This window comes from Lepidochelys kempii, chromosome 11 (genome assembly GCF_965140265.1).
Source record: "Lepidochelys kempii isolate rLepKem1 chromosome 11, rLepKem1.hap2, whole genome shotgun sequence".
In the NCBI taxonomy this organism is placed as follows: Eukaryota; Metazoa; Chordata; order Testudines; family Cheloniidae; genus Lepidochelys; species Lepidochelys kempii.
This window is the reverse complement of record NC_133266.1, coordinates 77,916,460-78,059,708: the sequence shown is the minus strand read 5'-3', so window position 1 is coordinate 78,059,708 and position 143,249 is coordinate 77,916,460. Positions and strand designations below refer to the sequence as shown.

At 50.6% G+C, this 143,249-nt stretch overlaps 1 protein-coding gene across 1 annotated transcript; it reads right to left on the bottom strand.

Annotated features, from left to right (window-relative positions):
• Positions 1-55,864: 55,864 nt before the first annotated feature.
• Positions 55,865-125,713, bottom strand: COL6A1 (collagen type VI alpha 1 chain). Its single transcript, XM_073306924.1, has 35 exons — positions 125,423-125,713; positions 124,233-124,362; positions 116,343-116,543; positions 110,983-111,142; positions 109,871-109,990; positions 109,710-109,730; positions 108,828-108,848; positions 108,682-108,726; positions 107,348-107,401; positions 104,959-105,003; positions 104,800-104,826; positions 103,816-103,842; positions 103,671-103,715; positions 102,709-102,762; positions 99,976-100,038; positions 97,797-97,859; positions 97,018-97,071; positions 96,898-96,933; positions 95,998-96,060; positions 88,946-89,008; positions 78,541-78,603; positions 77,723-77,785; positions 74,871-74,921; positions 74,749-74,784; positions 74,112-74,174; positions 71,385-71,450; positions 69,093-69,128; positions 68,251-68,287; positions 66,318-66,326; positions 65,284-65,417; positions 62,010-62,119; positions 61,040-61,226; positions 60,422-60,596; positions 58,698-58,727; positions 55,865-57,756 (listed from the first exon to the last, which is right to left on the bottom strand). Exons 1-35 carry the CDS (start codon positions 125,529-125,531, stop codon positions 57,146-57,148), a joined length of 3,072 nt encoding a protein of 1,023 aa, XP_073163025.1. The 5' UTR covers positions 125,532-125,713; the 3' UTR covers positions 55,865-57,145.
• Positions 125,714-143,249: the final 17,536 nt, after the last annotated feature.

Genomic DNA, 143,249 nt, shown 5'->3' with positions numbered 1-143,249 from the left:
AACCCCCACCCAGTAACCTGGGAAAATTACATACCACCCCTGGGTGCCTGAGAGGCAATCCTTCCCCACTCACAGGCACAGGGTCTGAGTGTAGCAAAGAAACTTTTAATGAAAGGAAGGAAATCACCCAACAATAATGAGGGAAAATACCACAAGCAGGATTCATAAACCTAAAACTGTGATCAGGATGCCCTCACCATACCCCACTCACAGTTGTTGTCCTTGGTCAGTGAGGATCCAGGGTTCAGAGATTCATCTGTGTGAGTTCACCTCCCACCCAGGGAAGAAGGCACCTGGCTTGCTCTGCCATCTGAGCACTTGCTTTGGCTGGCTGCTTGTCAGCTACCTTCTGCTGCCTCTCTGCTGTGACCTCCGCTAGTCAGCCTCTTAGTGATCGTCAGCTCTTAGCATTGCAGGCTGGGCAGAAATGCTGACCTACCACAAGTGAGTTCAGCTCTTTTGCACACTTAAAATAACAAAAGGCTCCTAATGAAGCCTATCTTTGAATAGTGGGGAGAAACAAGCTAAATCCAACCAAGGACCGTTAGGAGTCTACATCTCCTAGCTGAGATACCTATCCTCACTCCTCTTACTTTCACAGGGGTCTGGCATTCGAGCCCCTGGCTTAATGAGGTCCTTTCAGCTGAGGGTGACCCTCTCATTTGGGACAGGTTAAGCACAGTTCTGCTCCCCTTTATTCATACAATAAAGACAACACTGATAACAGCATTTCACTACCCCCACATTCAGTGATTTGTAACCCAATACCCGTCAAAATTGGTTACTTCGAGCAACAGCACTCTATCTGCTAGATATCTAGGCAGAGTAGATGTGTTCATGTAAATACAGTTTGCTCCTGAAGTCTCTCCCCCTCCCAGCTAGCTGTCAGGGGAGAGCTCATTCATACCCTGCTTACACTTGCATCGGCATGCCCCCCATTTGCTTTCTGACATAGGCAGGCAGCTGGCAGTGTCGTCCTTGGGAGGATGCTGCAGCCAATCTGCTTTTGGAGCCAGACCAGGGCTGTAAAGTCTAAAGCAGAACTCCACTAGGCATGTGACAAGAGGCCCTGAGCATGCAGACCTTGAATTTGCCCACTTCATGGGTGAGATCCTTAGGGTGTGAAACCCCCTGGGGATTATGCATGGCTAATTTTAAAGAGACAGTACCATGATATACTATACCCTTTGTGGAGAGTGACTGCAAATGATTGCACCAGCTAGAAATTCATGTCCTTGGATTGACATTAATTTCATTGGGTGATCCCTGGTTCCTGTGTTACGTGAAGGAGTATATAGCACTTCCTTGTTTACTTTCTCCACAGCAGTCATGATTTTATAGACCTCTGTCACATCCCCCTGAGTTGTCTCTTGTCCAAGTTCAACAGTCCCTTCCTTTTTAATATCTGCTCCTATGGAAGCTGTACCATATCCTTTGTCTTTTTCCCCGCGCCCTTCCCTGTACCTTTTCCATTTCTAATATGTTTTTTCTTGAGATGGGGCGACCACATCTGCAAGCAATATTCAAGATGTGGGCGTACCATAGATTTATATAGCAGCGTTATAATATTTACTATCTTCTTATCTATCCCTTTCTTAACAATTCCCAACATTCTGTTCGCTTTTTTGACTGCCGCTGCACATTGAGTGGATGTTTTCAGAGAACTATCCACAGTGACTCCAAGATCTCTTTCTTGAGTGGTTACAGCTAATTTAGACCCCATCATTTTGTATGTACAGTTGGGATTATGTTTTCCAATGTTCAATACTTTGCATTTATCAACATTGAATTTCAACTGCCATTTTGTTGCCTAGTCACCGAGTTCTGAGAGACCCTTTTGTAGCTCTTCACAGTCTGCCTGGGACTTAACTATCTTGAGTAGTTTTCTATCATCTGCAAATTTTGCCACCTCACTGTTCACCCCTTTTTCCAGATTATTTATGAATATGTTGAACAGCACTGGTCCCAGTACAGACCCCCTGGGGGATACCGCTATTTACCTCTCTCCATTCTGAAAACTGACCATTTATTCCTGCCCTTTGTTTTCTGACTTTTAACCAGTTACTGATCCAGAAGAGGACCTTCCCTGTTATCCCATGCCAGCTTACTTTGCTTAAGAGCCTTTCGTGAGGGACCTTGTCACAGGCTTTCTGAAAATCTAAGGACACTGTAGCCACTGGATCCCCCTTGTCCACATGCTTGTTGAACCTCTCAGAGAATTTAATAGGTTGGTGAGGCATGATTTCCCTTGACAAAAGCTGTGTTGACTCTTCTCCAGAAAATCGTTTCCATCTATGTGTCCGATAATTCTGTTTTTTTACTATACTTTCAATCAATTTGCCTGGAAATGAAGTGAGGCTTACCAGCCGGTAATTACTGGGATTGTCTCTGGAGCCTTTTTTAAAAATCGGCATTACGCTAGTCTTCTGGTACAGAAGCTGCTTTAAGTGACAGGTAATTGTCTTTGCCTCAGCATGACTGTTAGAGGCTGGCTCTATGGTTTCTCCCTTTCTCCCTCTCTGTCCCTGAACTGGAGATGTTGATAATAACGTTGTGAGGGGCACTGTGATGATCTAATAATGGAGCTTTCATAGAATCATAGAATATCAAGGTTGGAAGGGACCTCGGGAGGTCATCTAGTCCAACCCCCTGCTCAAAGCAGGACCAACACGAACTAAATCATCCCAGCCAGGGCTTTGTCAAGCCTGACCTTAAAAATATCTAAGGAAGGAGATTCCACCACCTCCCTAGGTAACGCATTCCAGTGTTTCACCACCCTCCTAGTGAAAAAGTTTTTCCTAATATCCAACCTAAACCTCCTCCACTGTAACGTGAGACCATTACTCCTTGTCCTGTCCTCTTCTACCATTGAGAATAGTCTAGAACCATCCTCTCTGGAACCACCTCTCAGGTAGCTGAAAGCAGCTATCAAATCCCCCCTCATTCTTCTCTTCCGCAGACAAAACAATCCCAGTTCCCTCAGCCTCTCCTCATAAGTCATGTGTTCCAGTCCCCTAATCATTTGTGTTGCCCTCCGCTGGACTCTTTCCAATTTTTCCACATCCTTCTTGTAGTGGGAGGCCCAAAACTCAATGCAATACTGCAGATGTGGCCTCACCAGTGCCGAATAGAGGGGAACGATCACGTCCCTCGATCTGCTGGCAATGCTCCTACTAATGCAGCCCAAAATGCCATTGGCCTTCTTGGCAACAAGGACACACTGTTGACTCATATCCAGCTTCTCGTCCACTGTCACCCCTAGGTCCTTTTCTGCAGAACTGCTGCCTAGCCATTCGGTCCCTAGTCTGTAGCGGTGTATGGGATTCTTCCATCCTAAGTGCAGGACTCTGCACTTGTTCTTGTTGAACCTCATCAGATTTCTTTTGGCCCAATCCTCCAATTTGTCTAGGTCACTCTGGACCCTATCCCTACCCTCTGGCGTATCTACCTCTCCCCCCAGCTTAGTGTCATCCACGAACTTGCTGAGGGTACGATCTATCCCATCATCCAGATCATTAATAAAGACGTTGTACAAAATTGGCCCCAGGACCGACCCCTGGGGCACTCCGCTTGATACCGACTGCCAACTAGACATCGAGCCATTGACCCGTTGAGCCTGACAATCTAGCCAGCTTTTTCTAAAAAATCAAATTCCTTGCTCTTTGGTATTTGGGCTGACTTTTCTGCTAACACCTTTGACTTTGCATAGGTTGGGCTTGACATGAACGAGTCACAGCTGTTAGCTGTTAGTCATTCATCTGCATTCCCATGGTAAGTAACGTGATTTATGAAGCATTATTATGTTGTTACTCAAGAGGCTGGGTAACTGCTGAGTTTTTTCTTAAAATTGAGCAGCAGCCCCGCAATACAAATTAATCTTTCCTGTTTAACTCAAATAGGTCTGCCCCAGGGATGGGGACCAGGAATCTCATGTGATTTCAGTGGTTCCATTGCACACACTGTGGTTACTCTGCACTCTACTTCAGTATCCATGTACTAGGAAATTCACTGTGCGTTGGTGCATTTTCAATAGCATGCACTGCTCCGTTGCAGGGCCTTGCTTGATAAATCTATATTAAGAGACCCAACAAAAGGTGTAGTCTTTGCATTATCAGAGCAGTCTCCCCTGCCTATATGCCGAGGAATGGAGTTTGCTTTCATGGTTTTTTGCAGGTGTCTGAAATCCCTGTTGTTTCCAGGTCAACCTGGAAGCACTGCAACTATCTCTCCCAACTTCCCTCACACGTTCTGTGCCAAAGTGGGAATTTTTGGTAATATCTTTAGAAATTCTACGCATGCCTCAGTTTCCCCCTGCACTTTGTATTGTCTTGGGGCAGGGCAAGACATGGGGCCTGGGTGTCCCCCTCTCAGAAAGGAAGCTGAGCAGAGACCCCAGCTCAAGAACAAAGGACTGAGACCCGTGTCCAGCAGAGGAGAAGTGTCGAAGTTGACTGCTCTCCCCTGGGATTGACTGGGGCGGGGTCAGAGAGAGACAGAGCATGAAATGGAGTCATTATAGCTTGGCTGCTGAATGGTGCTGGATTGGCCAGAATGGACTATGCTTGAACTTTTATTTCTCTGTGCTAACCTACGGATTGCCAGGGTTGACTAATAAACCCTGCTCTGTTTTAAAAACACTGCGGCTGCAAATACTAGTGGCAAGGCAAATGCTGGCGGGGGTGCCTGACAAGCGTACGGGTCTCATGGGAGAATAACATGAGCGGAAAGGAGTCCAGGAGAGCTGGCTATATTTTAAAGAATCTTTATTGAGGTTACAGGAACAAACCATCCTGATGTGTAGAAAGAATAGTAAATATGGCAGGCGACCAGCTTGGCTTAACAGTGAAATCCTTGCTGATCTTGAACACAAAAAAGAAGCTTACAAAAGTGGAAGATTGGACAAATGACCAGGGAAGAGTATAAAAATATTGCTCGGGGATGCAGGAGTGAAATCAGGAGGGCCAAATCACTCCTGGAGTTGCAGCTAGCAAGAGATGTTAAGAGTAACAAGAAGGGTTTCTTCAGGTATGTTAGCAACAAGAAGAAGGTCAAGGAAAGCATGGGCCCCTTACTGAATGAGGGAGGAAACCTAGTGACAGAGGATGTGGAAAAAGCTAATGTACTCAATGCTTTTTTTGCCTCTGTCTTCACGAACAAGGTCAGCTCCCAGACTACTGCACTGGGCAGCGCAGCATGGGGAGGAGGTGACCAGCCCTCTGTGGACAAAGAAGTGGTTCGGAACTATTTAGAAAAGTTGGACGTGCACAAGTCCATGGGGCCAGATGCGTTGCATCCGAGAGTGCTAAAGGAGTTGGCGGATGTGATTGCAGAGCCATTGGCCATTATCTTTGAAAGCTCATGGCGATCCGGGGAAGTCCCGGACGACTGGAAAAAGGCTAATGTAGTGCCAATCTTTAAAAAAGGGAAGAAGGAGGATCCTGGGAACTACAGGCCAGTCAGCCTCACCTCAGTCCCTGGAAAAGTCATGGAGCAGGTCCTCAAGGAATCAATTCTGAAGCACTTAGAGGAGAGGAAAGTGATCAGGAACAGTCAGCATGGATTCACCAAGGGCAAGTCATGCCTGACTAATCTAATTGCCTTCTATGACAAGATAACTGGCTCTGTGGATGAGGGGAAAGCGGTGGATGTGTTGTTCCTTGACTTTAGCAAAGCTTTTGGTATGGTATCCCACAGTATTCTTGCCAGCAAGTTAAAGAAGTATGGGCTGGATGAATGGACTGTAAGGTGGATAGAAAGTGGGCTAGATTGTTGGGCTCAACGGGTAGTGATCAATGGCTCCATGTCTAGTTGGCAGCCGGTATCAAGTTGTGTGCCCCAAGGGTCGGTCCTGGGGCCGGTTTTATTCAATATCTTCATAAGTGATCTGGAGTACGGTGTGGATTGCACCCTCAGCAAGTTTGCACATGACACTAAACTGGGAGAAGAGGTAGATACGCTGGAGGGTAGGGATAGGACCTCAGTGGTAGCTGATAACAGAACAAGGAGCAATGGTCTCAAGTTGCAGTGCGGGAGGTTTAGGTTGGATATTAGGAAAAACTTTTTCACTAGGAGGGAGGTGAAGCACTGGAATGGGTTACCTAGGGAGGTGGTGGAATCTCCTTCCTTAGATATTTTTAAGGTCAGGCTTGACAAAGCCCTGGCTGGGATGATTTAGTTGAGGATTGGCCCTGTTTTGAGCAGGGGGATGGACTAGATGACCTCCTGAGGTCCCTTCCAACCCTTATATTCTATGATTCTATGAGCAGAGTCTGGCTCAGTGGGACTCGCTGGGCACTGCTTACCGGGTGAAGCAGGAGGGCTGGGGCCCAGAGGCTCAGTCTAGGAGGTGGTGAGACTGCATGGCCTACCCTGAAAGAAGAGTGGGATCCCTTGGGGGGTCTGGCACACTAATGGGGTTCCCCCAGAGACCATTTAAAAGCTGGGGCGTAGCACAGATCCTGTGGATCCGAGATAGGGTCGCCTTCAGACTGAGGGATGCAGGTGGTTTCATTTGCTCCAGGCTTGCGCAAGATTTAGCTTGCCCCGGAGACCATGCAGGAAGGGGTCGACTGTTACAACAGTAATAACAAGCCTTGGCCTGACTGAGCACTTTTCAGCGGCAGGTTCCCAGGTGCTCCGAAGTAGGGCTGTCACAGGGTCCACTCGCTGCTCGTGGCGCCTCCTCCTGGCTGTCCTGGGGGCGAGCAGCATTCCTCCAGCAGTGTCTCTCCCCTCGTCCTCTCGCTGTTTGCTGCTCCAGGGGCTCCCTCTCCCTCCAGCCCGGCCACCACAGGTGTTTCCCCTTCATGGAGGGTGTCAAAATCTCTCTGTACACAATGGCAGTCCTCCTGTTACAGCTCCGAGCGTCCCACCCTCCCGGGGCTGGCAGGGGGATGCGGGGCTGCCCTTTCCTCCAGGTTCCAGCTCAGGGGCCCCCGGTCTGCAGCCACTGCCGGTGTCGGGGGGCTCTTGGCCCACCACTGACACTTATCAGGGTGTTTTAGTCAGCCCTCTCCCAGTACCAAAGGAAGGGGAATGGCCAATGAGAAATCAATCGCCTGAGACCAACAGTCGCCGGGGGCAATGGGGAGAGCCCAATGATCCAAGTCAGCCTGATTGACAGGGTGGGCAGGCCAATGAGGGAATCAGGAGCGCGGGGTCCCATCCTCTGTGTGAGCTGGAGCTGCTGAGCTGGGGTAGGGCAGAGTTAAGGGGAGAGCAGCAGCCTGAGCTGGGCTGGAGGAGCAGCAATCAGAGCTAGACGGGCCAGAGCCAGAGCTGGGCTGGGGGCGGTGCCGGAGGAGCCAGGGCTGGGCTGGGGGCAGAACCCGCTGTGCCAGAAGTGACGCTGGAGCCCAGCATGGTGAGCGGACGAGAGAGCCAGGGGGGCTCTGGGCCAAGGGCCCAGCACAGGGAGATGTCTCTGGACAAGGGGTCTGGCAGGCCGGACTCGGAGGGGGGTCGTGACCTGACCGGGGGGCGATGCTGGGGAGAAGGGTCCTGCCACCTCGCGCCTGAGGGCGAGTGGCCACCGCCAGAGCAGTGAGGAATGGACTGTGGGTTTCCCTCACATCCCAGAGGCAGCTGGTTGTGGCGTCCTCGCGCCACAGAGCGGGGTGACCGGTTTTCCTTTAAACTTCCCCATTTTCCCCTTATTTTTTTTTCCTGGTTGCTGGTTAATAAATTGTGTTTGGCTTGAACTCAATGCACTGATCAGTGGGCCCGGGAGGCGTCTGGTGCAGAGAGAGCACCTGGAGTGGGGACACCATAGCCACTGGCACAAGAGACCATGACAAGCCCGGGGGGGTCGAGACCCCAGGACTCTTGGGCCCAGCCTTGTCGGGGTTATGAGGACTCCGCCCCACAGGAGAGTGGAAGGGGGGCCCTCGAGGTCAGGCAGGGTAAAGGAAGTGGGAGCGAGGACTCAGATCCTTTCGCTAGCCCACCCCACCGAGGTAGCGTATAAGCCAGGAAAGTTCTCCACAATAGCGGACTAATCCGTTGCTTACACCTCCACTGTCCTACCTTGCTGCTTCCCTCCTAAGCCCTTTCCTGGCTTCCTCCCAACTCCCTCCTCCCAGAGAGTGACTGCAGCCTGCTTCCCTGCAGCCTTCTCAGCTCCTGGCCTTCACCCAGCCCGCTCCTGCCTCGCTGAGCTGCAAACCTGGCTCCGCTTCCAGGTGCAGCCTGGGGAGCTAATTGGCCCTGCGGACACCTTAAGCCTTTCAAGCCCGGTGTGGGGTGGACACCCCGTCACAAGGGTGGATAGCATTGTGCACCGAGGTATGTGAGGCACGCCACAAAGTGAAGAGAATTGCCCACGGTCAGCCAGCAGCTGAGGTCGAAGAAAAACGGAGGTCTTCAGTTGTCCCGTCTAGTGTCCTACACACCAGACCACGCCACCTCCCTGATCTCCATGCCAAGCCAAGGGCCACAGTCTGCTGTGCAGGATGCAGGAAACCCCCAAAGGCCCCAGATACATCGTTCCTGCTGCGTGGTCCACCCGGCCACTAGACACTGTGGAGGCCCTTTCAGACGGGGGGCTCTGTGGGCACAGGCTGGGCAGGAGTCAGAGCTCAGCCAAGTGTGTCTGAGTGGAAATCTGCATGGACATTCCCGCTGGGCATGCCCCAGAGGGAGGGTCCTGGAGCAGGGTCACCAGGAACAGTGCAGGGTCACTGGGGGGTTGCCTGGATGCTCCTGACCCTAGATGAAGGCGAGGCCTCCTGCTGGGGGTGTGTGTGCGTGTGTCACAAATTCCACCCCCCCACCCCCCGGCAGAATGATTCAGGGCACATCTGCCGGGGAGCTCATGGAGTCACCTGCCTGCTTGGGGGGGTTGTGCGGGTGCAGGGTTGGAGTTCCCACCTTTGCTGTGTGGCTGTGAAATTGGGCACTGTGGGGAAGGCAGAGCTGACCCAGCGCACGCTGTCAGATCTAGGCACAGATCAGTTAGTCCAGTCACAAGGAGCAGCTGTCAGCAGAGCCTGGCCCAGGGCCTTTGCCAAGGAGTATTCACACAATTTTAACAAAAATTTTCTATCACTCCTCCCCCCTCCTTCTCCCTCAGTATCTCACCTCCCTTCCCAGTTAGTCCTTAGCTGTAAAGAATGCACCTGTAGTAACACAGATATTCTCCACAGTCTCACCCAGCAGAGGAATTCATTCAGAAATGGCAGCTTTAAACATAGGCCTGGATTCTGGTTCCCCACCTTGAGCCTCCCAGATTCAGGAGGTAGCCAGACAGTTCTCACTGTAAGCTAGAGCAGCCCCAGGGCTACTCTAACCTCTTCTGCCTGCACAGCTTCCTATGTAGCTGGCAAGCAGCCCAGAATAGCTGGAGTGCAGTGTGCCGCGGCCACACCTCCCCCTCCCCTTCTCAGCTAAGCCCTGGGCCTCTGATGGAGGCTGGCGTAGGTCTGTTGTGCCAACCTTACACCACCAGAGAACTTCCCTTTGCTGTGATTACTCCCTGATTCTGTAGCTTCTCTACACCCCAGAGTTATCATCTATGGGCTGCGGAAGAGCCCTTAACCTTTCTACTATACTGATACGTCAGTAGTTACTTGAGTGGTGATACAGGTGTTAAGAGGGTTGGCTGGGCCCCAGTCAGAGACCTGGGTCAGTTCCCTGCTCTGCCACGGACTTTCAGTGTGACCTTGGGCCAGGCACTTGGCCTCTCTGTGCCTCAGTTCCCCTCTGTCCAATGGGGATAACAGCCCTTCCCTGCAGAACAGGGGGCGGGGGGGGTGAGGGTAAATCTAGGAAAGACTGTGAGCTGCTCATGTACCATGGTGATGCGGGCCAGATAAGCACCTAAGAGGCATAGAAGGGATTTAAATTCTCAAAATCTGCTCTCCTTACCTTCCTAACTGGGAAGACTGGAGCTGGAGGCCAGTGGAGTTCAACAGTGGGAGGAGAGAAGCAAAATCTGCTCTGAATCCAGAAATATGCATCCATTGCCCAAAAGATGAAACCAGATTAATACCCAGGATCTCTGCCCTTGCCTGGCAGTAAATCACTGGATCCCCTCACTGCCGGCATGGAAACAGTTCCTCCCCAAAGGAATTTCTTAGAACAACAGGGTTGGAATGGGAGTGGGACCGCCCCGTATGTACGGCTCGGGCTGGGCGTGCACACGGGCACAGAACTCCTGCAGTTAGGGACTGGCGCACACCCTCCGCACAGCTCCATACACGCTGCACCGCATGGGCCCAGCCTTTCCAGAGCAGCCCAGGCTCCCTGCAAGTCCACCTGGAAAATGCTCATTTACTGCAGCCCAGGGCTGTGAGAGGTTTCTCCACCCCTCTCTCAGGCCAGGAAATAAACATGAAGCAGCCATCAAAAGCAATTGTTTGACTGGTCTAGCCTGGGTCATTTTGGCGCCGGACCTGATAAGAGGGAGGAGGTGAAGGCTACAGGGTTGAATGGGAGGCATCGGCAAGAAAAGGCAGTGGAAGCTCTGTTTCAGCTGTATTATCCGGGGGGCAGGGGGCTGGGGGTCATGAAAGAGCAGAACTGAACCGAAGTGCCTTTGAATTGTTATGGCTGGTGGTATGACCCAGTGGGTGCTGGGAGACTGGCATACCACTGCATGGGATTTGAGGCTGAGATGAAAGAGAGTAGAAAAATGGTCCAGGGATTAAGGGGCTAGCCTGAGACTTGGCATTATTCAGCTGCAGCATCCTGGTGTCATCATGGTCCAGTCACTTAGCTTCTCCGTGACTCAGTTTCCCCCTCTGTACAATGGAGATACTAGCACGAGCTGGTGTCCCGGGATCGGTTCTGATCTGGTCCTTTGCTCTAGCAATGGGGCTGCATAAGTGCCAGATAGAGCTCCTTGGGAGCAGCAGTGATATGCCCACAGCAGCCACTGGAAGGTGTGTAAGCTCTGAATCGATAAGCCAGAGACCCCGTTATGCCTGAATCTTGGCGGGCGGTGACAGCACCGACAGTCTCTCTAACAGCCGTGCAAACACGCACTGGCCAGCTCCCGCTCTGGCTCTGTTCCCTGGGAGTTCAGCCACTCAGCCAAAGGCTCCAGGATGTTTAGAAAGTTAACATGAACCTCCAAGTGCAGCTGGAGGCTTTGTATGTTCCTTTGGCTTTAACATGAAAATCCTATGTGCTCCTAGAATTGTACTTCATGTATTCAGCACCTGGGTGTATTTACAGATAAAAGAATGTTTATTAACACATGAAAGTGTACTGTTTAGAAATGGCTAGGACTGTATTTAAACATGGCTTAAGGGTTTTTCAACCTCCACTCACGCTATCTGGGCTGCCCAGTCCCGGTCCGTGAACTCAGGCTCTTTCACCCCAGAAACAGGCTGTATGTGGATAATGGCCCAGCTCCCCTGCTACACCAAGTTTGCACTGGATGGAGTGGTGGGGCTCTCATGGAAATGGGCAGAGAGAGATTCTTTATTCGCCGGCTGGTGCTGCACCCCGCACACTCCTGCAAAGCCTACAGCAGCCTGGGAGTCGCTCTAAACTCTGCGGGTTCCTGGGGCCAGATGGAGAGCAGCATGCTCTGGCCACGCCCCCACACTGACACGCCCCCTGGAGGCAGGGCCTGGAGGACAGAGTGTGGGTTGGGTCTGGACGCCAGGCAATGGGGTGTGTGTGGGGAGTTGGGGCCTAGGGCTGGGCAGAGATGATTGGGTGCAGGAGGGAAAGTGAGGGGGACAATTGGAAATGGGGGCTGGGGAGTGGGTCCCCTCACTGCTCATGCCCAGCCAGGAACAGAAGATTCCTTTACTAGGACACCGGAAATGAAAGGTGCGATCCCCTGGGTGCTGGCATGCTAACTGTGACAGCACCCAGCGAGCCAGCAGCTCCCAGAAGGGGGTACCTGGGCACTTATGCCCTCTGCAGCCCCTGCTCATGGGCAGCTCCCATGTGCCCCGCTTGCAGGCTGCCCTGTCCTCCTCCTGCTGCTGCAGCCCCAGGCCAGGCAGCTGCCTGCTTCCCTACCCAGCTCTCTGTTGCCAGCACCTCCTAGGGAGCTGTCTGCCCAGCCTTCCCTCACGCTGCCACCTCCAGCAGGTAGCTCCTGCTCACATCCAGTTCCCAGGCTAGCCCGGCCCCCCGCCTGCAGGCACTAGCTGCCTCTCAGAGCTCAGCAAGCGGATTGGTTGGGCTGAGTTGAACTGAAGCTGCCTTCGGGTCGAACGAACCAGTTCAAAGTTTTTTGAAAATTTTCTCCTAATTTTTCTGTGGCCAAAACTATCCAGTGAGCTCGACCCAAATTCAGAGCCATGCCCGGCCCCCCGCAGCAGCATTGTTCAGCCCATTTCCTGTCGGAACGCAAAGTTCTGCCCAGCTCCCCGGCCTTTCCCTGCACCTGGGGCTTGAAGAGCCCTCGGCTGGCTGCATGCAGGGTCCCCCGCAGACGCCTTCCCCTTCAGCGCAGCCGGGGAGTGGGAAGGTCTCACTGCCCCGTGTTCCTCCCTCCCCATGTCCAGCAACGTAATTTGCCCTGCAATAATGACAGGCTTCGCAGAGTCATTGATGTCAAGGCCAGAGGGAAGCACTGTGACCGTCTAGACTGACCTGCATTGCACAGGCCAGAGACCCTTAGCGCGCAATTCCTGCATCCCACCCATCACTGCTGGCTGGGCTGGAGCAGATTTCTCTGGATATGTCCACACAGCAAAGAAAACCTGCGGTTGGCCTGGGCCAGCCGACTCCAGCTGCAGGGCCGGTTCATTGCTGCGTAGACTTCTGGGCTTGGGGACCCTCCCACCTTGCAGGCTCCTACAGCCCAGGCTCCAGCCTGAGCCCAGACATCTGCACAGCAGATAAACAACCCCCAGCCTGAACCTCGCAAGCCTGAGGGGGCTGGCAGCCCCGGGTGTTTAGTTGCTGTGTAGACATACTCTCTGAGTGTGGCTGCACTGCAGGGCAGGGGTGGGACTGCTGCGTGTGTGGATGCTCCCAGGCTCGCTTTGATCTAAGTAGAGTACCACTACCAGTGAAGCCAGGGCAGTGTGGGCAGGATCCTGGCTGCGGATTCGAGTGGTTACCCTGTGCCATCTCTCCTGGTGCCATGGCTTCACTGCTCTTGGTACTCGAGCCTGCTTTGATCTCAGTCAGTGCTGGTGTGGGTGTCTACCTGTGCGGCCATCATCCCACCCCCCCTCCACTGCAGCATGGACCCCAGAGTCCTACGTCTGAGCATGGGTCAGAAAATTCTTATGTAACCACTCACGCCCAGGGGTCCCTCATGTGGGTCAGCTGATTCCAGACCCACTAGCCCGGGGCTTCCGCTGCAGTGCAGACATACGCCGCCCCACTGATTTGCAGTGCAGTTCCCACAGGGCACTGCAGACCAGTTCCCCTGTCCTCGGCCAGGGCAGTACCAGGGTTAGCACCGTCGGTTTCGATGGTGGGGTGCACAAGATGGCTTTTTCCTCTGCCTTTGGCGTTCCATGGTGAAAGACAGCTCGAGCCGAGTGACCCAGCTGCATGTGTTTTGTTTTCTTGTCACCAGAGGAACGAGGGGGAAAATCCTGATCTTCCCAGGCAATCTTAACAACTCACGTATGTATTTTTTATGGAGAAAAGCCCGCTCCCTTCTCCCTGCCAGGCCCAGTGATGGTCCAACCCACATACATTTCTGTACTCCCTCCCTCTCAACCCCCCTCACTGCATACACACGCCTAAGAAAATGGATCTGAATTCCCTTTTTCTTCCTCGTTTCTAGGGAAGCATTTGCCTTTTACTGCCTGAACCTGAAGGCAGCAACACCCCATGAAGTAATGCCTCGGGCTAAGGTTACGGACCCCATCCAGTTTCTCTGCTGTTAGCCTGCGTTGACTGAATGAATAATATCCCCTCGGGACACACTGGCTAACTCAAACCATGAAGCCACGCCGCCGCAGTGACTAAGCGGTTATAAATAGAGAGGAAAGGTTTTAATCGGAGCCTTAGCCATCAGAAGAGGCTCAGCAGTCTGGGAAAAGAGGGGGCTGAAGCTTAAAGGAGTCAGGGAGAAAACAAGACTTTCCTCTGGCTTTGTAGATGCGACCAAGCGATCTTCGCAGCTCTGGAACTGGGAATAAATCGTTCCCAACTGGAGTGAGTGTGGCTTTCCTGTGTCCATTCCCTGGGCGGGTCACTGGGCTGGCAAGGAAGTGTTAGGGATGAGAGACTGAAATCTCCATGGGAATCGCTTTTCTTGCCTTTAATCCCAGACTCCGTGCACTGCCCCGCTGTTCCGCTTCTTAAAGGAACGTCCCCCCGTGTTGGCTCCTGAGTGACCGGGACCCTCGGGACAGTAATTCATGTTGTGTGGGCAACTCACATTTCACATGGCACCGGAAAAAGGGAATCATACAGCGGGAAGGAGCTGATCCCAAATCTGGTGAAGTCAGGGGGAGCTTTTCCATTGACTTGGCTGAGCTGTGGGTCAGGCCCTAGAAGACAGATAGGGAGTGGAGTTCAAGGTTATGCCTGTGATCAGGGCCACTCAGCATCAGCAACGGAGTTAATTAGCAAAAGGTACGTTCCCCCCCACACACACACACTTGGAAAAGGGACTGGCAGTCCCCAGCTGCCAGGCTTGTCTTTAGGAGCATGTGGGGGTGTGAAAGTGGAGCTGTCCAATGGGAACTGACTACAATCCTGAATGCAGGTGAGCACCCCGCATTGGTGGGGTTTGGCGGATGCGATCCTAGGCTGGGACATCTGTGCAAATACCTTTGTGAGAGACACCAGCTCGGACACTGACTCCTGAAGGGTAAATATTTCCAGCAGCCGGGAAAGGAACCCAGCCTGGGCCCAGAGAAAAGGACCTGAGACACTGCCTGGCACAATGGCACCTCCTGCTGGGCGGCTCAGAGGAGAACGCTCTCCTGAGACAGTGCTTGCTGCAAGGTGGGCTGTGGGCTCTTTAAGGCAGGGGCTGCTTCTGTCTGGGTCCCTGCACAGAACGTAGCACAAAGGGGCTCTGATCCTGCCAGTAAAAATATTAAATAATAAAAATAACGGAGAGATCTCTGCCCCGCTCTGACTTACCCTCTGGGCCTAGGGAGAGGACTGCAGTGCGGGCAAGCGTTGGCTTCCCTTCCAGCTGATTGGAACGCAGCCCTGCTTCTTCAAGCAGCAAACCCCAGCAGCGCCAGGCAGGCGAGACCCACTGACCGCTTTGCTGGCGGTGCATGGCCTGTGGCCATATTGGAGGGCCCCTGGAAAGCCCCACCTTTAGTTAGTTAGTTAATTAGTTAGTACCCATTATGTCTCTGGCGCTAATGGCAGCTCCTCCGCTGCCGTCTGTTTCTGGCACGTCTTTCAAGCGTTCCCCAGCTGTGCCCCAGGCTTTTCAGCTCGGCTTCCACAGCCCTTCACCATGTTGTTTTAGGGTGGCCTCGTTTTCGCTTGCCTTCAGGTGTCCATCTGATTGCTGCTCTGGTGATGGAATCAATTTCCATCCGAAGCACATGACTGATCCATCTCCAACGTCTCCTGGCAAGGATGGTGCTCAGATCCTCTTGGTTTTACTGTGTGAATAGGTCTTGGTTTGAGATTGTTCCGGGCCAAAAGATACAGAGGATTTTCCTGAGACAGGTTGTATGAAATGAAGACAGTTTGGACATGTCAGACTCTCTCATTCCCCAGCATTCTGCACTGTAAAGTAGTGTTGAAACTACACAGTTCTGATAAATCTTGAGTTTGGTTTTGGTGTCGTATTTTCATGATTTCCAGACTGTATTTAAGCTCCTGAAGGTGTTCCTGGCTTTATTGATTCTGTTCCGGATGTCCTGGCTTGTTCCACCGTCCTGGCTTATGGTGCTGCCCAAGTATGTGAATGTTCCTACATTGGTGAGAACATAATCCTCTATCCATACTGGTGAAGGTGAGGCAATATTAAAGGTCATGAGATCTGTCTTATTGCTGTTGATTTTCAGTCCGATTTGCTGGCTGAATGTGTTGAGTCGAGTTGTTTTTTCTTGTATATGGTGTTGGGTATATCATAGAAGAGCGAGATCATCTGTGAAGTCCAGGTCCTCAAGGGATGAGAAGAGTGTCCATTTCATGCCTCTTGGCATGTCTTCTGTTGTACGCCGCACCACCCAGTCGATGGCAATGCTGAAGAGGATGGCAGACATGATGCACCCCTGACGTGCTCCTATTTTGACTTCAAAACTGAGCTCACTGTGATCAATACTGCATGTAAAGTTGGAATAGAAGCTTTTAATGATGTTGATTATATGGAGAGGAATTTCATATACCCGCAGAATGCACCATAGGCTGGTCCTGTGACTCCTATCAGAAGCCTTCTCAAAGTCTACGACGTTTATGTAGAGTGGCCATTGCCATTGTAAGCATTGTTCTATTGTGTTTTGTACAGAGAAGATCTGGTCCATGGATCGATGCCCTTTCCGAAAACCGGCTTGCTCTTTTCTGAGAACACTATCAGCTGCCTCCGATATACGCTGGACATTGATCTTACACAATACCTTGTTTGGCACTGATAGAAGTGTGATATCACACCAGTTATTAGAATCTCAGAGAGTTCCTTTCTTTGGTATCTTCACTAGAACCCCACTGGTCAACTCATCTGGCACTTTTTCCCTTTCCCAGACTGATGTAAATAGAGGGGCCAGGATAGATGCTGCTAACTCAGGATTTACCTTGAACTATTCTGCATTCAAATTGTCCTTGCCAGGAGCTTTCCCCTTTTTTAAGGATTTGATGGCTTGGATGAATTCGTCCTTTGCTGGGGTATCTGTAACCCACACATTTTACCTGGGGTTTATAACTCCAGCCCAGTTGCTGGTGTCGTCCCCAAGGCTTCCACCTCGTTGCGGGAATGGAAATGTGTTGCAGAGCAGCAGTACTTGACCCGGGGCACCCCGGGAGCCCAGTGATGCACATTCCTAGCCATACATGTGCTCACACGATTGCACTGCTTCCCACGGGCACTTGGGCCAGTTGTGCACACGACGGAAAAGCCTGCCCAAGCCTTCTCCAGAAGTCACTCCCCAGGTACTTGTCAGGCTTCCCCCTTCTCTCTGGTGGAAGTTATCAGAAAATCCTATCCCTTCTGTTCCAAGCTGCTGCGCTTCTTGGGGACAGTGAGCGTGAGAGCCCCGAGCCTGGAGGAGGGTGTGACTAGCACACAAATGCCTCCACAGACAAAGGGCCTGATTCTTCTCTCACTTGCACTGCTGCAAACTGGGACTAACTCCACTGAAGCCAAGGTGACCAGTTAGCTCTGAGCCACTGGCTCCTTCTTGGGCCACCCATTTGTACGGCATGCGTTGCGGGGCAGAGAGTTCTGATGTGTTGATTCAGCACCTGGCACAAAGAGCCTCAGTCTTCACTGGGTTCTTTAGGTGCTATTATAATGCAAATAATCAATGTAGATGTAGCCACCGCTACACTCTATCTGCATCACTGAGATTTGTGAGTCTACTGCTCCCTCTGGGCTAATGAGATCTCAGCCTTTAGCTCAAACCCGAAAGCGCCCAGAGTACCTCTTTTAATGATGCTCTTGGACAGGTTGTGAGCCGGGACTGAACCCAGGACACAGGGATCTGGAAGCATGCTGCTCTGCTGCCTGAGCTAAAGAACATAAGAACGGCCAGACTGGGTCAGACCAAAGGTCCATCAAGCCCAGTATCCCGTCCTCTGACAGTGGCCAGTGCCAGGTGCCCCAAAGGGAATGAACAGATAGGTTATCATCCAGTGATCCATGCCCTGTCACCCAATCCCAGCTTCTGGCAAACAGAGGTTAGGGACACCATCCCTGCCCATCCTAGGCCATTGATGGGCCTAGCCTCCATGAATCTACCTAGCTCCCTTTTGAACCCCGTTATAGTATTGGCCTTCACAATACCCTCTGGCAAGGAGTTCCAGAGGTTGACAGTGTGTTGTGTGAAAAAATACTTTCTTGTGTTTGTTTTAAACCTGTGGCCTGTTACTTTCATTGGGTGGCCCCCTGTTCTTGTGTTGTGTATAAAGGACCAGCTCTGGCACCTTGAGCCTGGCAGCAGACTCCTAAACCGTTATATAAAGTCTCGCTGCTCGAGGATGGCAAAGCACATTGACATCACGAGAGCCGGTTGCAATCCCACAGAAAGATGGGGTCACCCATAGATACACGCATGCCCCCTCCACAGACCAATAGCAGACTCCTTTGGAAAACTGCTCCAGCAGCAGGGAAGCCTGTCATGGCAACCACTGAAAGAAGAGGCCTGTGGCCTGAAGATAACTCTGACATTGTCCTAGGTTACACAAATCACTTGTGCCAGGCACCCGGAGATGCACTTGCAGTCCTGCTGTACCCTGGGGAAACTTTTGCCCACAGAGGCCCCTTTCTGTCTGTCTACCTTGTAAAGCAAACGGATGAGGGGCTCCTGCCAGCCGGAGCGTGGCAGCACTGTGAGAATCCATCACAGCATCACCAGTCAGCGAGGCCTCAAAGACTCGGGAGGAGGGAGACTCAAAGACTCGGGACTTTTGGGGGAGGTTTAGATTGGATATTAGGAAAAACTTTTTCACTAAGAGGGTGGTGAAACACTGGAATGCGTTACCTAGGGAGGTGGTAGAATCTCCTTCCTTAGAGGTTTTTAAGGTCAGGCTTGACAAAGCCCTGGCTGGGATGATTTAACTGGGAATTGGTCCTGCTTTGAGCAGGGGGTTGGACTAGATGACCTTCTGGGGTCCCTTCCAACCCTGATATTCTATGATTCTATGATTCTATGACTGTGGCGAGCCATGGCTAGAACGCCGTGCTGAAAGCGTTCGTCACTTTCACGCTGGCCTCTCCAAATCCGGAGTGGGAGCATGCATGAGAGGGGAGTGCTGTGCGGAGAGCTGGGAGGCCTGGTGAATCCTCATCCCTGGACGCTAGGGCAAGGTAGGGGTCTACCTTAGCTAGCTGGGTACACAAAGCTAACAGCGGGGCGCTTTTCCAGCCTGGAGGGACTTCGGTTTCTTTGCTCTTTCTGGTTGTTTCAATCCGGAGAGCTGCCCTGCTCTCCAAGCAGTGCTTGGCTGGGGATCAGGATGGCCTGTCCTTGCAGGAATCCAGCCATTGCTGTTAACGCTGCATAACCCTTCCACGGGTAGGTGGTACAGAACGGTAGGTTAGATTTTCTCCTGGCTCATGGGGGCACCATGGAAATGCAGGACGCCGTCTGCAGGCCAGAGGCTGCAAAGGGGAGTGGGGAAGGAGGAGTTAGTAGGAAGTTGCGGGGCAGGGGGAAGGTGCACATCCCGTTCGGGGATCCCGCTCACGAAGACTGTGAGAGCAGCCGATGGAAAAGTCCCGACCACGTGCGGTTAAATTACTCAAGCCTTGCCTCATGAGCGTCCAAATGCCATTGCCAGACCACTGCGTTGGCGGAGCTGGAATGTCGTCCTCTCGCAGGGAGAACTGCCTGGCGAGAGGAGACGCCATGGAGCAGAAGGAGGTGGTGTTCGGTTTTGAGAAAACCTCAGTCGTGGTTTGTGTTTTAAGCAAATGGCCAAACCGCCCCTGGTTCAGGGTTTGGCTTTTGGGGCCACGTGGGTAAGCAGAGGTAGTGGGAGACAGAGGAGAGAAAGCACCGTGTATCATGCAGGATCACAGCTAAGAGGAGCAGAGCCATAATTGCCAAGAAAGGAAAAAGCACATCTGGAACGGCATTAGCCTCACTTTTTCGTGTTGTCATTCGTTTACCAAAATGTGCTAGGTCATAAGAATGGCCAGACTGGCTCAGACCAAAGGTCCATCTGGCCCAGTGTCCTGTCTGCCAACAGTGGCCAGTGCCAGGTGCCCCAGAGGGAAGGAACAGAACAGGGCATCATCACGTCCTCCATCCCCTGTCGCCCATTCCTAGCTTCTGGCAAACAGAGGCTTAGGGACATGGGTTCTGCCAGCAGGACTGTGAATTAATGAGGTCCTACTGTAATCATCCCGTGACTGATTTAACATGCAGCTCCCTGTTAGGCCTGACTTGGGGGTGCTGCTTCTTGCTGCTTTGTCCACTGCTGATCTCTGCATGGGGGCGCAATTTGCCCCTCTTTCCAGCTTAGCCTTAGTCAGTCGGCTGCCAAGGTCGGCGTGCCCCACATATACACTCAAGTCAGGGGTCTTGAAAGTGTTTTGTAGTGACATGCCCCAGCTAAGGAATTTACTGCCGGCTGCCATTAGAGATGCATAGCTTGCCCAGTGCTGGCTGGCCCAATCCAGCGCCCCCTGCAGCTAATGGAAAGATGCCCATTGACTTCACGGGGAATCGGATCAGACTTGGTGCGCTTCCTATTCCTAGGAACTGGTCTCTGCACTTTGGGTCCTCTTCCAGGGACCTAAGACAGGAGGGTGAAGGATGCAATATAACAACAGATTCTTCGTGGATCTCCCTCCCTTTAGGGAGCGCTGGCTGTGCCAGAGGCCCACAGCGAAGCAAACTCCATTTCATTAGGCGTTACCGGATTTGTTAAGGCATTCATCCGTCCCGGGGTGGCTTTACTCACCCCCAGGCCTGTGTTTGCGGGAACGGAACGCGGGGTATCTCCTGCTAGACAGGATTCAACAGAAATCAGATCTGCCAAGTGTTGTCAATTTTGGCTGGAAAACTGAGGCCCCGTTTTCCAAGGCTTCTGCAGAAGTCACAAGACTTTGCACAGAAACAGGCCAAATATTTTAAGCAACTTTTTTTAAAAAGTTGAATAGTTTATCTCCAGTCTGTGTGGAAGTGAAAGGAGCCAGGGCAGCATCCTAACTCAGGGCTCTTTGCTCCCCTCTGCCCTGGCCAACCCTGCTTCTCAGTCGTGTCAAACATGAGCTGCTTGTCTTCATTTTCCAGGTTCCTGCCTCCCAGCGGCCTGTGACCTCAGTCCCAGCTGTTATATTTTCATACAAGCAGCTTCGTGCTTTCCCCGTGCTGCCCCTCACACTTGGGAGGTGTTCCCCGTATAGTCACAAATACAGCTGTGCAGTTTTCCACTTCACAACGCTTGGAAAAACCCCCATTCATTTCAGGGGAACTCAAAACTGAACCTTTGGAAATTTCCGGTGAATCAAACAATTCGTTCTGGGCCCAGTGAAACACTTTGTTTGACCTAAAATATATGAAACAAAATTAAAGGTGTGAAAGTAGAATGAATTATATTGAAATTATAATTCATTAAAGAAATGCTACTTGAAGGGTTTGTTGAAATACAGTTGTCAGGAAGAGAAACATTAAGGAGTGTGAGACAATGGATCCTCAAACTAATTAACTTAGAGCTCCTACTGAGCTAGGAGATTGGTAAACGTTAGTATGCAAATAAGATATGTATGTATATTTGTCAGTTTCTGCTTTCTTTTGTCTCTTATGTTAAATTGGCTTTGGCTTAGCTGTATAAATAAGTTATCTCGAGCCTCAGAGAGGGGCTCACATCTGGGTGCATTAGCAAAGCGCTTTGCTAATAAACAGAGTGGTCTGACAGATTATGTGAGTCCTGAATCTGACTTTGACAAAGGAAATGTTGAACTGAAAAGTCAAAACGTTTCGTTTGGGAAATGTGGAAACTGTTTTGACTTTCCAGTGTGTGTTTTACTATGAACAATTTGGCGAAACCTGATGTTTTGGCTGAAAAAGGCCACCCAGCTCCCACCACAAAGTCACCTCACAGCCCCCTGGCCCCCCTTTGCTGCAGTGCTTGCGAGGAGCTCAATGAGGACGGGAGCACTGCCCCTAAGGCTGACCAGTGTGGTCTCATTGGTTCTTTTTATCGCGTCTCTTGTCTTGTACTTAGAACATTGGGTCTGCAGGGCAGGGCCCATCTCTATGTTCTCTGTTTGTACAGCGCCTGGCACCCTGGGGCCGTGGTCCAGGACTAGGGCTCCCAGGCTCTACCTCAAAACACACATCAATAAAATAAAATACCAATCCAGCTCTACCAGGACTCCAGCTGGCTTCGATGGCGGTTTTATGGCGTGGGAATTGAGGGGGAGGCTGTGGGATTTGGTGTCACAGGATGAAGTTCGGCCCTGTGCAGAGCCAGAATGAGGCCTATGCCCTGTTTTGATGGCTTCCCCACGGAGAATAGGTACATATGTTGTGAGCCAAAGCCGAGCAATCTCTCTCTCATCACCCCACCACATCCCTCCTGCTCCTGCCTTTCTGGGCGGGACCTCCTCCAGGGGGCCGGAGACTGCAGAACGCTCATTCTCCCGGGCCAGGGCCGCGTGCAGCCAGGCACTGAAGGATGCGCTTAGCACTAATCACGTTCCTCCGTTCCGTTGACTCACTGGGTCTGAAGCACCCACTCAAGTGCTTGGCTGAATCAGGGCCTAAGAGGACAGCATCCATCCTCGTCCCAAGCCCAGCGCTCTAGTGGAGCAGTGACATGCACGTTGTTCATTAAAGTCGCTTCGGCTCGGCCGAAGCCCAAACGTTGCTCCAGGTTAGCCACGCAGCCGCGCAGGCTGGATGAGCAGCGCTGCAGAGCCTGCCGGTGCGTGTGAGGGAGATGGGAAGGGGAACGCCTGATGAGGGTGCTTACGACAGTCCCGTGCTACACAGTATTGAACAAACCTCTTCCTAGCACCTGCGCAACAGGCTTCTCCAACCAAGGGCCTTTGGAATCTGTCCTTCAGACATTCAGAAGCCGTGCGGGTTTTCTTCCAAAGAAGCACCGGCCGGCTTTTGTAATAGGCACACGTGTAACATAGAGGAGGTTTGAATCCCAAATGCCGTACACCTGTGCACCCATTTCCTTGTTTGCTGAAGCTACAGCAATGGCACAGAGCATTTTGTTACCCCCCTGCCACCCCGTCACATTGTTCTGTGGTTACAATGCCAGGACTCTCACGGCACAGAGCTCGCTCTCGCTCTCGCTCTCGTTTGGCCTGGGCTGGGCTTGCTCAGTAACCCCTTGGTGCCATTTCCAGTACCCATGCAGTAACTCTAACCATCAGCTCAGTGGTTTTGGAGCATAACGGAGCCCCCGCTGCAGCCTCCAGTCTGTCCTGACAATATGGACTAGCAGCGCAATCTGGTCACTCTCCACTTCTCTTCTACACTGCACCCTGGAGATCCTGGGCCAGCCCCTCAGTGGATGTATGTTGCTGTAGCTCCAGTGAGTTACGCTGATTTACGCCAGCTGAGGAAATAAGAACATAGGAGCGACCAGACTGGGTCAGACCAATGGTCCATCCAGCCCAGGATCCGGTCTTCTGACAGTGGCCACTGCCAGGTGCCCCAGAGGGAAGGAACAGAACAGGTCATCATCAAGTGATCCATCCCCTGTCACCCATTCCCAGCTTCTGGCAGAAAGAGGTTTAGGGACACCCAGAGTACGGGGTCACGTCCCTGCCCATCCTGGCTAATAGCCATTGATGGACCTATCCTCCATGAACTTATCTAGTTCTTTTTGGAACCCAGTTATACTACTGGCCTTCACAACCTCCTCCGGCAACGAGCTCCACAGGTTGACTGTGCGGTGTGTGAAGAAATACTGCCTTTTGTTTGTTTGAAACCTGCTGCCTATTCATTTCGTTGGGCGACCCCTAGTGCTTGTGTTACGTGACGGGGTAACTAACACTCTCCTAGTCACTTCCTCCACACTGCAGTCATGAGTTTATAGACCTTGATCAGATCCCCCCTGAGTCGTCTCTTCCAACCTGAACAGTCCCAGTCTTGTTACTCTCTCCTCGTCTGGAAGCTGTTCCATGCAGTTGCATATGTAACACAAAGCCCCTAATCTCAGGACAGTCCCAAAAATATCAGGATGTCGGATCACCTAGTTTTATTGCCCAGTCACCCAGTTTTGTGAGATCCCTTTGTAGCTCTTCGCAGTCTGCTTGGGACTTAACTGTCTTGCGTGGCAGTGTACCAGCTGCAAATTTTGCCACTCACTGTTTACCCCTTTTTCCAGATCATTTAGGAATATGTTAAATAGGACTGGTCCCAGTACAGACCCCCTGGGGGACCCCACTATTTACCTCTCTCCATTTTGAAAACTGACCATTTATTCCTACCCTTTGTTTCCCGTCTCTTAAACAGTTACTGATCCATGACAGGACCTTTCCTCTTATCCCGTGACAGCTCACTTTGCTTCAGGAAGCCATATTGGTCCCAGGATATTGTCTCTCTCACCAACAGAAGTTGGTCCAATAACAGCTATTACCTCCCCCACCTTGTCTCTACTTTGCTTAAGGACCATTGGTGAGGGACCCTGTCAGAGGCTTTCTGAAAGTCCAAGTACACTCTATCCACTGGATCCCCCTTGCCCACATGTTTGCTGCAGCCCTGTTTTCCTTCATACCCACACTGCACATAGAATAAGCCATAGGCACATAGTGTGCTGGCAGCCTGAAGGACATGCCCAGGTTAGCATCATGCTTCTGTCTCTGGATGCCCTTGTGCCTGGACTCAGCAGGGCTCCCTGAGTCACTCGCTTTGTGCCAGAAGGACCCTCACGACGCTCTGGGAAGCTCAGCACGGCCAGGGCGGGCTGGAGCTGTGTGCTTCCTGGGCAGGCATTGGAAGTGTACAGTCTGGTGTACGCAGTGTGTGTTTCCTGCCGCCTCCTCCCTTGGCTGCTGGAGACGCTCTTAAGGCTGCTGCCTGTCCAGTTAAGCTTTTCCATCTGTGCGCTGGTTTGAGGGAAAGAGAAGTCAAGATCCCGGCCATAAATGGAAACATTTGGAAGGGGCAGGCAGAGCTGCCAAGTTCCTGGGACGTTGACTGAACAGCGCAATTAAAACAAGCTATGGCCCCCTCGGTGGAAGTGCTGCTGCTCCTCCCTGCCAGGCACACGTGCTAGCAAGTGATTTTAGGACGCTCCGTCCTGCACTTGGAGAACGTGTCATTCAGCCTCAGGGGGAGGCTGGCAGCTCATCAGCCTCCAGGGAGCCTCACCCTCCAACCCGTGCCAAAGCGGCCCGGCTGTAGTACGGGCCTCAAACCTGGCCGGCTTTAAAATGGTTCAAATCTGGGAGAGTGAGGGAGGAGGGACGCGTCAGGGAGTATAAACAGTGCTTCCCATCTCCGAGACTCGGCCTGAGCCAAAGGGGGGGAGGCAGAGGGCACTCCCATTTCTTCCTTTTTTCTCACTGACCTCCCTCATCCCCCCCCCTCCAAAAACGCTTCTCTGTGACATCTCAGAGCAGAGGCTTAACGCTTCCCTGCAGGCTCTGGAGTGGGGGAAGGTAGGTGGCCGGCAGCCCCAGCCCTGTGCTGGGCACCAGCCCCTCTCATTCACACAAGGCAGACAAGCATGACTTATGCCTTGAATGGGTATTTTTAGTAATAACCCAGTTCCAGACGCAACGCAGCACCCAGCACGAAAGCGAACCCTTGGGCCACTGGAGGAAGGCAATGTCTAGCGATAGGGTCATGTTTGCAAATGCTGCAAGTAGCAGTGGGTGTGAGCCAGCCCTGGGTATACCCACGACCTGCAGGGAAGCTAGGGTCCAGGTCCAGGGCTGACCTCGGGCTTCGGCCCAGCTCTGCGAGGAACCACTGCGCTGAGGAGGAAGAGGAATAGGCAGTGGAGACACTCAGCTGCAGATCAGCATACCATTCCTCACAGACCTGGGATCAGACCTCTGAGTAGGGTTGCTAACTTTCTAATCACAAAAATCGAACACCCTTGCCCCGCCCCTTCCAGAGGCCACACCCCTGCCCCACCCCTTCCCTGAGGCCCTGCCCCCCTGCTCACTACATTCCCCCTCCCCTGGTGGCTCACTCTCCCCCACCCTCACTCACTTTCACTGGGCTGGGGCAGGGAGTTGGAGGGCAGGAGGGGGTGAGGGTTCCGGCTGGGAGTGCAGGCTCTGGAGTGGGGCTGAGCGGCTTGGGGTGCAGGAGGGGGCTCCAAGCTGGGGGGTGGGGCCGAGGGATTCAGCATGTGGGAGGGGGCTGCAGGTTGGGGCAGGGGGTTGGGGTGTGGGAGGGGTTGAGGGCTCTGGGCTGGGAGTGCAGGCTCTGGGGTGGGGCCGGGGATGAGGGGATTGGGGTGCAGGAGGGAGCTCTGAGTTTGGGGGGGGCTCAGGGCTGGGGCAGGGGGTTGGGGCTTGGGGTTGGGGCATGGGTTTACCGCGGGCAGCTCCCAGTCAGTGGCACAGCAGGGCTTAGACAGGTTTCCTGCCTGTCCTGGCACCCAGCCAGCAGGTCCAGTTCCTAAGCAGGAGTGGGGGGGGGGTCAGGAAGCTTTGTACGTTGCTCTCGCCCGCAGGTACGACCCCCCCCAGAGCCACTGGCCGTGGTTCTTGGCCAGTGGGAGTGCAGAGCTGGTGCTTGGGGCAGGGACAGTGTGCGGAGCCCTGTGCCTTGCCCCCCCGCCTAGGAGCCGGACCTGCTGGCGGCTTCCGGGGAGCGGTGCGATGCCAGGACAGGTAGGGACTAGCCCGCCTTAGCCCCGCCGTGCCGCTGATGGGACTTGTAACGGCCCGGTCAGCAGTACTGCCAGGGTCCCTTTATGACCGGGTATTGCGGTCGAAAACCGGACACCTGGCAACCCTACCTCTGAGTTATTTTAAAAAAAGTTATTCCTACAGCATCGGAAGTGTCTGTGAGACAGTTTCTCATTGAATAATCTTATACAGGTGGCAGTAAATGTCCATTTTAAAAAACATAATAAAGCAAAATTATTGTCAAGTGGCCTAATGGAAATTTCTGCTTCCCGGAAAAGATCTGCACTGTAGCAGATCTATTCGCACTAATGCAGCACAAATGTTTCCATAGTGTTCCAATGGCGAATAATTGTTTGCTAAAAATCAGCTGAAAAAACAGTGTTTTCATGTCAATTGTGGGCGCTGGTTTCCAGTTTCACAGCTCTGTAAAGAGCACCAGCCTTTCATTTTGTTTGGCTGCCATGAGCCAAGGAGAATAGGAAGCTGAGATAAAGTTCTTACAGACAAGACACAACTGGCCAGGTTCCTGCTAATCCACCCAGAAAATACCGAGTAACATTTACAAAGTTCCTGTGTGACTGAGGGGCCAGAGCACCATTTACACCAGGGCACGGCTACACTGGGTTTTAAAGCCTGCTCCAGCGAGTCTCAGAGCCTGGGTGGACGGACGGGATCGCACTACTGCGCTAAGAACAGCTGTGTAAAGCTGGGGCTCTGAAGCCCACCCCCTCCCTAGGCTCCTGCCCGAGCAGCAGTGTCTACACGGCTCTTGTTAGTGCTGTTTTAGAGTCGGCCGACCCGGGCTCTGAGACTTGCTGCCGCGGGTTTTTAAACCCAGTGTAGACATACCCTGTGGCATTGAGAAGCTGGAGTCCTGTTAAAAGTCAGTGGGGACACAAGCCGCTGAGGACCACAGCCACCAAGGGATCCAGCCCCTCCAGATGCAGACAGGCATGTGGCAGGATTGTCAGCACACCCAAGCAGGGCAGGGGCCTGGCACCATTGACATCTCCTGTGTCAATGCCACCAACTGGCATCTCAGAGCCTCTGGAATGACTCCTTCCATCCAACATGGCCTTTTCTCAGCTTTCTCTTTTCACCAAACATCACTGGAAAATGCTCCTTTGGGGGTGACTTGAAATAATCCGGGTTGAATTGTTCAGTTCAGCTCCCCGTCTGAAAAATCAGCTCGACAGGTACACAGTAGGTCATGGATCGTGGCGTGCACTCGGTGAAAGTGCCCTCCACGGGGTTTTGAGCCATAAACCATGTAACAGAGGCAACAGTTGGCTTGAAGTGCCTAATGCCTGCTATGTCTTAGAGGGGCCTCTCCCTCTGTCCCCATACAGGTGGGGGTAGAGGTTTCTCATGCTGTGGTCCTGCCCTCCTCTTTCCAAGACGTAGCAAACTTTCCTGCCTGAGCCCCCGGGCAATTGACCAGGTGCAAGTGTTTATCAGCCAGCTCCTCCCTGCCAGACTACCCACCCCGCAGCCAGCCAAGAGGCAGCGTGGTCTCTCCGGAGTGTATACAGAGGACATCCTGCTGAAGTGCCTTCAGCACATTCTTCTTCCCGCCGCTCACGACATCCGCGTGTTACCCAGTGGCGGCCTCTGTCTTTGCTGGGACAAGGCATCAATTTTGTAGCAAGAATAAGTACGGAATCGGCTGTTAAGTGGCAAGCCAGCCTGAAAGCGAATCAGAGGAACAACGAAACTGGGGGATGCTGTTGGTTCAGCTCCGGTACAGGCAATGGATCCTTTGCTGAGCATGCTGCTGGGAACAGCTCTGGCTCGCACACGAAGGGCATCCAGCCACCGAATCCTGCCGTGGATGAAGCGGAGAAACCCTGCGCCCTGCTGTAGTGTCATTGAGTCCAGGGAGCTCCACCCACGTTGGCTGCGGAGGCCTGCAGAGCCCATGGCTGCTGTCCCTCCCCTGCCCCACAGACACCGGGGCCAGTCCCAGCACCTGGCCAAGGGTCGGCTGCCATGGCCCGACGTGTGCCGCTGTGCTCTGTCCTGCCCTCCCTGCCCAGGCCAACCTCTGGGCTCTATGGCTGCAGGCCCCTGCGGTCTCAGGGGGACCCCAAACAGTTTGTGGCCAGGGGGAGGGTTGTGCTGCTCCGGCTGACGTGACGGCACTCGGGCTGCAGCATGTTCCTTGCCACAAGCCCGCTGTGGGTGAACCCAGGGGACACGAGCAAGTCCTGAGTGCACCGGAATCAGGTACTTTCTGGAGTGCCGAGGAGACACATTGTCCCCAAAGCCCAGGGGACGCTGGGCGGGGCTGGACGGGCCATGGGAGGTATGCAGTAGGGTACTGGCTGGCAAGGCGCAGTCTGAGCCTGTCTGCAGCGTGCGTGGCTTTGGGGAGGGCTCTGAGCCCTGTTTTTCAGGAGTACCAAAGTCACTGGGCCAAATCGTTAGCTTGTCAAGTCACTGGAGCCAGTGTGACTGCCTGCGGGGGGGGGGGGGGGCCCGGCCCGCTGTTTGTCTAATAAAAGTGGAATCTCACGTGGGATGTGGAGCGTTGACAGAGGAGGAAGATTCTGTTGAATGGGGACGGCGTGTCCCGTCCCAGCTGCTGTGTCAGTAACGAGATGCACCCCACACCAGTCGCGCACATTGGTTGGTTTGGAGCATCAGTTTTGTACAGTAGATAATAATTAGAGTAGGACCTATAACAAACAAGTTGTTTCAGGCTCCTGCCTTCCTGAACAGTCCACTCGCTGCAGGCGGCGCCTCCTTGTGGCTGCTCTGGAGATCAGCTCTGGTGCTCTCTTCTGCCGCTTACTCAAGCTGTGACCCTCTCTCTCTTCACGGCTCGGCCCCCCAGCCAGGTCACTACAGTCCTCCCCTTTTGGAGTTATGTCTCCCCAGACCAGCTGTGAAGCTGGCATCTCCCCAGTGACTGGCAGAGGAGCCCAGGCCTGCCATCCACACTGGGGTCCAGCCCAGGGCCTCTGTAACGAGCAACCGTGGTCTGCACAGTTCCACCCTTTGCTGCTGTTTCCAGGGGCCTCTTTCTACCTAGCCCACTCAGTCTTCCTTTCCCCACAGCTCTGCAGGCGGTGACTCTTCTGCCAGGGCTAGACCCCCCAGGGCTTATTCCCCTTCTTGGGTTCTCCCCCCGCCTCCTCTCTGCTCCCAGAGAGTGACCACAGCCCGCCTGCCTGCAGCCCCCTTCCGCTGCAAACTTCCTGGATTTATAATCCAGCCCACTCCTGCCCCGCTGGGCTTTTTGTTCCGTGAGGCCTGGCTCTCCTTCCAGGTGCCGCCGGGTGTCCTCAGTGGCCCTGAAGGCCCACATTCAACCCTTCAGGGCCTGTGTGGGGCACACACCCCATCACAGCTCTCTGTGAAATCTGAGGCTGGGTTTTGCTCTCACACTGCTGATATTGAGGCTAGTTCTGAGCATGGAGCAGGGTCTGTAAAACTGGGGATAATGCTACTTGCCTCCCTCTCAGGGGTGTGTGCGGATAAATACATGAAAGCCTGAAAAGCCCTTTGAAAGCTGTGGATGAAATGCTCTAGATAAGAGCTGGGCGTTATCAGACTTAACCTGTTGCATCTGTTCTCATCCCCTCCCTCCCCCCCCATTAACCCTCCTTTAACACACCCTCTTCAGAGGAGCTGTAAGGAATTCCAGCTGGGACTCCACTGGGGTGACCCAGCCGTAGGCGCCAGCGGCTGCATCCGGCTCTTCCCTGGGAGGCTCTCAGAGCAAGGGAACTGCAGCCCCTCGTTATGTCCAACACTCCCCCTGACCGTCTGAGGTCAGAAAAGCCGCTCCAAGGGCATGAGGTACTTAAGGAAAACACCACATACGTGTCTACTCCATTTGCATGTTAGATACACGTCTAAAGGGTTCATTTAACAGCTGGGGAGACAGATCAGAAATCCTGGGGAGTTCTGGGCCCAGCCTCTCCGCTGGGGATGAAAGCAGGAACGTTTTAAGTGGAAGAGCAACAACTTAATGGGTGTGGACTCCTTCGCACACAGAGGAGAAGGACTTGGCTGGCTTGCGGAAGACAGACAGCATTGAGTTACTGTGTGTTTCGGAAAGTCTGAGCGGCTGGGTTATGTAGTCGCGACCAGCAGTCTTGACTCTTGCTTAGCCCAGGCTTCCGCTTATCTAGACTTTACAAGAAGTTCCCTCCACAGGAACATGCCATTTAACGCCGGCCTCAGTCACCCCGCAGAGGGCACAGGGAAAGGGGAGCTGGGCTAGAGCAGAGAGCTGTGATCTCCACAGAGCAGGTGTTGTACTTCCCTCCCGGGGGCTGACAGACGGAGCGCTGAGCCTTCCTGCCTGGCCAGCCCGATGGGGCCACTGCCGCAAGCTCTGAGACCCTCCCCTCCTGTGAGCAGCAGCTTCCCCAGAAGAGGTCTCTGGGGGTGGCTTGCCAAGGGCCATTTGCTGACCGCTGTGTGTTATCTCCTGACCACAAGGAAACCGGCCGTTTCCTTCCCATCCAGAGAGAGGGTTCTCGTCTTCATTCGGTCACAGTTTGCTGATGTGACAGGTTCGGTCACAGAGAGCCCCTTGGGACTGTCACCTGATGTGCTGAGATTACCTCTGAGCCCGTTTTCCCTGCCAGCTTGGGCCTCCAGAACCTGCCTTGTCGAGCCAGACACGCCAGCCTGCTGCAACCCAGACCCAGGGTCTGAACCACGCCCCCAAAGCTGCAGGCTTTAATTAAAACAGCTTAGCAAGTGCTCCCATCTCCAGCACCCAGACACATGTCTCCTAACTCACTGCGGTGCCCGGGCCAATCCAACCCCTTATCCGATCCATCCCTTTGTGCTGCTCCTGGGGCTGGATAAATCTGCATATCGGAGTGGTACCTCTCTAGGGACTCGCTGCTGGGCTGGGCAAAGAGCCAGGCAGGGCCTGCCCAGGGGCAATCGGACAGAGCTGAATTTCTTGGATGGATGCAGGTTTTTGGCGACTGTTAGGAACTCGTGTTCTAACCTGCCCCCTGTCTCTTGTGGCATCCCCAGAAAAGTGACCAGCCCCTATTCTGGTTTTCAGTTTAGAGAGGGTCCTTTTTTCTGGGCACTCTAAGCCCCATACTGAAACCATCTGACTGAAGCATGCCCTGCTGACCTGCACGTACCCCAGACACCACTTTCGACAGCTTGCGGGGGGTGGCGTTTTTCAAAGCAGTCTGCACCTGAATCCCTGTTTAAGCTCCAGGACCATTGAACAGCACAGACAGGCCCTGGGGTCCCACACTCCTTCTTGCTGAAAGTACCGTTTTGGCTTGTTCAACATACATTTTTCACAGTGCTGAGTCACGTTACAAAGGGGGTTTCTCCTCCACCTACCCAACCCTCCTTTGCAGCCATCTCTCTGTGCCAAGCTGGCCCAGGCCTGTTTGCTCGCAGTCGGTGGGGAGAGTGTCTACCATGCAAACACATCCCACCGAAGGTGGCCCAAGCTCTGGTGCTCTGTTCTGTTCATTATTTCCAGGTCAGAGAGACGTAGTCATTTGCCAGCAAAGTGAAACCCAGTCTCCTCTCTAGCAACCGTGGGAGAGCCCGAGGCATGGGCCCGGTGCAAGGCCCGAGGCCTGAACCGAAGTCAGCCAACGGCACGCTCTGAGCAACAGTCAGGTGCCCGCCTGCAAGCCAGCATGGCTAAAACACACTGAATACGCAACTTGGGCTGCCAACTTTCTAATTCCAGAAAACCGAACACCCTTGCCCCGCCCCCTGCCCCGCCCCTTCCCGAGGCCCCGCCCCTGCTCACTCCATTCCCCTCCCTCTGTCGCTTGGTCACCCTAGCTGCAGGAGACTTCCCATGCCCGTGGGCACCGCGCACCTCGGGGCTGCAGCGCTGCCATGCCCGGCGTGAAGGTTGGGCCTCGGAGCGAAGGGGCCAGAGGCTGGCCGCCAGGCACTGAGAGGGCTCTGCTCTGCCTGGGCCCTGGGCTGCTGGCTGAGTTTCATTGTCTGGTTTTATTGTCTTTTTATTTTCTCTCTGTGATTATGATGGCACCCGGGAGGATGCCACTCTTCCAGGGGCTGCCTAAATCACCGAGCCGGGAAGGGAGGCGGGTGGGCTGGAGGGGAAAAGATGTGGGGGGTGGAGGAGAGAGGATGGGGAGGAAAAGAGGCCAAGGATGAGAGCAAGGTGGGGGTGAGAGGGGAAAGTGATGGAGAGAGGAGGGGGCGTGGGGGTTATGTGGGGTGGATAGGGATGCAGGGGGAGGCAGAAGGCTAGAAGGGTGTAAAGGGACATAATGGGAGTGCAGCAGTGTACGGAGGTGAATGGGGTGCAGGGCTATGGGGGGTGAGGCACATGGGGTGGTGGTTCTGGGACGTGGAGAGGATGGGTGGGAGAGCGCTGTAAGGGGTACAGGGCTGGGATGGGTAGGTGTGGGGGGCAGGGCAGGATGGGACGGTGGAGGGAGGCAGTGATGAGGGTGCAGGGCTGTGAGGGAGGGATGCCCAGAGTCCATGGCTGCTGGAGCCAGCGGCGGACTCAGGAGGACGACCCCTCAATAGCCACCTGCTGAGCACTCGCGAGTCGCGCTGGTTTATCCCCTGCCCTGACCCAGCCAATGGGAGCTGCGCCTGTGGGCAAGGGGCGGGAGAAGCACACAGAGCCCCCTGGCTGCCCCAAAGTCTAGGAGCCGGACATGCTGGCTGCTTCCCAGGAGCCACGCAGTGTGGAGACTAGCAGGGAGCCTGCGTGGTGCTGCCAACCGGACAGTCAATGGCCCGGTCAGCGGTGCTGACCGAAGCTGCCAGCATCCCCTTTCGACAGGTTGTTCCAGTCATAAACCGGACACCTGGTCACCCTGTGTGGAAACACAGTCCAGCCGCCAGCACAAGAACACCCCAATCTAGCACACGATAAAATGGTTGACAAAAGTGATGAATAGGGATCTCTTGTCTGAAGCAGCACAAGTAAAAGTACAAAGACAGGTGATGAATAGCGACGTTTTGTCTGAAACATCAGAAAAAAATTACAAGGAGAGGAAACAAACATGTCATGAAACACGAGGACCAGGCCACGATGAGTGCATGTGGCTCATATTTACCGGCGTGGTAACAGGGGTTGAGACAGATATCATCAGAGCAGCCAGAGGAGGGGGCCGGGCAGGGGAGCACAGGGTTTGGTGACTCCTTGGGATGCTGTTCTGCGGAGCTCACCACAGCATTCCACCAGAAGTTTCTCTGTCCGTCAGAGCACGGTCTGTGCTCACCTCCTTGACGGCAGGACGTGCCGTGGTCAGCAGTGAGCACCAGCGCTGCTCCCTGCCTGCCCCAGCCACAGAGCATGGCTGAATTTGCCCTCAGGCACAATGTCCAGGATTTGGGTGGTGCAGAGTAACGAGGAGGGAGCTGGGCAGGAGCTGAGCACCAGTGCATTCACCAGATTCCTAGTCTGCAGCCCATATTCTTCCCACACGCCCTGCACGGGCTTGAGGTCAGAGGCCTGCTGTCCCAGACTGGGGAAGTTACCTGCAGAACAGCCACAAGTAGCTTTAGCTTGGAATGTCAAAGGGGCAGAAAGGAGCCAGGAACCCGACTCTCCATTGATTTCAATGGGATTTGGGCATCCCATTCCTTGTCGTGGCTTCACACCCGGTCCATCTAGGTATCACGTCGGGTAGAACTCTCACATAGTGTGACCGTCTTACAAAGACAGTGACTAAGGTCAAAATGCCCAACAACCTGCTTGGAAAACTGGCCAGAACAATATGGGAAGCCAAAGCCCAGACATTACGCACTTCAGCCTGGCCGCGCTGTTACTCAGCGGCAGAGCATTCCGCTCCAGTCTGGACTCACTCGCCTCACACAAGGATGATCAACGTACGACTTAATTCCACCATGCGTATTATTTCAGGCACCCTTAAATCCACTCCTCTGTCTTGGTTACTGGTTCGCTGCCGTATTGCTCCACCAAATATTCGCAGAAAGGAAAGTGAAGCAAAGCTCATGGCAAAACTGAATGATTTGCCACATCTACCCTTCATATAAGACTTGTTTAATCCACCACATGGCACCCACTGTGGTTAAGTTTACTGGGTGAAGGATTTACAGTAGAGGACGCGTGGTGAGCTTCATGGTTCGTAGAAAAAGTGACAAATAATTATCTTGTCTCGGACCCCACTCAACGTCAACCTGGGTATGATTTACTGTGAAGGCCATGGAGCCTTCTCAACCGGCTTCATACCGGACATGGCATTTGTTCTGCAGCAGAATTTCAGTGGCTTTTTAGAGGTGGCCCACTATGTTAATGTGGGCGGCCACAAACCATGGCACGCATTGTTGAGGATGGCAAAATAATTCATCTTCCTGGAGGTCTTCGTGCCTTGAACATCGTTGATAAGACGCTGTGGCAGGGCTTGACCGGATTGCATACGCCAAATAGATAATAATGGCTAGATTATGGATGGCCAAACCTAGCAGTCAGAGCCAGAGTCTGCAGACTTGAGACATGAGTCAACTGGGTCAAGATACCTGGAGATCAGAAGCAGGAGACAAACTGGAGATCAGAGCCACGAGCTGGGAACCCGCGTCAGGCTAGATCAGGATGACAGAGGCTCAGAGGCAAGAGCCATGCTGGAGGTCAGAAACTGCAAATTGTATGCCAGGAGTCACCCTGGGTTGGGATGCCAGGAAGTCAAGCCAGGGGAGCAAAAGCTGGAAGCACAAGGCACCCAGTCCAGAGCAGGGTGGAGTCCAGTTGTTCAGACAGCTTCCTGTTCCTGCTGCTGGCTTAAGTAGGGACACTGGGCCAATCAGCTGCCCTGGGATTCTGCCAATTGGATCTTGGGGCAGAGCCTCACACTGGGGTTGGGCTTCATGGGTCCCAAATAAGCAATTGTCAGCAGGCTGCCAGGTGGAGGATAGGAGCATGGGTGCCCCTGTAGGCCTGGGTTTGAAACCCATGGGTTATGATACTCTCTGAGTATCTCAGTTGTACAGCAATTACTCATTCCTCATGGTTTGTAACACAGTGAGTGTGATCAGGTGCAGATGCTCCAGGAGCCCCACTCACAAAGGTCAATAGTAGTAGCCAGTCTGTGATGGGCCAGCATTTGGCTGGAGAACATGTATGATTCTGTGATTCTATATTGCAGGATGAGTTTGGTGGTCAATGTAGCTGGTTCACTGGCTAGGTCCCCATGTGGCGCTAGGCATGGGCACTGCTCCTGCTTCCCAGTTTTCATGGCGTCAGCTAGAGCTGCCTGGCACTTACTGACGACAACGTGTGTTTTGTTTCTTGTGCCCGCCCCCAAGACCTGGCACTTTGTACTTCACAATGTAAGTTTGCATCTCTGTGTTGTTAACTGTTCAAGCAACTGCCCAGTTACGTGCCCAGCACCGTGTAATAAAGGAAGTGATAACTCGTGCAGTGAAAGAAGGCACTGCAAGGTTCTGTTCAACTTTCACAAACAGCTCTGCTTTAAGTCCTCATTGCACTAAAACCACTGGACGGCTTTTCTTCAAACTCACCGTATGTTTTTGATCTCACTGAAATCTACAAAATCAAGTCAAGATTGACGCTTGTAGGTCTGCATGTACTGCACAGTATTTATAATCAGAACGTATGGGAAAGAGTGCACTTCTTTTCCTGGAAGATATAACTCAAAAATGGTTTATGATGAGCCAATTTAGCTCAGGAATATAATTTAAAAAAGTTCACCTCCGGGCTGACATCAAGGTTGGAGAATTTCAGCCAAAAAGGGATTAGTTCGAAAATTACATCAGGAACTGAAAAAGTGGGGGAGGCAAAAGGAGGAGGGGGAGTTAGAATAGACGTTTGAACTTCATAAGAGTTACAGCTAATTTAAATTTAACTATTACGTACACTAAACACATTATAGATCTATAGCTATTCCCAGACCAAAAATAATAGAAAATAAAATACCAAATGGCTAAGATAGTGCTAAAGTTGAAATGCATGTCATTAAATTCAGGCTAACACACATCACAAGAGTGTTGTAATTATCGTAAATAAAACCAAGCGTTCTAAACCCAGGAATTTCAGGACTAGGGTAAGCTTAAAAGACATTAAGATATGGAAATGCACAGTGAAGGCACGCAAGTTACATGAACACATAATTGAAATGGAATTGAAAGTTTCATGGAAATGATCTGATAACAGATGATGAAGCTTCTGCTAAAACGAAATTTGTACAGGAAAATTTCAATTTTGCCAAAACTTTTCAATTTTCTATTGGGAAAATCAAACGACAACATTTCATTTTGGGTTTTTTTTTAACCCAAATTGAAATGGTTTGTTGAACTACACCGAAACATTTTGGTATTGTCAGATTGATATTCAACTGCATCTCCTGCCCCCATTTAGCTGGCTGGGATGATTTAGTTGGGGATTGGTCCTGCTTTGAGCAGGGGGTCGGACTAGATGACCTCCTGAGGTCCCTTCCAACCCTGAGCTTCTATGATTCTCTCACATGGAGTGGGCTTCTTGGCCAGAATACATCTCCCAGGATACATCTGACTGAGCCCTGAGTCACATGGCTGTAGTGCATCCTGGGAGATGTAGTGCAGCAAGAGAGTCCAGCCCAAAGGGCAGAACAGGGTCAGCCAAATGAAAAACTCCCATGAGACACCATAGCACCATGTGGAGATGCAGTTTAATATTGAAGTGACTCCAAACACATTTTGACATTTCCAGACTGACTTTTTCTGAATTTATCCCCAGCGAATAAATAAATAAATAAATAAATAAAAGTTTCAACTTTTTGTCCCACTTTGGGACAAAAACAAATGTCCAAGTATTGGAATTTCCTATAAGGAGGATGTAACAGGTGGCTTGGAGGGCTGGACAGACTAGTAGTTAGAGCACACAGCTCTTAGCTCACTGCTTGGTTGAGGAGCCTCAGTCTTTAAGGCCAGGGAAATAGGGGGACCCAGGCCCTCCCTCTCTACCAGGTCCCCTTCCAAGGCCCTGTGTGCATCAACTCCTGTACAGGGGAGCCCTCCCTCCCTAGGTGCCCTGTGAAGAGTATGGTGTGGGTGAGTCACATCACCTCCTCCAGTAGTTTTGGGGTACCAGAAGTTGATTCCAAACTTCCCTGGGCTACTGGTCTTTCTCAGTGTGTCATCCTGACTTCCAAAGTATGGGAACACTGCTGCTTGATGACACTCAATGGTCTCCCCATTTACCACCACCACTAGGGTGCATGCCCGCCTCAGCATGTTGTCTGCTCATTGTTCCTCTATGAAGTTGGAGAACTGGGTCAGAATCCCTGACTCAGGTAATCGGGCGCCTCCTCGTGACGCTGGGAAGGGGCCTTGTCTTGCTGGGTTGGCTCAAATGCATGGGATGTCCCCTCACCCAGATTGGGGATCTCTCCCATGCCTGCAAGGGTCACTGGCTCAGCTGGACCTATGGTTGGGAGTGGGGAGGTCCTGCAGTCTCGCGGGGGGTCCCACAAGCTCCTTTAGCAACTGCTCAAAATACTTACCATGTCAGTCGACAATAATGGGATAGGCGAGCATTGGTGCAGGGCCAACCATCAGGGGTTTTGTGCCGTCCCCCACTGTTAGAATCAATTGAATGCATGGATAGGGTTTCATGTCCCCAGGCACACATTGTACCCGGATGGAGCCCCAAGTCAGCCCTGGGTTAGAAATCATTGAGTTCTAGACAATGGTCTGGGCACACCCTGAGTCAACAAGCCCCACCATTTCTATCCCATTGACCCATACAGGGGTGGTCAACTTCGCAGGGTTCCCTTGTTGAGCTCATGCCCATGGGTTCAGATCTTCCCAAAGCTGCATTCCTTGTCGGGGAAATCTCGGGACCAATGCCTGGGACACCACAGGTGAAACATCTGTCTTGATCTTGGCTGTGGTGACTGGCCCTCATCCTGGGTATTCGAGTGGTCTCGTCCCCAGGGGATCCCCTGAGTTCAGGCTTCTGCAACATCCCTTTCTTAACCTCTGGTGGGTCAGCCATTTCTTGGGCTGGGGTGCGAGCTGATAGCCCCAGGTTTCTGGGCCAGAAGACCGTGGGGCCCCTAGATCTGCAGGCCCTCTGGTGTCCCAGTGATAGGGGAGTTAATTTTTAATAAGTTAAAAAGTTAAGATCCTGTCTTCCATGAAGAAAAGGAGTACTTGTGGCACCTTAAAGACTAACCAGTTTATCTGAGCATAAGCTTTTGTGAGCTACAGCTCACTTCATCGGATGCTGTAGCTCACGAAAGCTTATGCTCAAATAAATTGGTTAGTCTCTAAGGTGTCACAAGTCCTCCTTTTCTTTTTGCGAATACAGACTAACACGGCTGCTACTCTGAAACCTATCTTCCATGAGTTGCTTCCTCCATTGGTGCGGGGCTCTTAATCGCCACAGACCCCTAGTGCTATGTCATTACAGAGGTCTTGGCAGCAGGTAATTTTCGACGAGCCAAATGGCATCAGCTATGAATCATAGAATATTAGGTTGGAAGAGACCGCAGGATGTCATCTCGTCCAATCTCCTGCTTAAAGCAGGACCAACACCAACTATGGTCTCGGGATGGTGCCGTAACACCCACTGCTTTCCCCCAGGGGGCAGTGTTTGGGTGAACTGTTCAAGGGGGACCAGCTTGACTACCTGGGCCCCCATTTTTATTTTGGGCTTGAGCCACCTCCAGCATGCTTCTCGTAACTTCGGGACAACCAGGTGGGGTCCTGCCCCCGGCGGGTACTGTTCCCAGTGGAAGCACTGCTGGAATGTCTCTTCTGAGATGTCCAAGGCATCAGGGATGGCTGCCTTGGCATGTGTATGGACTTGGGCCTCACCAGGATCTAACACATGATCGGCAGCTTGTGCTACTCTGGTTAAGTATGGGGCCAGCACCACGGCCCATTGGTCTCAGGGCCACCGAGCTACCATGGCCACTCAAGGAAGTCCTCAGGATCATCATCAGGCCCCATCTTGGTAAGCCTGATCAGAACATCAGTCCCAGCTGGGGTACAGTTTGCTGGCTTTGCTAGATGGGGTGGCCGGAATATCGTGGTCACCTGCTGAACCAGCTGTTGGGGTGCAAGTTTGTGGATCAGCTGCTGCTGCTGCTTGTCAGCCATTTGCTGAAGCAGTTGTGGTTGCAGCTGCTGGTAGGTGTTTTGTTCGGCCATCTGTGTTAGTAGTGGCTCCATCTCCATTTAGCAGGATGGGATTTGCGTGCTGGTGGCTTAAGGGTTTCTTCCTCTCTCTCTGTTTTTTTCAGTTCCCTTATGCAGGGACGAGGACATCTGCCCGTGTTCTCCACCAATCTGTAACAGGTGGCTTGGAGGGCTGGGTGGCCGAGTGGTTGGAGTGCTAGACCTTTGGTCCCCTGCTTGGTTGAGGAGCCTCAGTCTTTAAGACCAGGAGGATAGGGGTCCCACGCCCTCCCTCTCCACCGGGTCCGAGCCCAGGGGCCTGTGTGCATCAACCCCTGAACAGGAGAAGCTCTCCCAGCAGGAAGTCTCAATCCTCTGCCCTGGGATACTTCCTACCTGTGTCCGTCCAGATTGGGGTGGGGCCCTTGAGCCCAGTTGGCTGGGTGGCTTGCTTCCCATAGTACCCTCTTGTGGGTTCGCTCACTCAGTTACTTCTGGAGCTGGAGGCTCCTAGGTCTCCTTTGCAGTCTCCCTTGGCTGGGGAGACAGCGCTCACCCACCAGTGGCTGCCTTGGCTGGCAGGCTAGCGCCCCTGCCTCTCAGGTCGGGAGGTGGCTAGCTCCTGCCCCTTCGCCAGTCATCCCCCAACTGAGCCAGGCTCCCTCCTTTTCTCCCCCCTCCAGGCCTAGCATTGGCTGCAGGTATAAGGGGGTGGGGCTAGCTGGACTCAAAGGCTGTCCTTAACCCCTGCTGTGCTGAGGGGCAGTTTCTCTGCCTCATCGCAGTGGAAATTCTGCTTTTTGATCAGCTCTCCTCCATAATGATCCCAGCTGTGCTATTATTGCGCAACCTTCCCGCCGTAAGAGGCGTAGAAAACAAGCTATCTCGCCAGCTGAGCAGGGTTCCCTATGGGTCTGTAAGTCAGCTGCGGTGACATCTTCATGATAATGATAACTGGTGTTGGATAAATCACAATGCTGACTGGCTACAGAGGACATGCTTGTTTATGAGGATATAATGAAACACTTAACAAGAGATTAGTAAATTCCATTAAAATCAATCACAATGCATTTCGGCATTGTCTGTCAATGTGCGCAGGACACAAAGCAAGGACAATGGTGCCAGGGAAGCTGGCTATGCTCAGGAAGTCTCTGTTTCTTCCATTGAAATAAATTCTTAGTAGAGGCACTGGGCAGCTCATCTCTTAGTTTCAATCGATAGTTTATCTACCAAGCCCCCTAGAATAATTCTGAACTAAATGTTACAACAAACAGACAAAAGTGTCCTTTTGCCAGGAAAAAGAAAAAAAATCTCCAGAAACATGATGTGAAGGATACGATGTGGCTGAATTATCCTGATGTCCCATCATGATTTCTCTCTCTTTGCTAATGATAATATTCAGAAAGATTTCTCCAGCTGTGTTTTTCTGGCCTACATATCGCAAATCCCAGTCACTTGGAAGCTAAACACAAGCATTTCATGGGGAACATGAAAACACAGCATTTCCTGTAAACATTTGCTACAACAACTGATGAGACTGGGAGTTTTGTCCAATTGGGACTGTAAGCAGATGGAACTATGGCTTCTTGTGTACTAGTTTACTGGAATAAATTGGAGCCTTACTTATCAATCCCTGGTGGAAATACAATTTAACTCTCTTGGTATGCTTTGCTCAAAGGCATGTGATTGCTCCTAAATCACAAGTTTCCTGTCCAAGGGAGACACTGCTCATGGTTAGAACCTGTAGGAACTCACTGGGCCCCGATCCTGCAATCTGATCCGCTCACTGGGGCTGTTCGTATGAGCTGGGCTCCACCCGTGGGATTGCCTGTGTAATAGATATGGGGCACAAGCCAGGCATGCCTGGGGATGGAGAAGATCCACGGCAGACACTGGCAGCTCCTGGCGCTGGGAGCTGTTCTACACTATGCCAGCTGGCTGTAGCCCCCAGCGACACATCCCCTTCCCCACAGCCACACCCTGACGTGCCTCTTATGCTTGAGGCTGGGGGAAGCGGGTGGTGTAGAGCCAGAGTTAGCTGCACACCAACCACCCAGGCATTCTTCCAGGCCAGAGAATTCCCAGCTGATATGTTTATATCCTGGGCCCTTTGCATCTCCAGAGCACCCAAAAGGGGCTGGAGTGGGACTGGGGAACCGGCAGCCGATGCTGCTGTTTCTGAGAATAAAGTGCTGTTGTTTGCACATACATGTAGTGTGCCTGGAATTCATCGACATGCCATCCACAGCAATCCCAGCCTTGTGTGTATGGCACTCTGGCATGTTGGATGTAGCAACCAGCGTGGAACTCAGAGGGGTGAGCACAGGTTGCAGGAGGGAAGAGTGTGGAGGAAGCACCAGGAAATCAGTCTGTGTGCACGTGGCTAGAATGCTGGCTGCAGGTTACTCCTAGGGGAATTCTGTGCCACTGCGCATGCGCAGAATTTATGTCCCTCCGCAGATTTCTTTGCTTCCCTGCAGAAAAATGACTTTCTGACGGGGAAGCAAAGGGAACCCACAAGAGTAGTCATACGATCCTCCTCAGAAGTATGTTTCGGGTGCCCAGGGCAGCCAGCAGAGAGGTAAATCACTGTGGCGCAGGGGGCGCGACTGGAGAAAACTTTTTCTGCTAGTCCCGGCTGGGCTGGGGAGGATGGGATTTCCTCTTCCCCTCCATGGCATCTGGGGCTGTGTCAGAGCCACCCCTAGATTTCTCCTCCGACTGTAGGAAGCTCTGCAAACTGTCCCCCTACCCCACATTTCCTGCACCCATCTCTTCTCAGCTGAAGGAGGAGGGATCACTGTACAGGGACCTTCTCTCACATCCACCCAACCCCCACACATCCAGACCATCATAAATATAAAGGGAAGGGTAACCACCTTTCTTTATACAGTGCTATAAAATCCCTCCTAGCCAGAGGCAAAGTCCTTTTACTTGTAAAGGGTTAAGAAGATCAGTTAACCTGGCTGGCACCTGACCCAAAATGACCAATGATGGGACAAGATACTTTCAAATCTGGAGGCGGGGGGAAAGGCTTTTGTCTGTCTGTGTGATACCTTTGCCAGGAACAGATCAAGGATGCAAGCCCTCCAACTCCTGAAAAGTTAGTAAGTAATCTAGCTAGAAAATGTATTAGGTTGTCTTTGTTTTGGCTTGTGAAATTCGCTGTGCTGAATGGAATGTAGATTCCTGTTTTTGTGTCTTTTTATAACTTAAGATGGAGGGATTCCCTAGAGGGATTCTCTATGTTTTGAATCTGATTACCCTGTAAGATTATCTTCCATTCTGATCTTACAAAGTTGTTCTCTTATCTTTTTTTGTTCTTCTAATAAAGATCTGGTTTTTAAGAATCTGATTGGTTTTTTTGGGGTCTTAAAAATCCAAGGCTGGTCTGTGCTCATCTTGTTTATTCTCAAGCCTCCCCAGGAAAGGGGGTGTAAGGGCTTGTCACTGAGTGTGGGGGAGTCCAGGCCCTGCACCCCTCTTCCTGGGATTCACTGAGACTCTCAGCCAGCCAGTAACACAGAAGGTTTATTGGACAACAGGAACACAGTCCAAAACAGAGCTTGTGGGTACACCCAGGACCCCTCAGTCAAGTCCTTCTGGAGGAGCAGGGAGCTTAGACCCCAGCCCTGGGGTTCCCTGCGTTCCTCCACCCAGCCCCAAACTGAAACTAAAACCCACCCAGCAGGCTCCCTGCTGCAGCCTCTGTTCACATTCCTGGGCAGAGGTGTTACCTCCCCCTCCCCCTCCTGGCTCAGGTGACAGGCTCTCAGGTCTCCCATCCCCAGGGCACATTCCCAGGTCAACACTCCCCTCTCCCTGCTGCGTCACATTGTCACAGGACTCAGGGGGATATTTTGGGGAGATAGGAACTCCAAGTGGTCCTTTCCCTGATTGTTTGTTAAATCACTTGGTGGTAGCAGCGTTTTACCTAATCCAAGGGCAAAAACTTTGTGCCTTGGGGAAGTTTTTAACCTAAGCTGGTAGAAATAAGCTTAGGGGGTCTTTCATGCGGGTCCCCACATCTGTACCCTAGAGTTCAGAGTGGGGAAGGAACCCTGACACCCCCTCATACCCAGACCCTCCTGCTGATCTCACCCAACAGAATGAAGGCAGGCAGCAAGTCCCCCCACTAACAGTGATAACACAACAAGGTGTGGGAGACTGGTTTGAAGACAGCACACTTGAAGGACTGAGGCTTGATAGGCCTCAACAGGCTGGCACTAAAGGGCTTGTCCTTGTAATGGGCTAGCTACCTCTGGCCCCAGCACATCAGCAAATGCTTGCACAAGAAATATGCCAATGACAACAACACTTATTAAAAAGAAAGATGTAGCAACCTGCATGGGCCTTGGAAGGAGGAACATGGGTTGCAGCAGGCGAGAGTTTGGAGTGCAACCAAGATATCAGTCTGTGTGTGCATGGCTGGAATGCCAGCTACAGCTGCAGCACCTCTGTACATAATTCTCTTAATAAAGAGACAATTTACTTTAAGAAACATAGAGATCTCAGCTGTTATTATCTGACAGAACAATCCTGTCCGCATGTGTGACAATCTAGCATGCTGGGGAACAAGTGAGCCTCACAGGGAGGACAGGCATATCTGTGGATTGGTGTCTTTCATCCCTTTGGGGGATATGTTCTGAAAAGGGGAGAAGTGACATATCTGCATTTGCATGTTACTGGGTTAATCCTGATGGTTATTTTGCCAGTTGATGAGTTACCCATTTTTACGGGTGTGCGGCAGGGTCTGCTTTACTCACTGCTCAGTGGCACCTCCTTGTGGTTCATCTGGGGAATTAGCTCTGCTACCTGGTCTGACACCCCTTCCTGCAGTTACTCAGCCCATGGTTCCACTCACTCACTCCCTGGCCTCTCAGGAGCCGGGAATGGCAGTGCTTTTCTCATCCTGGATGAGCCCTCTGGCTAAGTCTCATTAAAGTTCTCCCCACTTCTAGGGTAGCACCAAAGTCTGCTTCCAGACTGCTTCTAGCTGTCCCCAACTGGGCTCTCTCTAGTGTGTCACTTCAGCAGTGACTTGTACGGGAACCCAGGCTCGCCCTCCACACCAGGCTTCAGTCTGGGGACCCTCGATCCAGCAGCTCTGGGCTTTTACTCTCTCAGCCCTCCCTGCCACTTCCCTGGGCTGCTTCTTATTCCGTCATTACACGTTCCTGCATCAGGGAATATGACTGCCGGTTTCCTCCCTGTAGCCTACCAACTGCCTCCTTCTCCAGCTGGACTTCATCAGCAATTAGGACCTAGCACTCCCTGGGTTTCCTCCAAAACTTAATTGGCCTAATTTACTCCTTTAGGCCAGTGGTTCTCAAACTTTTGTACTGGTGACCCCTTTCACATAGCAAACCTCTGAGTGCGACCCCCCTCATATATTAAAAACACTTTTTAACATATTTAACACCATTATAAACACTGGAGGCAAAGCAGGGTTTGGGGTGGAGGCTGGTAGCTCATGACCCCCCCATGTAATAACCTCATGATCCCATGAGGGGTCCTGAGCCCCAGTTTGAGAACCCCTGTTTTTGGCCTTGTGTGGGTTGAACTCCTCATCAGAGGGTGATTAGCTGCTTTGTATGTGTCCATCTGCCCTTTAGGAATTCAGCTGTGCAGTGAATGTTCCTACAGCCTTCCTTACAAAGTGTGTTCAGCAATGCCAACTCGACTTCTCTCCCCACAGCCCGGCCTAACCAGCAGAGCTCAGCACTGCTCACACCGACACCCCCTATCGCCTGTGGGCAAGGAGCGGCTCAAGGACACGGAGCAGCACTAGCCTCAAACAAGGAAAGTTACAGTAAAAGGCTGAGAAGTGGGCCAAAGTCTGTCTTTGTTATCAAGCACCTCCCTCCCCCAGCCCTGCTGTACATCTGCCTGGCAGCTGAGAATTAACAAAACAGGCCTGCAGGGGCTTGAACCTTCCTTGGACAGGAAGTTAAATGCAGAACGAAATGACAGCAGTGACCGAGTGCAGAAATGGGGACAGGAAATGCCCAGCATTTATGGGTTCACCCTGCCCCCGGGGCACAGACCTCCTCTGGACTGGCTGTTATGCAAATGGCCCAAGGATGAACAAAAGGCACAAAATACATATTACACTGAGACACTGGGAATTAATATTACAGCGAGGCAATGTCTCTGAACCTAGTATTTTTTGTCAGAAAATGTGGCTTTTGTGACATTTTTCACGGGGAAAATTTCTATTTTTCAACCAACTCTAATAAAAATGAGACCCCCTTGAACTTCAGTGATGTTCCAAATTAACGTGTCCTGGGGCACGGACTCCCCCTTACCTCAGCGGAGGTTCTCATGCCAGAAGTGAAAATTGGGGGGGCCTTTGTCTGGTAAACCAAGACTGGATGTCTTCCTTAAAAAGAGTTTTAGCTCAAACAGACGTCATGGGAGGAATTCACTGGTGCCATTTCCTGGCCTCTGCTCAGCAAAGCTCAGATGAAATGGTCCCTTCGGGCCTCAGAACCTATGGGTATGTCTGCCCGGCCACTGGGATTGAGCCTCACCGCTAGACACCTGAGGTCTAGAGCACTACAAATAGCAATGTGGGTGTGACTCCTAATTTCCGGTTAATCGGCTTGAGTCTGAGCCCGGGGTCACTTAGCCTTGGTCTACACTAGGAGTTGAGGTCGAATTTAGCAGCGTTAAATCGATTTAACCCTGCACCCGTCCACACAACGAAGCCCTTTTTTTCGACTTAAAGGGCTCTTAAAATCGATTTCCTTACTCCACCCCTGACAAGGGGATTAGTGCTGAAATTGGCCTTGCTGGGTCAAATTTGGGGTACTGTGGACACAGTTAGACAGTATTGGTCTCTGGGAGCTATCCCAGAGTGCTCCATTGTGACCACTCTGGACAGCACTCTCAACTCAGATGCACTGGCCAGGTAGACAGGAAAAGGCCCGCGAACTTTTGAATTTCAATTTCCTGTTTGGCCAGCATGGCAAGCTGCAGGTGACCATGCAGAGCTCATCAGCAGAGGTGACCATGCAGAGCTCATCCGCAGAGGTGACCATGATGGAATCCCAGAATTGCAAAAGAGCTCCAGCATGGACCGAACGGGAGGTACGGGATCTGATCGCTGTATGGGGAGAGGAATCCGTGCTGTCAGAACTATGTTCCAGTTTTCGAAATGCGAAAACATTTGTCAAAATCTCCCAGGGCATGAAGGACAGAAGCCATAACAGGGACCCGAAGCAGTGCCGCGTGAAACTTAAGGAGCTGAGGCAAACCTACCAGAAAACCAGAGAGGCGAACGGCCGCTCTGGGTCAGAGCCCAAAACATGCTGCTTCTATGATGAGCTGCATGCCATTTTAGGGGGTTCAGCCATCACTACCCCAGCCATGTTGTTTGACTCCTTCAATGGAGATGGAGGCAACACAGAAGCAGGTTTTGGGGACGAGGAAGATGATGATGATGAGATTGTAGATAGCTCACAGCAAGCAAGCGGAGAAACCGGTTTTCCCGACAGCCAGGAACTGTTTCTCACCCTGGACCTGGAGCCAGTACCCCCCCGAACCCACCCAAGGCTGCCTCCCGGACCCGCCAGGTGGAGAAGGGACCTCTGGTGAGTGTACCTTTTAAAATACTATACATGGTTTAAAAGCAAGCATGTTTAATGATTAATTTGCCCTGGCATTCGCGGCTCTCCTGGATGTACTCCCAAAGCCTTTGCAAAAGGTTTGTGGGGAGGGCAGCCTTATTCCATCCACCATGGTAGGACACTTTACCACTCCAGGCCAGTAGCACGTACTCGGGAATCATTGTAGAACAAAGCATTGCAGTGTATGTTTGCTGGCATTCAAACAACATCCGTTCTTTATTTCTCTGTGTTATCCTCAGGAGAGTGATATCATTCATGGTCACCTGGTTGAAATAGCGTGCTTTTCTTAAGGGGACACTCAGAGGTGCTCGTTACTGCTGGGTTGTTTGCCTGTGGCTGAACAGAAATGTTCCCCGCAGTTAGCCACGGGGAGGAGGGAAGGATGAGGGGCTAGCCATGAGGTGGGGGGAGGCAAAATGCAACCTTAGAACGAAAGCACATGTGCTATGTATGTAATTTTAACAGCAAGGTTTACCGTGAAAGAGTGTACCCATTGTTCTATAAAATGTGTCTTTTTAAATATCACTGTCCCTTTTTTTTTCTCCACCAGCTGAATGTGTTTCAAGGATCACAGGATCTTCTCCTTCCCAGAGGCTAGTGAAGATTAGAAGGTGAAAAAAATGCACTCGCGATGAAATGTTCTCTGAACTTATGCTATCCTCCCACACTGACAGGGCACAGATGAATGCGTGGAGGCAGACAATGTCAGAAAAGCACAAAATGACCAGGAGGAGAGGTGGCGGGCTGAAGAGAGTAAGTGGCGGGCTGAAGAGAGGGCTGAAGCTGAAAGGTGGTGGCAGCATGATGAGAGGAGGCAGGATGCAATGCTGAGGCTGCTGGAGGATCAAACTAATATGCTCCAGCCTATGGTTGAGATGCAGGAAAGGCAGCAGGAGCACAGACCGCAGCTACAGCCCCTGTGTAACCAACCGCCCTCCTCCCCAAGTTTCATAGCCTCCTCACCCAGATGCCCAAGAATGTGGTGGTGGGGCCTCCGGCCACCCAGCCACTCCACCCCAGAGGATTGCCAAGCAACAGAAGCCTGGCATTCAATAAGTTTTAAAGTTTTAAACTTTTAAAGTGCTGTGTGGCCTTGTCCTTCCGTCCTCCACCACCCCTCCTGGTGCTTCTCTCCTTCACCACCCTGCCTGGGCTACCTTGGTAGTTATCTCCCTATTTGTGTGATGAATGAATAAAGAATGCATGAATGTGAAGCAACAATGACTTTATTGCCTCTGCAAGCGGTGATTGAAGGGAGGAGGGGAGGGTGGTTAGCTTACAAGGAAGTAGAGTGAACCAAGGGGCGGGGGGTTTCATCAAGGAGAAACAAACAGAACTTTCACACCGTAGCCTGGCCAGTCACAAAACTAGTTTTCAAAGCTTCTCTGATGCGCACCGCGCCCTCCTGTGCTCTTCTAACTGCCCTTGTGTCTCAACCTCCCACCCCGCCATAAACGTCTCCCCCTTACTCTCACAGATACTATGGAGTGCACAGCAAGCAGTAATAACAGTGGGGATATTGGTTTCGCTGAGGTCTAACCGAGTCAGTAAACTGCGCCAGCACGCCTTTAAATGCTCAAATGCACATTCTACCACCATTCTGCACTTGCTCAGCCTGTAGTTGAACAGCTCCTGACTACTGTCCAGGCTGCCTGTGTACGGCTTCATGAGCCATGGCATTAAGGGGTAGGCTGGGTCCCCAAGGATACATATAGGCATTTCAACATCCCCAACAGTTATTTTCTGGTCTGGGAATAAAGTCCCTTCTTGCAGCTTTTGAAACAGACCAGAGTTCCTGAAGATGTGAGCATCATGTACCTTTCCCGGCCATCCCACGTTGATGTTGGTGAAACGTCCCTTGTGATCCACCAGAGCTTGCAGCACTATTGAAAAGTACCCCTTGCGGTTTATGTACTCGGCGGCTTGGTGCTCCGGTGCCAAGATAGGGATATGGGTTCCGTCTATGGCCCCACCACAGTTAGGGAATCCCATTGCAGCAAAGCCATCCACTATGACCTGCACATTTCCCAGGGTTACTACCCTTGATATCAGCAGATCTTTGATTGCGTTGGCTACTTGCATCACAGCAGCCCCCACAGTAGATTTGCCCATTCCAAATTGTTTCCCGACTGACCGGTAGCTGTCTGGCGTTGCAAGCTTCCACAGGGCTATTGCCACTCACTTCTCAACTGTGAGGGCTGCTCTCATCTTGCCTCAGGGCAGAGGAAAGCAAGTCACAAAGTTCCATGAAAGTGCCCTTACACATGCGAAAGTTTCGCAACCAATGGGAATCGTCCCGGACCTGCAACACTATGCGGTCCCACCAGTCTGTGCTTGTTTCCCGAGCCCAGAATTGGCATTCCACAGCATGAACCTGCCCCATTAGCACCATGATGCCTGCATTGCCAGGGCCCATGCTTTGAGAGAAGTCTGTGTCCATGTCCTCATCACTCTTGTCACTGTGCTGCCATCGCCTACTCGCCTGGTTTCGCTTTGCCAGGTTCTGGTGTTGCATATACTGCTGGATAATGCGTGTGGTGTTTAATGTGCTCCTAATTGCCAAAGTGATCTGAGCGGGCTCCATACTTGCCATGGTATGGCGTCTGCACAGAAAAAAGGTGTGGAACGATTGTCTGCCATTGCCCTGACGGAGGGAGGGGCGACTGATGACATGGCTTACAGGGAATTAAAATCAACAAAGGGGGTGGCTTTGTGAGAAACAGAATGGCCCCCTCAAGGATAGAACTCAAAACTGGGTTTGGCAGGCTGTTGATTTCATGGAGGGAGGGAGGAGAAAATGAATACAAAACAAATCTGGTCTATTTCTTGTTTTGAGCCCCTTCATCTATCTTTATACATCTTGCTGGCAGCAGACTGTGCAGTACGACTGCTAGCCATCGTCATCTCCTGGGTGATCGGCAGAAGACAGTGCAGTATGACTGCCGGCCATCCTCTTCTGCTGGCTGCTGATTAAAAGACAGTGCACTGCCGGTAGGACTCAATCGCCATGAGATGAAACTTAAAAGGGAAATGACCTGGCTGAGTCACTCCCATGTTTGCCCAGGCGCCCCTGACCTCATCAAGGTTGGTTAAAAGAGCACCCAGGACTACGTCGACGACGGCTACCAGTTATACTGCACTGTCTGCTGCCAAAAGGCAATAAACTGCTGCTGTGTAGCAATGCAGTACCAAGTCTGCCAGCACCCAGGAGACACACGTTGACGGTGAGCTGAGCGGGCTCCATGCTTGCCGTGGTATGGCGTCTGCACAGGTAACTCAAGAAAAAAGGTGCAAAACGATTGTCTGCCCTTGCTTTCACGGAGGGAGGGAGGGAAGGGGGGCCTGACGATATGTACCCAGAACCACCCATGACAATGTTTTAGCCCCATCAGGCATTGGGATTTCTACCCAGAATTCAAATGGGTGGCGGAGACTGTGGGAACTGTGGGATAGCTACCCATAGTGCAACACTCCGGAAGTCGACGGTTGCCTCGGTACTGTGGACACACTCCACTGACTACATGCACTTAGAGCATTTGTGTGGGAGAACACACAATCGACTGTATAAAAACACTTTCTACAAAACCGACTTCTATAAATTTGACCTAATTTCATAGTGTAGACATATACTGGGACAGTGTGTCTGCCCGGCCCCAACTCCACCATGACTGGGGAGGCCAGTCTGGACACAAACTCACGATACCTGCCTCTACATTTAGGCACCTAAATAGCAGCGAGCTGATTTTCAGAGGGGCTGGGTGCTCCCAGTTCCCAGTGCAGTCAGATCCACTACCAGACAGTCCCAAATGGAAGCAGGTGAGGATCACACTTCGGAACTGGAATTGCTCATTCGATAAGTTGCATAAATTGGATCTAGTTGGCGCTAGTGAAAGGTGGTGGGACAACTCCCATGACTGGAATGTTGTTGTCATAGAATCGTAAAATATCAGGGTTGGAAGAGACCTCAGGAGGTCATCTAGTCCAACCCCCTGCTCAAAGCAGGACCAACACCAACTAAATCATCCCAGCCAGGGCTTCGTCAAGCCTGACCTTAAAAACCTCTAAGGAAGGCAATTCCACCACCTTCCTAGGTAACGCATTCCAGTGCTTCACCACCCTCCTAGTGAAAAAGTTTTTCCTAATATCCAACCTAAACCTCCCGCACTGCAACTTGAGACCATTACTCCTTGTTCTGTCATCTGGTACTACTGAAAACAGTCTAGATCCATCCTCTTTGGAACCCCCTTTCAGGTAGTTGAAAGCAGCTATCAAATCCCCCCTCATTCTTCTCTTCGGCAGACTAAACAATCCCAGTTCCCTCAGCCTCTCCTCATAACTCATGTGCTCCAGCCCCCTAATCATTATTGTTGCCCTCTGCTGGACTCTTTTTAATTTTTCCACATCCTTCTTGTAGTGTGGGGCCCAAAATTGGACACAGTACTCCAGATGAGGCCTCACCAATGCTGAATAGAGGGGAACGATCACGTCCCTCAATCTGATGGCAATGCCCCTACTTATACAGCCCAAAATGCTGTTAGCCTTCTTGGCAACAAGGGCACACTGTTGACTCATATCCAGCTTCTCATCCACTGTACCCCTAGGTCCTTTTCTGCAGAACTGCTTCCGAGCCATTCGGTCCCTAGTCTGAAGCAGTGCATGGGATTCTTCCGTCCTCAGTGCAGGACTCTGCACTTGTCCTTGTTGAACCTCATCAGATTTCTTTTGGCCCAATCCTCTAATTTGTCTAGGTCCCTCTGTATCCTATCCCTTCCCTCCAGCGTATCTACCTCTCCTCCCAGTTTAGTGTCATCTGCAAACTTGCCGAGTGTGCAATCCAAGCCATCCCCCAGATCATTAATGAAGATATTGAACAAAACCGGCCCCAGGACTGACCCTTGGGGCACTCCACTTGATACCGGCTGCCAACTAGACATGGAGCCGTTGATCACTACCCGTTGAGCCTGACGATCTAGCCAGCTTTCTATCCACCTTATAGTCCATTCATCCAGCCCATACTTCTTTAACCTGGTGGCAAGAATATTGTGGGAGACCATATCAAAAGCTTTGCTAAAGTCAAGGAATAACATGTCCACTACTTTCCCCTCATCCACAGAGCCAGTTATCTCTTCACAGAAGGCAATTATGTTAGTCAGGCATGACTTGCCCTTGGTGAATCCATGCTGACTGTTTCTGATCACTTTCCTCTCCTCTAAGTGCTTCAGAATTGATTCCTTGAGGACCTGCTCCATGATTTTTCCAGGGACTGAGGTGAGGCTGACTGGCCTGTAGTTCCCAGGATCCTCCTTCTTCCCTTTTTTAAAGATGGGCACTACATTAGCCTTTTTCCAGTCATCCGGGACCTCCCATGATCCCCATGAGTTTTCAAAGATAATGGCCAATGGCTCTGCAATCACAGCCGCCAACTACTTTAGCACTCTCGGATGCAGCGCATCCGGCCCCATGGACTTGTGCTCGACCAGCTTTTCTAAATAGTCCCGAACCACTTCTTTCTCCACAGAGGGCTGGTCACCTCCTCCCCATGCTGTGCTGCCCAGTGCAGTAGTCTGGGAGCTGACCTTGTTCGTGAAGACAGAAGCAAAAAAAGCATTGAGTACATTAGCTTTTTCCACATTCCCTGTCACTAGGTTGCCTCCCTCATTCAGTAAGGGGCCCACACTTTCCTTGACCTTCTTCTTGTTGCTAACATACCTGTAGAAACTCTTCTTGTTACTCTTAACATCCCTTGCTAGCTGCAACTCCAAGTGTGATTTGGCCTTCCTCATTTCATTCCTGCATGTCTGAGCATTATTTTTATACTCCTCCCTGGTCATTTGTCCAATCTTCCACTTCTTGTAAGCTTCTTTTTTGTGTTGAAGATCAGCAAGGATTTCACTATTAAGCCAAGCCGGTCGCCTGCCATATTTACTATTCTTTCTACACTGCAGAAAAACCTGAGAGTCTCTGGATTAAGTTGAGAAGTGTGAGCAACAAGAGTGATGTCGTGGTGGGAGTCTGCTATAGACCACTGGACCAGGGGGATGAGGTGGACGAGGCTTTCTTCAAGCAACTCCCAGAAGTTACTAGATTGCAGGCCCTGGTTCTCATGAGAGACGGGGATGATTTGTTCCTGCACCCTCAATAAGGGTTCTTTAAAATACAGCCAGCTCTCCTGGACTCCTTTCCCCCTCATGTTATTCTCCCAGGGGATCCTGCCCATCAGTTTCCTGAGGGAGTCAAAGTCTGCTTTTCTGAAGTCCAGGGTCCGTATTCTGCTGCTGTCCTTTCTTCCCTGTGTCAGGATCCTGAACGCGACCATCTCATGATCACTGCCTCCCAGGTTCCCATCCACTTTTGCTTCCCCTACTAATTCTTCCCGGTTTGTGAGCAGCAGGTCAAGAAGAGCTCTGCCCCTAGTTGGTTCCTCCAGCACTTGCACCAGGAAATTGTCCCCTACACTCTCCAAAAACTTCCTGGATTGTCTATGCATCGCTGTATTGCTCTCCCAGCAGATATCAGGGTGATTGAAGTCTCTCATGAGAACCAGGGCCTGCAATCTAGTAACTTCTGTGAGTTGCCTGAAGAAAGCCTCGTCCACCTCATCCCCCTGGTCCAGTGGTCTATAGCAGACTCCCACCACGACATCACTCTTGTTCACACTTCTCAACTTAATCCAGGGACTCTCAGGTTTTTCTGCAGTTTCATACCAGAGCTCTGAGCAGTCATACTGCTCCCATACATATAATGCAATTCCCCCACCTTTTCTCCTTTAAACATGAGTTTATGAAAAATAGATTCTGTCAAACTAACTGGATAGCGTTTTTGATGAGATTGCAAGTTTGGTTGATAAAGGTAATAGTGATGACCTAATAGACTTCTGTAAGGCATTGGACATGGTACCAAATGACATTTTTAGTAAAGAACTGGAATGATGTAAAATTAACATGGCACACAGTAAATGGATTAAAAACTGGCTGCCTGATAGCTCTCAACATGTAACTGTACATGGGGAATCGTCATCAAGCAGGTCTGTTTCCAGAGGGATGCTGTAGAGATCAGTTCTTGACCTACACTATTTAACATCTTTATCAATGACCTGAAGAAAACATAAAATCATCCCTGACAAAGTTTTCAGATGACACAAGAATTGGGGGAGTGGCAAAGAATGAAGGGTTGCTGATTCCAGTCACTCTGGATTGCTTGATAAATTGGGCGCAAGCAAACAATATGTGCTTTAATATGGCAAAAGGTAAATGCATACTTCTGGGAACAAAGAATGTCGGCCGTACTTACAGGATGAGGGACAGTACCCTGGGAAGTAGTGACTCTGAAAAAGGTTTGGGGTGAGGTGTGCTGTGGTGGATAATCAGCTGAACGTGAATAAATAAGTGCGCTCTTCAGTCTAGTAGAGAAAAGTATAAAACGATTCCATGTCTGGCAGTTGAAGCTAGACAAATTCAGACTGGAAATAAGGTGTAAGTTTTTAATAGGGAGAGTAATTAGCCATTGGAACAATTTACCAAGGGTTGTGGTGGATTCTCCAGCACTAACAATTTTAAAATCAAGATTGGATTTTTTATTTTCTACCAGCTCTGCTCTAGGAATTAGTTTGGGGCAGGTCTCTGGCCTGTGCTGTACAGGAGGTCGGACTAGATGGTCACAATGGTCCCTTCTGACCTTAGAGTCTATGAATCTATGGAAGAGCAGCTGTAGCTGTGGTAGGGGAAGCAACGCATGCCTCAAAATATCACTGTATTGCTGTGGGGCATTGCTTGGAATTTGCTTCAAAATGCTTATGCAAGTGTGGTGCAGTTTGAAGGGGGAGGGCTAACCAGGGAAAGAAGGTAACTGTTTACAGCTGACTGATTCATGATGAGGGCATGGGAGGAAGTGGGTCATTTTATTTGCTTCTGCGGGAGTGGGGGAATTGGTGGCTTTTAAAACAGGAAAAAAGTATGAGTCCAGATCTTCAGGCCTCTTTGGAAGCATTTGTGTTGTAGCCTCGTCTCTCAAATCTTTCCCACTGTTTCCACAAGGCCCAGGTCACCGCAAGTTGGGCACCGCAAATCAGTGGACTCTTATGACCTTAATCTCTCTGTGCTTCAGCTCCCCCTCCTTAAAATGGGGCTAATACCCACTCAATTCCCAGGTGAGCTAAACGCATTCCTCTTTGAGAAGCACTCAGACACTGTAGTGATGAACCCAGGCGGTAATTATCAATTCTGTCGCTGGAGCAGGGTTTGACTAGGCAGCAGGAAATAAGATCTGGGGGTACCCACTGAACAGTGAGAAAATGAACTATTGAACAGCTGCTCACACAATGAGCACTGTCCCTCCTGTGCCCTGAATGAGGCAGGGAGCCTGTGGAAAAGTACTGTGTGACTGGAATCAAGGACTGTATCAGAATGCATACATGAAAGGGGGCCGAATTTAAGTTGCATGGATGGACCTTAATTCCAGCATTTCCTCAGTGCTCAACTCTGCAACCTTAATGTTCTTTTAATGTAATATTTGTATGTGCAAGAAATACATTGACCAATAGATCCCTGGGACATGGAACTGGGCACATTTCTGAAATCAGGAAATCCAACAGAGACCATTTTTGTGAGCTATAAACACTGGTTCCCTTCCCTTGTATTCATATGCAACGTTCCCATGCAGCTCTGTAGAGACTCACAGATCACCACAGGCTCTTGTGTGATGTACTGGGAGTTAGCCACACTTTCCATGCAGTGGCTCCTTCCACAAGGTATGAAATTGTCAAGCTAAGTCCATCTCCCTGGGTTCCATTTACACACGGACAGCCTGCCAACAGGACTGTGGGAAACCATTTATTTGGACAAACTCTTGATGTGGAGACATTTCAGTAAAACAGGCATAAAATAAAACTAACTGGTAAAATGGATCTTGGTTACAGAGTAAAATAGACTGCAACATTGGCATCATCAATGGCCTTCCTTTTCGAAGCACGACTTCATAGCAAGAGCACCACTGGGAACACTGAATGAAACTTCTCCAAGCCAATCCACGTCTTCAGCGTGGTCTTGGCAATTACTGTGTAAACATATAGGGCAGATATCACCCAGGTGAGGGTAGCACCTTTGTTTGTTACCATATCTGATCCCAAACCCACTGAAGCTAATGGCAATCTTTCCATTGACATCACTGGAGTCTGCATCAGTATATACTACAATGTGCCTTGACAGATTTTCCAAAGGATATTTTGGAACACAACAGATCATAAGATCACAGGTGGGATTTCCAGCTTTGTTACATGGGAATGAGATTAGCTAGCACAGGAGCACTGTTACCTTGTTCCTCCACTGTTTCCCCCTCTGGTTATTCTCCAACTCTTTTTAAGTAAAAAGGTCCAATGGGATTGGATTTATGCCCCGTTGAATCCCATTGATATGGATGGGAGTGTGTGGGGGCCAGCTGTGCTTCATCACCTCCACTTCTGCCCTGGGAGAAATGGGTGTGCTGAACAGAGTCTAACCCATGGCACTGAGAGCCGCTTGCGCTTTGGACCCATCTCCGGCACCGAGATGCTGAGGATGGTTTTAAAGCCCATTTGTCCCCCACTAGAGCAGGAGATGTGAAACAAACCTGCCAGCCATGACCATGATCCTACCTCTCTACTGGCCAGAGAGATGTTGGCACTTTAAAGTTTAACCTTAAACACGGCACTGGTGAGGCCCCTGGAGAACGGGGCAAGCAAAGAGCTTTAATTTGAATAAAGAAAACCAAAATTTTGTATGTAAAGTGTGTGATCAATCTTGTAAAACCGGGCAAGTTCTTAGTGGTCTTCGTCTCATCATAATTCACCCCAGGGATCTGTATGTGTTCTGAAGGCTAGTAGCTAGGCTGCCCCTGTGTTTGTCTGCTGTGGGGACTCAGAGGCTGGGGAAGGCAATTCAGACCCAAGGGGAAGAAAAGGGAGCTCCAAGCAGGGGCAGGGGGTTGTGCACAGACAGACTCTGGCACTATGGCTTTATATAGAAAAACAAGTTCATCAAGAATATTGCTAACTTTTTCATTTTTAAGAGACGCAAAGCATACACAGCCTGTCCTCTGGGCTGGGGGAGGTCCTCCCTGCAGCTCAGTCAACAGCGATCTTCCTGGAGACTGTTTGGTAGAAGACGCCTCGTAGCAGGGAGTTGTAGTCAGGCACTCGGAAGAGGTGGCGCTCCCCATAGGCCACATCGTACTCTGTGGTCTTCCCAGTAACAAGGACCTGGAGGTTGGACTCGTGGGCTTGGCTGCCTACCGCCAGCACGTATATCTCAATGTCCTCCCGCTGAGCCTCCTGCACTGCCCTCTCTATGTCACTTCTCGTGATCCCTTGAGAGTTGCCATCTGAGAAGATCAGTACCCTTTTCTTGGCGCCAGCCCGGGAGGACTGCCGGTACAGGTTGGTGACATACCGGAGGGCGGCACTGACATCTGTGGCATCATTCATGAACTCCATGTCATCAATCACGTCGGCGATCACTGTGTAGTTCTGCAGAAACTGTGCCTCTAGTTTCTGCTGGGTCTTGCCGCTGTACTGGACGACGGAGACGCGCACAGAGTCCTCCGAAGGCATGTGCGCTGTCAGGAACCGCTCCGCCTGCCGCTTCACGAACTTCTTGCTGAGCTCAAAGTTCCGGCTCCCCACACTGGTGGAGCTGTCCACCAAGAGAGTGATGTCAGCTGGCTCTGTGAAGGTGACTGCATCGAGAAACGTTCTTTGTTATTTGCATGGCTTATCCTCCCTAATTGCTCCCCTTCCCCATCAAGAGTCCAGTGGACTCATTGGTTGTCTCAGGCTTCCTGCTACTGAAGACTCAATGAATTTTGAGTCTTTGCCTCTATGCTCTTCTATCTATGCTTCCCTGGGTTTCATCTCACACTTTATCTTGCTCTTGTCTATTGGCTTCTCTCGGGTAGATTCTCAGGTCTGTATGTAGCTTGAAAAACCTATAGTCATTTAAACACACTAGGCTGTTTTCCTTGCCCTCCTGCTTCCTTTTTCGTCTAGGAGCGTGAATGCCTTCTGGGGCTCTGATTTGTTTGATCCAGCAACCTCCATCCTGAGTCTAAGGATTTTTTTACTTACTTTTAGCTTTAGGGTGTTCTGGATTAAACTCCACATTAAAAAAATACCCTTTTCTAAAGTTTGCTAATTTCTGTACCTTTCCCTCCCCAAGAATTCCGACCCTAATTCCGCCGTGGTCATTATTATGCCGTGGTTCACCTGTGGCTGCTTTCTGAAGCAACTTCTGGGTGTCACTTAGGACTAAACCAAGAATGGCCAGAGAATAGTCACAGCTCCAGCTGCTCTGAAGGCAACTATTCAGTCTTCTCTAGCCCTCACTCCACTGTGTCATTTGTCCAGCGAGTCTGCAGGTAGCCAAATTCCTCCATGATCACTGTTGACCTAGCTGCCTCTTCCTCACCATGGTGTGCTCTCCATCGGGGCCAGCAGTACAGCCCGGCAAGCCTACAGTCATCTTTTGGACTCAGAGACAGATCCTGCTGTGTGGTCCTCTCCACTCAGAAACTGCATCTCAGATTCCCTGGCACCTCCTTGGCACAGTGCTCCGCCCCCACCTCTGTGCCCCCACCTGCCCTCCTTCCTGGGCTGCCTCTCACGAGTCGGAAATACTCACTTGTGCAGTTGTAGTCTGGACATTTCTTCTCTGCAAGAGAAACAAGCAAAACAAACCACCTTAAATCGTTCCCCTCCCTCAGGAAGGGTATTTCTTGTCTAGCCCCCAGGCCGATGGTGTCCTCCTGGCACCCCGGGATTGGAACATTCAGTCGATGCAGGGCACCATCCCCCAGAGCTCCATGCAGTACGCGGCGTTTATAGCCAGATCCGCAGGAGCGGGCTGGGGCTCCCTGCTGCACACCCGCCGCCTGTTAGTCACCATGGCACAACACAGTGCTATTGCCAGATGCCACAGGATGGCTCTCCCTGATGGTAGTGGCGTCCCCAGGGCAGTCGCCCCTCGTTTGATTGCACAGTGCCATGCTGGATTTCATGGGCAGGCCGGACGCGACGCCTAGCACCACTGCCAGGTGCGCCAGCTCTTCTGCTCCCCGAGTGGCGGAGAGTGAACCCCACAGCTGCGGTGCAGCTTGGTGGTCCCTGTGGCTAGGCGGCAGTGACTGATCCTCAGGGACAGGCCAGGAGCCCAGGAAGGACTCAGGGAGGGGCCGGGCTGCAAGCTGAGGCTCCCTCTGTTCCAAGAGGAGGCAGAGTGTGTGTCTAGCTGGGTACGTGCCAGCTGGCAGTGCTAAAGAAACAACCCTACCGGAGCCTAGCACTCGAGCGTGGGCATGCCAGAGCAGGTCGGGGAGTGGCGGGCGGGGCCTCGCCTTGAGAAGGGAGCTCTCCACTGGACCTAGAAATGGGTCTCAGGAAGGGCTGGGCTGTCCCAAGGCTCAGCGTGGGTGTGCAGGGCGGCAGGGAGATTATAGAGTTACCCCAAGCCCACAGTCGTGCTAGGGTACCTGGATTGCAGTGCCAATGTCTAGAGTAGGCCAATACCACCCCCCCACCATCAGCAAATGGGCACGGAAGGACCGGAAGGCCCTGGTATTTTTAGTCAGGGATTGGTCCTGCTTTGAGCAGGACTAGATGACCTCCTGAGGTCCCTTCCAACCCTGATCTTCTCTGAGTCTATGATTTCGACCATGATTTCCAGGAAGACTTTACCACAGCCTCCAGTTTTGTGCCTGTGTTTTTAAACCTGCAATTAACTGTGGGCACATTTGACAGCACTTGGGCGGGTAATTGCTGGATTTAGTGGTGAAATCACATTGCTGTGATTTCTTATTTGTACTGTGATAGCGCTCAGAGCCTGGACTAGCTTGAGGCCCCCCTGTGCTAGATGCTGTGTGAATCTATTAGACAGTCACCTCACGGCACAAAGAGGCAGGTACACAACTGAAAAGTGCTTTCGAATCACAGGGTCTAACTGCAGTGCTACGTCCTGCCAGTGCAGTGTATTGTCAGAGGGCCACTGTCTGCTAAAAAATCCCTTGGCTGGAGAGAGGCTGGCAATTTCGAAACATCTAGAGATTGTTGTTATTGATTTACCCAAAGTCCGAGACATTTCAAAATGGTAGAACCCCTCATTTATCAGACTCCTGAATCACCTCCGTTCCCCTGACTTCAGAACACAGGCTGCTCCCTTTTGGAATAACAGCTGAGAACATGATCAGCTGGGACCTGATCAGGCCGTGACCACCCCTCCCCCATTAGCCCCCCGGCTCCCATTGCGTATTGCCCCCCAGCATCACTTCTGGCTCTCCAGCAACACTACAGACGGGTAAGCAGCACGTGGACACCATCCCACAGCAAGGCCAGCGGAGGACGCTCACCCACCTCGGCAGATATATGAGGTGACGTTCTGGAGGAACGCGTCATCCAGCAGCTCAGCATAGTTGTCCACTGAAACAGACCGTCCTGAGTGGAGGGATGTGCCTTCACACGCAATGACACCGAGCTGCTCCGAGTTAGGGGATGCTCGGAAGATGTCACCTATGCCCAGGGAAACAACCTACGGGGCAAGCACAGATTCGTTACTGGTGTTTAACGGGTTGGTTGTCACTCTGTCTCTCTGTATTACGGTGGTGCCCAGGTGCCTTCAGTCAGGCTCCGGCTCCCACTGGGCCAGGTGTGGCATGCACTGTATGAACATGAAGAGTTTTCTAATGAAGATGACCGGCAGCCAGGCAGGGAAGAGGGGTGTGATCCCAGCACACACATCACATACACACCAGTAGACGGAATTAATCGCTAAGTGCTCATCAGTTGCACTGACACGAACTCTCGCTGTCTTGGTGGTTTGAGCTAGCGTGCTCTGGCACCAGGAGTGTGGGCGTCAGCTGCATCCGCGTCTGCCTAGACGGTCACTACTGCTCAGAGCAAGGCTGCCCTCTTCCTCTAGGGACCCTCCCTTCTTGGGAAGCACCAGCTAGCCTCAGGCCCAGGCTTGCCTACCTGGGTGTTGATTTCACAGAGCGAGGAGAGCGGGGTGAGGTCCCGCAGCGTGTCAGACCGCCCGTCTGTGATGACGATGGCCACCTTCTTGTCGGAGGCAAACCGCGACAGCAGTTTCTCCTTGGTGAACTGAAGGGCCTCCCCAGTGTAGGTGCCACCCGCTATCCAGTTCAGATTCTTCACGGCCCTGCAAACAAGCGGCAAAGGGAGGTCAGAGCTAACAGGCCCTGGTCCTAGACGATCCTCTCCCCCTAGACTTCAGAAGTCAGATGAGTTCACAGCTGGGAATGAGCTGCTTTTGGGGCTGATGTGCTGGCATTACAAGACAAGAGGGGTTTGCTAGGCTGCTCTATATTTCATGGCTAAATCACCAGCGAAAGCAAAGACTTCTGCTCCCAGGTGGAAAGGACTGTCAATCTTAATCTGGGAGAGCAAGTAGGGGGTTTGGCCTTCCCTGGCACAACTTCTTGCATCCACACCACGGAGAGGGCTTTATAGCCCTGTGTAGTCCGTACATGCCAGCCAAGGGTATAATCTCTTGTAAATGGCTCATGATATGACGAAGAGCCAAGCACTTGTGGAGATGGACACGGCTCAGAGCTGTCACTGCAGGATGGGGTTGATTGGGTGTGTTGTCAGGCCGAGCTAAGGAGAAATACAGTCGCTAGGGACTGTGGAAATAGCATGCCACCCACCTCTGACCACCACCCCCTGCCTTTCGTCTCAGCCCATGGGGACAGGCCCTCCAACGCCCCGCTGCTGACTCTGGGTGTGTCCCCACAGGGCGGGGAGGGCTGTGACACACACACAGGTAAGATGCAATTAGTGTGGTGCTGCTTATTCCCGCAGCAGGACTCAGCGATGCAGGACCCGGGCGGTGCTACGTGCAGGACCGTAACTGCTCGGTCTGGCCCTGGCGCTGGTCTCTGAGCGGCTGGCCGAAGCCCAGCTCTCAGGCCTATCGACTTACTCCTTCAAGGCTCCGATGTTGTCAATGTTGGCATCGCCCATAGCCACCAGCTCCTGGGTGTTGTCATGGCTGTACTGCACGACACCCACTCGGGAATCCCCCGGTTCAAACTGTTGAGCAATGGTGAGACATGAGTGGAAGCTGTGACCAAGGTAGGAATTTTCTGTCATATATTTAAGAGTTATCTGCATGATTCTGTACCTATCACCTGGGACCAGGGAAGCTGCTTGTCCGATATTAAGCTGGATAGTCCTCTTCTCGTCGGGCGTGTCCCCCATCCAGTACTGGGACAAAATAGGACATGGTTCTGTCCGGTATTGGATGGGGGCACCGCTTCACCCCCTCTGGCTCTTAAAAATCCCCCCCGGTCCTTGCAGGGTGAGCATATACACACTGACACACCGTTGGACGGGGGCAGGCCCACGCTGTTCCTGGAAGGCCCCGAATGTCCGGTTTTCCAGGGACACGTGAGTGGCCCCCCCTACCTTGGCATCCATTGTGGGGGAAAGAATTCGTGTTCTCCGTAGGCCACGGGAGATCAGCCTAGGGACTTGAGACACAGAGACAGTAGGACTCCCAAGGACTGACGATTAACTCCTCGCTGCAGACGCAGCTGAACGTGGGAACACAGCCCAGCTGGGTCCAGAGAACAAAGAGGTGTAGAGCTGAGCTCTCAGGGTACATAGCAAAGAAAAACTCACGGCTGGTCTGTGCCAGCTGATTTGGGCCTGAGGGGCTCAGGCTGCGGGTTTCACTGCTATGTAGACTTCCTGGATTGGGCTGGAGCCTGAGCTCTGGGACCCTCCCACCTTGCAGGGTCCTAGAGCCTGGGCTCCAGCCGAGCCTGGAAGTCTACCCCGCAGTGACACAGCCCTGCAGCCCGAGCCCCACAAGCCTGAGTTGGTTGGCAGAGGCCAGCTGTGGGTGTCCGAGAGACACTGGCCTCACCTGGAACTGACAGACAACAAGACAGAGAAAGGAAACCAAGATGGTTCCTACAGCAGCATGGGTCAAGGGAGCGCTGGCGTTAGTCAGTACAGATGATGTCTAACCTTTGCTTCTCTCTGCTAAGCGAAGGGTTCTGTAGCCAGGTGCCCAATAGATGGTGACCTGGTTTTGAGACGGCTGCCGAGTGTCACTGCAAATATACGCTGGGAGCCCTGTACCCAAAGGAGGCGGGAAACAAGCCTCTGGTAGGACTCTGGCATGGCTGGACTCACTGCAAGGAGCCATGGAGAGCGACAGGGATTGCTGGCACCCGAAGGCCCAGCTTCAGAGCTGTGGAGGCCAGGGCCTGCTCCATGGAACTGTGTGGGTCCTTAGGGCCTGGCACACTAAACAGGTCACTGCCAAGGGACAGGTTACAGGCTGGTGCATTGACCAGACCCGGTGGATCTGTGACAAACATCGTCACCCACATGTCAGCGAGAGGGTAATGCATCACGGGGCCCAGAGGCAGCTCAGAAAGACCCGGCTGGGGACCCATTTTGTGCCTGCAGTGCCTAGGGATGCTGTGGCTCCGGCCTGCTCAGGAAGCCCCTACACATCATCACTGACCCAGAATGAGTGGAGGGAGGGCCCCACTCCCAGGCCCATCCCCTGCTGCTGGGGAGGAGAGGGCTCGCCATTACAAGTCCAGGTCTATACTCAGCAATGGGATCTCCCCTCCTCTCCTTCTTCGATACTAAACTTCGATACTTGATACTAAACTGGGAGGAGTGGTAGATATGCTGGAGGGCAGGGATAGGATACAGAAGGACCTAGACAAATTGGAGGATTGGGCCAAAAGAAATCTGATGAGGTTCAATAAGGATAAGTGCAGGGTCCTGCACTTAGGACGGAAGAACCCAATGCACTGCTACAGACCAGGGACCGAATGGCTAGGCAGCAGTTCTGCAGAAAAGGACCTAGGGGTGACAGTGGACGAGAAGCTGGATATGAGTCAGCAGTGTGCCCTTGTTGCCAAGAAGGCCAATGGCATTTTGGGATGTATAAGTAGGGGCATAGCGAGCAGATCGAGGGACGTGATGGTTCCCCTCTATTCGACATTGGTGAGGCCTCATCTGGAGTACTGTGTCTAGTTTTGGGCCCCACACTTCAAGAAGGATGTGGATAAATTGGAGAGAGTCCAGCGAAGGGCAACAAAAATGATTAGGGGACTGGAACACATGAGTTATGAGGAGAGGCTGAGGGAGCTGGGATTGTTTAGCCTGCAGAAGAGAAGAATGAGGGGGGATTTGATAGCTGCTTTCAACTACCTGAAAGGGGGTTCCAAAGAGGATGGCTCTAGACTGTTCTCAATGGTAGCAGATGACAGAACGAGGAGTAATGGTCTCAAGTTGCAGTGGGGGAGGTTTAGATTGGATATTAGGAAAAACTTTTTCACTAAGAGGGTGGTGAAACACTGGAATGCGTTACCTAGGGAGGTGGTAGAATCTCCTTCCTTAGAGGTTTTTAAGGTCAGGCTTGACAAAGCCCTGGCTGGGATGATTTAACTGGGAATTGGTCCTGCTTCGAGCAGGGGGTTGGACTAGATGACCTTCTGGGGTCCCTTCCAACCCTGATATTCTATGATTCTATGATTCGTTTTGTTCCAGCTGGACAGATGGAGGCGGCCAGGAAGGGCGTTAAACCACCTTTGTGCTTCCCTGAATCTTAGCCTGGCCCCGGCATAACTTAGAGCAGCGTTGGACGGTGTTTTTGCGTCCGTTTGGCTGCCACAAACTCCTAGAGGCCACGGTGGCAGCTGAGAGTGGTCTCAGCACAGCAGCCCCCTTCCCACACTCCTCTCCCAGGCACTGCCCCCGCACTTCCCAGGACATCTACATGCGGCTTAGGGGCTTAACGGCAGGAACCCATGTTTGAACCTCTCGGCCACAAGTGCATTAGCTAGGGAGCTTTGTAGACTCAAAGGGAGCTGGAACGGATCTCCCCGTTCATCCAATCCAGCCACCCAGAGAGCGTTCCTCAGAACAAGTCCCCTAAGAATTGGCTATTCTGAGGCAAGGGAGACATGCCCATGGCAAAGAGTTCTGGAGAGTGCAGGATTGGTATGTTGTATTAGGAGTTTCGGCTGCCGCTGCTCTGCTCAGCTGGGAAGGAGCCCCCTGTAGTTACATGTGATTTACCAGCTGAGCCTTATGTTGTCAGCATACAAGTGAGGAGCGTTTGCCTGGTGTGTGAGTCTGCACCGGGTGGGGTGGCTCAGTCCCTCCATTCTGCAGGGGAGGGAGATTTGTATGTGCACACAGTACACGTCCCCTTGAAAACTCACCTTCACACGCTCATCTTTGCTCAGCCTGTCAATGACTTTAATGATGAAATCCTTGGCAATCTGGAAGTTCTGCAGGCCGATACTCTCCGAGCTGTCCAACACGAAAAGCACATCGATGGGGCCGCATTTACACTCTGCAGCAAAGCACAGACCCAGAGGGATGTGTGTTAGACAGCCTGGCTGCTTTGACACAGCATCGTGCAGCTTGCACGAGCCCGTGGAGTGACAGCCGGTGTCAGTCCATAGTGACATGTTCGCTTTGCCAACAGAGAAGATGTAGCCCAAAAGCAAGCAGCAAAATCACCACACGTAGGATTGGAGATTTAGTTAGCTAGTTATTCCTTTTGATTTCCCCATGGCCTCTCCTGACCTTTAAATGTTCTACCCAGCTTATTAGACACACAGGCAACATTTCAAAGAGCCCAAACTGCACTAACCAGGTCCCTTACAATTCTCATTTCTTCCAGCTAGCTCTCCTCTAGGGCCCGGTCTCAGCTACAGATTCACTGGGCCATCTGGGTTTGGTGGGGAAGCTCCACCATTGGAAAACAATTTTCCTCACCCACCCCCTGCTTCCCCCTCCCGCCTTTGGGTTCCTAAACCACTCCATCAAGACACTGTAAAGGGAAGCGAAATGGCAACTCCCTCATCCCAGGGAGGGGAGAGGAGGGGAGGGGAGGATGCGGCAGATCTGGATTTACATGTGCAGAACTGCTGTCTCTTTCAGTAGAGAAATGGTGGGAAAAGGTCTCCCAGAGCATTGCTGGCCATGGGTCATCTGGACAGTTATCTTCTAGAGATACAGCACAGATGCATGCTGGCCTCCTTATTGCGAGTGCCGGAGGCCCTCAAGCTTTCCCTGCTACAATTCCTGCCTGGTTCCGAGGCTGTGTTCTCTGAGCTCTTTCGGCACGATCAGACTGAATTGCCTGGCTAGTTACTGTGGCTTCAAGTACTGGGGCAGGAAGGAGTGGGATGGAAAGGAGCAAAAGAACCAGGAAACATTCCCAAAGAGTTTGTAAAGTGACACTCACCGCAGCAAGCTGGAAGAAAGGGAGAGAGAGAGAAAGTTAAAGCAGAGTGTACTGAATGTTCTTCCCCACAATAACTCAGGCAGTACAACTGCAAGAGCTGCCATGAAATATTACAGCATGAGTGATGGACACAAGGACATAGCAAAATTATAATGTCTCCATTCAATGCTTCCCTCACATCTGGTGCATTTCAAAACATCTCCTAGGTTCAGAACGTGCACGTTCCGCAGCAGGCCTAAGCACCAGCTAGGCAAGAGAGGTTTTAATGAAAAGATTGACGAGCCTCAGGGAATGTGTGTGGAGAATAAATTACTACCAGATGATACCAAAACAGAATCTTTCAGGGAGTACCCAAACACATGTCTGCAATTCAGTGGACTGGCCAATCATTTTCTAAACAGAAGAGGAGGTTTTAGAATAGACTGTGTACAAGGAATCCTGCTTACTTGTGCTGAATACGGGCTGGGAAATGTTAGTTCAAATTTAAAAAAACCAAACCCATGCTGTCACCATGCACTGAAAACTTTCCCAAACACTGTAGATAGCGTCTCTTATCACATTCTGCAGGTTTGGATGCATTAGGTATTAGAAAGTTTGAAACAATTTACTTGGCCAAGTTCCTTTCTTAGGTACAGTGATTTATTACTTTTAAAAATATAAATAAAGGATAAACCCAGAAAGATGAAGCAATTGTCAGTCAGGGTGCAGACTGCAAACTCAGCTCCCCAAACACTGTGAATCCCTTGCTGGCCAGGGTAACTGAGCACTACATGAAAGGCAAACAACATCATACTCTCTGGTAGTCACAGTAAGAGACGTTAAATCCCTTTTTTAATGAAAAATATTAAGGGCTTGATTTTCAAAGTCAGAGGCATTCAAAAATACATGCACAGATGTGCACATAATTTGTATGTGCAGTTACTAGGAGCACGCACAAATCCGGTGTTTGCATGTGCAATTCAGGTATTTGCATGTGTCTCACTGGCCACCACCAAATACCTGATTTGCACATGCAGTTGCAAAAATGGTATGTGTAAATTACACATGCCTTTGCACACAAGGCATTAAAAATCAAGCCCTGGCAGTCTGGGTGGCACAGGGGTTGCCTTACGGAGGGCAGTATACAAGTGTGAGTGTCTGCATTTTCAGATGCTCTCCCAGCTGCAGATAGTGTTAGACCATGGCTGAGTTGCCAGACCCTCTGGCATGTTGGACAGGAATGGTGCCTGCTTCTCCATCTCTGACCCTTCTGCAGTGACTAGTCCCACGGTTCATTGTGGGTGACAAGTGGCAGAAGCTGGTATCACCATGGGTGACTCCTTGACAAAGTAGCGATGCCTAGATTTTCCACCCGTGCCATTTCACTCCACCCAGCTAAGTGGAGGACGAGGGTCTGAAAGCAGGGCCCTCACGACCCAGTGCTGTCAGGGGACTGGCTGGCACACCAGGATGGCTGACCTGCGACCCTGGGGTCGTTCTCCGTCTGCTTTGGGCACAGGAGCGGGTCTGAGCGGAAATGCGCCAAATAATGGGCTTTGGGCTCTACTCTGGCAGCACGTGGGCACTGCGGGGTCCACCCAGAGGCAGGCGTGCTGGCCCCAGGCTCCCTTCAACCCCAGGGGGTCAGAGCTGTGCTCTGCCGTGCACTGGGGTGGCCAGCATGGCCTCACGATGCAGCATAGCTGCCGCGGCTCAGGAGCTGGGCACGCACCACGCTTCCCTGGGCTTTGCTCAGGTTTTCACCTCAGGCAAGAATCTGTTTAAGACGTTTCCCTCTTTTCACGGGGGTTTTCCTGCAGCAACACTGGCCGTCATGTGGGCTTGTCTGGCAGGTCACTACCCAGGGGCCAGTCCCAGATCAAGGCCTTGCAGGTGGCTAGCTGGCTTGGCAGGCTGCCTGCCTTCCCAGACCGACCAGGAGCGGGATACTCACAGCACATTTTCATGATGATGTCTAAAATTTCACATTCCTGAAAAGAAAGGAAAAGAAACGCTGAAGGGCCAGGTGCAGACTGACTCCCGCCCCTGCCCTGCCAGGAGCGACTGCTGCCCTGTGTGAGCGTCACAGACGGCTGCACCTGCAGCCTGGGCATCTGCTAGACAGCCGAAAGGGGAATGAGCTGCAGGGGGCATTTCTGAGTCCACAGCAGGTGACCGTCACCGCTCTGGAGAAAATCGATAAGATCCGTTGCACAGGCCAATGGCAGAGACTATGTGGCCGTTTCCATCTTGCTTTATCACTGAAGCAATGGATCTTACACCCTGGACACGTCTGGCCACTCCCTCCCCTCTCTGGCAGTGAGTGGAGCAGAAGTAGTGTCCCAATCGCAGCATATGCGACAAGCTCATTAGTGTACCAAGAAGTCATTAATCTCTGTGAAATCACAGTCAAAGGCTGCCAGTTCTATTACAGTGGGCAGGTTTCATGGAACCCACATTGATGCTAAGGGGTGAGGTATATGCTTGTTGTGCCCTCCTCAGTGGGAGGAAACCCAGGCCCTTACAGCTGCTGGGTCCCAACAAAACACAGGGCTTCAGACTGGTGGAAAAGACCGATTGGAATTACTGGGAGGGCATGCGGGGAGGAAGACACAACTGGGTTTGGCCTCCTTCTGGATAAGCCCTGGAGTTTACACAGCCCTACTGGGGACTTGCCCTGCACATGATGCTGTCTAAGAACCTTCTAAAGGAACATGGTTCCCCTCAAGCCATAGCACAGGGCAGCTGAAAGACAGAGAAGGAAAGCAAGCAGTGCACACAATCGGTGTCACTCACATCTGGTCCTGTAGGCCCCGGGGGTCCGGGAGGTCCCTGTCAAACCAAGCATTGAAAAGACGGGTAAGAGAGGAGCCAGAGCTTTCTGCAGTTCTCTCCGGACTATCTGCTGTTAAACAACACAGAGCAGAGTCTGGAAAAGCAGCGTCGCTCCCAGGACTCAGCTGCTGGAGCTGAGCTCTGAGCAGGTCCATCTGCCTGTCTGAGCAGGCCCATGGAGCCAAGCCACAAGGTAAATCATCAGAAGCACTTTCCCAAACCACTCCAGCTGTGTAATGAGGAGCCATTTGCTGTGGCAGCTCCCAGCTTCTGTGCACCAGCCTTATCCACGTTCGCCAGACGAGGTCAGAAATGCACTGCTAAAAAGAGTGGAGTTTCTGCGGTGGGAGGGAACGTCCCCTCCATCTCTGTCAGAGCCATGGCACCCTCCTCCCTCTCCCCCTAACATCAGAGCCAGTGGCCAGCTAGGACTGGGCATGCTTCCAGGTCTGGTGGTACCACTCTGCCAGTGGCTGGAGCTTGACCACTGAGCAGCAGCAGCCCCTCCCGCTGCCTCGGGGCAGGTCACTGGCTAGCCTTCTCTGCCCAAGGATTGGGCTCCTTTGGGATCCCCAATGTGAATCAGCTTTCCAGCTGTACAAACACAGTAGAGACAAGGCTGTGCAGGAAACTCCTGGAGACCAGCCCCAGGCGCGGGTACAGTGCTGACCTCCCCTAGCCACCTCGTGGGCCGCGATGGAAGAACCTGGGCTCCGCTCAGGACCTTGCCGCAAGAAGACATTCGGGGCCACCTCTGGGCCCCATGAATGCCGGGGCACCGTGGGCGCAGGGGCTGCAAACACCAGCATTCAGCTTTGGGAGAGTTTTGCTCATTTTCCCAGGAGGGCAGGGCAAGTGAGGAGTTGGGCCCTTGGCTCTCATCACCCTCCCACAGGCTGTATTTATCAGCTGGGCTCAGATGCCCTAGTGAAGGCATGTTCTGCATTATAGCATTGGCTAATTCAGGCAAGGGCCTATATCCCATCTTCACTGGCCTCCATCTGAATTCTCCTCTTCAGTAGAGAATCTGCTTACCCAGGGGAAAAGGAGACATTTATTTTACGCATCAGAGTCAGTGTGAGGTTGCCATAGGCACATGGAAAACTGAACTGGATGTGTTTGGGTATGTGTGGTATAACAGTGGCCCCGCTGTGATCCGTCGGTGCAGCAACATGGTAGAATTCATGCACAACGTACAGTTAGCGCTGGGTGGAATTTTCCACTGGGATGGTTTTCTCTGAGGGAGTTTTCCACTGGGATGGTTTTCTCTGAGGGAAACTACTCAAAATGTAGTTTCTGCTTCACTGAAATGTTCTATGAGAAAATTTCAACTTTGCCAAAACCCACTGTTTTTCTGTTGCAAGTAACGTAACAAACTATTTGGCTTCTGATAGGTTCAACCCAAACCCCCAAGTTTTCAACACAAACTCATTTTGCTGACCTGACCCAAAGCATTCCATTTTGAGTCCGTTCAACCTTAAACTACATTCCTTATTGTGGTGTATGCCTCCTGGGAGTTGTATTTCAAGCCCCTATTCTCTCCTATGGGTGGGGCTCGCAGGCGGACATCTCTTATGAGACAATGCAGACTCTCCACTGACCAAACTGTGTGGTATATCACTGGAGTTGCAAGACTGTGGGTGCATCCCGGGAGCTGCAGTACAACCAGGGGAATGGCCCATAGGGGATAATGGAGGCATCAGGCTCCCAAATGACAACTCCCATGAGGCAATGCGCAAAAATGGTGAAACGTGATTTAACGTTGCACCGAAGTGTTTCTAGTCAGTTTGCAAACTGAAATAAAATGTTTCTATTCTGGGAATGTCTCAATGATTCGTTTTGATCGACAATGCTGGAAAGAAATGTTTAGACAGTTCTGAATCAAAATTTTTCGGAATAGTGTGTTTTGTGAAAATTTTTGATATTTCAATATTTCGTCACAATTTGGGACGCAAACAATTGTGGAAATACTGGAATTTCCTGTGGCACCGACATTCAAAATTTCGCTAAGCGCCGCTTCGAATGTCTGTTATAGAGTTCATAGAGCTCTGTCACTGCTCAGGGCTTCAGGCGCTCACAACCGGGTTCAAAACTGGACACAACAATCTCTGTCAAACTGGCCTGCAGTTCACCACAAGCAGGTCAGAAGAGCAGATCAGAAAGCTCCCAGTGGCCCTAGCTCCTTGGTGCTCTGCCCCCTCCAGTCTGCTGTGCTTTTCAAGACAAACTCTTTCACAGAGCTGGGTTACTTACCGGGGGGCCTTCTGGGCCTCGGTGACCCTTGGCCCCTTTAACGCCTTTGGGACCAGGGTTGGGATTCTGGAAGAAAAGAAGGTGCCATTACTGAGGGACGAGACTGCAGTGGCATTGTCAGCTCTGCTGGGTTACCGGGATCGTTCGTGGGACTTCGGGAGCTATGACTGACTTTGGCCCCACACGTCACCCACCCTGGGAGCGTTTTATAGAGCACTTTCCACTTGCAGACACACAGCATTATTATCTTGATTAAATGATATGTGATTTTTGTTGCCAACTAAGAATACACCAAAACAAGGACTTCTGAAAGACCACTGCAAAAGCCCCAAGTCTGGATTGTGTTTTTAAAACCAATGGCCAAATCATGGCCGGTGGAGCCTATTTCCAAAGAAGGCCAGCGTATTACCTCCAGGATGCCCTCCTACTGGCACTGGTGAGCACTCACACGAGTAGATTTATAGCACGTGGGCGACACAAGTTGTGCCCTGTCAGTTATTATTGTGCTGCTATAAACTGTGGAATAGACTAACACCAACATGGCAAAGTTCAAGTTATACCAACAGGAGCATGTACTAATTAGGGCCAGTGTCTATATCTCCTGGTGCCACAAGTAATCCTTGTGTGAGTAGCCCCAGTGAAGACAGTGAGGTAAATTGAATGAGCAAGGGGTGCAGGATTGGCTCCTCAGCTTTCCCCGCGTAACCTCTGACTACACTAGATCAACCAAACTGCTGAAGTCAGATTTGCAAAAGCACATTCCCCCAGATCAGTCTGACTGACAGCAGCTGCCCCAGTCCTCACCAATGTTTAGCCCAGTGCAATTTGAAATTGATTCATGAGAGATGAGGTTGATAACCAAACTAAACTGTAGCACCGAAGGCCCATGGCAGTAGGATTAAAGCTACTTGATAACTTCCACAGTGAAAAACAAGTCATGAGAGGGCAGATCCATGGGAGACACCAGTCCTGACTGTACAATGTCTCCTAGTAAATCTGGCATGTCCGATGTGGCCAGCAGGCCAGATGGAAGTGTGTGTGTATTTTGAAATGATTTGCACATGTCCTCTGGGCTTTGGAGGGGTGCCTCTTAAACACCTGCATAGAAATAGTGGCCACAGCCAGGGTGAAGGCTCTGCTCTGTCAGCCTGGGCATTTTCTTTCTGGCCAGGCTGCTTTCTGAAGCTTGTCCTTAGAGATGGAAAACAGGCCCCATGGGGGAAAAGCAAATGAATCTGAAGCATGATCTGCTTTCTCTGTCCTGCCCATGGCGGGGAGCGAAGGGACCCTTGGGAGAGGGGCTGCCTGGCTGTTGCTGAGCTCCTGGGCTGAGCACCCTGCCGGCACCAGCCGGGGTCAGTGCTTTCGCCTCCAGCGTTTCTCATCTCTGGCTCAGGGAAAGCGCCCCTGATTGTGCTGACGGGGCATGTGGACCTTGTCACAAACCAACCTTCTCACTGGCCTCTGAACCCATAAACACCCCTGCCGTGTTCAGCTTGCTCCTGATGGGCTGAATTTCAGTCTCTGCTGGGGCTGCTGATAGTTAGTCTAGCAGCCCAAGGGATAGCTACCTTCAGCTCCTCACATTGACCCCTGGCTCTCAACCTTTCCAGACGACTGCACCCCTTTCAGGAGTCTGATTTGTCCTGTGTACCACCTGGTTTCATGTCACTTAAAAACTACCAGCTTACAAAATCAGACATAAAAATACGAAAGTGTCACAGCGCACTATTACTGAACAATTGCCGACTTTCTCATTTTTGCCATATAATTATAAAATAAATCGTTGGAATATAAATACTGTACTTACATGTCAGTGTATAGAGTATGTAGAGCAGTATAAACAAGTCATTGCATAAAATCTGAGTTTGTGCCGACTTCACTAGTGCTTTTCATGTTGCCTGTTGTAAAACTAGGCGAATCTCCAGATGAGCTGATGTACCCCCTGGAAGACCTCTGTGTATCCCCTGGGGTACATGTACTCCTGCTTGGGAACCACTGGCGTATTCATGTTGATGGCGCATCAACAAACACAATGGGCCACGCAAGAAGCTTATCTCCACCTGATGAACTTTCCTGTGGATGTTCTAGCTAGGATATGGGTAATGGCTTTGCTATGAATGGCTGGGCAGGCAGCGGCTGCAGCTTACGAGGTGTTCGTGCTGCTTCACGGTTCTTCACTCACAAGTGCGTGGAAAAGTTCCCCTTGCACAGGGGTGCCTGAGGACTTAGACCGCACGGCGATGTTCCCAGCCGCTGCCCAGCAGAGAGAGCAGGAGTCCCAAAGTCTGTCAGCTACCTGCTTCTCCCGGGCCACAGGGCACTCGGGGTATGGCTAGCCGAGCCTGTCCTCCATTCATACTTATGGCCAGGGACTTCGCCTTTGGCATCAGCTCCAGAGCCCCTTGTTATCTGTCCTTTGCTCTGGGGCAGCGAATTAAAGAGGAACGCCGGACACCAGGGCTCCAGGCTACATTCACAGTGTTGCTCTTATGGAAAACAAATCAAACAGATCTGGAGCTATGACCTCCCTGCCATCCTCCCCCATAACACTTTAACAGGGTAATGCCACCTGGGCAAACTGCACTCCGCAGTCTGGGGAGCTTTACAGCACTGCAGCAGGCTGCACCAATAATTTAGAACAGGAGCAAGGCCTCTGGATTCCCCCGCCGGGGGGAACGATTCAGCTTTAAAAAGAAAGTGATACCAGCCTCCTTCTGCACTCACATCATCCCCAGGGTCTCCTGCTTCTCCTTCATCGCCCTTGGGACCAGGATAGCCTCTAGTGCCCTGAAAAATGACACCAATAACACTGCGAATTAAAAGCCAGGCATTAGAGTAACAAGCGTCCTCCCTCGCCTACAGCAAGCGTGAGAACAAGCTGCCAGAGCAGACATCCCTGAGGAATCACAGCTGGTCTTTATTTCTTGATGCTGAGTTACAATAAAAGTGTGTCATCGAGACAGAGACCTTCTTTCTTGGCATAAGTTACCATACAGCCCATACTGAGGTAACCTTGTAACACATGCCAGCGATTCCATCAGCTTTTGCAACCCCCCTCCCCAAGTTATTACGAGTTGCCCCAGAAAGGGAAACCCATACAAAGCCTGTCTATAGCTAAAGATGCCCACACAGCACAGGTACGGGGGATAGCAGGGGACATCCCAACCTTTTGGAAACAAGGCCTTCGGGATGAGCAGGGCTGGCCAGCCAGCACTGGGAAGGCCATTTCAGAGCACAGTCAGCCAACGGGCTCTGGAGCAAAGTGGCCAGCGGTGAACAATGCGAGGGGCCATCACCAGGATGTACTGCTCAGGTAGTTTTGTATTATGTAGCCCTGTAGGAGAGACGGAGGCAGACTTACATTCGCACCAGGGTTTCCTCTGTCGCCTGGATAGCCCTGAGGGGGAAGGGAAGACAGCATGTTAAATCAGAGGAATAGAAATACTGTTAAATTATTGCGTAAAAATTTTCTATGTAACTTACTGGGAAGCCCGGGAAACCATCTGTGCCATTTCCTGGAATGCCGTCCGCTCCCTAGTGGGAAGAGCAAAAATAAGTGCGGTGTCAAAGCCAAACCAGTTAGTTCACTTATCCGCATGTCCCACTTTCCCTAGCAGGCAGCCATTCCCCCACAGCATGGTGTTCACACATTCTCCTGCTATTCAACAGAGCCCATAACTTCTCACTGGGATGGGACACTTGCAGGTCAGAACCCTACCACATTCCTCCGGGCCTTCTCTAGAGGCACAGTCGTGATGAATAAAGTGAAAGTCCTCAATGATGGGCCAACTATCAATACGGCCTGCTGGTTTCTCCCCTGTACCAATTGTCATTAGGCATATGAATCACAAGCTTTAGTAGCCACTTCTAAGTGGAAGCTCTTAAATCTTGTCCACAACTACAATGAACCCATTACAATCACCATGTGAACAGCTTGTGCTTTGTAAAAGGGCGTGACATGGAAATCAGAGTTTTACTAGACCCTCAAAGTGGTAATGAAATATAAAAATGATATGCGGCAAGAGACAGGATCAATATAGAGATAGAAAGAGTTTTTCCAGGTTGCATATCATTAAAGATGCTCTTTATCTTCTTGAGATGACCACCCAAAAATGCTTAATGTGTCATTAAGATCAGAAAAGTGACTGTGACATGATGGCATCTCCTTGCTGAAAAGATCTGCTCATTTTCCTATCTGCAGTGAGTTTGGACTCCAGTTGGTTCCTATTTGCAATGCAGAGCTGTGAGAAGCCGTGCTGGATTCTCCTGGGGTGCAGCATCTGTAATGGAATTGTTAGCTACGTCTCCCTCTCTTGTTAGTGGGACTGCAGCTTGACTGTCAAACTCCAGCCTGATTTCACAGTGCTGACGGAAGAAACGAAACCACCTTTCTACCTGTACATTGAGTGTGTGTGATCTGGAGCCACAGAGAATAGGCACGGATGCCCCCAATGCTATTTTTATAGGGCCATTGTTTAGGAGCCACCACAATTCATATTCAGTCAAGTTAAATATAATTTTTCCTGCCTCATCTCTCCTGGGGCAGAAACCTGCCCCCACATTCACACACCTACTCAGTGCTATAGCCCCATCCGCAAACGCGGAGGGAGCTGGTCCTTTTTAAAGCTTCTGAGCGTAGCAGAGAGGCTGGGGGTGGGGTTACTGCTCTAACTCCCTCTCCACCTCCAATCGTCATCTTTCTCTTCAGTATCTCAAGCCGCATGAGTGCCTGCTCTTTATTCCTGAAGTAAAAGGGAGAGCGGCAGCGGGGGCCGGCAGGTGGGAAAGGGACAAAGATCTCCTTTTCCTCCACTGGAGTTTCACTGTGATGGGGACATTTCAGAGATCAGGCATAAGGGATCTGGCCATTGGAAAGAGGGTGCAGCCAAGACACTAATACACATGCGTTATATATACACACCCCAATAGATGAACGAGCAGCTTTAACAGAAGACTGATATTTTAGACCTCTGGGTCCTCTACTGAAGTGTGTATTGAAGGCACGACTCTTCCAGCCTGCAGAGCTGGAGGACGTAGTGAAAGGACTCTTTTCAAAGGGCTGGCGAGTGACAGTATGATAGACATACAATTAATCCCACTTCCACCGGAAAATGTGTAGGCCAGACGGGCTGTTTTTTCCCCTCTGGATTGGATGAGTCTTGTTACCGCAATGAACCTCCATTGCAGTGCAGTGACTTGTGCCATAGAAATCCTTTAGGGAACTCCAGCTGAAGGCTGCAAGCTCGTAGTGTGCTGTTGCCCACCCAATAAGTAACAGGCATGCTGGTTTCAGTTCTATGTACATCAGAGAAGTGAGACGGGAAAAGTTCAGAAGAGACGCAATCAGAGAAGCAAGGAGAGTTTTGTGGCTGAGCTACTGACAGGAAAAGCTGCCTGTCTCTGGGACCAGGGGCTGAGCTTGTAACGGCTCACTTCTTCTCTATAGAAACTAAACCCACAGAAGGAAACCCAAACGATAACACGGGTTTATAGCATTCCACTGACACAATATTCTGAACTTCTCTGTGGAGAGCAACGGATTCCGCTCCAACCATTCGCAGGACAATGAATGAATTCACAATACAAAATGAATATGAAGCAGCGGAGGCGGGGGGATGAAAACACAAAGCAGGCAAGAATGGGAGACCCATGTGGAGATCCTCAGCTGGTGGGACTCAGTGTAACACCACTGACATGGATGGAGCACACCAGCTGGGGAGCCGGTCCAGTATGCTAAGTGCGTTTGGTACCAAGGGACACAAATTGCAGAGTGTGACTTGAGAGTAATGGGTTCCAGGCTGGTCTCTGTCAGGGCCTGAATGTATCTGAAGAACAAAGTAAACCCAGGTGTGTACACTGGCCCGCTAGAGTCTCTCTGCCCACCCCGCTGGCAGATGTTATGCTTTGATCCCTCTCCCCCAGCATCCTGACATACCATGCAGCACAGCTGGAGGCCAAACTCTAGAATGGGCTTCACCTGCCGGCTGAGTCTACCATTTTGCGGCTCTACTCCATGGGCCAGATCCCCAGCGGGTGTAACTCAGACGTAGCACCGTTGGCATGAATAGGCCAGATCCCCAGCAGGTGTAACTCAGCATATCTCCAGCTAAGTCAATGGAACAATGCTGATTTTTACCAGCTGAAGATCAGCCCTGTGTATGTGCATCGTGCATGGGACCACAGGGGAGTATCCAGTGGGGACTCCTGCACAGCACTCAGCAGTCCTGCTGGGGAAGCCAAGGAGGGGGCGAGGGGGGGGGTGTTTCCTCTTGCTGAGCACGACCAGTTGTAAGCCACTTTTCATATGTCATATTCCACTGTGAAATACCACTCACCCTTTCACCCATCACGCCAGGGTCTCCAGGCAATCCGGTGGGTCCAGGGGGTCCTTTGAGGCCCTGAAGGGAGAGGGCGAAATGGTCAAGCATATTGTAAAGGACATGAATGCACAGCAAATGATCCTTTCAAAGGCAAACCAGCTGCTTTCATTTTTCTGTGACATTTTGATCCCTCACTTCCTACCTTAGAAGAACCCTGATGCGCTGAAGGATACAAACGGGAACATTGAATATTCCAAGTGGAGTTGTTTATTTGTGGACAGCACATGGCATAAACTGTGCACCTTTGCCATTGTTTCAATTCCCCCTTTTCCTCAGGGCAGTGGCGCAGGCCTGTCAGATGATCCATTCCGGAGTAGGCCCAGACAAAGCCCACAAGGTGCACTGTAGAAATGATCCAACCCGGGCTTGTCAGGTTAGACTAGTGTTCTAAGAGGGCCCCTCCTCTACATTCTGTAATGTTGTTATTGCAGAAATCAAAGAGTGTAGACAGGCTGCTGTTAATAAGAATCACCTACTGAGTAGCTATACTGTCTACCAGCTCTGCTCAGTGACCCCAGAGATCTGTGGGTCCACACTGAAGAAGAAGCGTTTAAAATGCTACCATCCCATCATGGACGTGAATTACTGTGTGTCTTGGAAAACCAGCTTCTCTGTTCCTGTTTATAAGGGCTCCACGTGGTTTTCCAAGATCCATAAGGCTAGGCACCCTGTCCATTGGGATGCAGAAGAGAGAGCCTTTTTTGATCACCGCCCTCTGGTTTATCTATCACACAGCCATGCCTTCCTTCAAGACAATGATAAAGAACACTAACCTCAGGTCCCAAGGGTCCTTCGTCTCCTCTGTACCCCTTGGGTCCAATCGGACCAACTTCCCCCTGTGAAAGTAAAAAGAGAACTGAAGGTTTCATTTCTTCCCTGTCTCGCTGGTTACGCTCCTCTGGAGGCACTGCCCAGAGGAACGCATAGCCGTCTCCCATGCTTTGTGTGCCTGGCTTGTGAAGAAATGTGATTCCCCCTATCCTGCTATGGGGCTGGACCCTGGTCACCACATCACAAACCTCACCTTGGATTCTGAGCATCCAGCAAGACAGCAATGCGAGTACTGCACAGTCACAGATGCGGTGGCTGGCGGCCCAGATTCTGCCAGGTGACTCATTCCCAAACTTCACCCTTGCAGGTCTCACGGTGCTTCAATTCATGTCCAAATTTAGCTCACCAGGGCGGGGAAATATTTCTTCATTTCATGACCCACAGGGTGAGGGCTGGTGCCTGATGAACCCATTACACATTCATGGGTCATGCCCAGCTGAGTCACAGTTTACAGTGAGGTTTCCATTTATAAATACAGGCGGTCAGACTGGATGACCACAATGGTCCCTTCAGGTCTTGGGATCTCTGAATCTAGCAATCTATAACACATATTACTCCTGTCAGGAACAAGCTTATATCACTATTTATACATAGAACCTTAATATAAACTGTGGCCTCTAATTCCTTTCTGCTGGCAGCAAAAGCCATTCTTCCATGCAGGCTTTGGTAACGTACATAATACACATTATTATGTGTTGTGTCTCTTAGACTCACAGATCTTAAGGTCAGAAGGGACCATTACGATCATCTAGTTTGACCTCCGGCACATCACAGGCCAAAGAACCTCACCCACCCACTCCTGTAACCCAGACCCCGAACCTCTGGAGGAGTTACTGAAGTCTTCAAATCAAGATTTAAGGTCTTTAAGTTACAGAGAATTCACCATTTATACTTGTTTAAACCTACAAGTGACCCCATGCTGCAGAGGAAGGCGAACCCCACACCCTACCGGGTCTCTGTCAATCTGACCTGGGGGGAAATTCCTTCCCAACCCCAAATATGGCCATCAGTTAGACCCTGAGCATGTGGGCAAGACCCACCAGCCAGACACTTGGGAATGAATTCTCTGTAGTAACTCAAGAGTGTCTCATCACCGACCACTGGAGATATTTGCTACTAGCAGTCGCAGATCAGCTACATGCCACTGTAGACAGTCTCATCATAACGTCCCCTACGTCAGCTTATCAAGTCCAGTCTTTTTTTTGCCCCCACTGTCAGGTTTTTTGCCCCCACTTCTCCCCTTTGGAGGCTGTTTCACAGCTTCACTCCTCTGATGGTTAGAAACCTTCACCTAATTTCAAGCCTAAATTGTTGATGCCCAGTTTATAGCCATTTGCTTTTGCCCGGCTGCACAAGCCTGTCCTTTCCTCTCTGCAGCTGGGCAGCCACATCCTTGCCCAACAACCTGCAGCAGCTTGCATCACCGGGCACTGCCGCAGCCAAGAGCTTCGTTGCAGCAGACCAGTGCTGCCCCAAGGACGCAGTAAGGTAAAAGCCGGGATGAGGAATGGAGTCTTTCGTCTCTAGGTCTGTAGATAATATGTTGTGATCACAGCTTTGTTCCCATCTCACCGCTAGGAGAGTCGCCTTTCAAAGGCCTACATTTTCAATTGATCTCACCATTATGTCCTGTTCTAGGGAGTGTGATGAATGCGGCATCCCATGTGAATGCTTTAACCATCAAGCTATAAGCTATTCTGTGAGGTGGGCTTGTCAGTCTCCCCTACTGGAACTGTTCCACTTTATATTCTCCATAGCCAGGTAGCCTGATGGGGAGCCCGGGAGTTCCACGGCTCAGGGCTTCCCATGCACCCAGAACCGCACCAGCCTGTCAGGTTAGGTGACAGGAACCTGGAAGGCCTGCAGCCATTGGCTTGTGGCTTGTCAGCAGCCCAAGCTCTAGATACCATCTGGCCCTGATGACTTATTACTGTTTGGTTTATCAATTTGTTCTAAAACCTCCGCTAATGACACCTCAATCTGGGACAGTTCCTCAGATCTGTCACCTAAAAAGAATAGCTCAGGTGTGGGAATCTCCCTCACATCCCCTGCACTGAAGACTGATACAAATGTAACCCACCCAGCATCCTGTTCCCTGGCACGCTCTGAGGTTGTTCAAGCTGGGATAAGTCTGCGCTGGGGCTTATTACACAACACTGGGATACTGGGCCTGAGGCTCCTCCATGTGCCCTGCATTGTTTGTCAGTGTGTGTCACCTCAGACCAGACCCGCTCAGACAAATCATCAGCAACAAGGAGTTATTCTGTAAGGAAACCGAACAGGATTCCAGTCCAGCAGCCTTCTGACAGCTTGCCTGACTCGGGCTCCCAGCTGAAACGTCCTACTGGGAGGGCAGAGGGTGCATCTTGGCAGGAGCCAGGACGTTCTCCCAACGTGCCACAGTTTGTCGTCTGCAACTTGCTGCTCCCACTGCTGCTGCTGAAGCATGCTGCACTTGGGATACACCAAGAATTCATTTAGTTTCTTCGCAACGGCCTTATCTTCCTGGAGTGCTGCTTGAGCACCTCTATCGGCCAGCGGCACCACTGATTGTTTGGCTGGCTTCCTGCTTCTCATGTACTTACAGTTTTTCAAAAAAATTTTTGGTTTTTGAGTCTTTTGCTAGTTGCTCTTCAACTTCTTTGTTGGCCTGCCTAATTGTACTTTTACAAAAAGAAAAGGAGGACTTGTGGCACCTTAGAGACTAACAAATTTATTTGAGCATAAGCTTTCGTGAACTACAGCCCACTTCATTCTCTGATCACTCAGTGTTTCAGAGGAACAGCCGTGTTAGTCTGTATTCGCAAAAAGAAAAGGAGTACTTGTGGCACCTTAGAGACTAACCAATTTATTTGAGCATACAGACTTAAAGGTGGCAATTTTGCAACAGAAAAGCTTCAAAACAGACTCCAGCGAGAAGCTGCTGAACTTGAATTAATATGCAAACTAGATACCATTAACTTGGGTTTGAACAGAGACTGGGAGTGGCTGGGTCATTACACATATTGAATCTATTTCCCCATGTTAAGTATCCTCACACCTTCGTGTCAACTGTCTGAAATGGGCCATCTTGATTATCACTTCAAAAGGTTTTTTTCCCCCTGCTGATAATAGCTCCTCTTAATTAATTAGCCTCTTACAGTTGGTATGGGTTCTTCCACCTTTTCATGTTCTCTGTATGTATAAATATCTTCTTACTATATGTTCCATTCTATGCATCTGATGAAGTGGGCTGTAGCCCATGAAAGCTTATGCTCAAATGAATTTGTTAGTCTCTAAGGTGCCACAAGTCCTCCTGTTCTTTTTGCTGATACAGACTAACACGGCTGCTACTCTGAAACCTGTACTTTTACAGTTGACTTGCCAAAGTTTATGTTCCTTTCTATTTTCCTCAGAACAATTTGAATTCCAATTTTTAAAGGATGGCTTTTTGCTTCTAACCACCTCTTTTACTCTGTTGTTTAGTCATGGTGGCATTTTTTTGGTCCTCTTACCTTTTTTTTAAATTTGGGGTGCGCATTTAATTTGAGCTTTTATTATGGTGTTTTTAAAAAGTTTCCATGCAGCTTGCAGGCATTTCACTCTTGTGACTGGTCCTTTTCATTTCACTAGCTTCCTCATTTCTGTGTAGTTCCCCTTTTTGAAGTTAAATGCCACTGTGGTGGGTTTCTTTGGTAGCCCCCCATCCGCTCAAGGATGTTAAATTTAATTACATTATGGTCGCTGTTACTGAGTGATTCAGCTATATTCACCTCTTGGACCAGATCCTGTGCTCCACTTAGGACTAGATCAAGAATTGCCTCTCCCCTTGTGGCTTCCAGGACTTGCTGCTCCAAGAAGCTGTCATTAATAGTGTATAGAAATTTTATCTCTGCATCCCGTCCTGAGTTGAAATGGGGTTAGTTGAAAACCCCCCAAGGGACCAGTCTGTGATGCAATCACTCCTGGATACCACCAATTATCTGAGGCATGTCTTACTAAGACCTTCTCTTCCACATGAAAATTACGCAGTTGCGTATGACTATTTGTGGCCACTTGATCACAAAGTTCCTTACAAATTTCCCTACTGATATCAGGCTTTAGCACGTCCTGACGAGACCTTAAAGGATGTCTCGTGAGCAACATGGCTGGTGTCTGATTTGTAGTAGTATGGACTGCATTCCTAACATAGTAGCAAAGTTAAATCCTCTAATCAAACTGTCACACAATGGATAGGAATAGTGTTGGTCCATACAGGGCACCAACTCTTTGAATAAGGACAAGATGTTCATATTCCCTGAAATGGCCCTTACCCACAATAATGCAGCTTTGCCTATAAAATCAGTTCCGATATATCTGAATAAATCTTTCTGCTAGTTCACTTGTGGAAGGATGGAACACAGCTGATATGACATGTTTGATAGCCTTTCTTTTGACAAATAGTTGGGTCTCTTCAGATGTGAATTGGGTCCTATTGTCAGTTACAATCTGTTCCGGAACTCCCTTCCGAGAAACGCGAGTCTGCATGCTCTCGGCATCTGCGCTGAACTAGTTGAATTCATACAGAATGCTTCAATCCATTTAGAAGGAACATCTACTGCAATCATGTACATCTGTCCCATAGATGGCCTGGAGTAATTCGCGTTGTACTGTGTCATTTGTTCAATTTGTGCCCTATAGAACATATTGACTGTCTCTGGTTCCATTCGGTATCCTTACCTGCCTCTTCCATGGGCCAGCGTGACAAGCAGTCTGCATTCCCATGGTGGTTCATAGAATCATAGAATATCAGGGTTGGAAGGGACCTCAGGAGGTCATCTAGTCCAACCCCCTGCTCAAAGCAGGACCAATCCCCAACTAAATCACTGGCACTTTTGAACTCAAATACTGTTACAGCAAGCACCCAAGAATATCATCCCATTGCTGGGACTGCTCTTTGGGTTAAAAGGTGAAGATCTGTAACTAGAGTAATTGTTTCCAGATGGAGAGTGGTGAAACTTTAACTCCTCAGACTAAGCTCAGAGCTTCTCCATCAATTTGACCATAGGTACGTTCTGCTGAGGTAAGCAAAGGCAATTGGTCTTTCAATGTGTTCCACCACGGGACATTACTGCTCCTATGTCACATGGGGAAGGATCACAAGCAAAGCTACACGTTAGCTGGTAAGGGCATCCGAAGCCTGGGCAATGCTGTATGGACAATCTTCATCTCTGTCCCTTGTGTGACAGGTGGTTTGGAGGCTGTAACTCTGTCATTTGTCAAGCAAGAACCTGTGGAAATGACAGACCATCCCTAGAAAGGAACATCATTGTGACACATTCAGAGGCTTCAGCTTTCTAATGTGATCTCTTTCTCAATGGCTTGGCCTCAAAACACACTTGAATTCACATTTCTCCTTGTTTGCTCTAAGTCCTCGCTCAGCCAGCCTCACGAGGAACCTTGAAATCACCACAGATATGGGCAGCGCCTGTCTTTCCATCACTGCCATGACAGGGGCGCTCCTCTCCTTCAGGTCACCTTGGATATAATTCCACCATCCTGTAAATGCTGCAGTTCAGTCTCTGCCTCTGGCCATATATCAAAAGGCACTGGTTGAGCTTTGCAAAATGCAGAAACTACCTCCTCCTAATGCTCAGTTTTTGCTTTCATATGTTTTGAGGTTTTGATACCATCCTGAAAGACATCAGCTGCCTTGTCCGAAAGCTCTGCTCATTTTAGTCTGGGCCTGGAGTTTTGTTTTGTTTTAAACCTCCAGGCATGTTAGGCTTTGCCAGTCCACCTGAATCTCTCCCAGCCATTCTTTACCATGTAGAGCAGGACTTCCTTGCTTCCCAACATAGAGATCTGCAAGGCGTTGTTTCCAGTCATGTGTTCCCTTCACTGTAATAATGCCCAGGGATTTCCCCTGTGTGATTTTAGTAGCACTGACGTTTTCTGCAACTTCGCCCTATTAAGTGGTCTCTGATAATCCTGCTGTGAAATTAGAAAGAGCAGATGCTGTATCTAGCTCCATTGTACGTTTTACTCCTCCCACTTGAAGGGGAATCCAAATAACATTTCATTTGTTGTCTTCTCAATTTAACAGTTGTAGAGGTAGGCTCCATGCTGTCATCTGGTATCCCATCTTCATCTCTGATTGTTGGGTCTTTTGCTCTTTGCACGAAAAAAATAACATGAAGAAACCACAGGGGTACCGCTGGGTCCCAAATAACCGTATTTACTGAATAGACCCAAACACGCAAGGCCTAGCTATGTACACGTGACTGCTCTGGCTGGGTTCCGATGACTTGTAAAACATAGAACACAGTGAGTGCCACTAGAAGGCTCACTGACTATTTAAAGGGATACTGCCTTATTCCTGTCTACTACAGTAAACCTGAAAACAAGGAAAGCTGGGAAGATGGCGGTAGTGCAGACAGAAAACTGCCCTGTTTTATGGTGCCTGGAACCCTGACAAATATACTCTTGGCTTGTGCTGTCCATGCCATTTCTACAGACTTGGTACCATGCCTGGAGTGCATTTAGGGTTCTGTATGCAGCAGATCTCAGCAATTCCCATCCACCTACTGTGTGTGTGTGTGTGTGTGTACACTGTAACGTGGGGGTGACACACACACGTGCACACGCACAGAAGGTTACACCAGGGCTTCCAAAGAGATAAAAGAAAGAATACACTGACCTCTAGATTCTCTCGCAGACATAAAGAAAGTGAAAGGGACTCAAGGGTTAGCAGGAGCCCTACATTTAGCCAAGAGAAACACATTCAAAGAGCCAGAACTCGCAGATAACAAGCCTTGAAAAATACTGTTTGCCAAGCTCCTTCCCTTCCCAATGCCAATTATATATTTATTTTCTATTTGGCTGAGCAAAAGCATTTCCCCCTAGCTTATGGAAAAAACATCTCAGAGCGCAACTGCTTTTGAAATCTTACTGGAACCCTGTATCTATTTTAGCTAGACCTGACCAAGATACTCAGCAAGTCTCCTGTCTGGGAAGAACTCAGATCCGAGGTTAGAACATATCCTGCTCTTCTGACAGGCGACTGATTGGACCACCATATCTTCCACGGAAGGAGGGAGACTGTGTCTTCCACATATTGCAGCACAGAGACAGGCCCACTGCCTGGGATTCTTACTAAACAGTGGTGGATGGATTTACTGGGGGCAGAATATACTCACCCTGAACAGATTCCCAGCAATGAACCTACCCTAAAATCTTGGTCTCAAGGTTTGCATTGAGGCTCAGACAAATGCCTGTGTTCGTAGTTCAAATCTGGAACAGGCCTCAACCACAAATGAAGCATCTTAGTGGCCAATGGATATAGCTTGTCCACATTCCAAGAAAGTGACAGAATAAGCATGTGTCTGTCTGGAATAAGCATGTGCCTGTCGTCTCTGGCCCTTTCTTGACAGGTATCCAGCACATACGCAGTCTGTCTCCTCCCCGCCATTCTGAATATATATTTTAAAAGAACAAAATGGTACGAGGGCCTGAAGTGCTTCTAAGTCACAAGTCAAAACCTACAATGTGTGCCTCTCCTTCCCAATGGTTACCATCCCTCTCATGTCCAGCAGAGAGCCGGCCCTCCCCTTCTGACCGGGAGAACAGGCCCATGCGGTGCACTGGCTCTCAGATCCCTGCTGCCGCTTCTCTCCTTCCCCCAGATGCTAAAGAACAGCCACTGCAGGCTGCTGGCTTCCCCTGCCCATATCTGTGGTCCCAGGCCCCATTTTGCAGCTTTGCTCGCAGGAGCTGGCTGCTCAGACACAGCCGAGCGAGGGCTGGCTCATGTTGCAGATTTGGGGAAACTGGGCCAATTCTTCCTGCTTTATTTCAGAAAGGTAAAATGAGGGCAGGGGAAGGGGCAAAGCCCAGCTGGGCCAGGTCTCCTGCTGCAGAGTGGCTGGAGATGGGGAAGGTATAGGCAAGCACTTCGGAGCCCTTTGAAATGGCTGCTCTTGGCAAAAGCCTTTGCAAAGAGTCTGAGCCAGCACAGGGGAAATACCATAAATGCTCATAAAAATGAATTGCTTTTCTACAACCAAACTCCCTCCCAGACCCAAACCCTTTCCAGACGAGCGACAGCACAGAGCTGTATAATGTAGAGCCGTCAGCGGGCCAGACCCTGCCGCCTTCGGAGAGTTAAATGCTTTGGCTGCAGCAGGAGCTTGGCTCAGTTAAGGATGTCAGGATCTGGCCCAGCAGCATCCCACTACTAACTGGATTCAGTGCCCAGTGTCAGCACAAAATGTCCCCCTCCCTGGGCTGACTCAAGCTGTGGCTGGCACCAAGTTACAGACCAGCTCTGATGCCAGCAGCTGCGCTTCATCTTTCCATGCGGCTGCCTTTAATTAAACTCTGCGTTGGAGGGCGGGGGGGGGGGGGGGGGCGGAGGGGCGCGGGGGAGAGATGGGGCACATCAATTAAACTCTGTGCTGGGGGGCACACTGCAGTGCCTCGGGGGGGATCTCAGAGCTCCGTGCACAGCCTCTGGGGGAGGCGAGGAGGCTAGTGTGGAAGCAGCCGTGCTCCCTGTCCACACAGACCTACCTCCTGAAGACACGTCCCACACCAGAACGCAGGAGCAGGGTTAGCCCCACAAAGCCGCATTCCCTGGGGCCCCTTTGCCCGAATGATGCCGGCACAATAGAGTGCCCCAGAGGTTCTTACCCACCGGGGACTGGGTTGATGCAATAGGCCACTGGGGCCATGGCAACCAGGGCACAAATTAGGCCAGACCTGGCCTGCACCAGTTACCTGGCCCTTAGCAGCCCCGGATTCGGGTGCTTCCTTATCTCTGTCCCTGCCGTGGGGGTGAATCAACTGTATGTAGGGCTCGTACTCCAGCCACTTGGGAATTTCTGTAACATCGCCTAGCTGTATCTTGGGTCCAGCCGAGAGTTAGCCTCCCCCCTAACTTGGGCAGAGGAGGGCATGTCCTCTGGCCCCATCGCTCAGAGCTGAAGCCCTGGTGAGCTATTTTTCTAGTGGCTGTTTGCCATTTGGCCCGGGGGCCCGCATGTATCGGCAGCTCAGCTCGGTGTTACGGGCTAGGGACGATTAAAGCTTGGGGAGAAGAGCTTGGACAAGGAGCTGGAGGTGGGTCCCTGCTGAGCGCTCCCCGCTCTGGAGCAGCAAAGCAGGGGAGCAGCGCTTCCCGCCGGGCTCGGGGCACTCCGCTGAGAGTGGGGCTCCCGGGGCACGGCTGGGGCAGCACACAGCACAAGTCTTCCCGCGGGAAAGCAGCGACGGGTGGGGGCAAAGGGCTCTTTCAGTGTTCAGTGGATTGAAGCAGAGAGGCTCAGGACTCACAAAGGGCAGGGATCAGTGTGCGTGACAAAGACAAACAGCTGTCTTAATCCTCCCGTTGGAGTTTGCCGAACTAGGGCTGAACATGGCAGGGCAAGTGCAGTGGGGCCTAGGTGCGTTTCCACAAGCCCTGCCCCGGGGCCTCCTCCTTGCCTGCCCCCCACACCCCCCCAGCTATGAGTCAGCAAGTGCAGGATGGAGGCAGATGCCTTGGGGGGACATGAAACGCAGAGTGGGGAGATCAGCATGGGGGTGCCCTCCTTGCCGATGATTTGGGGGATGTTTGGGCCCCTGGGAGCCAGCTAGCACAGAGCGATATGAGCTCCGAAGGGGAGGGGAAGCAGCATTCGGCTAGCAGCACTGCACCCTCACTCGTATTCAGCGCCCACCCACCTGCCGTGGAGACGGCCAGGGCTGCTCCCTGCTGGAGGAGGAGAAGTCTCCGGGGAAATGTCCCCATTCCCATAGCAAACTGCTCTGGGCCCTGCAGCCTCCCCTTCTCTCATGACCCTGGCGCACACAGCTTTGGTGATGGGAGGAGCAGAATTACTGGAAGAGCACTCTGGAAAGCCAGGGCTGCCCCAGAAAGGAGACCTCCATCCGTGCATGCTTTAGAACAGACCATATCAAGATGAGGGGCTCTAGATGACAATGCAGGGGCCTAATCATGCCCCAACTCCCCGCAGTAGCCCACTGACTCAGGTGACTAAGAGGACCTAGGTCTCGCCCTAAGGCTTAGCATTCCTTCACTGCTGCTGTTCAGATCTGTAGGTTTCCAAATCTGCCGGACTGACTTTCTGGCACCTGTTTCCACTGGAAGGAGGAAACGACGTGGAATTTTCTCAGTCCCAAACAGCAAGCCAAATCTCCATTTTCTAGGCTTGCCCAGGTCCTGGACTCTGGCATGCACCACTCCCACTGCCTCTCTTCTTGGGGGCATGTGTCCAGGCTGGGAAGGAAAGGCTGGGTGCACCCCATCTCTAGTCACATCCTTGTCTGATTTTAACACGCTCCCCATTTCCCCCCTGCCCCAGGCGGAAGGATCAGCCATGTTCTTACTGGGTCTCCAGGCACTCCGAGCGGTCCTTCCCGTCCTTGGTCACCCTGTGGGCCAGGCTCACCCTGAAAAGGCAGAAAAAATATATAACTCAAGAAGTCATTTTGGAAGCCAAGAGTCCTGCAGGTACTGAGCAGCACAGAGACAGAGAGAGCAAAGCGGCATGGGTGGGCAGAAAATGGAGTATTTCAGAAAGTAGACCTTTATCCACACACAAAGCACCTTGGATCATTAGCCCTCTAGCGAGATGGGTCCAAGTCACAAAGATCAGGTGGGAAATTAGCTAGTGCTCCAGGGAGTTTGCATGCAGAGTTGAGCATCAGCAAATGGGGTTCATCTGGGACGATCAGAATGGATTGAGAGCCAAGCTCGCCCAGTACAGGGATGTTTGTATCTAGGGTTTTGGTTTGGGCCCATCTCTGCCTTAACGACTCCCATGAAGTTTCATTTATCATTGTCAATGAGTATGGCAACGGCACCCCTTGTCCCCAATCAGGATCAGGCCCCCCTGAGCTAGGGGTTGCATAAGTCCCTTCCTTCCTCAATGATCTTATAGTCAAGCCAAGATATCTGCCCAATCTCTCTCCCCACTGTTTGGTGGGTGCCTGCATTGCACACGAACAAGATACTTTTATCACTGCACGTACACAGAGAGCGGAGCTGGGGCCCTTGTTTCCCAACTGGGCCCTAACCTCAGCTCTGCTTTGGAAAGAGGTGTGCCATTGACCTGTGTATCTCCCACAGTGCACAGGGCTTCCCAACCCCGTCCATTCTGGGCTATTGCCAGGTGCTTAGGGACTTTGTGCTCAGAAAAGGGAGGGGCAGGAATTGCCCCTGTTGAAATATTGAGCAGGGAGTGGGAGCAGAGAGCCTGGAAATGTATCTGCTAACTGGCCTGGCTTGGTGAAAAGGAATTCCAGGGAGCAAAGGCCAGGAACAATCCCTGTGGAGGATGCTGGGATGGGGGGATGCCTGCAATGCCAAGGGGATGGCCATGAAATGGCTCATCACTTCCTGCTTTTAAAGGGTCAGGATCTCCACATTTCTCCCTTAACGTCCCCTTCCTCACACCTATTGGCTGTACAGACTGCCAGGGCTCGCTGAGAGCCGGGGAGAGAGATGGGGCTGAGAGGTGGTGACTGGACACAGGAAGCAGGGATTCTCCTGGGAACTTGGTACTGTTAAACTTTCAGAGCTTTTCCTACAGCTGAAACGGATGATGTGCTGGAGCTGGATGTCTCTCTGTCCTGCTTTGGAGAGCCCCGCTCAGCGTAGCTGCGAATGGAAACTCATGGGCACATGTGCGTTTAGCATTGAAACCTTGAGCCCAGGATTGCTTCTTTCAAAGCGCTCTGTGGTAGGGGCCAGTGTCAGGGAGTCCCAGACTGCCCAGTTAGTGAGGAAATCTTGCACTGTGGCTTTGCAAGTCAGAGCCCCCACGACTAACCACAGTGCAGAGCATTGCATAAAGGAGAACACTATGGAGAAAGCCCAGAAACTGTGCCATCCCTGTGTGCTGACTGGCCGTCCCTGAATCTCAGGATATATGCCACACCAAGAAAGGAGACTGGCAGGAGTTGCAACATGTAGCTCTGAACAGTCAGGAAATGCCTCATCCCCCAGGTTTCACTGTGAATTCAGAGCCACGTAGGCGAATAGCCAGTTCTCTGCAACGCTAAGCTAGCTCCTCTCCCACGCACAGCACATTGTCCCTTAGCTGTGTGCTTATGAGCCCGGCAGCAACAGCCACTGTGCATACTCGCCTCCGCCCTGAGATCTGCCGGCCCCACCATCAGGCCCACTTGATGGGAATCTCGACTCTTCCACTTCTCCTTCCATGCTTCCATAGCCTGCTTTGAGCCCTGCATTCCCTCAGCCTGGCAGTGCCTTGCTAAGCATTGGCACATGGTAAAAACTAGCAGATAAATCTTCCATCACTTTTATACTTTACTTACAACCTTGCCTAATGGCTAAGGGTCGGGGGGGGCCTATAAAATGAAAAGCAACAAAGCCATTGTTTGCTAGCTAGACACTTCCATAGGGCGTAAAGCAGTAAATATAAACTGTAACAGTATGAAGGTCCTGAATACTGATGGAGATGTTTCTGGCAATGCGCTCATGCCTTGAGCCAGAACGGAGCCTTGGAAATTCGCCTCTGCCTCTTTCTGGACAGTTTCATTCCAAAGCACTATTGTGGCTTCATTCTAATGAACATCTGCCTTGCAAACAACAGAGAGTGGGCCTGCTGTTCCCAGGACACAATATGTAAACAGGAAATTACAGTTCTGGCATTTTCCAACAACAAGCCGGACTAGAGAACCCCACGGAGTTTCCTTTGTGCTGTTCTGTACACGCCCCACCCTGCATGTCTATAATGCCAGGTAGATCTCTGCCACGCTCACGGCTTCTAGTGCCAATGCTCATTGCAGCAGGGTGCATACCAGTTTGCATTCTCTTGCTGTCAGCCAGCCTCTGTAACTAGATAACAGAGGTGTGATATGAGAAATAAGTTACCATGTCTAACTGGTGGAGATGATAAGAGCTGTGTAAATCTTTCCTAGCTCGCCCCAGAGGGCAGGAAGAACTGGATCTTTAAGTCTCTTGGGAAAGCCCAGCACTAGACCTATTCATGGAAGGCATCAGGGCATCTGGCAAGGCACAGCAGCCTGGCACAGTCCCATGTGACATTCTCATCAGCAAACTAGGGAAATGTCACCAGATAAATTTACTGCACGGTGGGTGCACGACTACTTGAGAGCAGTTATCGATGGTTTGCTGTCAAAGTGGGAGGTTGTTTCGAGTGGGGTCCCACAGGGGTCAGTCCTGGGTCCAGTACTGTTCATCATTTGTTATTAATTATTTTGATAATGGAGATGAGAGTATGGTTATCAAATGTGCGGATAACACCACCCTGGGAGGGGTTGCAAGCACTTTGGAGGACAGGAGCAGAATTCAAAACGACCCTGACAAATTGGAGAATTGGTCTGACATCAAGAAGATGACATTCAATAAAGACAAGTGCAAAGCACTTCACTTAGTAGGGAAAAATCAAATGCGCAACTACAAAAGGGGGACTAACCGGCCAGGTGTTCGTACCGCTGAACAGTATCTAGGGGGTAGATGAACGTGAGTTAATGCCATGCCGTTATGAAAAAGGCTAAGCTCTGGGGTAGAGTAACTGGAGAGTGGTATGAGGACATGGGAGGTAACTGTCCCGCTCTCTGTGCTGGTGAGGCCTCAGCTGGAGTAATGTGTCCAGATCTGTGTGCCATGCTTTAGGCAAGTTTTTAATCTTCTGGTGTGTTAAGGGCTGTTATAAAGAGGATGTGAACAATGGTTCTCAGTGTCCATTTAAGGCAGGACAGGAAGTAAGGTGCTTGTCCTGCAGCAAGGGCGGTTTAGGTTAGACACTAGGAGACACTTTCTAACTGCCGGGGCAGCTAAGCTCTGGGCCAGGCTTCCCAGGGAGGCGGTGGGATGCCCATCACTGAAGAACAGGCTGCAGAAACAGCTTTCAAAAATGGTCTAGGTTGCCTTGGTCCTGTCTCTCAAGGTTTCTTCCAGTCCTGCCTTGCTACAATTCTATGGCAAGTGCCCAGGCCCTAAGGATCAGCAGGAAATCCCAGCCCTGACCCCATGGACGCTGACCGCTCATGCACCAGCCATAGCCCCCCACAGGCAAGGCCCCCTCTCCATGTGGTAGCAGGACTGGCTTGCTGGGATACCTTTGGCTCTCTCATCAGGTGGCTTCCACCTCTGAGTGCAGAGTTGATGCAGAAATGAGTGACACTGGCCTAAGCAGCCTGCTGCTTATGGCAGCTACCCCATAACTCCTCTATTCCCCCTCTAGCTGGGCCACCTTCCCAAATGGGGCACATTCAGAATCACATGGAGTCTCCCAGAGGGACTGGGAGTGGTTCCACATTGGGGCACACATGGCTTTTAGCAGCCTTTGCCCCACTCCTCCATCCACTGTCCATCCAGCCCCACTGTCACATCCTCAGGACACACGTGCTGTCCTCCCTGCCGTATGGCAGAGGGAAAGAGATGGGCCTAAGATGCTGGCAAATCCGCTCAGGTTTTGGGAGATCCTCCTGGCTGTGATGCTCTGCCAGTCAGAACCACGGGCAATGGCTTGCCCAGCCCTTCGGGAGTTGCTCAGCTCTTTGCTGCATGGATAGACGATCCCCATGCCCAGTTTAGCAAACCGCACCATACTGATCAGATGCAGCAGCTTAACATTGGAATTCTTGGCTCTCCCTGTGGCTTTGTGGGGCTGATCCTACACTTGCTGAGTACTTCCTACTGCTGCAAAGCAGAGGGCCAAGGTGTGCGTGGCAGCGCTGGCCGATGACATGGGAGAGGAAGGGGTCGACAGAAGACCCAGACCAGGAGAAGCACAGAGAGCCATGGGTGATGGACGGGGCCTTTGGGAAGTGACTCACTTGGTGACTTCAGCTGTTGAAAGTGGATTGTTGTTTAGAGCCTAGGTTTGGGGCAGAAGAAGGAGCCGGGGTATCAGGATTAAGGGCAAAACAAAGGAGCTTGATTGAAAGACCCCCCCGCCCTATCACCAGACTAGCAATCCACCGCACACAGCAGGCGGTCAGTTTGCTGGTGCAGACCTGCTCCCCCGTGCGCACGTGGAGATGGGAAGCTTCAGCAGGTTACTTTGCACTGGGTTTTAAAGGGGCTCAGCCACGCGGGCAAAGTGAGTGGGTGCTAGCTCCACCGAAGGCAGGTCTGACCCTGCGCACCGTGTGGGTCGGCGCTTCACAGGGGGTTTCATGGGGCCTTTCTTACAGCGTGTGGGGGGAGCACGGCCCAGCTAGCGAGCTGGCTGCCTCGTAAACGCAGCTGTGGCAGCCCCATAGCCATCTTGTGGGCAACAGGGCTGGACAGATGGGAATCCATCCGTGGCAAGCGAGCACAGTACGTCCTGCTGGTGCTGTTCTGATTCCTCACCACCGCCGCCTCTCGAGGCAATTGTACACCCCCCCACACCTGGCATGACCTGTGCCCGCGCCCAGGGTTTGCAGCCTGTTGGTGTTGGACAACAGAGTGCCCAGGGCTGGGCAGAGCCTGCTGGATGAGCCACCCCGCGGCAGATGCACGGATACTGTCCTGCTGGCTCCCAGCCCACGCAAGGCGCTCAAGCCCTTATGAAAGAGGAGCCTCTCCTGCACACACGTTTTCCCGCTCCCCACTGCCAGATCAGCACCGTCCACCCACTCCCTGCTGAGTCTCCCGTCCCCGGAGCCTGCACACCGGCACCGCTGGGAGAGACTCGCCCTCAAAATAGCTCTGAAGCGGTGAACTCATGAAGCTAGAACGCCGGATTGTTGCTAGTACAGTGAGAAAACGTTAAGCCGTTTATTTCCTAGCACCTCTGCCATGCATGCAGCCGGTCAGCTGGCTCCGCAGCCCCCTGGGAAGGGCATGGAGAGTCAGACCAAGGCTGTGGCTCATCTCTCTCGCCCTTTCCCTTGCTTTCGGGAAGCTCTTACCCACATGGTCATTGTTTACTTATTGGCTCCGAGCTGGGGGTTGCAGTAACATTCCTGCCCCAGGCTGGCTCCTCACTGCAACGTAGAACGGAGACTTTTCTACACTTAGCCACAAGTTCCTGCCACCAGAGCAGCTTCTCAGCGGCCTCCTCCAAGGCTACCGTTACCAAGCTGAGAGGGATTTCAATTCAGAGCCTTGAAACCCAGCCTGGGCCCAAAGGGGCCCAACTACACTTGTCGGGCTCGGCTCATGTTGGGAAGCAACCCAGCTGTGCTGGGCTCGGCTCAGGTCATCTCTGATCTCCTCCCTGGCCTGTGAGGTTGGCGTGGGAGTGGCTGGGTGCAGTGGAGTGAGTGTGACGATGAGTTGCTGCTCAGCACACACAGCGCAGCTGGGGGCGGTGGCTGGCAGGAGCGGGGCACCAGGGCAGGAGACAGGTCGTGGGCATTGGGCTTGGGGAGTGGGCAGCCAGCACCAGGCTGAGCCCCGAGGATGAGGCACAGCGTTGATACAGATTCAGGGGGGTATTGGGTCAGGTCTGAAAAGGACTGAACACTCTCAGGTCAGGTTCAGGTTGGCTGGGCCCGAGACAGGTTCTGGGCGTTACCTACCCCAAACCATGACAAATGTGAGCCATCCCAGTGTGGGAAAGGTGGGGGATGCTTTGCACATGGCTGGGGTCTTTGTGACAGTCGCTTCCCACAGTGCTCTCCTCTCCCAGAGACGGGGCGGGCAGGAGCAGAGCGCATGGCCAGCGTTTCCTATCACCTGCACCATGAATCCCGCCTTCTGGAGCGGCCAGCATGGCTCTGTGGGGCTGCCGGGGGGAGTGTCCCGCCCATGACATACCCAGACACCTCAGCAGTGCCCCACAGGTGCATGGGGGTAGCTGGGCCTTTGAGCAGCTGTCACCAGCCCTGGGTTTTAGCGGGTAAGGCATGCCCCCCCAGAAGGGGAATATGACGCCTCCTTCCCTCCCAGCTAGCCGTGCCCCCCTGGAAATAGGTAGCTCACTTCATACAAGTAGCCATGGAGGAGCCAATGCTGCAGATGGAGGAATTTTACCACATCACTACCTTCCTCTTCTGCCTGCCCCAGCCCCATTCCCCTGGGAACTGCGGAGCTGCGTTGGGCAGGGCTGGGAGCCTAGAACGCCCGAGCAATGAAGGAACATGAAGCCAGCTTTGCACAGCCCCTGCCCCACACCCTGGTTCTGTCCCCTGGGAGTCTAACGCTGCAGCCGTCTGAAGCGACGGCCATGGCAGTGCATGCTGGCACTGACAGTCACGGCAGGAATAGCCGGGTAGGTGACAGGCAGCAGGGCCCCGGGTATGCAGCCTTGTGGCTCTTGGAACGCCCAGTGGAGTCAGCGGCAGCTTGGCACGGCACAGCACTGCAGGACTGGCCAGCCGTCCGGGGGGGGGCTGGAGGCTGGGAGCACATTTCAGCTCCCTGCCTGTCCAGGTTAGTGCCTTTGTGCCGAAGCAGGTGTGCCGAGCCCAGCCAGCCAGGAGCGAGGTACAGCTGTGTGCACGCGAGTAGTTACCTTGTCTCCTCTGGGCCCACGAATGCCGGGGGTGCCCAGTGGCCCTCGTTCTCCGTTGCCTCCCTGTTTAGAAAGAACCAGAGTGCTCGTTCAGAATCTGCTCTGCACGAGGGCTGGGGGGGCAGGGGCACAGCTAGGGCAGAGCACAGGGCCCCAGTGAGGATGGCAAGGCCGCCCATACGTGGATATCTACCAGGTTTGGAGATGGGTCCAAACCCCTGTCCTCTGATGGAACAATAAAGGGGGGAGAGGGGAGGGTCTCCACAGATTTCCTCCCCCCGAGCCTCCTCCCACCGGAGGAATAATCCAGCTCATTGTGCAGAGATTTCCATGGTTCCTAGACTATCATCTCTGAGCGACTACACCGTACCCCGCACTTCAGACTGGCTCCCTCGGCTCTGCGGATCATGGGGCACAGGGTTATAACTGCATTAAGTGTGTACCATTCCAACACACGAACACAGCAATACAGAAACTAGAAACAGCCCTTTGCTCAGCCAGTGGGGAGAGGAGGAGAGTTAACCTCGGTTTGAATCGGTTTCTAAATGAGGCGATGGAGGAATGTATGGCCAGATTCCGGCCTGTTCCATCAGTGTTACTTGGGGACAGATTCGAACGCAGGGTTTTAAACAAACACTCCCAGGTCGCCCCTGAACCCTCCAAAGAACGGCATGACTTAGCCGCAGAACTCCCAGGGCTCCGAGCAGGCTAAGTGCAGGGAGCTGCTGGAAAGGAGGCTCTTGGAGGGCTCCCCGACCGTTTTCAGCCGGTCCCAGCTTGTGTCTGCTCACGCCTCAGTTACCTCAGCCCCTCTGATGGGTAGCCAAGCCCAGACATGCCCGGGACCCCCTCCCGCCGTGGCTTGTGACCCGGAAGTACAGTATAGCAGGGCGCTCTTACCCTTTCTCCAGGTGGGCCGTCTGGGCCTGGAGCTCCCTACACAGAGGTAAAAGCAGTGTTAATACAGTTGAAAGTGCCAGCAAATCAAATCAGCCAAATCCAGGCGCACATGTGACTCACCTCATCCCCCAACTCCCCTTTCTCTCCAGGGCCACCAGGACCTCCAGCTTGTCCCTAAACAGGCAGATCAGACAGAAGAAAAAGAAGATCAGTCACGGGGGTTTGGAGTAACAAACTAGCTGTGCACTCGTAACACAGCTGCAGACTACACAGTCGATCTATTCGCCAGAGAAAGCAAATCGGCCGGTTGAAAGCGTTTCTCTTTCTGATCAAAAGGGTTAACGCCATAGGTGCTGGACCTAGGAGTGCTGTCGTACCCCCCGGCTTGAAGTGGTTCCCACCTTATCCCGGGTTTACAGTTTGGTCCAATGGCTCTCAGCACCCCCACTACACAAATTGTTCCAGCCCTGCTGTTGTAAATACTTCTGCACGGGCTTACCCTCACTCACTTGTAATGGAGCTCCTCGGGTGAGGACAGCAACACACTAGCATAAGGATTCTGGGGATGAAGGCCAGGCCATATAGCCCCACTGATAAGACTCCCCCCAGCTAACCATTGGACCCAAAGAGGAGCTGCGTAAAGAACCAAACATTTCCCCACTGGTCACACTGCCAGCACATCCTGTTACATTCCCCCCCGGGGTTTGTGAAAAAAAAACAATTCATTTTTTCTTTCAGTTTGAATTTTTAGAAGAAATCAGAGAGCAAAGGCTGAGAACTGCCCTTGCCCTGCATGGGTGCTTGGAAGTTACATGGCAGCTCTGGCCACCAGTAACAGGGGCAGAGCACAGGGATAGAGCACAGGGACTGAGGGCAGTCTGGTTGCTAAGGTGGTTTACCTTGTCTCCAAAGTTTCCAGCATTCCCAGGTCTGCCAGGTTTCCCATCCACCCCAGATTCTCCCTTGATAAAAGATAAAGGGTGTTATAAATACAAAGCACCACTCCCAGCTCACACTGGTCCGTCTTGAACCCTGGAGTTTAGTTGTATCAAACTTCAAGCAACTAGACCCAGCTCCCAGCTCTTACCAAAAGCCATTTTTCCTTCAAGTGTCAGACCAATTTTTGTCATTGGCCACAGAGATCTCAGCCATGGGTAACAGATCATTAGGGCCCTCTCCGCACCAATGACAGGGATTTAAGCCCGGCAGATTTACCCACATGCTTGCTGACCTCAAAGTGAATTCGCCACTTTGAGCCGTCTGCAGTCAAGGCTGTGAAGCGGCTGGGTTTATACCTCTCAGAGGAGGAAGGTATCTTAGAAATGAGAAGATGGTTTTATGAAACCGCGAGGCTTCTGCATCCCTGCATCCATTTTGCTCTGCCCCATGGTGTTCCGGGATTGCTTGTGTGTATTCTGAACTGTTCTGTGCTCTCTGCTGCTATCTCAGGCCGCTTGGAAAGCTGTGAAGAAGCGGATAACACTAACGGAGGAAGTGATGCATCGCAGTGGCCTATGTATTCTGACTGCTGTGCCCAAAACTATTAATCTCAGTCTTCCAAGAATGCCTTGTCTCTTGTTGGGAGTTGACGCCACATTCACACAACTCTTCAGTCTCTCTTTTGGCTTGGCCCCCATGGTGTGAACCTTCCAGAAACAAAGGTCTGGAGACTAACCTTCATGAAAAGCACGGCAGCATTACACTGCCACATGCCAGATGAGCACTTTTTGCGCCCTGCAGGCATTCCATTAAAGGGAGCTCGGAGACTCCCCTCAGAGCTGCACAGCAAACAGCTCAGCACATGCTGGTGAAAATTTGCTAGGAACCCGGAGAGCCTTGGGACAAGTATGATATCAGGGCTTCAAAATTGCATCCCCCTTACATTTGCAGCTGCACATTCATCTGCTGGGAAACATTTCTGTTCTTTAAATCACAGGGCCATGAGCCACAGAGCTGAAAGCGGCCCAGTTAAGCCTCTGACAGGAAACATGATGCCCTGTAAACTTCTAAGAACCTTTTGGTGGCCCCAGTAGTCCGTGCCAATCTGGGCCTTTCCAAAGTGAGTTACAAACAGTACAGTCTGAACCCGGAGTCTGTGTTTAGGCTGAAGTTTTAAGCCCTTTTAGAACTCACCCAGTGTCAGCCAGTAGCATTCTTTTTTATTACCTAGACTTACAAGGCCTAATGCCATGATAACATTTTCCATTGCACAGCTCTCCAGACACCTGTTTTACTGTGTTCATCACCAGTCTGAACGACTGATCTAGACAGACGTCTATTATTGGTGGCCAGTGACCAGCATTTCAGCATGAGGACACTGGTGATGGATGAACAACTGAGCAGCTCCTACGCCCCATTTCCAAGGCTGCTCGACCAAGGAATGTCCTTGTTTGCTAGCTGGGTGCTGCCAGGATTGGTGTGTTTTTTAACACACTTAGCCTCTTATGCTGGGGCTCATTGTCGTACCAGGTGGCGTAACATTCAGCTGCTGGATTCACTGGTCTCCAGAACTCCACAAAGGCAGCACCGCTGAGTAGACATACCATTGGGCTGTGGCAGGGTATTTATGTTTATCCTTTAATGATAATGAAGTTTATGGATCGATGGAAGAAAAAAGGGCAATCACAAAATGGAGACCATTTGACTTTCCTAGCCCTGAAGAGAGAAAAGCCCTGGGTATCACAGGTCTGCTCTGGGCCAGAGGTTTGCCCCAAGGTAGCCCTGCAAACTGAATTTAACCAAGTAAGAGCTGCAGCATTTCTATTCACTTTGGGACACGGATTTGCTTGCCAAGGAAACTTTCACAACAATTGGTGACACCTCGCACTCTGTTAAACAATTAAATCCCCGTCCACATGGCAGGCAGAGAACAAGGCAAGTACTGCCCATCTACTGTTAATAGGAGCATGATTTCCAACTCCCTTGTGCTGGATTGTACATGTATCCTCCTGGCTTCTCACTTCATCCTCCCGGCATTAACCTTTAGCAGGGGCAGAGCTTAAAGTGGCCTGCAGCCCCCACAGCATTGACAGAGATGTATCATGGCTGATTTAACACTGGGTGTGACTCATGGCTCACCTTTGCTCCTTTGCGGCCGTAAGAACCGGGATCTCCCTTAGGTCCAGGAGGGCCTTGTAATCCCTATTAAAAACAAGGCAATTGTCAACATATGCACAAAATCAAACATCGCAAGCGTCACTAAACAGCCTATCGCATTCTGGGGACTCGAAATGGAGAGGTGGATAAGTAAACTAGTCAGAAACAGATGGATTGAGGAAGTTTAAAGTATGCTTGAGCTAGGTATCTCTGGGGTTGTGAGAGTCACATTCCGACACTGCGTCTTCTTATAAAATGCTGTAACCCTTGACTTGCTTTTGAAATTAAAAATAAATTAAAGCAGAGCCACTTTTGAGCCTCATTGGTGGATTCTAGTGAAAATGTTTAAATTGAATGTTGTATTAATGCCAATAAAGCAGAATGTGCTGTGCCATGAAAAGATGGGAAATAGCTGATCATCTAACCCCTGGCAAATGGAACAATTAAGAGACTGACATAACTTGGCACACAGAAATGAACAGGCAAAGGCTATAATAATGTGGCTATTTTACAATTTTTAGAAAAAATGGGGTCCTGACCCCCTTAAATCCATCAAATGGAACGGATACATTCCCCACCCCTTTGTGATCAATTTTTAGGTGACCCGTATCCAAAACACAAGAATGAATCAAGATCTGCCCTAGTTACACTGTTTCTGTCTTGAACATTTCCCAAGCATTCGTCAGAGAAGATTTTATGATTTCCTTTAATTACTTAATCTGCCTGTACACCAATGAAACTGCACAAACCACAGTTTGTATAAAGTGCAACCAAGTGGAGTATGTATAAAAATTTCTGTTTTGATCCTATTTTGGACTACACCTCCTGGGTGAATACTCACATTTAAAGTATAGCAAATGAAAATGTATTACACACTGAAACACCCTTCCTAGAAAAGCAGACCACTGGGTGTGGAATAACAACCCCCTGAGTGATGAATGATGTAACCTGAAAAGTCAAGGCAGAGGATTTGCACATCGGACTATTCAGGCCTTAGGTTTTGAAAGTTTTGTTTTAATAAAATTACTCTTCTTGGCAAATTTCAAACTATCTGAGGTGCTATAAGATGCATGTTTTTATTACAAAACAAGGTGTTCAGCTAGGAAGGAAACACTCACACATACACAGTATAGCTAGACTGAATCGTCTCCTTTGGAGGTTCCACTATAATCAAAGGATTAGCTGGACTATTTCTGTTTAGCGGTCAGGGTTCTCTGTTGATTTTAGTACATTAAACTCTAAGGTCAAAATTTTCAGTTAAGTCCCTAAAGTTAGAGACCTTAATCCATCAGTATTTAGTGTCCAGTCTTGCGAATGCTCACACATGGGACTAACTTTACCCACAAGCATAGGTATTCGCAGAATCAGGCCTTTGGTCATCTCAGTAAAGTGTCCTGGTTATCAAAAGCACTGAGCATCCACTACTCTAGCTAAAATCAAAGGGAGATGCAGATGCTCTGCAGCTGTGAATATCAGCCCATCTTGATGGAGGCTTACATTTGAAAATGTTGACCAACCACTTGGACGCCGTGGTGATGAATGTCATAGAAAGTCCCAGACAAACTTACACTCCACATTACTTCTTTCAAGCCACACCGTGATAACAAGGTTCTCACCACGAGCAAACCACATTTTCACAAAGATACAAAGTATGAAATACAGCCCCGCTGAATCAATGGGAGTTTTGCCACCAACTTCAATGGAGCCAGGATTTCACCCAAAGCAGCTTGCAGATTTGCCTATATATAATGGTTTCAAAACCGAAAAGCCACACAACGAGGACCTATGGGTGAAAAGCTGCCAAATCACCCCAGAAAACCCTTGTTACTCCTGGAATTTCCTATACAACTACTACTGTACTGTCCAGAAAACCGCAGATAGGAGGGAATTAGTCATGTGAATTACCTGCACATTCAAATCTCTAACAGCTGTAAGGATGGCCATTGGTCAGTGCAGCTGAGACCGTTAAACCTTTCCTCCATTACAAAACTTGGCAGGGGTTCTGCCCCTTCAGCGGAAGAGACCCCCTGTACTGTCCAGCAGCTTGGGTGACCCAGTATTTCCTGCTGTCTTGCAAACGATTGCCCGAATTTCAGATACCTGACTTATGCTCTGGAGAAAGCCAGAGACTGGCACTGCAGTGCCAATAAACCCATTAGGCATTGCCCTGTCATTCCTCACTCGTGCTCTGCTAGCTGAAGACTAGGCCATGCTAGACTTCCTTGTTCTCTATAGAGGAGGTTTTGTCACAGGCAGCTAGGTTTTGTAGTCTGCCTGGGGTGATTTCTGGGCTTTCACATTGGTCACAAATCTCAGATTGCTCGAGTGAATATCATCTTAAATGAGCCCAATTTGACCAGTGCCCTGAATGCGACATACAGAGCTAGACCCAAATATGGCTAACAACCACACCCCATACCCTGCAGGGGGGAAGTCTTAGCCAATCAGAGTCACAACTCAACGGGGAAAGGGGGAACAAAGCCCTTTTTCTGCTCTCTCAAGGCCCCAGACAGCACACGCAGGTCCTATGCAGTAGATGAGGAAGGCCATCATGCCTCACGCTGCCCCCCGCTGGGACAGCACCCAGAGGCCCCCCACTTTGAGATTCTCTTTGACTGGTTGCCAGTCTGCCCGGCTCCCAGGCCTAGGCTCCACCACTCTCCACATCGAGCTGTATTTGTTATTGAAACGAAAAGCAAACCAGCCAATACGTACATCAGATCCTGGTGATCCCTTGCAGCCTGGCAATCCAGAAAATCCACTCTCCCCCTGGCAAAGGAAAGGAAAAGGCCACCAATGAGTATCATGCTACGTGAGCAGGCAACGCCCATGGGACGTGAAGGCAGTAGGAGCTGCGGACCCCACCTCCACAGATCAGCAGCCTCCGCTGACGAGCCCTGACAGATTAGGGGCCACACAGAGGGGCACTGGCTGGCTGGAGGACTGGGCAGGAGTCCCATGCCCGAGTCCCAGCTGCCAGCCCCTCTCCCCACTGGAGAGGAAGAGGTGACAGCTGCTGATAAAACTGGGTGTTACTGGTAGCGGTGCTGGAGGGAGTCCTGGGGGAACTCCTGCCTCCCCGAAGGCAGCAGGAGGGGCTCCATCCCCAAGCCAGGGGTGGGAGTTTGGGACTGATGATGGCCAGCCAGGGGGCACAGGCCACTGAGCTGATGAATTGCTTTACGTCATGCAATGTGCCCAGACACAGCTGTGATGGGCTGCACAGTACCTGGCTACAGCCGGGAGCACGCTGTTCCTGAGAGGGGCGGGGAACAGCTGAGACACCCAGCCCAGGCCCTGTCCTAGTGACGGGCCCCTCACTGGGAGCCCTCAGCACACGGAGCAGTTGGATCCCCAGCTGGATTCAGGCCAGATTTCTTCCTATGGGACCTGTGCTGTCAGGGGGGAGGTCAGGCCTGGGCAGTTGCCTCACCTTTCTCCCTTCCTTGGCTGCTCCCATCCCAGGAGCTGTATGGCTTTACCGCAGGTCCCAAGATCAATGCCTGTTCCTGCACCCAGCCCCCGATCACGCTGTGCCAGGACCCCACCCCTGAGGGCATGGGGAGCCCAAAACGCCCTGGAGTCAAACAGAGCCTCCCGGCCCACAGGTGTCCCTATGGTAACCAGCGTACAGAGACAGCGCTCCCGGCACGCTGTGCCCCAAGCGCGAGACTCACCTTCATGCCATCTATGCCGTCAATGCCACGCCTGCCCTTCTCCCCCTGGGAGGAGAGAAACAAGAGAACGGTGTAGAACCCATTTCCGGCACACTGCCCACCCCGCCAGAGCCCACCAAGTCACAGGAAAATCCCAGCAGCTGACCTTATATCCTTTGGATCCTCGCGAGCCCTGTCCGGAAAGGAGGGGAGAGGTTAGTGACAGCAGACAGGTCATGTTCACCTCCCGGCCACGTGTGGGCTATGCGTTGGCTTGGCCCAGCTGACCAGGAAGGACGGGAGACACAGGATGCAAGCTCCCCTTCGAAGTTGGCCCGCCTCTTCCCTAGTAAAGGAGGCAGGGCTTTCCCCCTCCCCTCGTTAATGGGAGGAAGGACACATTCACACCGGCGGGTAACTGGTGTTTCAAAGTAACACTTCACTCTGGTGCATATTTCAGCGCCTGTCCATAGCACTTTGTCTCTGTCTCAACTGCCCGGGTAACCTGCTGCTCCTAGCCGGGCGCTGGAGAAGAGGGAAGACATGGCGGGTGGGCGAATGCCCAGCATGCTAGGCTTGAAAGTTCATGGAAAGGATCATCAGTCTGGACTACAGCTCTCTGACCCCAGTCCCTCTTGACTCCACAGTGGGGAGTCCTAGAGCGCCTGTCCCTCTGGCCTTGCCTTGCTGGACTGTGAGGACAACATACACAGCTGTGTTGTGGTGCTGGACCGCCCGCACTCAACTTGCCAATGTTTGGAGATGCAGACCCCACTAGGGCTGAATCAGCCAGGGTCTGAGTCCTGCCGCGCCTAGGAAAAACCTGCTTCTCTTTACTCCCCTGAGGTAAGCCCTTCTGGTGTGAGCGTCAGGAGGGGAAACCAGTGACCCGCAGCAGTGTGTGTGTGTGAGAGAGAAGCAACCATAGGCTCACTAAGCTGGCAAAGGAGCACAGAGGTAGATAAATGTAGCTGATGGATCCCCCCGCCCCGCGGGACATGGTGTTGCCAGTGGCCACGTTTCAGTCTCCAGGAGAAAGCCTAGTCATGCTGCCAAAGGGGGAAGGTGTCACAGGAGACTGCATGGGGAAATGAGCAAAACCTGCGGGGCTGGCAAAGGCCACTGACTGCACACTGCATGCCATACTCACCTTTTCTCCTCGAGTGCCTTTTTCTCCCTAAACAACAAAGGAAAGACAACGATTAAACTGAGACAATGAAGTGTGCGTCAAAACACAGCTCTAAGATGCCATGATGATGCTACTACTCCTCATCGCCCTCCAATAGACTGCAAAGAAAATTGTACATACCTTCATCCCCTGGTAGCCAATGGGTCCCAGGTCACCTTGCTTGCCCTAGGGTACAAAACCCAAACACATTAGAACCTTTATAGCAGGAAATAGCTAGCCACCACTCCTCCTGTTCAGCAGCATACTATGTACATATAAGGGGAAGATGGTATTCAAGTTCTCTCTATTTATGACGTTTTTCTATTTCTAGGTTTTAAAACAAATTCAGCAAAAACCCACACACCAAAAATCATGTTTCTGAAATATCTCTGTCCACTTCAGAACTTCATTCAACTGAGCTGCACTTTTCATCGTCCGCATAACACCCACCTCTCTACATCTGGGCTACAATCTTATCAGCAAATACAAAGGAAAGTGAAGACAAATTGATTCATTTCTGCCACATCTACGCTGGGTATTTCAGTGCAAATTTTGCTGCTGGGTTTCAAATCCAAACTTTACCAGTGGGTCATACAGAGCAATTCCTCTTCACATACCAATACACAGGGAGTACTCATTAACATTTATGTTGCAAGCATCTAAACATCTCAGAAAGTTAAAGGAAACTTAATTGCTTCCTTGGGAAGGTAAGGAAGCATTCATCCCCTTAAAGCTCTCCATGTGAATATCTGAAAATCAGGTCCTTTCCAGGGTTGGGGAAACTGAGAGCTACAAGAGGTGTCGTTTGGGATGAAAGTTAAGTCTCAGAAAAAATCTACAAAGAAGAAAATATATAGTCACATGTTTTCCAAGCTGAAAACACACAAGCTGACTGTGCACTGATGGGTGTGGGAGAAATACACCTACAAAAATAAATGTACCTACTAAAAAGGGGAGGAGGAAAAATGATGTTTTCCTCCTCCTGTTAGCAGATTAAACACCTCCCTGTAACACTGCCCTGTCTATAGTGGGAAAGGCGCATCAGAGCCAAAGTGAGGCGGGCATCCATGGGATGGGTGAGTCAGAGAAATACCCTGTAGGAAAACTAGTTATTTTGGGTTTGGCACTCAGAAGCCTGTTGGCTACAAGTTTGCAGTGAGGCGATGAAGGGCTCCTCATCTGAGTCATCAGACCATTGTCATCACTCTCGGCACCATTACCATGGTGTCCCACAGAAACACTTTGGCCCTGACTGGGAATGGGGGAGGGGAGAGAGCACTCGTTGGCCGGTCTACTATTCTGTTGTAACCAATCAGATGTCGCTACCATCTACCTTTTCCCTCTGAACTGTTCCTGTGTGACCAGCGTGGGACCCAAACATAGACCTGCCTATGAAACCCCTCCGACCCTGAAGAGACGCTGAAGTGAAAGCAATCTCTAGGCCAGCTACTACTGAAAGAGTGCATCATCACTGGAACTCATTTCTGCTCAGACTCAGGCTGGTCAGGGATTCAGACTCCGCACCGCCTTGGGTTTTCTTGATTGACCCACTGGCCGTGGGAAGGCCTGTCATTACCAATCCGTCTCTTATATTTATTTGGCTACTTTGGTTTGCTTCCCGGTTGGCCAGCACAGGGCTGTCCTTTCTCCCTAACAACGCTGGAGACTGTGGCCAGGACGTCCCAGCAGGCTGGGTCTGTGCAGAGAAGATAACCAGAAAGCCACAGGTATGAGTGGCCTAGTGGACAGCTGCTGCAGAGATTTTATTTCCTAAGACCCCTTAGTCTTGGTCCCCAAGAGAAGTAGGAGGTGGGGGAAGGAGGACAAAATTTCCAGATGGGTCACAATAAGGGAAAGTATGATCTAGCAGACTGGACATTCTCATGTAACAGGGTACATCCTATTTATTATCTGGAGTCCAGGGCATCATATTTCCTGCTGTGATGGACCATTGACAGCTAGCATGTCAACATAACGAGGAGTCCTTGTGACACCTTAGAGACTAACAAATTTATTTGGGCATAAGCTTTCCCAAATAAATTGGTTAGTCTCTAAGGTGCCACAAGGACTCCTCGTTGTTTTTGCTGATCCAGACTAACATGGCTACCCCTCTGAACACTGTAAACCTGTTAGCTCACCCAGCGTTGGGCAGAGCTACAGGACAGACTGACAGACTTATTGGTCAGAGCTACAGTTGACTGGAAAACCAGCAACGTACCGCCCCGTGCCCCAGGCGAACGAGGCCTGTGCCGCAGCACGCTAGTGCGAACCTCACCGTACCTGACACACTGAAACAACGTTACACCTGCAAACGTCTTCTTGGAATGCAACAAGCTAGCCCAGAACAAGGTGACTGTCTAGCGCCATCCCACATGTAGTTAGCCCAGAAGAAGGTGAGCATACAGACCCATCCCACAAGGGAGTGCTGTCCCAGGGGCTCTCGAGTGTTTCACACGAGCCATTAAGGGTCAAAGCGTAGCCTCTGGTTCAATCTCCCCCGTCAAAGCGCTGTGTGTCCTTCCCTACTTACCGGCTCTCCAGCATCTCCTTTCTCACCGGGAAGACCTGGCTTTCCTCTTTCCCCCTGAAACACAAAACATTCATCAATGTAGTACACAATCTTTATTTATATGTAGCTTTATCAAGTGATCCAATTTCATCCCCAGCATAACTCCCTAGAGTGACTCTCCCGCAAGGACAAGTGGCCCCGGGCATGCTCCTTGTCATTAGCTTAATGTTTCTGATCAGCTGGATGTGTGTCTAATCTTATTGTCTAGGACCAAATGACTTCATTTGCTTTGGGTCTGTGACAGGCTGCTCACCAACGAGGAGCTTCCTGATTCATAAACAGCGATACCTCCGGGCAGGCCAGCTCACTACATCTCTAGAGCTTCTGAGAGAGAGCAGTGTGGTCCACTGAGCAAACTGGAAACTGTAGCCAATGGGCCCAAAGGATTTTGCTCCTGTTCTCCCCATGACTGGTTCCTTATTTCCCAATTTCATGTGTCATCTCCCACCCCAGCCTAGGGGGAGACTGGAGAAAAGCAAACATGGCGCTGACTTTCCCGCAGGCAATGGAACGTGATCCTGGCAATGACTGGTCAGTAAGTCTGACTTCTGCTCCTTTGAAATAGAAACCAGTGATGTACGGCTAAGAGACCGCGTGGAAGGGGAACTCTTGTGAGCCGGCGTGGCTGCAGGAGTCACAGGGCTTGCCACAATGGATTGACTGGTGTTCAGTTGAGGGTCACCACCACCCTAGCTCTCCTAAAGCTCAGGAAAGCACAGCTGTGATCCCAACACATGCCCCCCTTGGTTCCGTTCACACTGTCCCCCTCTTCTACTTCCCACTGCTGGGAGCCTTGCTGGGGTGGTGGCCCAGCTTCAGTGCTGCCTGCTGACCCTGGGGAGTGACAGGGCTGTCACAGGACTCCAGTGCCAGCTCCAAGGAGAGGAGTGGCCTGGCATGGCCCACCACTGGCATTTGGGAGTGTGAATAGCATCTGGGTAGGATCCCAGCTCTTCTTGCCTGGAGGATGCAGCTGTGTTGTGGGGCTAAGGGAGGGCTGGCTTGTAAGCTCTCAGACAGCAGTGATTCTGGGGGGAGGGTGGTCTAACAAAGGGGCATGAAGTTAAAGCCACAGATACTGTTCTCTGCTTAGATCCTTAATCTATATTTTCTTGACCGAGGCAGCCTTGCTCAGGAAGGCCGCAGGGCAGAGCACAAATCAGATGGCGATTATGCCATGAGTATCCCTGTCCAGTGGCCTCCCCACGTCCCTCCATTGGATCTCTGCTCTGGTGTACCCCATCTCAGCCTCACTCCCATGGCAGGGAAGTTGCTGGGTGCATTTATTTACTGACCTCATATCCTGGATCCCCAGGTGGTCCCAGAGGCCCTCTAGCAGGCTGCAAAAAACGTGTAATGATTAGAGCAGGGAAACGTGCACAGACATGGAGAAAGATGTATTCAATGCAAGCTAATGGAGGGCTAGTCGCGCCCAACTCACCTGGCACTCAAAGGAGCAGCACTGCCCAGAGAGAAGAAGAAAGCACAATGTTAGAGACATGGAGGGGCTGGGCTACCTCAGTTAACCTGGGCAGAAACTGAAACACTGAATTATCATCTTCCCACCACCATAAACCCAGGAAGGGGTGAGCTGGACCAGACTGTAGGTGTCCAGGCAGGCAGCGCCCAATGGCGACTTACGCTGTTATAAGGTCAAGAAGAGCCTTGACGTGCCCCAGTCTGCAGGCTAGCCACTCTCCCTATACAGGGAGTCCGGGTTATTCTGATGTGATAATAAGATACCCGAAAGTCTCTTCCCCCAGTATGCTCAGCTGCACGCACCAGACCCTAGGGGGCACGGCACTGTACGTCTGGGTGCATGGCCAAGCTCCATCCCACTGGGTACTTGCTAGAAGCTAGCAACAAATGCTAAGAGAGGGCACACTGTACTTTTTGCCAGCGGGAATAAGAAGAGCTACACACGCACCCTCCCCCCGAGAGCTGAACTGTGCTAGGCAGGACACTTCAAGGCATGTCCGCGAAAGCTCTGCCTACCCCTGCGGGGCCTGGAGAGCAGAAAAGGCTCAGGGGTAGCTCTCCAGGCCTGGCATAGTTTGTTCCCTACTGCCTGGAAGGGAGGAGTCACGCTGCGTCCCTTTACTGCCTCTGGGCTATAGATGAAGATAGCCCAACGGCCCTGGCTCTGGGCTCACTGTTGTGTAGGATGGAGTGAGAACAAGCTCTGCCTTTCATCGCGGCTCATAGGAGAGCCAGCTTGACTCAGACAGCAAAGGAGAGGGGGCTAGAAAGGGAACACGTTCAGCTGGAGAGGGCAGTGGGCCCCTACTGCACAAGTGAAAAGCCCGGAGAACGCAAGACTCACCATTTGTTCCACATTATTTTTCTGAAATAGCAAAAACAATACAAACATTTGATGAGCCCCTTTAGAACAGTGTGGCCAAATACCCCGCGGCAGTGGGCTGGGGTAGACAGGAGAGAAGGGGGGCCAGAAGCAATGGAGGGGAAGAGCAAGGGAATACTCACAATCATATCTATGATGGTTTCTATTGTACTGTCAGTATCTACCGGAAACTGTACAAGGCTGGTTGCTGTGAAGTTGCGCCGATAGTTGCTGTCCGTGGCTATAACATTCAGCCTTGATTCCTGGGGTAAAACAACAACAAAGCAGCAAGGCTGGACTCAAAGGAGATCAGGAGCTGTGATGCCTCCTAAGTGCCCTTCCATCCATGATTAACTCAAGTAACACAACTTGATGGCATTCCTAAATGGGCTAGCTTGCAAGCTACATACTAGAAATGCCCTGCACATGCAAAGAATTCAGTGTCTCAGCAACTGCATCATCTGTCCTGGGAATAGGACAGTATTATCCAGGCTTGGGGAAGCGGCTGAGAAATTAGAGAGGCCATGCCACGTTCTTGGCATTCAGGAAGCCAGCTGAACTTTTCCCTGGGCCGTGAACCTCCCCCTGTTTCTAGGAGGACTCATCAGCCAGACATGCTTGATCATCTTTAAATCATTTTGGGTACATCTACACTTCAGCTAGGAACGAGTCTCCCAGTGTGGGGAGACAGACTCGCACTAGCTGGCTCAAGCATAGCATGCTAAAAGTCGCTGGGGTTGGGCCTTGTGTCTGCGTCTCTCTTTCCCAGCTGGCATACGCTGCCATCTTGCATAGCATGGTCCAGAAGGTGTCATACCTCAATTTCATCTCAGTGTCTGGGCCTGCTGGGATCTGACGCTTTTGCTCAGCCGAATGTAGAGATAGGATCAATCATAACATTCGGCTATGGAGCGGAATCCAAGTTTCCCCAGAGTTAATGTGTGGGTGTCAGATTCAGGAGTTTGTTTTGGGACCCTCTGTGTTAATTACAGGCATTGGACCAGATTCTCAGCTGGTGTCAACTGGCATAGCTCCACTGGTACTTTATTTCTAATCATCGTTTTTTCCCCCCAGCTTCAAACTTTATACTCACTGGCTGCCCTTCCTGGAATTGCTGTCAGTCATGGGACCCTCTACATCAAAGAGAGGATTAATTGACTCCTCTCAGTAATATCCTGTTTCTAATTATATTCCTTTCCACTCCAATTATGAAATACCTAGGCGATAACAAGGGCCACATTTGAGCAATTCATACCAGATGGTCAGGAGAAATGGCAATGGAGAACACTTTGATTCCCAGATGCTTTGCTTCATTGGCAGCATCTTCCAGTCCTCCACATGGCTCTTTGTACCCTTCCAAGGGGTGTCCATCTGTCACCACAATCAGGTATTTGTTCTCCTTCTGATGGGAGCCGCTGTAACAATTCAAAATGGTTAGCTGGGAATGTGTAGCTTTGATGAGTGCCCCCCGCTTCTATTCTGACATGACCTCCACTCGCTGTGTTTCACAGCATTATGGCAATGCCTGTTTGGGGTACATTGATGCCCTCGTGACGGAAGGATTAATGGTCTGCAGGTATACATCACTGGAAGAGGGCAGAATTCAAACGCTTGGCATCTCAGCCTGATTGTGTTGATGGTGACACGCGGGGAGGGGAATTCACAGCGTTTTTCTGAGGTTCTCTTTTCTTAAGAAAATTTTTGCCTCATTTTTAGGACAATAATAATTGATCAGCATTTAACATGGATGTATTTAAATTATATCATAGATTGGACTCCTGGGAAGTCCTGCATTCCAAGTGATGAACTCCCAGTAACACAGGGATCACCCCCCTCACACTTCCAACAACCTCCAGTACTGTACAAATCGTAAGTGTGAGATGGGGGTTGGACCAAGAGTTTGTAAAAAACTATTTTTACAATGTTGTCTCAATTTGTAGGGTTGTTTTATGGCTTTAACCTGAACCTTACTTATCCTGCAACATGAATGTAATAAAAGGATATTTGGAATGGAATTAGATTTCCTTGGGCGATGGTTTAATACTACGTCTAAGGATATTTCTATACAAAGAACTTGAATTATTAAACCAACAACACACTGAGCCAGATCTTTCCCTTTTCATGTCACTCAGCAGCAGGAAGCAGAAGCAGCCAGATAAACATTATTAATGACTATTTACAAAGAGCTTATATGCTGCATTTCAAAAAGAAACACAATGCTCATAATTTAATCCCCAGACTATCTAACTACACAGCACGATATCGCTAAACTCAGATCCACAGGTAACATCTGTGTAGACAGCAGCTTAACTTCCAACAGGAAACACTTCCAATGAAGGGACACAGAGGAGAAAGGTGAGTGCAGTACTTGCAACCCCAGGCCAAGCTGATCCGCTAACTTTTGACACAATCTGGAAGGGAAGGTTGGTCGGGGAGAGCACATGACAATTCCTCGTCACTGCAGAGAACAGAAAGCCTTTTACTGGGGAGTGCAGTAACCCACATTTGCAGTTTCAAGTCAAGTGTCAAAAGGACCAGGATGGCTTTTGTCAGCCTGGTGGAGAAAGGCAACGCTCCAGCTGAAGCTAAGCGCATGGGCATTAAGCTGTGTGCACTCACACATGAAGTGAGGGCATCCGTTAGGTTCTGTGACATAATGCCGAGCTTTTCTCGTCACAGCACAAGAGGTGTTGCTTCTGGTTGCCATCTATGGGAGTGAAAATTTCAGGCCTGAGTGACAAGACGGGTTAACCGGCATGCTAAGAAGCATACAGAACTAGGACGGACACACACAGTCTCTGACTTCACCTATTACAAACAGCTGGTCCTAATCTAAACCTGATTCACTGGTAACCGGGGGATGTCACTAGCTTCCTGCTCCGCTTTGGCTTCCCCTGAAACAACAGTTCCCAGGAGGCACACTGACTGGCACTGGAAGCCTGAGACCTGGCTGGCGGGTGTTGCTGGAAAATGGCTCCTCTGCTTCCCGCACTGAATTGGGTTGCAAATGGCTGGGCTTGGTTTGCCACAAGGCGGGAGGGAGAAACGCCGAGGGGCAAGTCTCTCAGGTAGCTGTAACTTGCCTGAAGACGCTTTCCGTTTCTGTTGGGAATGTGTTGTAACTGCTGCTGGTGAGCAGCTCCATCCAACTCCCATTGGAGTCAAAGGCAGGGTGCCGACTGACTTTGGGAAGGGCTAAGCAGGCCCAAATTGACATAGCCTTTGTGGTTTGCTCTACATTCATTGGTGACTTTCAGTCAAACTCCGATAACTCTTAGAAAATAGCAGACTCCTTTCAAAGGGCCAGCAGCAGTGCCAGACCCCAGTGTGCAGAAACCAGGAGTCAGGCCCCCGAATGGTGAGACTGGCTTACAAACCATGAGAGTCTAAAAAACAATCCTCCTTGCACTCTGTTTATTCACCCTTCTAGGTTTTGAGCTTTTCGGGCGCATGTTTTCAAGCCCTTCCCTGCCACCAGGAGGGCTAGAATCTTGCTTTTTTGTAAAAAAACGGATTCAAGTCAAGTCCTCTGTGGAAAGGCTGCCAATTACAGGAAAGTGGATGGCGGTGAATCACTTCATCTGAGAGCCAAGGACAACATTCTCTCTGCCATCTCTCTCTTTGGTTTGGTTCAGAGAACTGGCTTCCTCAACAGCAGTGTCGCTGCAAAATGTACTTTTGTCATCGCCGGGTTTACGCTGCCAGACTTGCAGTGTCCTAGGTTTTTACCCGGGCAATCAGCGATGTCTTCCCCAATTAGACTCAGCCCACCTGCTGATAGTGTGGGAAGGTCCCATTTCTAATTCTCTTCTGAGGGTGAGGAAGCTCTAGGCCTCAAACACTGACTCTCATTCAACCTCACCTGTCCTGATTGTGCCCTGGGCAAAGTGGGGCACCACTCCAGGGCAGCTGGTCCGGGTGGCTGGGGCAATTCTGTCACTCTCATTCTGAGATATAGTTTTCTGAACTGCTGACCTGCTCCCATTATATAAAGCTACATACAAATTGAAGATCATGTCACTAAGAGGTGCTCTTAAGACTGGTGCAGATTCAGTCTCCTTAGAGAATGAGACCCAAATCACGACCCATGTGAGCTGGTTAAAGGGGTTGGCTCCTCCCTGAGCCACATGAGGGAAGGATCCTCTCCCATTAGCTCAAGAATCCAGTATGTTAATGGAGAAAGCTGGCAGATACTCTTCTCAGTTTACCTCCACAACAGAGCTACTATGCCGCAAACTTTAGCACTGAACTGTGCTGCTTTCCCAGCAACAAGAAACACAGCAGCGCAGACCTGGGACTACCGCTGGGAGGAATATTTCTGGCCACAAATGCAGATTCAGTGACACCAAAAGGTTTAGTGAATTCATGTCGATTTCACCAAATTATTTTGGTTGAACTCCCCTCCAACTCAAATTAATAAAAAAAACCCTCAAAACATTTTGAGTTTTCAGTTTAAAATAACTTTTCTTTTCCAAATTACTGTTAGCTTTATTAAAGATCTTCTAAAATGTAGAAAGGACACATTTTGTTCGACCTTAACATTTTTTCCAACTTTTCAATTCACTTCAGGTTCAGCTTGAAGCAAATTCTTTTTTGGGGATTGCCAACAAACTGGGAAATCGGTGATTTGCCCAGCTCTCCTTGTGAGGCTTACTGAAATCTGGATGTTTTATTCACTGACTTGCTCTGTAATTGTTCTGTGACCCCTGTCCCTGCCCGTCTCTGTCCCACCAGTGTCTCTTGGGACTGCAAAAAAGCTCAAAAAGTGGAGGGAAGGAACTGGGGAAATTTAGTTCAACTTTTCAATTCACTTCAAATTTGGGGGGGGGGGGGTTCAATAAAAATAATTAAATAGAGAAATGGAGAAGTTTTAAAATGTCTAAAAATAGACATTTGCAAGGTAAATGTAAATTCAATTGTTTTAGATCGATTTTGTAGACTCAGGTTGTGCGCTCTACTGGACTATAGAACTGCATATTCTTACTAGAGTAGACCTCCCTCCCCTCCTACAGTTTCTTACCCTCACTTGGGTCTTTTCTTGATCTAGGCCCCAAACATACAAGTGAGTCAGTACAAATTGAACTCTGCACCTTGTGCAGATCCCTTTCTATGACCTGAGCCTTGGATTGCAAACTGTCTGGGGAAGACCCTGTGTCTTTCTGTAGGGTACCTAGCGCAATGGATCCCAACTGGGGCCCCGGGAGCTACTGTAATACAACTAATGAGGGTAAATCCATCCTCATCATTGTATCCACTCATTATACTCCACACCTGAACATAGCCATTATATGAACAACAAACCTCATACCTCAATGTCTGTACTTTGACCCGTTAACCTTTTACCCCCAATTGGGGATATTGCAGATTATGTATTCCTTACGCCATCCGATCCTAAACCGAACTTTGCACCCCTTGATAATCTGTATGTTATTCCCTGATAAACAGGAACTTCTGTGCTTAAACTCTGTGCTGTTTTCTTTTTATTTTAACATCTTAATACAATTTTTAACTAATGAAGGATTTCAAAAGGAGGCATGTTCCACATAGAGATGGAATCCCCTGTGTGAAATGCTGAGAGCTCCTTAGAGAAACAAGGTCGGGGAGGTAATATCTGTTACTGGACTACCTCCTCTTGGTGAGACAGACAAGCTTTCAAGCTGACACAGAGCTGTCCTGCGGGTCTGGGAAAGGTACTCAGAGTGTCACAGCTACAGACAAAGTGAAACAGATTGTTTAGCATAAGTAGTGAACACATATTTCAGGCACCATTCAGGGTGAAGTGGCCCATTCGCTCCCCAGTCAGTATTCAGAGAGGTGAGCCTTGTGTGATGAGCTCTGCCACACCTTTATGGCTACATTTGGGTAGCCATACTACTGGGCCCAAAAAAAAGAATGAGATAAGTTGATGGAGGATAGGCTATTAGTCAAGATGGTCAGGGACACAACTGCATGCTCAGGGTGTCCCTAAACCTCCAATTGCCAGAAGCTAGAAATGGGCAACAGGGGATGGATCACTTGATGATTCCTTGTTCTGTTCATTCCCTCTGGGGCACCTGGCATTGGCCATTGTCAGAAGACCGGATCCTGGGCTAGCTGGACCATTGGTCTGACTCAGCGTGGCCGTTCTTATGTTCATTTGCAAAAAGAGGTTCTAGTCAATATTAGAGGTACAATTTTTCTACATAATTAATAGGCACAATTAATTGTGCCTGTAATTACACCCATTTAGAACTACAGCCACCTGACTGTGTCCATCGTGGACACAGGCACTAAATTATGCTCAGAGCACTTGAGCCTGGCTGAGGTGCAGCTAAATGTAAGGGGGGGCAGATCCTTAGCCGGTGTCCATTGTCAGAGTTCTGTTGAGATTTCTCCCAGCTGAGGCTCACCAGCGGTCTCCTGGAGTGTTTTGGAGGTAAACAGAAACAAAGAGCCCAGAGAAGCGAAGGGGGAAGTTCCCTGGTGGAGTCAGACCATAGTGCCTCTCCAGAACGTTTCAACCGGCAGCAGAGAATGACTGTGTCCCAGAACAAGGACAAGGCGTCTCCCAGCCCACCTCCTTCTCTCTCCTCTGTGCTCCTTGGGCACTGTGTGGGAGGCACTGTTCTCACTCACCGGATGAGCAGCTCCTCAATCCCTCTCTTGATGGCGCAGTCTGTATAGGTGCCTTTCCCGATGTAGTTCACAGCAGACACTCTGCTCTTTAAGTCATTTTGTCCAGCGGGCATTCGGTCAAGCCCTTTGATCAGCACGACCTCATCGCTGTAATGCAGAGCTCCGGCATTCCACACCAAGTTCCGGTCACACCGGTAATACCTGGAGAGACAAAAAGGGACACCCACCTTCAGTGTCTGCTTCCCCCACCCCTGCAGTACCCTCCCCTCATCACCGCCATGGCCCCCTCCCAGTTCCCACACATCTCTGGCTTTGTCTCTCTGGCAGCGGAGTGGCCCTGTACAGACCTTCTGCTCTCTCAGCTCTACCTAAATATTGCCCTGACTTCAGCATCTTACTGACTTACAAACAACATCCTCGGTAATGGTACAGCCTCTGCCTCGGTCAGAGTCCTGCCTCTCTAGGTCTTTCTTTCAGGTCTGTCTCTCGTGCGATGCAGGGGATGAAAGATTAAAGGACTGGAAAACATGCATTATGGTGACACTCCAGGAGCTCAGTCTGTTTATTTTAACAAATCTGATTAGCGTAAAGAGTAGATTAAGGGTGACTTCATCACAGTCCATAAGTATCAAGATGGCGGATAGAAGTTTGAAAAGAGAAGTCTCTTCAATCTAGCAGACAAAAGTACAAGATCCAGTGGCTAGAAGTTGACGTTAGAGGCTTTCATGGTGTACATTTTTAACAGTGAGGATAATTAACCATTGCAGCAATTTACCTAGAGACATGCTGGAGATTCACTGGAGATTTTAAAATCAGGGTTGGAGATTTTTCTAAGAGATTTGCTGTTGTTCAAACAGGAACTAATTCAGGGAAGTCCTACGTCTAGATGATCACAGTGGTACCCTTTGACTTCATAATCTGTGAATAAACCTGGGCGTAGAATCAGTTCCTTATGCACGTTTTTAAGGCTGAATGTGTCTCATGTATCAATTCGAAATGAGAAGAAAATTCTCGGTGTAAATGGGTGTGCATAGAGGGGTGTAATGCATGGGTGTGAAGACTGACACTAAACTGGGAGGAGTGGTAGATACGTTGGAGGGTAGGGATAGGATACAGAGGGACCTAGACAAATTGGAGGATTGGGCCAAAAGAAATCTGATGAGGTTCAACAAGGACAAGTGCAGAGTCCTGCACTTAGGACGGAAGAATCCCATGCACCACTACAGACTAGGGACCGAATGGCTAGGCAGCAGTTCTGCAGAGAAGGACCTAGGGGTGACAGTGGACGAGAAGCTGGATATGAGTCAACAGTGTGCCCTTGTTGCCAAGAAGGCCAATGGCATTTTGGGGTGTATAAGTAGGGGCATTGCCAGCAGATGGAGGGACGTGATCGTTCCCCTCTATTCAACATTGGTGAGGCCTCATCTGGAGTACTGTGTCCAGTTTTGGGCCCCACACTATAAGAAGGATGTGGAGAAATTGGAGAGAGTCCAGTGAAGGGCAACAAAAATGATTAGGGGACTGGGGAACACATGAGTTATGAGGAGAGGCTGAGGGAACTGGGATTGTTTAGTCTGCAGAAGAGAAGAATGAGGGGGGATTTGATAGCTGCTTTTAACTACCTGAAAGGTGGATCCAAAGAGGATGGATCTAGACTATTCTCAGTGATAGCAGATGACAGGACAAGGAGTAATGGCCTCAAGTTGCAGTGGGGGAGATTCAGGTTGGATATTAGGAAAAACTTTTTCACTAGGAGGGTGGTGAAACACTGGAATGCGTCACCTAGGGAGGTGGTGGAATCCCCTTCCTTAGAAGTTTTTAAGGTCAGGCTTGACAAAGCCCTGGCTGGGATGATTTAGTTGGGATTGGTCCTGCTCTGGGCAGGGGGTTGGACCAAATGGCCTCCAGAGGTCCCTTCCAACTCTGTTATTCTATGATTCTATGATTCTATGAAATGTGTATGAATAGAGGGTAGAGTAGATGCATGGATGTGAAGATAGGGGTTTGTGTGTGAATATATGTGGGATGGGGGGAATGCTGAGACCATAAGGCATCTGACTCTTGTTATGGCAACAGGTGCCATCCCGCCTGACAAGGAGCGTGTCTCAGGAGAAGGGTTTGCACAGACGGGAAGCTGACATGGCCTGTCACGTTTGATCGCTCTCCCCTTTCCCCATCCTGTTCCATTTTTCCTCTTTGTAACTCTAGCACCCTCTCTCCACCCCACACCCCCAAAAAACCCTATCTGGGCACTGATTATTGCTAACCCCTCATTCACAGGCCATCTTGCCTTCCCTGCCATGAGGCCAATCCACGCCTCTCTGCCAGGGAGTGTCGGTGCCTGGCCCACCATGCCATTTGGTGCATTGGCTGGCAGTGCGCACCATTGGCTGGCTCTATGCATGGCAGGATGCAGGAGCCCTCACCCTCCGGCACCCTGGAAGCCAAGCTGGCTCCTGAAGTAACCCCCAGCTCTCCAGCATCCTGGCCGCAGTTCCTGACAGAGTCCCATCCCAACTGTCATGTCAAGCAGTACACGTGGGGCTAGGCAGTTTTCCATACCCAGTGAGAGCTCTCCTGACATGGACTGGGCAAGGAGAGCCCATGTCAGAGCACGTGGGACGGGGATCCTGACCCACTGACACAGACTCCATTGTTACTGAGATCTGCTGAGGAACCAGCAAAAGGCCAGGTCCCTGGAAATTGGAGTGTCGTTGTTTCTAGGCAGGAAGGGCTAGGGTCTTTCTACAAAGTTCTGCTGTCCAGGGTGTGCTGCAGTGGGTCAGCTGCCATGGGCAAAAACAGCACGCTGGTGAAAGGCTAGGGAAGGGAGTCTCGGAGGAGCAGAGAGGAACATCAACCCCCATCGCCACAGGGACAAACTTCTCAACCGCCTTCCCTGATGCTTCTGAATGCCAGATCCTCCTAATCCCTAGGCCAAGCTCCATCACCTTCTGGACAGCTCCCCTGCCCTCCTGCATCAGCCAGCCAGCTTCCCACCTGCTCCTGGAACCCCCCTCCTCTGCCCCTCTGCCCCACCACAAAGCCCATCCCAGACGCCCATGAATGGTGCACCCACAGCATCCACATGCACCACCTTGCTTCTCTCTCTGAGCACCTCTGCCCAGCCTCGCACCCAGGCAGACATCCTCCCCTACAGACCAGGTCTCTCCTGCTTCAGCACTGCCGTGGTCCTCCCCAGAGAACACTACCCTCCACCCGCCCTCTCTCCTCCATGGGCTGGTGCCTAGACACCCATCAGAGCCCTTTGCCTCCCTCCATCCCCTCTGGACAAGGCCACACTGACCGCGCCAAAGAGCAGAGTGGCAGGATCTGTCCCCACCTCTCCACTCTCCTTCCGCACCGTCTCCCTTCTCCCCCGCGCCCGCCCATCTCCCCTGCCTGCTCCCTTATCTCGGCCTCTGCAGCAGGGTCACCTCCAGGAAGATTTGCCACCAATATTAATCAAAAGTGAACTCCTTGTTCTCCCCCACACACCTCCCCTATCCTCCCCACCGCTGGCATGAACACTGCCCTCCTGTCAATCAGGGGCTCAGCGCTGGCTTCTCCTCCGCTGGTCCCACACATCCAGGCCAGGTCCCCGTCATGCCTCTTCTGTCCCCCCAATGTTCCTAGACGCCAACCTTTCCTTTCTGTTCACACAGCTATGCTTCGATCCCAACCCTCTTCCTGCACCCTGGCTGCTAAGGCCATCAGCCTGAGCCATCAGCCCCCTCCCTTCGCTCACCCCCTGGCACTGCATCGCATTGAGGTGTCTCGGCCTGGCCTGAAAGCCGCTCCCCAGCGGTGGCCGTCACACACATTCCCACAGACAAGCCCCGAAGGGCTTTAATGGAGCCACCTCAGCACAAAAATGAGCTCCCCCCATTCTCTCCCTCCACCCCAGTGTCTGGCTGCACCCACCCGCCGGCAGGGCTGTCACGACGGCAAGCCGGGCTCCGGCCGTGCAGCCTGGGGGGGCTTCTCTCCAGCCTGGCCCAGCAGCAGCGGCTCACTCTGCTCACCTTCCCAGATGGGTTTGTACGACGGACCGGCGGCCTGCCTCTCCACGGCCCGGCAGCATGGCCACTCCTACCAGTGCGCAGCGAGTGCGAAATGCTCCCCACCCACACTGCTTGCAGGCTACAGCCCCCCACCCACGCTGTGCATGGGAGTAAATGGCTGCCCAAGTCACAGGCGGGCCTCCTACGCCTCGAAGGCACACCTGGAGGCATATCAAGAATAGGGCCCAGCAGAGCCAAAACCTAATGGGGAATCCCCGCAGGGGTCCCACAGGGAGGCTGAGCCTGCCTGGGAGGAGCCTGGGAGATTGTGAGGAGCGGCAGAGTGAGATCCAGAAGGCAAAATCAGAGCGGAAGGGGGCTGGGGAGCTGGGTGGGCGAAAGGAGAGAAGAGTTGGAGGGTGCAGTCCGGAGCGGGAGGGGAAGTGGGGTGGAGTGGCGGGGCAGAGATTGGAGTGGGAAGAGCAACACAGGAGAAGACATGACACCCCTGCCATGATGCTCTGAGTGTGGCACGTGGGAGGAGGCGAGCAGCTGCCTGGGCAGCGTCGGGCGGTCTAGGCCCAGGGCAGAGCCAGGAGACGAAGGAGCTGTGGACAGCCGCGGCCTGTTGGAGCCAGAGCAGGCGAGGCGGCAGGAGGGAATGGTTGTGAGGTTTCAGAGGGAGGGACAAGCGTGGGGGGCAGATGTGGTGACCCAGAAGAGGGAGGGCATGGAGAGATAAAGGAGAGGAGGGAGGAGCAGACATTGGGACACGGCAGAGGGGTGTGACCAGAGCCCTGAGTGCCTGGTCATCATTACTGAACAGATGTGCAGCCAATCAGCCAATGGATGACCCAGCGAGCAGTAAGGTAAGCCAAATGGTTACAGGGGTGGCAAAGAATCAGTGAAGGAACCAGATAAGAAAGGGGGCGAGGTGGTTAGCAAAGAGACAATACCTTATTCCCATACACAGTGTGAGATCAGTGGAGGTGCAATGAGCAATGAGGTGTGGGGAGAAGCAGTCAGTGGGGAGTCCATACCATAGAAGATTAGGGTTGGAAGAGACCTCAGGAGGTCATCTAGTCCAACCCCCTGCTCAAAGCAGCACCAATCCCCAACTAAATCATCCCAGCCAGGGCTTTGTCAAGCTGGGCCTTAAAATCCTCTAAGGAAGGAGATTCCACCACCTCCCTAGGTAACGATTCCAGGGCTTCACCACCCTCCTAGTGAAATAGTGTTTCCTAATATCCAACCCAGACCTCCCCCACTGCAACTTGAGACCATTGCTCTTTGTTCTGTCACCTGCCACCACTGAGAACAGCCGAGCTCCATCCTCTTTGGATCCCCCTTCAGGTAGTTGAAGGCTGCTATCAAATCCCCCCTCACTCTTCTCTTCTGCAGACTAAACAAGCCCAGTTCCCTCAGCCTCTCCTTGTAAGTCATGTGCCTCAGCCCCCTAATCATTTTCGTTGCCCTTCCCAGGACTCTCTCCAGCCAGGGCATTGTCATTCCCAGCACTGGCTGAACACCTTCATGCTCCCTGGGAACGGAGTGTGGGAAAGGAAACTGGGACTGCCATACGCCCAGGACAACAGCCTCGAGGGGTTAATCTAGTGGGGAGCTTCAGCCCTATGTTTTAGTGGGGACCCTTACCTTGGGGCTCCCTTTCCAGGACCAAGAGGAAAGAGTCTCCCATCTCCAGAATAGCAGAAGCCTTTGATCAGGCAGAGTCATTACACCAGAAAGAGCTGGATAAGGAGGCTGCAGGGACAGCCCTGTATCCAACCCCAGCCATTTGCAAAGTCTGTGCCCAAACTGCCTCTCCTGCCCCTCCTCCCTCCACGCTGCACATCTGGGCACCAGCCTCCTGCCGCCCAGGGGAACGCGAGGAACACTGAGCATGTGGGCTGGTGTGGGAGAACCAGCCTGCTCATGGCTCTATGTACAGAGCTCACCAAGGAGATGGGGATGGAAACTGGGGCTCTCAGATGTTCAGGGAACGATGGCTGGGAAAATACAGGGGAAACCACTCTCCCCAGTGCTGGGGACCTCTGCGGATGAGGCGGGAAGGAATGAACTACGTGGCAGCCCTCAGGCCCCCCTTGGGGGAGCCAGCTTTGAGACAAGGCTCCCTTGAATATTTTCCAGGAGTCACTAACATCTGTGACATTTCCTGTCCCCAAAACCTCCTCCCCACCCCACACCATTCCATCCAGTCCATATTCTTCCCCACTCCAGTCCGTCAGTCCCTCCACCGGGCCCCACCCGGCTTCCTCACCCCCAGCACTTCATGGAGGCTCCCTGGTCCTAGATCCCAGTAGACCCCTCATGGGGACACTGCGAAGTGCTGTGTCAGGACGTGCTGGTCCTATTCTCCCCAGGGAGTGCCCATGTTATTCGTGAGCATTGCCCGCCCACGCCAGGTGTCACGTGTATTTAACAGGATGGGAGCTAACATTTCTAACATTTCCTGGCACAGACATGTCCCCAGCAGGGCAGCCAAGCCTGCAGCCTGGGCCGGTGGGCTTCTGAGCAAGGGGGCAGCAGGTTCTTTCCTGAGTAGGGCTATTGGGACGGGGAGAAGTGGATCCTTTGGTTCTGGGATGACAGGGTTTCCTCTGACTGCAGCAGGTCTCCTCGAGTTGGTGTGGCAGGTTGGATGTGGAAGGCAGGTCCTTGCTGGCTGGAGTAAGGGGCCAAGTGGGAGGACAGACCCCCACCCAGTTCCAGTGCCTCAAACTTTAGGCTTGGGCTTGGCAGACACACCCCAGTGAGAAGAGACATGGCTTGCAGCAGCTGGGTCCTCCGTCCAGTGCTCCTCCCCCTCGAGAAGTGCTGGAGGGGCTGCCAGGGTGCGGTAGGGCGAGGCCGCTGTGCCATGCCCTCCATGCACTGGTGGTGGATGGAGAAGGGGAGTTATACTTGCAGCAGCTGCCGCAGCTGAGGCAAGCCCCTCTGAAGCCTGGGAGCTACCCTCTTGGTGCAGTGTCCCTCACCACGAGAGCGAGGGGCTGTGCTGGTTTGTGGGATTCTAGGCAAGGCTTTGCAAGGAAACGTGCAAGGAAAAGCCTCTGTTTAATAAAGTTTCTCCTTCTGTTACAAAGGGGGACCTCACCAGCCCAGCCCGGGCTCACCCCCAGCCCACTCCAGCTTTCCCTGCAGCAGAGCTGGGCGGCACACCATGCTGGACGTGCGCACGATGCTGTCCTGCGGAGAGGGCCCAGCATGCACCCACGCTCCCCTCGCAGGGTGTGCGATCACAGGGCGCTGCACATGCCCAGCAGAAGGGCTGCAGGGTACAAGCCACTGCGCGTGAAACCGAAGGCGGAGGATAGGCCAGGGCCCAGCTTTGATTTTAAGCACAGGCCTCAATTATTTCAACTACTCCGATTAAGCCCTGTTTTTTTTTAAAAATGATCCTGGATGATCATTCTGCCGTGAAACACGACAGCCACACGACCGTCCCCACCACAGGTCTCCACCTCCGGGAAAACGCAAAGCAAACCACATGGGGCAGCAAACCTGGCTACACCAAGCATTGCTGAAGGAATACTGCCACCTGCAGATGGGGATGGAGAAGTGCAGAAAACTCCCGTTGCAGACAGGAGAACACTCAATCTAGCAACTCCAGCCAACGGTCCCAGAATGAGCGCATTAAATCCTTCGTTGCTGCAGACAGTTTCTTTCCATTTGTTACATAGCCATACACATAACGTTTCCCGTGTGCACACAGTGATCACTGACAGCCTTAATGCAAGACAAATATAAATTCCCAAGCAGAGTCCCAAATCTTACTGGTGTCACTTTTTCTATTCTGGTGAACACCCATGGAAAAGTAAAATAAAATAAGCAGTGCAGAAAAAGTAAAAGCTTTCAATACAGTTACCTGTCTGTTAGCTTGTCAATGAACCGGTTGGTAAATTCTTTCACCTGTGAAACTAAGTCTCCAAATGGCTTTACCCTTAAAGCAACACTTTCTGATGTATCCAGAACAAAAAACAGATCAACGGGGCAATCTGTTCAAAAACAGAGAGACAGCAGGTTTTAAGCACGGTGTTACTGCATCTTCCAGTTATGCTACAAGATATGTCATGGTGGATTGGGTCTCCCATGCATCATAGTGAAGCATGTGTATTCAAGAGACATAGCCAATGCATTTTCTACAGTACGTGTGTAGTCTGTATCTCTGTTACACTGTTACATTTTTATACTAAGTTAAAGTTTACAGCTTGCAAATAATAACTCAGTGTGTCAGAATTACAAACATATGCACACACTCACACTTGCATGGCATTTGTGCTAGGTTGGATTGAAAATGAACATATATTCAATAGATTAAAGCCAATGAAGACACACTGTCTTTTTCTGAAAAAACTTGGTATTTTTCTTTACATTTACTGTGATTTTAAAAATGAAAGATTGTTTTCCCAGGCTTCTAAGCGCTATATCTATTTAGAGATGAATTAATTCATTACAATGAAATATCAGACAGATACTATTTAAAATAACGTCCAGATGTAGGGTTACATTTTCGCGTGTATACATTTTCCATATAAAGAATAATCATTTTAAAAAGTCCCTATACAAAGGAATTTTCTTTGCAACAGGAACACAAGAGATTATTACAAATAAAGGAAAAAACCCAAAAAATATGTTTACAGATTTTGATAAAATTCTCATCAAATTTCTGTGAAGTATTCCGGAATATTATCCTCTACGTTAGTTGTTTTTAGTCCCCTTCTTTGCTAAATACCAACCAAAAATGATCGCATATGAGATGGGACAGAGCTGAAGATAACTGGAAAAAAATGGCTTCAGGATAAACTGGGTAGGTGGGTGAAGGGAGCAGGTAGATATTCAATACATGTGGAAGGAATAACTAATCAACAGACATTTGAAATATACCTTTTTTTAAATGTTCAGGCAAACCTAAAGTTACAACAGTATAAACAACCTGAGACGTCTGTTTAGCAGTACATGGCATACAGATCTGAAGGCAGATCTCACCTTTAACAGTCTAGAAAACTATCCGCACAGGAAAGGAAAAGAAAGTACACCCCAGAGTCACATTCTTACCTTGAAAGGTTTCAATTCTGTTGACTATTTCTGTCTGTTGAGCCAGCGCCCCGCTCCACAGGAAACAGACTTGAAGCAAGAAAGTGAACAAAAAGTTTGCTAACTTCATCTTGCTAATTTCAGATTTACCATTTATTACTTGCAGAAAGGAAGGGAGGGAGAAACAGAAGGAGACAGAGGCCAGGAATGGCAGCAAGGAATTTTTATCTTAGTTGGGAATTTTTTCTAATTTTCTACTCTGTCCCTGAGTTTCTGTGGAAGGAGGCACGGGAGAGGGAGTTAAGATGAGGAGGAAAGTAGCAGGAGCTGCCCAACTCCAGAGGGGGAGGGATCTCAGAATGTCAATTTCAGTTGATCCTTAGCATAACCAGTGAGTTGCTGAAACACATTGTCTTGGGGCCATTTCTTCTTTTCAGCTATGGTTGTGCCTGCAAAACCATCTTGATCTGCATCAAAACATAATTTAGTTCTATTTAAAAATATTTTGCCACCCGCTTCCCCCCGTATATCTTGTATCTATGTTGGCTAACGGGTTACAGCATAGCCACAGTGCTGCTGTTCTAAAAAGAAGAACGGGAATGTCGCAAGCCTAAGGATATAATCCACACCATTAAAAAAACTCTCTGTATCATTTTTGTGCTCATATTTATAACCCCATGTTGGGCCCGTCCTAGCATCGTTACTCAAAGCTCCACTGAAGTCTGTGGGAGTTTTGTCAATGTAAGGACCGTATGACTGGGCCGTCGGTATGTTTTATTATTGGATGCTTTTTGGCCTTCCAGGCCAAAAAATGCTCATCCCAATTTCCTAGTTGTTTTGTAAATGTATCTTTGGGAGTTTATCAAAGTGCAGACTGAATCCTGCAAACGCCCTGCTCCTGCCCCTTCCACCCATGGTGAACACCCAGTGCCCAGCATTCCCACTCCCTGTGATGAGAACTCTCACAGGACCAGGGCCTTCGTGTCCTTCCAGAATAGAGACATGGGGCCTCATTCTGCCCTGGCCTGCACTTTGGGGAGTCACACACCTGAGCACAGCAGGAGCTGAGCAAACATTGCTATTCTGGCTTGCAGAGATGTAAACGACTGCCAGATGTAGAGCAGTGACAAACTGGGTCCTCTAGCTTCTCGCTTCCAAAGGCAGTCCCTCAAAGCCAGGGCTGACTTCTTTTGCTGATTCCTACATGGCCAACACAGCCATAAACACAACAAAGCAGAGGTATACAAACCAGACCAGAGAAATGCACCCATAAAACAGAGACACAAGTGCCCCCCCCAATCCAGAAAACCCCCTGCCCCTTCCTATCAGAGGAGAGGAGGGAGATTCCTTACATGGTCCTTAATCCACCTCCTCTGTGGTGGGAAGGAGATGGGACAGAAATTGCAGCTGGAATAGAGGAGGGACTAGTTGGGGACACTGAGGAGTCAGCAAAAGAGTTGAATCGTAATAGTCACACGGTTAAAATATATTCTGGAGCTTTCCAACTTGGGACCCTAAAGATAGGCCCCTAAATCCATATGTAGACACCTAGACCAAAATGGCCTATTTCCGAAAGTGCTTAGCACTGCACCTCACCTGCACTTCAGTGGCATTTGGAGTTCTCGGCTCTTTGCAGTCTCAGGCCACATTTAATACGGGTGGTCACAAAGGGAGTTAGGAGTTCAATGGCAGACATCCAAGTCTGATGATTTTGGCCACAAAATATAAATGTCCATGTACTAGAGTGAGAAGCTTAAAACCAAAAAGAGGTGACCTGAATACCTGTCAGTGGAAGAAACCATTTGTATAGCCAGGATCTCTGAAACATGGTGAAATGACCAAAATCAAGGTGACAATGCAATACCTGCCTTGAACTATACAGAAGGAGCAGATTAAGTTGCAGAGGCTGAAGACCTAAACCCAAAAGACTGAATAGCATCCTAAACACTGAACCTAAAAGATTCCAGAGCATTTAATGGACATGATTTCTGAGTGGAGAGGACCACACAGGTGAGTCCAAATCCTACTCATGGGAATATAACTATCCTGGTTACATTACTGGTTTCCACTTGTGGAAAACGATCTTGAGTGTGCAATGCTAAGGGAGACCAAACAGGCAGGTAACAGTAATAATTAGTGACTGAAACTTCCTGCATATAAAGTGGTTAAACATTGCAACATGACAGAGTTTAACGAAGGGTTTCAGAGAAGCTTAAAGAAGCAATTCCTTCACAACTTGAACCAGGGGTAGCCAATAGGTGCCAAATCTGGACCACCAGACTAGAATGGACCCCAAAATATTTTATTTATTTATTATTATCATCATTGTTGAGGTTTTAAAATTTTTTATTTCCTCCGGAGTCTAGACCTTGACTAAACCTTGACCAAGAAATTTGGACTTTGACAAAAAATAATTGATTACCCTGACGTAAACCATTGCCTCATGGAAGTGCCAGTACTAGAGCACAGAACCCTCGAGGAGAGACTCTTCTTGATTTAGTCCGAAGTAACACCATAAAAGCCGGTTCAAGAAAAAAACCACAGGGTAGGGCTCATAATAAAAACTAGCATGGTGACATTAAACTTTAGAAAAGGGGATTTTAAACAAGGAGGAAACTAGTTTAAAAGACCCTGAGGTCCTTTAAATTAAAATCCCTTAGATTCATGGAAGCTACCTAACCAACCACAGCATTCTCCCAGAGGGCATACGTTCCCCTCGACAAAAAAGGACCAGGAGGCAAGAAAATAAAGTGTAACTACATGGAAATTCAGGAGGATATTTGAAGCAAACAGGTATTCTTTGAAACCTGGAAATCCAGCCCGAAGTGACACCCATAGAAATGTACCTCAACTATGGCAGGAAGAGGTAAGATGGATATTTGAAGGCTCAGAGGCAATTTGAAGACAATTTGAAGGCAATTTGAAGGCAAACAAACAGAGAGAATCATAAAAAATAAATTCTTTCAGTATATCAGAAGAAAAAAGCCTGCAAGAGACCTGATGGGTTAAAGAGGATAAGAACAGTGCAGAAAACCTGAATTACTTCATGTCCACTGAAGGTAAGACAAACCATAATGTACTTAATCTGCAACAAGGGAGATTTAAATTAGATATTAAGAAAAACGTTCTAACTCTAAGGATTGCTAAGCTCTGGAGCAGGCTTCCAAAGGAGGTTGTGGAATCCTGATCATTGGAGGTTCAAGAACAGATTGGACAGACACCTGTCAGGGATGGTCTAGATTTATCTGGCCCTGCTTCAGTGCAGGGGGCTGGACCTGATGACCTCTTAAGGTCCCTTCCAGACCTACATTGCTATGGTTCTACTTTTTCGCATTAGTGTTCACCATAGAGAATATTGCATAGATGCCCACCCCAGACCAATTGTCTTCAGCTAAAAAAGAGACCAAATGATAAATTAAATAGCAGCAACTCACATGAACGATCTGATACACACTCCAGAGTATGGAAGGCACTGAAGAATGCAGTGTCTGTGCTGATAGTAAATATATGCACTCTCATTCAAATCAGCCAGAGGTTTGGATTGTAGCACATGCTGTCCTTATATCAGTACAACATAAACGGATCAGAACAATACAGAATTATAAAACACCTAGCAGAAAATAAGTTGATAAATGTACAGCAGCATAGCTCTTACGAGGAAAATTGTGCTTATCCCATCAACAAGGATTATTGGAGCACATCAGCAAGATACGATCATTATTTGTCTGGCAGAAGCCCCTGGAAGCCGCAGGCATGGATGAGGGTTCCATTGCTCCAGGTGCTGTACAAACACTGAACAAAAAGACAGTCTGTGCCTCAAAGAGCTCGCAGTCTAAGTAGATAAGGGAAAATTGGTAGATATAATTTCAGGAGATATAATTTGTGTGTCAAGTATCAGGGGGTAGCCGTGTTAGTCTGTATCCACAAAAACAACAAGGAGTCCGGGGGCACCTTAAAGACTAACAGATTTATTTATAATTTATGTGGATTTTCAAAAAGCCTTTGACAAAGTACCTCTGTGACCCCAAGAGCCTTTATGCCAATTGGCAAAGGGCATAGTCAATGTGCTGGTGTCAGAATATTTAGCCAGACAGTGTCCTGTAAGGTATCATATAAAAACTAGTGACATGCTGGCCACGAATATGATTGAGTTATGCATGTAGGGATTGTATGTAAAGAGGGATGTGTGTGTGTGTGTGTGTGTGCGTGCGTGTGTGTGTTGGAAATATATTCTTAAAATATGTTTTGGAGGGAAGCCCACCTTACACAAAGGAATGTGGATTTACCTGTCTAGGTCAAGCTTTGTAAGCCATAGGCAATGAAAGTACATTTATATATAAGGTAAACCAACCATCAAGGTAACGAGCGATAGCTTGGCGAGCACACTGCGGGATACACGGGAGTCTGAACCTCTGGGAGGTCTTCCCGTCTCTTGAGGCAAAGATAGGGACTTTGGTAAATATAAGGGGAGCAAAAAGACCTAGTTAGCCATCACTTAGGAGCCAAAGGGGACAGCATCCTCTGATTCTGTGAATGCTGGAGATGGTGGTAGCTTGATGTAAGTGAGAAACTGTATTAGGCAAAGACATAGCTTGCTAGAGTTAAGCTTTGGGCCCCAAAATGTTGTTAGTTTTGCTTTGTTTGTAACCCTTTTCAATCTCTTTTATTCTTGCTTGGCATCACTTGAATTTCTGTTCTTTATTAAAAAAAACGTATTCTTGTTTTGTTACAAACCCATCTCAGTGCTGTGTATTAGCAGGGGAGGGTGAGTCCTCAGCCAACCTAACAGGCTGCTGTGTGCCTCTCTGGAGGCAGTGAACTTAATAACTTCTGTGAGTGTCCAGTGAGAGGGACTGGACACTGCAGGGAGACGTCTCAGAGGAACTCGAGAACTGGGGTTCACTGAATGTTCCCTACAAGGCAAGGTTCAGACTGACAGAGTCTCATGGAGTTTTCTGGTGAGACGGATGGATGGGTGTGGCAGGGAGATGTCTCACAGTCTAATCTCCAGCAAAGCTCTCTTGCTGAGGCAGAGAGGTAACGGTGGCTTACATTTCTGGATGCCCTGAGAAGAGTGTCACAACCTCACATGAGGTTGTTAAGAAAGTAAATATTTGTAGGGTCACGGTCATGGCTGACAAACTGGCTAAGAAACAAAAAAAACAGGAATAAAATGCCAGGTTTCATCATGGCAAAGGTGCCACAAAGTTCCATGACAGGACACGTGTAGCTTAATATATTTGTAACTCTTCTTCCAGGTGGTGTCAGCAGCAACAAGAGCTGGGTTGAATATCTAGGGGGGGTTCTTAACATTACAAAACAGAACTGGCTCAAGGCCCCATCTGAAAAACTGAGAAAACTAAGCACCACCCTGGGGCATCTCTAAGAGGCAATATTTCCCCGCTCACAAGCCCTGGGTCTGTGTACAACAAAAGAAAGTTTTTATTACTAGGGAGAAGGAGCACAGCATTAATTTGGGAAAACATCACAACAATGACACAAAAGTATGCAAACCATAAACAAACAGCTGCCCCACAGTATCTTGGACAGTGTCTTTTGCCTCAGTTTCGCACTTGGCAGTGTGAAAGTCTGACAGATGAATGTCCCTTTAACACACTCCTCCCCTGCACGCCACTCACAGTTGGTTGGCCAAGGTCAGTGAAGTCCCAGAATTTAGGGGTGCGTTCTTGTGGTTTCACCTCCCTCCCCGGAAGGTGGGTGGGGTGGGGTGGGGAGGAGAACAAAGACATGTCACTGACAGTCATTAAAGTAGGTTTTGGAACAAATTGATAAATTTAATAGTAATAAGTCACCAGGGTCAGGTGGGATTCACCCAAGAGTTCTGAAGGAACTCAAATGTGAAATTGCAGAACTACCAACTGTAGTCTGTAACCTATCATTTAAATCAGCTTCTGTACCAGATGACTGAAGGATAGCTAATGTGCTGCCAATTTTTAAAAAGGTCTCCAGAGGTGAAATCATGCCTCACCAATATACTAGAATTCTTTGAGGGGGTCAACAAGCATGTGGACAAGGGTGATCCAGTGGATATAGTGTCCTTAGATTTTCAGAAAGCCTTTCACAAGGTCCCTCACCAAAGGCTCTTAAGCAAAGTAAGCAGTCATGGGATAAGAGGGAAGATCCTCTCATGGATCAGTAATTGGTTTAAAAGATAGGAAGCAAAGGGTAAGAATAAATGGTCAGTTTTCAGAATGGAGAGAGGTAAATAGTGGTGTCCCCCGGGAGTCTGTCTGGGACAAGCACTATTCAACATATTCATAAAAGATCTGGAAAAAGGGGTAAACAGTGAGGTGGCAAAATCTGCAGATGATACACAACTACTCAAGATAGCTAAGTCCAAAGAAGACTGCAAAGAGCTACAAAGGGATCTCAAAACTACAAAACTGGGAGACTGGGCAACAAAATAGCAGATGAAATTCAATGTTAATAAATGCAAAGTAACGCACACTGGAAAACATAATCGCAACTATACATATAAAATGATGGGGTCTATAATAGCTGTTACCACTCAAGAGAGATATCTTGGAGTCATTGTGGATAGTTCCCTGAAAACATCCTCTCAATGTGCAGCAGCAGTCAAAAAAGCGAACAGAATGTTGGGAATCATTAAGAAAGGGATAGATAATAAGACAGAAAATATCATGTTGCCTCTATATAAATCCATGATACACCCACATCTTGAATACTGCGTGCAGATGTGGTCGCCCGATCTCAAAAAAGATATATTGGACTTGGAAAAGGTTCAGAAAAGGGCAACAAAAATGATTGGCGTATGGAACAGTTTCCATAGGAGGAGAGAGTAATAAGATGGAGGAGACTTTTCAGCTTGGAAAACAGACCACTAAGGGGGGATATGATAGAGGTCTATAAAATTATGACTGGTGTGGAGAAAGTAAACAAGGAAGTGTTATAATACAAGAACTAGGGGCCACCAAATGAAATTAATATTGTGAAAGCCAAGACTATAACATGGTTCAAAAAAGAGCTAGATAAATTCATGGAGGATAGGTCCATCAATGGCTATTAGCCAGGATGGGCAGGGATGGGGTCCTTAGCCTTTGTCTACCATAAGCTGTGGGCGACTGGGGATGGATCACTTGATGGTTTCCCGGGCTGTTCATTCCCTCTGGGGCACCTGGCACTGGCCACTGTCGGAAGACAGAAGAATGGGCTAGATGGACCTTTGGTCTGACCCACTATGGCCGTTCTTATGTTCTTACCCACCTCCTTTGCTGGGATCTAAATTACCTGCGACCCCTCAGGAAAAAGAGATGGGGTCTCTGCGGAGCACTAATGTGGGTATAAATACCAGGGTAGCTGCAATAGCATGGGCAGAAGCATCACAGCTTAGCCTCATCAAGTATAAACCTGCTGAATCCCTTGGGTACTTGCTTGGCACAGTTAGCCCATGTCACCACCACCACCAGTTTGAAGATGTGTAAGTGAACTGGGAATTGCCCTCGACCTCATCCTGTAGACATAGCCAGAGAGCAAAACTGATTCGAGACAAAGACTCTTGTAGGAGGAGAGATTGACAAGATAGGGACTGTTTCATTTCGGGAGAAGATGAAGCGGGGACATGCTAAGGGATGTATGTGTGGAAGATCTAGAGAAGGCAAACTCCTATTTACCCTGTGTCATAACACAAGAGCAAGACATTGAATGAAACGGAAAGGCAGAAAATTTGACAGTGAAAGCAGCCCCCACCACATCCCTCCCTCATCCTCCCCTAACACTCTGTGATCAATGCAGAGACGAAAGGAGAGGAGACAGGAGGACTACAGCTGATCAGCCTCCTCAGAGACCCTGTCTTGGGCGCAGGAAAAATAAAGGGGCACTGAGAGGTGGGGGGCGGGGACTAAGAAGAGCAACAGCCAGATAGACAAACAAACAGCCTGCCGGGGTGACTTGTTTCCATTGTCAGGAAACAGTGGCCTGGATCTCCTCATCCCTGCTGAGTTCTCCTGCTCTTGGCTGCGCTCCAGGAAGTGGAGGAAGTCGGCTCACTCATAAAACCCTCATTTAGCACCCGCTTTGCAATAAAACCAGAGGAGCAAAACCCAAGCTTGCAAGGGAACAGGCTGAGAGCCCTGTGTCTCCATGACTGGCTGGTCGACTCCCACCCCCACTGCCTGCCCCAGAAGAAAGCAAAACTGGCCCCTGTCCGGGTAGCAGATGCAGACCCAGGGGAGGGAGAAGAATCTCCACCTTTGGAAGGAACCTGCCTGCTCCTCCGTCTCTCTAGGACTGGTTCCCAGCTCCAGGTCCATCCCCCACCCATGGCACTCTAGCCCCACTACCTTCTCTGCTCCCTTCCCTGCAGCTCTGCCCACTTTTGCCTTGGGGAAGGAAGGCAGCAAGAGGCAGAGGGCCTGGACCTGGCCCGGGTTTCATAGCCATCGTGAGATTTTCTAAAAGGGCCTAAAGACTGAGCAGCCTGACTTAGGCACTGGAGAGCCACAGTCCATTGAAAGTCAGAGGCACTGGGGCCCTTTTAAAATTGATACCCTTAGGCTCCTAAAAGATACTGTGGACAAACTATGGCAAAGAGAAACCAGATCCCCTTCAGAGCCTGCAGAGAAGCAAGCTCCTCCTGCTGCTTTCCCTCCACACTCCCTTCAGCTGGAGAGCAGAGCTTCGGGGTGCCGCAGCCTCCCCTAGTGTCTGCCTTGCCCAGGGGAGGCCCCGTGCTTTGTGGCTCTGGGAACACCTGACTCTCTCACCTCTGTCTTTGCTGCTCCTTTCACCCTGGCCCCAGCGCAACCGCTCCCAAGGACCTCGGAACAGGCCCAGGGTACCAGGAGACCCCGTTGGCTCTCCCACCTCCAGCCCTTCCCTACCTGGCTGTAGAGTGGGAGAAGACAGGAAACGGGGTCCCCCATCCCCCTGTGACAAGATGGACATGGGAGTCCCAGCCACCCCGGCTACCCTCTGGGACTACTCAGATGTGCAAGCATTTGCTGGAGTGGGTGTTGACCAGCAGTTTAGCCTTTTCCCGTTTTGCGATGTTCCTGGTGGCACATGATTCCTGTCGGAACTAGCCACGTGCTAGCGTATTTCTTTCCATCACATTTAAATGAAGTTCTTGTAAAAAGCGAGTTCTTAATTTTCTTAAATTCCAGTCTAGCTGCTCTTTTCCTATTTGGATGATTCAAGCCTCCGACACTGAAGGAAGTCACTGAAATGCCGGGTTCTTTACTAATCTCCGTCATCTTCTGTTCAACCCCTACGTGTCAAACTTAAAGTTATCGTCATTGCTTCTTCTGTTACAGCTACTCCATTTAGAACCCCCCCCCTCACTGCCAACCCCCCAGGAAAGGGTCCATTGCTCCTCTGTGGGGCAGGAAAGGTTTTATCATCTCGTCATGCAAAACACAGCCACCAAGCTCTTAATCCACAGATCCTTGATTCCCAAGTTGTGCCATCCTTGTTTAGTACCAACAAATAGTTCTAGGAATTGTCCCGGATGCGTCCAGTACTTTTCTCTTTTTCAAAACAATCCAAACCCTGATATTCACTGTAGAACCGCAGTAAATGATTAATAAATCCCTTCTTAAATGTGTGAAAGGCAAACTGATCAACCGAAGAGATGAACACCAGACACCTTTATCTGTAAATTCTACAACCATTACTTTAAGATGTCACTGATGGGGATATCTAGAGGTCTCAGAGAAGTCTGAAGTCCACATTTGCAGCTAATTATATGTTACCCTACCTCCACTGACTTAGATGGCCATCCGGGGCTGGTACGTTCATGTTTGACGGTGTTTAGGTTTATGCCACTGGTAACAATCTGGTCAATTGCCCCTGTAGCTGAAATGGCCAAGAGTTTCTCTGCCACCGAGGCAAAAATGACCAATGAAAGCTTGCAAAAGTGCCATTCTGGTCTCCTGTGTGTTGGTAGCAAATATAAAATCCATGCCCGGAACTTTCAAACATTAGCCAAAATAGCTAATGCCGTATCCCCTTGCCAAGCAGTTGTAAAGCCTGAACATTGACATCTGTGCTTCCCCAGAAGGGCACTGGCCAGCAGTCGGTGGAAGGAGAGTTGCAGAATTCACATCTTCATTCTCAAGCTGCCCTGGCCGGTGGCTTCAGCAAGGGTGGCCACTGTACTTCCATCTAGTGCCCAACAGGCATTGCAGGGTTGGCAGGTGATTAATAAGCAACTTATCAGTGTCCAGTTCTGCACCAGCTGTGGTCATCTTACCATCCTTGCAGCGTATGGGCCCACCAACATCAATGCCATCATGGGACTGCAAATCATTTTTACCAGCAACTGCAGGCAATCGTAATGAAACTCTGAGGAGAGATGTCATTGTGAACCTGGGCGAGTGTAATGCCTAAGGAGCAAAGGATTACGACACCTGGGCAAGCGTACTTCAGAAGTTTGGTATCGGGCAGAACAGGAATTGGCAGTGACTGCAGGCATTTGTGGCTGCAAATGACCTGGTGTTCACTGACTTGCTCTTCCATCATCCAAGGATTCACAAGCAGAGCTGGGACAGCCCAGATGGTTGTGCTAGGACAGTTATTGTCCATGTCCTCATTAACGGTCATTGGCCGCCAATGGCCACAGACGTACGAGTCTGCAGAGGTGCTGAACTTGACAATGAGCATCAGCTTCTGTGGACAAAAGTGCACCTCCGACTTCAAAAGCAGCCAGTTAATTGCCCAACATTAGTTGAGTTCAACCAAAAACTCGTATTACAGCCAAGCTGCCAGGCGTCTTCCCTTTCTGAGTGGCTTAGGGTCACTGAAGCATCAGAGACTGAAGTCTCACTCCTTCTGTCCTCTGATGAGGAATGACATTGTTCCAAGTCATCAGTGCTGATCACTGCCAGCTCAGCGTTGGAGCCTCAGCCCTTTAAACGTCATCCACGGATTAGTGAGGAGTCACTCACAGCAGATGGAGCTGAGGAAAAACCAAGGCTACAATTTGAATCTTCAAAGACACACTTGTAGAGAGCAAAAGCATAAGCTGAATGCATTTGACTTCCGAACGTCGTCAAGTCATTGTGTAAGAATGGTGAGGAATTCTGGTGGCTGACTCAAGCAGCCAGTCTAGAACAGCCTGCCAGCTAGCATGGTCTCCACACCCTCTATTCAGCTTTGCAGTGTTTGCAGCTTCCCATAAAGACTTGGGATGGCAGCATCCACCAGAGCTTGCAGGATCAGTTGCACCAATGAGAAGATCATTTCAAGACACTTCTGAATTGTTTGTTGCTTGCAGTCCCTCTTCCATGTGAAGAGGGGCAGGAAATTCCAGTAGAGGTACCTTCCTTTATCCAAGAAGAGATCCATATCACAGCCCACAAGCTGAAGTCTGGGAAGGCATTAGTGGTTTGTCAGAGTATTGCTGTACTGTGGCTGCATAGTCTCCTCCAGACCACCAGTCACACTAATACCATCTCCAATGCCTGGGGAAGGGAGTTATTCTGCCTCTGTTTGAAAAGGGTGATAAGGTTGAATGTAGCAACTTCAGAGGTATCAACCCATGACTGCTCCCAGGAGAAGTTTTCACTTCTCTGTTCATGTCTCAAATCATCAATGCACTTTGTGGCAAAGACCAGGATACTCATAACGGCTCTATGTTCCTCTGTTGACCAGATCGTCACCTTGAGACAGCTTTTTGAGAAGAGGGCTGAGTGTAATGAGCTGTGCATGGCACTTTTTATAAACTTCTGCCAGGCCTTTGATACAGTGCATTGGACAAGTTTCTGGGGTCCGATAAGGCATCTTGGCGTGCCTGGGGAAATCGACAGATGACAACTATAGATTCCACTGGATAAAACACTTAGGTACCCTAAGTACTCAGCTAACTCCCATCTAGAAAAATTATATGATTCAGATTATGTGTCTCTGTTGAAAAACCTTTATAAAATTTAATAAAATAGGCCAATTTGATAATACCATGGAGCGGTAGAAGCTTAACTGTAGAAATGACCATTCTCCCCAGGGTTACATTCTTCACAGTTAGAGTTTAAGGTCAGAAAAGACCTTTTCATATCACAGGTGAGGGAATGTCACCTGATAGCCCTTACGTCACACACCCCCAGTAGAAATCCCGACCAAGAAGAAGTAGTCTTGTGCAGAGAGTGTTTGCCATTTCAAAAGACTGACTTGGCTTGAACTCCCCGTGTCTAAAATGGGAGATCCCACTGGAACCCATTATCTCTCTCAACATGGAAGAAACTTTAGAGGTGCAGCCATTGTATTAGAACAGTTGCAATCCTCCATCCGATGTTTGATTTGGGGCAATATTATAGCTGGGTCTAATTTTAAAAATGTACCTACCTCAGTTTTTGGAAGGAAGCCAAATGGCTCCGCACCTCAGGAATAGTATCTGCGTACACAAATACCCATCTTGATAGCCCTGTGGAATGAGGATAACAATAAACACCAGAAAAAGCCATAACAGGACACTGACACTTACCCCATCTGGGTCAATAATTTATTTCATCCAACAGCCGAGTGCTATTCAAATGCACTTTCCCTAACTTTGAAAATATGCGGGGGGAGGAGGGGGGAATAAAGTGAGAGCCAGCCCTCTAACCATCAGGTACAACACTATAATACTACAACAATAGGGTGGATTGAAAGCTGGCTAGATTGTCGGGCTCAACAGGTAGTGATCAGCGACTCGATGTCTAGCTGGCAGTCAGTATCAAGTGGAGTGCCCCAGGGGTTGGTCCTGGGGCTGCTTTTGTTCAACATCTGCATTAATGATCTGGAGGATGGCGTGGATTGCACCCTCAGCAAGTTCACAGATGACACTTAGCTGGCAGGAGAGGTAGATGCGCTGGAGGGTAGGGACTGGGTTCAGAGTGACCTAGACAAATTGGAGGATTGGGCCAAAATAAATCTGATGAGGTTCAACAAGGACAAGTGCAGAGTCCTGCATTTAGGATGGAAAAATCCCAGGCACTGCTACACACTGGGGACTGACAGGCTAAGCGGCAGTTCTGCAGAAAAGGGCCTGGGGACTACAGTGGACGGGAAGCTGGATATGAGTCAACATATCCCCCCCTTGTTGCCAAGAAGGCTAATGGCATATTGGGCTGCATTAGTAGGAGCATTGCCAGCAGATCGAGGGAAGTGATTATTCCCCTCTATTCGGCACTGGTGAGGCCACACCTGGAGTACTGCTTCCAGTTTTGGGCCCACTGCTACAGAAAGGATGTGGACAAATTGGAAAGAGTCCAGCAGAGGGCAATGAAAATGATTAGGGGGCTGGGCACATGACTTATGAGAAAAGGCTGAGGGAACTGGGATTGTTTAGTCTGCAGAAGAGAAGAATGAGGGGGGATTTGATAGCTGCTTTCAACTACCTGAAGGGGGGTTCCAAAGAGGATGGAGCTTGGCTGTTCTCAGTGGTAGCAGATGACTGAATGAGGAGTAATGGTCTCTAGTTGCAGTGGGGGAGGTCTAGGTTGGATATTAGGAAACACTATTTCACTAGGAGGGTGGTGAAGCACCAGAATGGGTTCCCTAGGGAGGTGGTGGAATCTCCTTCCTTAGAGGTTTTTAAGGCCCTGGTTGACAAAGCCCTGGCTGGGATGATTTAGTTGGGGTTGGTCCTGCTTTGAGCAGGGGGTTGGACTAGATGACCTCCTGAGATCTCTTCCAACCTTCATCTTCTATGATTCTATGAACACTAACTTCCCTTGAGGAGACACAGATCCCATTTTCAAATCATGGGGAAAAGTGAGCTTGAAAGAGTGGGCCAGTTAAAGAAAGCAGGGAGTGTGATGGACCCAGAGACATTAATGTTATTGACAGTTTCCTTCACAAGACCAATATTAATTCTGATAAAACAAAAACATTTTCATTCAGCTCCCCAAGATGTGTCAGGCTTCCACAATCACCTAGAGAGACTGAGAAGGTGATTGCGAGTGCTCGAGGCGCCATCATTTCCAAAGAGCAGAGTGAACTAATTAGGTTTGGTGTGGGATGCACAAAGAAATGGGGAAAGCCTCAGGATGGCCCTTCAGCTTGCACACATGCATAAATACCTGGCTGACTCAGGCCCTTAATAAAGCCTCCAGATAACCCTTTCCATGTCTGTCTCGGAGTGGGCTAGCACATGTCCACCAGAGCTAACAAAAGACGCTGCTCAGAAAGGCCAATTAACCAGGGCAGACTGGGGGTTCTAGACCAAGCTGAAGACATTAGGAGTCAAAAAGCAAAGATTAAGTGGGGGAAAAGGTAAAGGTTCCAACCCTATCACTTTACTCCCCCCACCTTTTGATTGGCACCAGCTTCCCAGAAAACCACCCCCCTCTTGGGATGAGATGCTGCGTGTGGCTTGCGGAAAGATCCATTTCTCTGGGGAGAAGGCTGACAGTGGGGCTTGTACTGGGAAGCTAGCTTCACCCTGCTGAGGGTGTGGCTACCAGCAATCAGTGATGCAGCCCTGACCTGTCTCTGTGGCTGGAAAGGCTCCCTTGGCAGCAAAACTGGGGTCATTCCACTGGATAAGGGGGGCAAACCTTGTGTGGAGCCATGGAGGAAGGTGCACCCCCCCTAGGCATCATGGAGCTTAGCTGCAAGGGGGCTCTGTGTGGCAGCAAACAGGGCCTGGGTGGAGTCGAGGCACGAGAGTGCCGGGGAGGAGTGAGTCATGTAAGGGCATCGTAGTTTGAGACAGAGGATTCCTGTCTCTGCTCCTTGAGCCATCAGCCCGGAGTCCAGCGCGGCTTCTCAGGCTGCACACGGGACAGAGGGTTTTCCCTAAGTCTGGAGGCTCAGGGTAGCAGGCAAAAGGGGACACCATAACGACTCAAGGGAGGGGTGCTTTCCTGACGAGCTCGTGGGATTTATGCTCTTTGCAGAGCCTGTTAGAGAAGGAGAATTAGTTTCTCTTCCACACACTATTGGCTCATAGCAAAGGAACGGTGGAGAGCTGGCCCACGGGTATTTTATTTATTTACAGTACAAGCTGCCTGAGGGAAACCGTATCCGTCTTCAGCTGGCCCTTGGCTGCTTTGTAGCTTCCCGCTGGGAGGGGAGGCAGTACATAACGGCAATGGTATGGCTTGCTGAGTACATCTCTGCCCGTATATGGTCACGGCTGCACATCTGTAAGTGATCGCGGACACATGTTTGTCTGACTGGAGCCCAAGGAGCCCTGCTGGGCTCTGAAAACCAGGCGAAGGGTCACAGCGCCACCAGGGCTGTGGAGCAGAGAGCTGCAGCCGGCTCACGCAGCTCACAAGCTCACCGGGCCCCGCTCCGCTTGGAAGTGCCGCTCGCCCTGTAAAACTGGAGCCGTGTGCCCTTGAATCTCTCCTCTCCTGGGTTTTGCTATTGCCCGGGACAGAGTCCATGCGTTTCCCCTTCACTGAGGCACGTGCGACGAGAACCGGGGCAACGAGAGCCCTGGCCTGCAGGTGTGTGATCCAACTGCAGACGGGGCCTGGCTCCTGCGCGGGCTCGCCAGAGCCATCTCATGGGAGGCGTCTGCACTCGCAGGCCTAGGGCTGTCCCCGAGACAGAGCCTGCTGCCTGCTAACACCGGAGGCACAAGCCCTCTTCCCCAATGGTGGGTGGGGACGGCGGGAAAGTGGGGGGGGGGGCAGCTCACTGTCCCTAGGGAGTGTCCTGGGGGCATGCTCCCTTGTGAATCAAGGGGAATGGCAGTTCCTGTGCAGAGGGCAGGGTGTGTCCCAAGGACAGCAGCCCCATGGATGGTGCAGCCCGCACGTTAGGAAGGAGAAATCAGGTATGATCAAAGCACGCAAATCACTGAGTCTGTTCCTGCCTGCCGTTAATCCACAGCGTTAATGACTCTTTACATAGCCCTGTGCATGCTTCAGAGAACCCGGAAAAGCAGAATCCCCGCCTGGTGGATCTTGCAATCCTGGTCATATGTGTGGTACAACAGAGAGCCCTAATGCAGCATCTGTCAGATATTAAACTATTATAGCTGTTAACCTAGGAGGGCCAATAGCCTCTGTTAAAAATTCAGGGCAGTGTTCTCTCATCTGGCCATGTGGTTAATTTATTTTAAAATAATAAGTTACTTAGCCAAGGCTCTGAGTTTCTTAACATCTTTAATTACACAAAATCCCAGCAGCATTAAATAATCATCCCACGGGAACACAGATGAAAGTGCCAGAGAACGCCAAGAGAGTTTTACAGAATTTCAGCTGACTGGTCTGCGGCACAGCTGGCCAGCAAATAATGGCAACCATCTGATGGCTGGCTGGCTGACCAGCCATGTCGCAATCCCGCTGCATACCAGCGTGCTGCAAGGGGCTGTCTTGAAATGAAATTAAGCTTCCCAAAGGTCTAAAAAGAGCCCCCTGATTTTCATATTCTTCCTCCAAGGGTCAGAATCTTATGAAAAATAAGCGTGCAGCTGTGAATGAGTTTCAATAGCCAAAGCTATTTCCCACTGCTACTTCTTCTCGTCTAAGCCTGAGAAGGGAGTTGCTAAGGGGAGGCCATGTGAGCCAGTTGTGGGAGTTGTAGGGGGTCAGGGGTGAGGGAACCCCTACTGCCAACCCTAAGCATTAAAAAAACCTGAGATTGGCCCCAAAAGAAGAGGGGTTTTGGAAAAGATGTTTCCCGGTCTGGCTGCTGGTTGTTGAACTCCCTGGCCACACATAGAATCATAGAAACATAGAATCATAGAATATCAGGGTTGGAAGGGACCCCAGAAGGTCATCTAGTCCAACCCCCTGCTCAAAGCAGGACCAATTCCCAGTTAAATCATCCCAGCCAGGGCTTTGTCAAGCCTGACCTTAAAAACCTCTAAGGAAGGAGATTCTACCACCTCCCTAGGTAACGCATTCCAGTGTTTCACCACCCTCTTAGTGAAAAAGTTTTTCCTAATATCCAATCTAAACCTCCCCCACTGCAACTTGAGACCATTACTCCTCGTTCTGTCATCTGCTACCATTGAGAACAGTCTAGAGCCATCCTCTTTGGAACCCCCTTTCAGGTAGTTGAAAGCAGCTATCAAATCCCCCCTCATTCTTCTCTTCTGCAGGCTAAACAATCCCAGCTCCCTCAGCCTCTCCTCATAACTCATGTGTTCCAGTCCCCTAATCATTTTTGTTGCCCTTCGCTGGACTCTCTCCAATTTATCCACATCCTTCTTGAAGTGTGGGGCCCAAAACTGGACACAGTACTCCAGATGAGGCCTCACCAATATCGAATAGAGGGGAACGATCACGTCCCTCGATCTGCTCGCTATGCCCCTACTTATACATCCCAAAATGCCATTGGCCTTCTTGGCAACAAGGGCACACTGCTGACTCATATCCAGCTTCTCGTCCACTGTCACCCCTAGGTCCTTTTCCGCAGAACTGCTGCCTAGCCATTCGGTCCCTAGTCTGTAGCTGTGAATTGGGTTCTTCCGTCCTAAGTGCAGGACCCTGCACTTATCCTTATTGAACCTCATCAGATTCCTTTTGGCCCAATCTTCCAATTGGTCTAGGTCCTTCTGTATCCTATCCCTCCCCTCCAGCGTATCTACCACTCCTCCCAGTTTAGTATCATCCGCAAATTTGCTGAGAGTGCAATCCACACCATCCTCCAGATCATTTATGAAGATATTGAATAAAACCGGCCCCAGGACCGACCCTTGGGGCACTCCACTTGATACCGGCTGCCAACTAGACATGGAGCCATTGATCATCACCCGTTGAGCCCGACAATCTAGCCAGCTTTCTACCCACCTTATAGTGCATTCATCCAGCCCATACTTCCTTAACTTGCTGACAAGAATACTATGGGAGACCGTGTCAAAAGCTTTGCTAAAGTCAAGAAACAATACATCCACTGCTTTCCCTTCATCCACAGAACCAGTAATCTCATC

Coding starts and splice junctions, on each gene's coding strand:
- COL6A1 (XM_073306924.1), bottom strand. CDS start 125,531: ATGAAGTTAGCAAACTTTTTGTTCACTTTCTTGCTTCAAGTCTGTTTC. Junction 96,934..97,017: donor AAGGGGAGTTGGGGGATGAG/GTGAGTCACATG, acceptor ACCTCTGTGTAG/GGAGCTCCAGGCCCAGACGG. Junction 78,604..88,945: donor TCGGAGTGCCTGGAGACCCA/GTAAGAACATGG, acceptor TTACTTTCACAG/GGGGAAGTTGGTCCGATTGG.